The 142,119-nt window shown below is 33.8% G+C and overlaps 7 protein-coding genes across 12 annotated transcripts; 4 read left to right on the forward strand and 3 right to left on the reverse strand.

Moving 5' to 3' along the window:
* The first annotated feature begins 10,681 nt into the window (after nt 1-10,681).
* LOC145567741 (uncharacterized) lies at nt 10,682-34,000 on the forward strand. The gene is made up of 9 exons (XM_081627106.1): nt 10,682-10,837; nt 20,916-23,522; nt 23,606-23,709; nt 27,417-27,486; nt 28,106-28,921; nt 29,742-29,944; nt 31,839-31,959; nt 32,566-32,772; nt 33,420-34,000. The coding sequence occupies exons 1-9, from the start codon at nt 10,682-10,684 to the stop codon at nt 33,558-33,560; spliced, it is 4,425 nt and encodes a 1,474-aa protein (XP_081483232.1). The 3' UTR covers nt 33,561-34,000.
* Nucleotides 34,001-42,182: 8,182 nt separating this feature from the next.
* Nucleotides 42,183-57,903, reverse strand: LOC145567742 (E4 SUMO-protein ligase PIAL2-like). 3 transcript variants are annotated; one of them, XM_081627107.1, is made up of 18 exons: nt 57,777-57,903; nt 57,406-57,606; nt 56,964-57,041; nt 55,009-55,081; nt 54,805-54,870; nt 53,782-53,847; nt 53,607-53,689; nt 52,657-52,708; nt 52,411-52,482; nt 48,102-48,169; nt 47,970-48,018; nt 47,753-47,837; nt 47,549-47,650; nt 46,409-46,460; nt 45,084-45,135; nt 44,178-44,294; nt 43,166-44,044; nt 42,183-43,063 (listed from the first exon to the last, which is right to left on the reverse strand). In XM_081627107.1, the coding sequence occupies exons 2-18, from the start codon at nt 57,594-57,596 to the stop codon at nt 42,458-42,460; spliced, it is 2,691 nt and encodes an 896-aa protein (XP_081483233.1). In that variant the 5' UTR covers nt 57,597-57,606; nt 57,777-57,903; the 3' UTR covers nt 42,183-42,457. The 3 variants fall into 3 exon arrangements, with proteins under 3 accessions (XP_081483233.1, XP_081483234.1, XP_081483235.1); XM_081627108.1 differs by having other exon boundaries at nt 57,406-57,644; nt 57,777-57,898; XM_081627109.1 differs by lacking the exon at nt 56,964-57,041.
* Nucleotides 57,904-59,117: 1,214 nt separating this feature from the next.
* On the forward strand, nt 59,118-63,587 carry LOC145567743 (lysine--tRNA ligase-like). The gene is made up of 6 exons (XM_081627110.1): nt 59,118-59,291; nt 60,191-61,221; nt 61,323-62,300; nt 62,456-62,562; nt 63,004-63,075; nt 63,177-63,587. The coding sequence occupies exons 1-6, from the start codon at nt 59,139-59,141 to the stop codon at nt 63,488-63,490; spliced, it is 2,655 nt and encodes an 884-aa protein (XP_081483236.1). The 5' UTR covers nt 59,118-59,138; the 3' UTR covers nt 63,491-63,587.
* Nucleotides 63,588-64,196: 609 nt separating this feature from the next.
* On the reverse strand, nt 64,197-69,185 carry LOC145567745 (serine/threonine-protein phosphatase PP1). The gene is made up of 4 exons (XM_081627111.1): nt 68,809-69,185; nt 66,431-66,990; nt 64,723-64,935; nt 64,197-64,570 (listed from the first exon to the last, which is right to left on the reverse strand). Exons 1-4 carry the CDS (start codon nt 68,984-68,986, stop codon nt 64,556-64,558), a joined length of 966 nt encoding a protein of 321 aa, XP_081483237.1. The 5' UTR covers nt 68,987-69,185; the 3' UTR covers nt 64,197-64,555.
* Nucleotides 69,186-77,712: 8,527 nt separating this feature from the next.
* On the forward strand, nt 77,713-86,952 carry LOC145567746 (uncharacterized). 4 transcript variants are annotated; one of them, XM_081627113.1, is made up of 7 exons: nt 77,713-78,195; nt 80,594-80,923; nt 83,826-83,981; nt 84,504-84,841; nt 85,103-85,619; nt 85,719-85,784; nt 86,136-86,952. In XM_081627113.1, exons 1-7 carry the CDS (start codon nt 78,015-78,017, stop codon nt 86,639-86,641), a joined length of 2,094 nt encoding a protein of 697 aa, XP_081483239.1. In that variant the 5' UTR covers nt 77,713-78,014; the 3' UTR covers nt 86,642-86,952. The 4 variants fall into 4 exon arrangements, with proteins under 4 accessions (XP_081483239.1, XP_081483238.1, XP_081483240.1 ...); XM_081627112.1 differs by having other exon boundaries at nt 77,716-78,195; nt 83,823-83,981; XM_081627114.1 differs by having other exon boundaries at nt 77,717-78,195; nt 83,823-83,981; nt 85,752-85,784.
* Nucleotides 86,953-87,744: 792 nt separating this feature from the next.
* Nucleotides 87,745-90,155, reverse strand: LOC145567747 (protein LURP-one-related 17-like). Its single transcript, XM_081627117.1, has 2 exons — nt 89,774-90,155; nt 87,745-88,339 (listed from the first exon to the last, which is right to left on the reverse strand). Exons 1-2 carry the CDS (start codon nt 90,077-90,079, stop codon nt 87,953-87,955), a joined length of 693 nt encoding a protein of 230 aa, XP_081483243.1. The 5' UTR covers nt 90,080-90,155; the 3' UTR covers nt 87,745-87,952.
* Nucleotides 90,156-123,035: 32,880 nt separating this feature from the next.
* On the forward strand, nt 123,036-137,257 carry LOC145567748 (respiratory burst oxidase homolog protein A-like). Its single transcript, XM_081627118.1, has 14 exons — nt 123,036-124,091; nt 124,216-124,375; nt 126,256-126,304; nt 128,693-128,806; nt 132,001-132,423; nt 133,817-134,200; nt 134,389-134,484; nt 134,598-134,713; nt 134,881-135,048; nt 135,130-135,289; nt 135,459-135,629; nt 135,721-135,849; nt 136,038-136,116; nt 136,459-137,257. The coding sequence occupies exons 1-14, from the start codon at nt 123,395-123,397 to the stop codon at nt 136,566-136,568; spliced, it is 2,856 nt and encodes a 951-aa protein (XP_081483244.1). The 5' UTR covers nt 123,036-123,394; the 3' UTR covers nt 136,569-137,257.
* Nucleotides 137,258-142,119: the final 4,862 nt, after the last annotated feature.

Raw genomic sequence — 142,119 nt, forward strand, 5'->3', positions numbered from 1 at the left:
CTTATATAAAATTAAATGGATGTGTTAAAATTTGAAAGAAATCATACTTTTAATGATAAATTTCGGCTTGTTTATTTAATCAAGCCCAATTTAGACCCGTTCAAGTTCGAACTTAAACATGAAATGCAAACGAGTATGTTCGTGAACAAAGCTCGAACAAGGCAAATTTTTAACAAGCCCAGCTCGAACAAGATTTTTAAAAGCTCGTTCAAGTTCGAGATAGTTCGAATACAAATAATTCTTATCAAGCTTAGCTCGAACAGACTAAAACTCGGCTCGGCTCGGATCGTTTGCAGTCCTAAACGCAAATATATTGATAAAATTAATTAAAGGAGGTATTTTTTGGGAGCAATATATTATGCGCACTATATGAACAAAGGTATTACTATTTTGACTAATAAAAAGTTAGATTTATACTTTATATTATAATGAAAAAAATTTATCGCCAGTTAATCAAAAGTTTTAAGCAAAAGTCACGAATGATCTAAGTATTCAAGTTCAATTGCAACATAGGTAAAGGGCGTGTTCGGAAAAATAGAAATACGGAGGTAACTGTTAAATTAGTTGTGGACTTGTGGTAGTAGTGCTTAGCTAGTTAGCTGACAAGTAGTTGTTAGTTGGCACTTGTGGTTTTGGGCTTGGCCCTCTTTTGCACCCAAAAAAAAAAACTTGTTAGTTGAAATAGGATCGCAGCTGTTGATATATAAAAATTAAAATAGGCTCGCATATGTGAAGATAGATAATTAAAAATAGGATCACAACTGTTGACATATAAATTTTATTTTTCCCTAAAAGTATATAATAATTTTCTAATGCTACTTTTAATTTTTAAAGCTAATATTATTAGCTTTATTAGCTTTTGACATTAGCTACTCCAATCACTACCTTGCTGAAATTCTGTAGGGGAATCTAACGCATTGATGTAGCCAAGGGAGTTTGATGTTTGATTATTACTCCCTATGCTTCCTATCTATGCTTACATTTTGATTATAAAAATATATTATTATAAATATTAAAATCATATTATTATGTGGGATGTTATTGAATTCATTTTGAAATGAATTTTCAAGATATCAATTTATTTGAATTTTTATTCATATATATTGAAGGTATACGTGGTCAAAGACATGCGTTCGAGACTATGAAGGTCAAAGTGTATCCATAAAAACTATTTGGAATCTTTTGTACTCCCTTCGTCTCAAAATACCCCACTTATGTAGATGATAAAAAATAACGAATAATGACCAAAATAATCTTTTGTACTCCCTTCGTCTCAAAAGATTATTTCAATATATGCTACTACCTATTTGGAATCTTTTGTACCAAAATAACCGCTTATTGGGTTATTTTCAAGTCGAGTAGGGTCAGTTTTTGACTCCTCTAAGGGAGAAGACTAGGTTAATTAGTAAGTTACTCTACTTATCATCAATTAGAGTAGAACCCTATCAAACTAATATGTGGTTAGATCTATCTCCGGCATGGGTTCGTGTTCAACCCAATGAAGTTTATCGGAGACAAGAATAAAGCTAAGTTTTTCAATAAAATAAATAAATAAATAAATTTTAGAAACTCTAAGCTAATAATTAGCTAGCACATCTTAAGAATAACAATTTAAAAATAGTAATCGAAAACAAATTTTGCGTACATAACTAGGTTTAGAACAGAAACATCACGTCACTAAATCATTTACTATGATTAAGAGATTTTTGTATCATAAATGAAGTTGAGAAAATCTACAACAAAATTTAACGAAAGAGATACTTGTGATTCAAGTATCATTAGAGAGCATGATATGCAATAATCATAGTATTTAACTTGTACACCAATAAAAATCTTTTTCTATTATTTAAAGTTATATATTTCTTAAAAAGTCTTGTTTCGATTTCTTGTTTCTATAAACTCCTTACGTACCAATTCTAATTAGCCCTTGCTACCATTTTTCTAAACAACTTATCCAATTTGATAGGTTTAAATTCCCCTAAATCAACAAAACTAGAAAACGTGTTCCTTAATTAACCATTTGATAAGCTTAACTAATTAATTAAACCCCCCTTGGTCGCCAAACTTGTTAAAACATTCTTTTGGGTCAAATTATACGCATTTTTCAGTTTACTTCATCAAGAAGCTCAATTCATATTTGATCAACTAGAGACAAGATAGGCTATCCAATATAGTTTATGTTTACAAGTTATTCTCAAACTAAGATAAGATTTTAGTTGATTTTGACATGATAATATGGGACTCAGATCATAATATTATGGATAGACACCAATTATTTTGTTTAGTTTATTTCATTATTATTTGAAGTATAAATGGATTTACTAATATGAACGCAGTAATTGTACAACACAAATTTTTATATATATGTAGCTAGTCTCACTGTGGCCAACTATTAAGTGGGTTGCTTGGTCAATGTTACAGGGTTATTTAGTCAATGTTATATGGTTCCTCAGTTAGTGTTATAGGGGTGTTAGGGATTACTCGATTAGTATTATTAGGATTACTCGGTCAATTTTATAAGGGTTACTTTGTCTGGCCACATGATGTGACTAGTCGCACATAAAACACGTTGTTAACCCAAATTATCAAGCCAATATCTTTTATAATTATCACTTGTAGATAAGCCTGCTAAAATATCGCAACGCTAGCTAATTTAACTAATTAACCATTATAGGAGTAGTAATTAGTAGATGTAACACCTCAATATGATTGAGCGAAAAATAGACAATGTTTGATTTTTTTTTTTTTTTTTTTTTTTTTTTTTTTTGTGTGTGTGTAAAGTAATCGAGTTGTACGGGATAGTGATGTTGAAAAGATTTGATCTCAGATCATCTTGGATATTACATTATCACCCCCAAAACTTTAACAAACTATGATTATATTAGTAGATAATGTTACGTTGAAACTCTGATATAGAAATATTTTTGGAACACTCTGATATAGAAATATAGTTATATATAATATCTAAAATCTGATTTATTGCTCAAAATGTGATATTTGTCCCGTTATTATTTTCTTTGTGAGACGTGGTTAATACTATACACATGGCTAATTATTCCACCATCCAAATTACAACACAAAAACAAAATACAATGCATGGTCATGCAATAATACTGGCAAACTAGCTACTCTATCCGCTCCTTCTTCAAATGAAAGTAAACAAGTATATATACAACTCATTAAAAAACAAATTAAATGCTTAAAAGTCATCTTAATTAATGATTAATGAAACACGTGTCATTTGATTCAGAAACCACATACCACTATTGTCCATTTAAAAATTAATCTCTAGCATAATTATAAATTATAGTAAAGTATATATATTTGGATTTTCTAGTCCTCTTAGATTATATGTTTAATATCATAAAATACGGCACCTTGTGTTTTGTTTGGTTGATGACGGCAGATAAATTCTGGGATACGTTTGTGTGTCACACATACAATCCCTCTATACTTTGCTAAGGCAGTTGAACAGAATTAAGTAGTGTATGGTTGGCTCTACTTCTCTTTTTTATTGTATGCTACAAGCTCCCTCTTTTCTCTACCTTTCCCACGTGTTTATAAAATTTTTGAATCTTGATTCCCTTTTTACATGATTTTTTTACGTATGTTATTACTTATTACTCCATTCTTCAAGAGACTAGTACTCCGTACGTATTCATATTGGGTTACTTCTGGTCGATATAATTCAATCATGTACATGTCAATTTCTGAATTTCATCATAAGTATGTAACATTGTGAAATTATTAAATTAGTGGACTTTAATTCTACAAAGTGTAGCATGTTTCTAGACTTCTCTTTCTTCAAAAAAAATGCTAATTAATATACGCAATATAACATCAAATCGATCTAATTAAGTGACAAAAAATGTATTTCGTCATTTAAACTTATTACTAGCTAAATTAACTTACCTAAACCCTAACTTATAATCAAGATCGAATAAATCATAATAATAATTAACATGTAGTCATGTATAATATCACTACAAGAAAATTGTCTTTTCATAGTGATTATTTGTAGTAATTATTGTACATTCGCTACAATATGCATGTATATATATTTGTGAAATTGTAGAAGAAAACGGATGGAGTAGTTGTCATCTTTCATTGATCTATCATGACTACTCCACTACTCGAGTGTGTGGCATAAGGTATGCTTTGAAATCTCAGCATCATCGATCTTTTTTTTTTTTTTTTTTTTTTTGTGTATATCCTAAATTAGTATATATGATTATATTAAATCTAATTGATGGTGTATCTCCCAACACAGTCCTAACAAGTACTATAAGGCCAGGTCAAAACTTTTACATCATGCAAAAATGAGGCTGCGCAGTTACCTACCTTTGTCTACCTTCCTCCCAATACCTTTCAACTACCTTTTCCCCTTGTAAATATAAATACCACCTTCAACAAGCAAAGAAAACATTCCTGTTTTTACCAATCACAACATAAAATTTGTACAACTTCCCTCTTCAAATGGAATCAAGTGGGATAACTTCTCTATTATTACCCCAAGATCTTGTCCAACAACCATCAACCCTAATACCTAATTACAATACTAACAACGATGATGATGATCGTCATCTAATGCAAATTTTCACTTCTGGTAACGGAGATGATAATCATCAGTTTATCCAAAACCACACATATTCATCCAACCCTACATCTTCATTTACCAATAATAACATTATTAATGATAACAACAACATTAATAATGTTTCTTCTTCCTTGAACAACCTATTATACTCCCCATTAACCCCTAATTGCTCACAATTCCAAACCCCTCAAACTCCTCCTATTCTAGATAACATTGATTGGGTTAACCTTTTCTCTTCAGCTTCTAATGATCAACAACAAAAGGGTCTTGAGCCGAGCCCGGTATCAGTAGGATCATCAACCGCATCAGCTCCAGCTAACCACAACCACTTCAACGAAAATAGTAATAACGGTCAAACTACAGGAAGAGAAGATAAAGGGAAAATCACCCATAATAATGATTACAACAATAATAGTTCAAGTAGTAAAGTATCAAGATCAATAGCATGTTCTTCTAATTCTATGAAGAAAAAAGTTGTGCCTCCGAGGTTTTGCTTCCATACAAAAAGTACAGAAGATGTTCTTGATGATGGGTATAAATGGAGAAAATATGGTCAGAAATCTGTCAAAAATAGCACCCACCCTAGGTATGTCTTTTTATAAAATCTATATTGATCGTATTTTTTTTTTTTACGTTCTGAACTTAAATACGTCTCTGCTTGTTCTTCGTACTTGGAACCCTTCTTAATTAATTGACAAAAATGCCAAAGTAGGAAGAGCAATAAGAGATTATTGTGAGTCACATGATGTTTTATTTTAATTTGAGTATAATTAGTACATGATGAATGGTAGGTTTATAAGGTAACCTATTTCATTTTTTTCTAACCTAGATCAGAGGTCCGTAAATTGCATATTTGCATGCATGCATGATATGGGTTTAATTATATTAAAAAAAATCTTTTTTTTTTTTTTTTTTTTTTTTTGCTACTGGTAAAATATTAATTTGATAATTATAATTGATTATATAATAGTTGATGGAAAATAAATATGGAGTTATTAATTACAAAAAACAATGGGAACGTTTCTTCTTAATATGCAGTATTACAGTATATAATGTTACTATGTTATGGAGTATATAATGATCTTTGTTATATATGTAACATACAGTATATTGATAAAATCATATACCTAGCTACATTAATACATTAGCTATATTCTATTACTTCATTTAATTAAATAAATCATATTCTATCAATTTTCTAATAGACTATTCATATATTTAAAATGAATTTAAAAGCAAAACATTATACATGAAATATGTCTAATGAAGTACAATAATAAGTTTATTGACATATGGTAAAATTGCTAATTAAGCTACCATTTCATATAACCTTTATGTGGATATTAAAATTTAAAATTAATATTATGTAAGTATATAATATTTCTTGAGACATAAATATAAAATGATATTATGTGATATTAGTGTTTATGGCTATTGTCCCAAAGAGTTCTTGCATTTCTTGAGACATAATATAAAATGATATTATGTGATATTAGTGTTTATGGCTATTAGTGTATCAACAGTCGAAGAGAACATAGTCTAATTCAATTCGTTCCAAGAACAAGAATGATGATGATGATCAAATAAATTCATCTAGCTAGCAACTGTACTTTTATTTTTAATTAAAGTCCTAACTTTTGTTCTTAATTTATATGCTTTGCATGGTGAAGGAGCTATTATCGTTGCACATATCATACATGCAACGTAAAGAAACAGATACAACGACATTCAAGGGATAAAAGTATCGTTATTACAACATATGAAGGCATTCATAATCATCCTAGCGAGAAATTGATGGAGACTTTGAGCCCTCTTCTTAAGCAACTCCAATTCCTCTCGAGATTTTAATCTTTATTGTAGTTCTATGTAATTATTTAGTTAATTAACACCATTAATTTGGTGCTTGTGCACATTAATTAATTCATTAATTAGTAGTCTCGACTTATCATTTCCTTTGTTGATTACTTACACAAAGTGCACATAGAAAATGTACAAGAAAAACAATGAAAGTTATATACTTATAGAGTACAATTTAATTGCGGATCGGAATCATCGGATTCCTTAGCTTTCTTTATTTTTTGCAATGATACTTACAAGCATGCATCTAACTATCTTGTTGTCCCATTAAATTGGTAAATAAATGCGTCATCTAAGCCCTTAAAACTCAATGTTAGTAGACCAACTCAACCAAAAGTTTAAGCTGATGGTTAAGGTCCAAGAATATGTTTTTATACTCTCTCACTCAAAATTGTTAATTAAAGTCTTACGGGTAGGTTACGACTTACGACTGACAAATATTACGGAGTTTTATACTTAACTAGCCTTTTGGCCCGTTCGATGCACGGGTTGTTATTTGGGTTAATTATTTTCATATATAGGTATGCTTTTCAAAACTTGAAACTTTTGATATAATATACAAAGTAATAATTGTTTCATTGCTAAAACTTAAAAGTAGAGGTGAGCATGGGCCGTGCCGGGCCCCGCCCGCCCGGCACGGCACGAACCCACCAACGACACGGTAACCGAGGAGTGGGTTGTGGGCCATGCCATGAACACGATTTCAAGAATCCAGTACGAGCACGGCATGAACCCTCGGGCAGCACGACAGTTTGGCCCGCCAGGCACGACCCGGCGCGCCCATAAAATAACATAAATAATAATAAAGAACTATAATAATAATAAAAACAAGAATAATAATTGAAAAGAACAATAATAATATAATAATTAAAAAAAATAAACATCATATAACTAATATATAAAGCTAAACTTTTAGCCAGATCACGAGGCAGCGACACTTGGCGTTCCAACTTTTTGCCAAGTGTCGCGCCACGTTGGATAGATTTAAATAGACTTCATAAGATAAAAAAGTTAGTTTAGAATTCTATTTGGATAGAATTTTTTAAAAAAAAATGTTAGTTTAGAGTTTTATTTTCGATAAAATACCAATATTTCAGATGTACAAATTGAATTATAATTTTATTCAAAAAAATTATTAGATTATAATTCTCAAAAATTATCATATAAATTTATTTTTTATATCATAATATTTTTTGGAGCGAAGGAATTAGTACTAATTGGTTAAAATACTATACTTCACAATCTAATAGAATTTTATTACTATGTAGACCTGTTAATTAGGATCGGGTCATGAGTCATCTCGGATTGGGTCACTTCAGGTTACGAGTCAAGAAATGTTCAACCTTTACCCAAAGTTTTTGGTTCGGGTCAACCCAACGGGCTTTGAACATTTATTTTATTTAATTTATTTTTTGCTAATTTTTTATTTTTTTAATGTATTAAATCGAACACTTCCACCAACATTATTATTAGTCATTACATACCTACTAGATAGCAAATCGTCACAAAAGCACATCAATTCCTAACTAATTTTGTATCAATGATATATTTTAAAATTTTACATATAGATTAAAAATTTATCTTTAAATTCAATAAACAACCCGGGCATCGCACGGGGCACAAAACTAGTAAAGTAATAAAATTATTTAAATTAAATAGTATGTCTATTTTAAAAGTTGTTCAAAAAAAATAAAAATATTATGGGCGGTCTGGTGCCCAGCATAGCACGGCAAACCGGGCATGTGGGCCGTGCCGTGCCGTGGGCTGGGGTGTGATAAATGGTGGTCCGGCACGAGCCACCACTAGGCACGGCGAGGCACGACCCGTGGCGGGCCAGCACAACACGTTGCTCACCTCTACTTAAAAGAAAAAAAGAGTCAGAGTAGTACTGTGAAAGAAGACGAAGGAATTTGGTTAGCTATATCGTATATACATGAAGATTGTGGGATATGAAATGATATATTAGTTTAAGTTACATTTTAAGTCTAGGAGATGAAAAAACAATTTTTATTATAATTCATCAAAAACTTTTGTATACATCTGGTTTACACTAATATTAGTATACATCGAGCAGTATAAGGGTAACTTTAAACCAATTTAGGGTAACTTTTTGCCCTTTTTGGGTAATTTTGAACATAATATGACTTTTTTATAAATAGAAACAGAAAAGTTTTATAAGGGTTAATAAATTACTTTCAATCACTAATAATTGAATTTAAGTCATTAAAATGTGATTCTTTACCAATAAAGCATATAGTATTTTTATTTAAATTGGGTTACTTTTATACATATTGGGGTAACTTTTATTCATTTTAAAGGTAACTTTTGATCACTTTAAGAGATCTTTATAATGGATGTACAATAATTATTGTACACCCGATTTTTTTAAAAGTTTTTAATGTTTATATTATGTGTACTAATTATGGTGGAAATGAAACACTTCATTTTCTTTCTTGAATTTGCAAGTTATAGAATACATAAAGATTTAAACAAAAATATTAAAGAAGGTAACATGTGGCATATGAGGTAATGAGTAACTTGTGATGACATTTGTCATTTGAAAAATTTGTGATTTGTGTTTTTAAATACTAAGTATAGATAGATAGATAGATAGATAGATAGATGATTAATTTTTCTAGAGATCGAGTAACTTGTACAAATAAATCTTAACTACTTCCTCCGTTCTTTTATTATTGCACCACTTGTCTTTTTAGGAAGTTTCACAAATATTGCACCATTTCCTCTTTAGGAAAAAAATTATTTGTGTTCACACTACAAATATCCAATATATCCTTACTTTTTTACACTTACTTTTTAGTTTATCAATATGTCACATGGGCAATTTTGTATTTTTACCTTTCTCTCTCTTATTTTTTTCCACTACCAAAATATTTGTACCCAACCCCTATGGTGCAATAATAAAAAAAGGAGAAAGTATGTTAATTGCTCATTTGCTCTCCCTATTAATCCTTAAGCCTTAGGAAGCTTCCAGAATGTGCAAGTGCTCAAGAAAGATATATAGTTTGCTGCTTTCGTCCAAGTAAAAACTAAATCGAAGATAAAAAGTCAAAAAAAAATAAAAAATAAAAAATAAAACAGGTCGTTGTAATATCTGCGATCTATCCATTTCTATAATTCTAAGGGGTTGTGCACCAAATGTGAGAGTTTGGTGACCAGTAACTTTTTAATTCTAAGTTGGTGAAGTTAAAGACTTAAAGCCTAAAAGATTAAAGAATATACGTAGACATGTAGTGGCCTGGTATAAAATTATGAAAGTTAATGCAAACCTCAATTATATTTTTAAATTTGAAACATACAAGTTGTCGGGCATGGACGATGCCTCTGGTTATTACGTATATATATAATCATAATTATGTATAATATTTATGATTTAATTCTACTTTTATTGATTTATTTTATTTGCAATAAAAGACACAAAACTATGATATATAAAGCTCAGCGGTTTTCTTCAAAAAAAATGGGTTTAATGGTTAAGCTTCTAATGTTAATCTGACCATGACTACAAGGCTTCAATTCTTATCAAGTTATGTAGTTATTTTTCCATTTTTTGAATGTGTGATGATATGAAATGATAACCAACAAAGGAGGTCGGGAGAGTGTCATGTAACATATGGACTTGTTTCAAAACACTTTTTAATACAATATGTATATTATATAGATTTCTTTGACCTACATGTTAGTCAACACACAAGTTCGTCATTAAAATTATTTAAAAGATGGTTATTCAAAAAATAAGGATTTTAAAGGTAGTTTCTGATAATATTTCCAAAAAAAACAAAAAAAAATTATAAATTATACATATGTGAAATTATTAATACCTACTAGTCTACTACTGAGCGTATTTTACTACGAGTACATCTTTTAAGGTTAAATTTGTATTTAAAATGTTACTAACTAAAAGACTTATGAGTTATGACCAAAATTAGTACGTATATAGTGAAAAAAAAAAAAAAAAAAAAAAGTCGAACGTACTTCGTATTAATTTAGACAGAGAGAGTAAATAGTACTTCATATATCATTTCTTTTCAAATGGAGTCCAAATTTCTGCCAGCCCACCAAAAACAACTACCTCACTATCCAGCCCACTCAGTAAGACCCAGTCCACCTCAATGACTACGGACTTGACTTACCCGTCGCACACAATTTTCACACCGGAGTTGAGTTGATGAGAGAGAAACATAAAATCATTGATCAAGGAAAATAGCGATGACGTGTAGATCGATCGTCGGAATTTGGCCGAAAACTCCGCCGTCTCACTGCATCACCGCCGTCGCTGCTATCGACGAACCGCCATCTCTTTACACCGGCGCTGCCGATGGCTCCGTCGTATGGTGGCATTTCTCCGACAATACCTCTTCTCCGGTCAGCCTCTCTCTCTCTCTCTCTCACATTTTAATGTCCACCAACTGTTTGATGAATTGACCAACTAAATTCAATCAAATTTCTGTTAATTCATACATTTTTCACTTCTTTTTGCATATATTGCAACATTTTATTGAAGTTTCATAATAAATTGCAACATTTTATTGTAGTTTCATATTAATCGCAATGTTTCTGTATTTGTACATGTTTAATTAGTAATCAATATCTATACTATTGGCATTTCAATTCAATGCTTGGAATTCATGAGAATAGCACATTTGATTTGATTTGTTTGAGATTGGTGATTAGTTTTGGTGAATTGTGTTTGGTTGCAGAAGATTAAGCCTGTTGCTATGTTATGTGGTCATGTTGTGCCAATCGCTGATCTTTGCATTGCTTATCCTCTTTTATCGAAGTTTCGTATTAATTGCAACATTTAGTTCCATATTAATTGCAATGTTTCCCTATGTTAGAACTCTTGCAGCAGAAATGTGGCTTCTACCAGATAATATGAAACCAATACCTCACAAAGATAAATAATATTTTGGGGTAAACAAATAACCACTATGAAGGTAATAATAAATATAAGAAAAATTAACTTTCTTAATTCTAATAAACTTTGACGTGAATAGAAATGATTGAATTAATTTTCAACTTACAACCTATGCATTATATAATCACTTAATGCTAAACAACGAAACTATTTTATCTAAAGAAATAACGTAGCATGTTGTTTGCAAAAATACTCTCCTTTTATTTTGCCATCACACCCACATTTCTCTCCTACAACATCTCGTTTACATTCACTTTATTTATCTATTTTCAAATTAGATAAATATGTAATATGGTTAATTAATTTTAGCCATATATTCCCACAATTCTCCACCTCGTTCATAATTTGAAAAATATTCAAATTTTGGACGAACAAATTGCGTTATCCTTATCCGGTTGCACCATTTTACTATGACTACCTACGTACCCTCGACCGGGATCAAACCAATCGTAGTTCCATTTATTTCTCCATGTAATGTCTAACATGGGACAATATTTAGCAATTCCAAACAGTGTTGGAACTTGCTTCCGGAGACAATATTGGTTAACATATCTGCAGGGTTCTCATTTGTATGCACCTTCATAAGAGAAATACTACCTTCCTCTATGATATCCCGTACAAAATAATACCTGACATCTATATGTTTGTACGAGCATGATGAACCTGGTTCTAACCAAGTGAATAGCACTTTGGCTATCACAGTTTAGATTCACACTATTCTGCTTTAACCCCAAATCATCTAGAAGTCCCTGCAACCACAATGCTTCCTTAACTCCTTCTGCCATAGCCATATACTCGACTTCTGTCGTAGATAGAGCCACCGTAGCTTGTAACATTGATCGCCAACTAAGTGGAGCACCATGTATTTTAAACACATAACCAGTAGTAGAACGTCTTCTATCTAGATCACTGGCATAATCCGAGTCAACAAAGCCACTTATTTGACATGTATCTCCACCAAAGCATAAACCTGTGTCAGTGGTACTTTTCAAGTATTGTAAAATCCATTTCACTACTTCCAATGTGCTTTACCTGGGTTCGCCATGAACCTACTAACAACACTGACTGCTTGTGAAATGTCTGAACGTGTACACACCATAGTGTACATTAAACTGTCAACTGCACTAGCATAAGGTACATTATCCATGTATGCCTTATCTTCTGCTGTAGTGGGAGATTGTTTACCAGAGAGTCTAAAATGTGGAGCTAATGGAGTCACCACTGACTTAGCACCTTTCATTCCAAACCTATCAATAACCCGCTCAATATAGCCTTTTTGGCTTAAGAACAATTTTTGGCTTGATCTCTCTCTTTTAATCTCCATACCCAATATTGTATTTGCAGCGCCCAAGTCTTTAGTCTCAAACTCTTCACCGAGTTGAGTTTCTAACTTATCTATCTCCACCTTGCTTTTTGAAGCAATAAGCATGTCGTCTATATACAATAGGAGATAAATATAATCACCTCCACGAAGTTTGCGAATGTATACACAACAATCGTAATTACTTCTGGAAAAACCTTGTTTTAACATAAAAGAATCAAATCGTTTGTACCATTGTCGAGGAGATTGCTTTAATCCATAAAGTGATTTCCTCAAGCGACATACCTGATTCTCTTTACCCTCGACCTTAAATCTCTCAGGTTGATACATATAGATTTCCTCATCCAAGTCACCGTGTAAGAAGGCCGTCTTCACATCGAATTGTTCTAGCTCAAGATCTCCATGAGCTACAAGACTCAATAGAACCCGAATAGAAGTATGCTTTACCACTGGAGAAAATATCTCATTGTAATCAACACCTTCTTTCTGTGCAAATCCCTTGGCCACTAACCTAGCCTTATACCTTATTCTATCTAACTTGAAAGGATCTGCAAGGGGTCAGCCTAGGCCTTTGATCACATATGCTCGAAGAAAGCCCAAGAAGAATCTGCCAGCAATTTAGTGGGAAATTCTGTTAGAAAGTTTGTTATGGGTTCCAGGGTACTTTGGGAATTTTGGGAATAAGTTTGTTATTCTTCGCTGTAGAAGATGCTAGATGCTGTGAACTGCTTATATATAGAGTTTTCTGTAATAGGGAGATTATGCTTTTGAAATATATTGTGTAGTTTGTTGGAGAGAAACCTTCCTCTCAAAAGAAGGTCAGTGTATTGATTAATTACTCTGATTATCAATATACTATATCCGTTTGCCTACCTTGCTTCTCTGTGTGTGCATTTGTGTGTGCTCTGTTTATTCAGTACCTAGCAACTTGGTATCAGAGCAACTACGATCTCATCGGAGTTAGGATGGCTCGTCTTATCCATGCCCAGCGTTTGGATCTGCTCGAGCAGGAGATTGCCGGTGTTCCGGGCCGAGTTGCTGAAGAAATCACTTCAGCCCTGGCTTCGTTTAAGGCCGATCTTACCAGCCAGTTTGCTGCTGGCTCGAAGAGGAACCGATCGGAGGTTCGATCGGAGAATCGCGGATCTGGAATGAATGGGTCTCCTTATCAGTGGGATAACCCATTCGCCAGAGCGCCGCCACAGCTGGAGGTTGGCACTGGTGGAGTACAGGGCTGTGAGTCCAATTGGAAGGTAAGGAAGCTTGATTTGCCCATTTTCGATGGTAATAATCCGGATGGTTGGATCCTCAGGGCTGAGCGGTTTTTCCATTTTTACCGGCTCAGTGCGGAGGATCAACTGGAAGCCGCGGTGGTGGCTCTCGACGGCGATGCCCTGTTATGGTACCAATGGGAACACTGTCGCCATCCGTTGCTCACCTGGGAGTCGTTGAAGAAGCTCATCCTCCGGCGATTTCGCACCACCGCCACGGGAACGCTCCACGAGCAGTGGTTGGCCCACCAGATCGGCACGGTAGCTGACTACCGGCGTCGTTTCATTGAGTTACTTGCTCCTCTAGAGGGAGTCCCTGAAGAAATAGCTAAAGGGCAGTATATAAATGGGCTAGAGGAGAAGATCCGAGTTGAGGTTCGGATCCTAGACCCGGTAACATTGGATCAGGCCATGGAGCTATCAATGCGGGTTGAAGAAAAAATGCGGGTCGGCCCACGACCCACATCTGGAGGATCTTTACCCAATTGGAAGACCCCCTATCCAACGCAGCGTTTTACCCCTAATCCCACCCAAAACTCATACCCACACTAAAACACAATCCCTAGCCTAAACACAAACCCGATCCTAACCAACTCCTCCCACACTCAGCCAAACCGACTTAACAACAACCACCCAAACACCACTGGCGGAGTAAGGCGGTTGTCGGACAGAGAGGTGCAACAAAAGCGTGAGATGGGTCTATGCTTTAGATGTGATGAGAAGTGGAACATAAACCACCGCTGCCGACGCCGAGAACTCAGTGTGCTCCTCACTGTTGACGACGGCGACGAGGATGAAAATATTGACACTGGTGAGTTTGCCACCGTCGAATTCTCAGCTCCCTCTTCCCCAAATTCTTCCCAGATTTCTTCCCCCACCACTCCTATCTCTTCACCCTCTCTAAACCCACAACCCGGAGTGTCGTTGTGCTCAGTTATGGGGATCACTAGCCCTAAGACGATGCGGATGTTGGGAACCATCAATGGAGGTAAGGTGGTGGTCATGGTCGACCCAGGGGCGACCCATAATTTCATCTCGGTAGCTGCTGCACGCCAATTGCAAATTCCACTCTCAGATTCGAAGAGTTTTGGAGTCACTCTAGGCACGGGGGAGACTGTTCAGGGGGAGGGAATAAGCAAGGGAATATCGCTGGAGCTTCAAGAGGTCTCTATTGTTGAAGATTTCCTCATTTTGCCGTTGGGAAACTCAGACGTGATATTGGGTATACAGTGGCTGGAGAAATTAGGGATCATTGCTTCAAATTGGAAGAATCAGACATTAAGGTTCCAAGTGGGTGGTGAGATGGTGACCTTAAAAGGAGACCCACAGCTTGAACGAACTTGCATTTCTCTCAAAAACCCTGCAGCGTGAAGGTCAGGGAGTTCTCCTGGAGTTCAACAATTTTGACAAAGAATCCCAGTTGGATACTCATATACCAGCTACACTCAAGCCCCTCACAGAAGAATATCAGCATGTGTTTAATATGCCTGATGGTCTGCCTCCCTCGAGAACCATTGAGCACAGTATCACTTTGAAGAATGGAACTAATCCGGTCAGTGTACGACCATACAGGTACCCACAGTACCAGAAAGACGAAATTGAGAGGCTGGTACAGGACATGTTAAAGGCAGGAATTATTCAACCTTCTTCCAGTGCTTTTTCTAGTCCAGTTCTTCTAGTCAAAAAGAAGGACGGATCATGGCGATTCTGTGTCGACTATAGGGCACTCAATAAAGAAACAATTCCCGACAAATTTCCTATTCCCGTGATTGACGAATTACTTGATGAACTCCATGGGGCGAAGGTGTTCACGAAATTGGACCTCTAGTCAGGATATCATCAGATTCGAGTGAAAAAGGATGATGTGCCTAAAACAGCGTTCCGTACTCACGAGGGCCATTACGAATTTCTCGTAATGCCCTTCGGCCTTACAAATGCTCCAGCTACTTTTCAGTCACTGATGAACGAGGTGTTCAGGCCCTTCCTCCGGAAATTCGTTCTGGTCTTTTTTGACGATATACTCATCTACAATAACTCTATGGATGAACATTATCACCACTTGCAGCAAGTGTTACAGACCTTGGCTTCTCATTCCCTTTATGCCAATATGAAAAAATGTGACATTGGCAAAGAAAAAGTAGCCTATCTCGGCCATGTTATTTCAGCTTGGGGTGTTGAAGTTGATGCTTCGAAGATTCATGCCATGGTTAATTGGCCAGTTCCGATGAATCTCAAGGACTTACGGGGGTTCTTAGGTCTTACGGGCTATTATAGAAAGTTTATCCGAGGATATGCTGAGATTGCTAAGCCCTTGACTAATCAGCTACGCAAGGATTGTTGGGGGTGGACAGCCGAGGCCACTACGGCTTTTGAAGCCTTAAAGATGGCTATGACCTGAGCACCAATTTTGGCAATGCCAAATTTCTCACTACCCTTTGTCATTGAAACTGATGCATCAGGTTTTGGTTTAGGGGCAGTCCTGTTACAAGGAATCCACCCAATCGCTTATTTTAGTAAGGCCTTGGGAATTCGTGCACAAGCAAAACCGATTTATGAGAAAGAATTGATGGCTATTGTGTTTGCTATAGAGAAGTGGAGGCATTACCTATTGGGGAGACAATTTATTGTGCGCACAGATCAGAGGAGTTTACGGTTCTTATTGGAGCAACGGGAGGTTGGTCATGCTTACCAGAAATGGGTGAGCAAGTTGCTCGGGTATACCTTTGATATCCATTACAAGCCGGGCCCCACCAACAAGGTGGCTGATGCCTTATCAAGGTAGCAAACTCCTGGCATTGAGTGTGCATCTCTGGTCACAGCATGTGGAGTAAGCTGGGAATACATCCAAGCCTTCATCGACAAGGATGAAGGGCTACAGAAATTGAAATCTCAGATGAGTACAGGGGAGATAGCTCCTAAATGGTTTTCTTTTGACAGTGGGGTGTTGAAATACAAGGATAGGATTGTAGTTCCAAGCAATTCTGAACTTACAGCTCGGTTGCTCAAAGAGTATCATGACTCTCCAGTAGGTGGACATGCTGGTGATTTGAAGACATACCAACGTTTGGCAGCAGAATGGTACTGGCAAGGAATGAGGAAAGACGTGGCTAGCTATGTCAAACAATGCCATGTTTGTCAACAAAATAAAGTATCCACTCTCTCCCCTTTGGGTTTGCTTCAACCCTTGCCTATCCCCGATAAAGTTTGGGAGGACATCTCCATGGATTTTGTGGAGGGATTGCCTAAGTCGGGGGGATGGGACTCGATCTTGGTGGTGGTAGATCGTCTCACAAAATATGGTCACTTTATACCCTTGAAACATCCTTATACTGCTCAAGGGGTGGCTCACTGTTTCTTGAAAGAGGTGGTCAGACTCCATGGCATTCCTTCTTCCATTGTCTCAGATCGAGACAAAATATTTCTCAGCATTTTCTGGTCAGAATTGTTCAAGCTTCAGGGTACACAATTAAGAAGAAGTACAGCGTATCACCCGGAGTCAGATGGGCAGACGGAGGTCCTTAACAAAGGTGTGGAATCATATCTCCGTTGTTTTGTGAATGGGAAACCCAAGGGTTGGGCAATTTGGTTACCTTGGGCTGAGTATTGGTATAATACAGCATTCCACACGGCCACGAATTGCACTCCCTTTAAGGCCTTGTATGGAAGAGACCCTCCACACTTGGTGCGATTTGTTTCTGGCAGCACTTGTGTCTCTTCCATTGAGGATCGGTTGCTGGAACGAGATGCGATATTGGATGAATTGAAGTATCACTTGGTGAAGGCACAATGTTACATGAAGCAATATGAAGATAAGAGTAGAAGGGATGGGGAGTTTCAGGTTGGAGAATTAGTATACCTGAAGCTACAGCCTTATAGGCAGCAGTCATTGGCAAAGAGAAAGAATGAGAAGCTCTCCCCGAGGTACTATGGGCCTTACCCTATTCTGCAGAGGGTGGGTCAGGTAGCCTACAGGCTACAGTTACCAGATTCAGCCAAAATACATCCTGTCTTTCATATCTCTCAGCTGAAAAAAGCCTTTGGAACAGGACACTTGCCTACCCAGCTTCCCTCTCAGCTTAATTCTGATTTGGTTCTTGATGTTGAACCAGAAGCAGTTCTTGGGGTGAGGTCTTCTCACAGGCGGTTGAGGTCTTAATCAAATGGAAGGGGCTGCAAGATTTTGAGGCCACTTGGGAACACTTCTCTTTGATGACAGATTTCCCTCTTTCCACCTTGAGGACAAGGTGCATGTTTGGGAAGGGGGTATTGCAAGGGGTCAGCCTAGGCCTTTGATCACATATGCTCGAAGAAAGCCCAAGCAACTTAGTGGGAAATTCTGTTAGAAAGTTTGGTATGGGTTCCAAGGTACTTTGGGAATTTTGGGAATAAGTTTGTTATTCTTCGCTGTAGAAGATGCTAGATGCTGTGAACTGCTTATATATAGAGTTTTCTGTAATAGGGAGATTATGCTTTTGAAATATATTGTGTAGTTTGTTGGAGAGAAACCTTCCTCTCAAAAGAAGGTCAGTGTATTGATTAATTACTCTGATTATCAATATACTATATCCGTTTGCCTACCTTGCTTCTCTGTGTGTGCATTTGTGTGTGCTCTGTTTATTCAGTACCTAGCAGGATCCTCTTTTCTTTTATACACCCACTTACAACCAATACATTATATAATAACTTAATGCTAAACAACGAATGGCTGAAACTATTTTATCTAAAGAAATAACGTAGCATGTTGTTTGCAAAATACTCTCCTTTCATTTTGCCATCACACCCACATTTCTCTTCTACAACATCTCGTTTACATTCACTTTATTTATCTATTTTCAAAGTAGATAAATATGTAATATGGTTAATTAATTTTAGCCATATTTTCCCACAATTATAATTTCACCCTGTGCGCTTTTCCATACACACAATGCTCACAAAATTCCATTTGTGGCTTCTTCATGTTCTTCAACAAACCTTGTCCACTAAGCAATGATAGACCCTTTCCCGACATATGCCCAAGGCGCATGTGCCATATCCTCGTGCATTCTGTTTGCTATTTACTTCCACCAATTCCAACTAATCACTTGTAACAGTTGTCCCCAAAAGAGGATAAAGATTACCATGACGAATTCCCTTCATCACTACCAAGGAACCACGAATAACTTTTAAAACTCCATTCTCCAAGACTATTTTGCAACCATTTTTCTCTAATAAACCAAGAGATTTAAGGTTCTTCCGCAAATCTGGAATATGTCTCACATCCTTTAAGGTTATTATTGTTCCATCATGCATCTTGACTCGGATAGTACCTAATCCAACGGTCTTACAAGCATGATCATTTCCCATCAAAACAGTACCACCATCCAAACTCTAGTAAGTTGTAAACCACTTCCTGTTTGGGCACATATGGTGTGATGCACCTGAATCAAGCATCCATTTACCGGATATCTCATTGCATTCTTCTGAAACTGAGTAACAATAATCATCCTCGTCATGTTGTTTTTCTCTAGAGTTGTCGTTGTTGTTCTTCTTGAATATTAACCTCTTTGGGCAATTAGCTTTAAAATGACCAAGCTCGCCACATTTGAAACATGGCCTTTCCGCAAGGGATCTAGATTTTTATCTAAACTTTCCTCCCTTGCCTCGCCCTCTTTCATTAGTCCAACCTTTGTTTGTAAACAATCCCTGAGCTTGTTCGTTGTGTTCTCTTCCATTACCAGACATCATTCCGCTTGTAGCAACCTTTCGAAGGTCATCCGCTAAAAGCGATGTTCTAGTTTCATCCATGGTTAGAGTATCACCCACAAGCATCAATGTTTGCACCAGATTTTCATAGGATTTCGGTAATGAAAGCAATAACATGAGTGCTTGGTCTTCCTCATCTACCTTCACGTCCTGATATAATCCTATCAAACTTATTAATATACTCCCGGATTGAGGTGCCTTCATCCATCTTGCATGTATACAATTTGGATTTTAAGTAGATCCTATTTGTTAGAGTTTTTGTCATAAAATTAGTCTCTAACTTTGTCCACACTCCAGCGGCTGCTGCTTCTTCATTTACCAAGAATGCAACGTCCCTCTCAAGGCATAAGATTATAGCCGCTCGTGCTTCAAGATCTAACTCTTCCCAATTCTCATCCTTCATATCCTCGGGTTTTTGTTCTTTTCCCGCCAATGCATTATGCAACTTTTTGTGATACAAGCAAATTTTTCATTTGCATCCTCCAATAGGAAAAATCATTTTTACCATTGAATTTTTCGATTTCATATTTCCCAACTTTAACCGTTCCACTAGTAGATGCCATTATAATTAATTTCAAAATCAAAAAATTTTACCACCTAAAATTTTAATGTCGGCTCTGATACCAATTGTTAGAACTCTTGCAGCGGAAATGTGGCTTCTACTAGATAATATGAAACCAATACCTCACAAAGATAAATAATATTTTGGGATAAACAAATAACCACTATGAAGGTAATAATAAATATAAGAAAAAATAAACTTTCTTAATTCTAATAAACTTTGACATGAATAGAAATGATTGAATTAATTTTCAACTTACAACCTATACATTATATAATAACTTAATGCTAAACAACGAATGGCTGAAACTATTTTATCTAAAGAAATAACGTAGCATGTTGTTTGCAAAAATACTCTCCTTTCATTTTGCCATCACACCCACATTTCTCTCCTACAACATCTCGTTTACATTCACTTTATTTATCTATTTTCAAATTAGATAAATATGTAATATGGTTAATTAATTTTAGCCATATATTCCCACACCCTACTTTTACATGCTTAATTTAGTAATCAATATCTATACTATTGGCAATTCAATTCAATGCTTGGAATTCATGAAAATAACACAGTTGAATTGATTTGTTTGAGATTGGTGATTAGTTTTGGTGAATTGTGTTTGGTTGCAGAAGATTAAGCCTGTTGCTATGTTATGTGGTCATGTTGCGCCAATCGCTGATCTTTGCGTTGCTTATCCTCTTTTACCTTCGTTAGATGAAAAGTTTGATAGTGATGATTGTAGTGTAGGGTTTGACAGTCTGCCTGGCAGCGATCAGGCTGCAGTAGTAAGTGTGTGTGGTGATGGTTTATTGTGTGTTTGGAGTCGAGGGAGTGGACATTGTAGGTGCCGAAGGAAGTTGCCTGCTTGGGTTGGTAGTCCATCCATTGTTCAGACATTGCCGACGAATAGGAGATATGTATGTGTGGCTTCGTGTTTTGCTGATAATTCACGTGGTTCGGATGCTGAATATGTGGATTCGACTGAAGGGGGTGAGGTTCCTGGGGATGAGGAATCTCTGAGCAGAAAACCACTGAAATGTACTATTATTATTGTTGATACATATTCCCTCAATATTGTGCAAACAGTGTTTAATGGGCAATTGTCGATTGGGCCACTAAAGTTCATGGCCCTAGTTGAGTTTATTGATGACAAACAAAAGCATTCCGCTCTTGTAATTGATTCATTTGGTAAAAGTCAGTGTATTCCGTTGGTTAAAGACGAGAATCTGGAGGAGGGTGGGGTGAAGCTGCATCAAAGTTCTTATCTTGTGAATAACAGGCTTTATGAAGGAGAATTGGTATTATCTGTAGCCACTTGTGGGCAATTGTTAGGATTAGTGTATAAAACCAGCTGCATCTTTTTCTTAGTTTCCAGTGCTATGGTAATTGGAGTCATTTCTTTTGAAGACAACCATCGTGATGGAGCTGATTTCAGTGTATCACGTGTCACTGGAGGCATGTTTTTCACTTCTGACCATACTTGTACTTCTGAGTCCGAAAATGTACACAATGTCGTAGGTTTGAAATTTTCTGTGTGGGATGAGAGAGGATCAGCCATCATATACGAGTTATCTTATGTGGGTGACACTTTCAAGTATGAGGTTGTAAATCAGATACCTGCCACTGCTTGTCCGATGAATGTGAAATTGTCAAGTAAGTTTGTTCAATTGCAACAAAACTTTCTTCGAATTGAATCAATTTGCTTTCATATTGAGGAGCCTTCCTTGTGGAGACCTCGTGTAACTATATGGTCACTGCATCAGCAGCCTGATGACCGTGAGAGCTTTGGCAAAATCTGTAGGTTACTTGGAGAAGGGGACTTCCTTGACGATTGGGCTGATGGATCTAGTTATGTGATAAACTCTGAGGCCTCAAAGCATACTCCTGGAGTGACTCCTTTGACTACAATGGCTAGTACTCTAGACCAGGTAGTTGCAGGCACTTTGCACAAAGATGATCTAGATTGCACGAAAGAAAATATTGTTTCTTCAACAATGGTTGTCTCACTATATGCTCATACCCCTTATGCAATTGTGTACGGCTATCATAGCGGTCAAATTGAGCTAGTCCAGTTCAACTTCTTGGCGCAGGAAATAAACTCTGATGCATCTAAAAAACAATTCTTGGGACACAAAGGGCCAGTTTTATGTTTGGCTGTGCACCAGATGACAGGTGCTGAGCAGGTATGTAGCAATGTTCTATTGTCAGGAAGCATGGATTGCACACTTCGTGTATGGGATCTTGAGACTTGCAATGCAATTATGGTAATGCACCACCATGTGGCCCCTGTTCGTCAAATAATTCTGCCACCGTTGCAAAGTTATCATCCATGGAATGAATGTTTTCTCTCTGTTGGTGAGGACTGTTGTGTTGCCCTTGTGTCTCTTGAGACTTTGCGTGTTGAAAGAATGTTTCCAGGACATCCTAGCTACCCTCTGCAAGTGGTATGGGATAGTGTGAGAGGTTATTTGGCTTGCCTTTCTCAGAATCTGTCAGTAGCATCAGGTACAAAGGATGCCTTATACATATGGGATATAAAGGCTGGTTCTAGAGAGCGGGTTTTGCGTAGTGCAGCAGCTCACTCAATGTTTAATAAATTTTGCAAAGGTATTAACATATCTGGGCATGCATCCAATTATAATATCTCGAGATCCTCATTGATCCCTCCGTGGACAGAACAAGGAAGCTCTTTGCCATCTAATCTAGAAAGTGGTGTGTCTGTTTCATCCAGTGAAATAAATCTGACAAAGCGTAGCTCGTCATCACTCAATAGTAGTAGTGCCAGATCTGTTAAACTAAGTACAGGAAACCATGACAAGCTTCCAATTAGATGTTCCCGTCCAATCTCTGGAATTGCAATTTTAAGTTTTGACCTTTCAGCTTTGTTGTCTTCTGATGTTTTTGGGGATGTTGAAGGAAAAAATTCAGATGCCCCTCTAAATGAATCACATGTATCAAATAATTCCAAGCTGGGGACTATGTCAAATTATTCTTTTGAGCAGGGGAATCTTCGAGATATGATGAAGATTAGTCAATCCATTGACACAATTAGATTAAGCTTACTGCAATTCAGCCTCTCATTTTTGCATCTATGGGGTGTCGATGTCGAACTTGAGCGCTTACTTATGATGGAAATGAATATTAAAAGATATGAAAATGTTACGTTTGCTCCTGGTTTGGAAGGGGATGGAGGATCTATTACGATGACATTCCCTGCTTTCAGTTCTGCTCTTCAGGTGATTTCATGCTCCACTTACATTATGTCAATTTTTTCCATACGCGTCGCATAGTATCCTAAGCCCCCAAATTAAATTGTCAGCTTTGGAAATCATCATCAGAATTTTGTGCACTGAGGTCATTGACAATGCTGTCCGTTGCCCAGAGCATGGTTAGCTTGTCCCACTCTTGTTCAGGAGCCAGCAGGTATTGCAGTGCCTATTGCAAAATTTCATCATCTTATTGCCCGTAGTCTGCAGTTTTTTTTTTAATTTTTTTAATTTTTATCTTTTATACTCCCTTGATCCCACAATATAGTTCTTGTTTTCCTATTTTGGAGACCCAAAATGTTGTTCCTATTTCTATTTTTGGATAGTCTATAAAAACCATTATACCCTCATTTTTCTTAACTTTATTCATTGAACTTCTTAATTTACTTAAATTATCCACTTGCGTTGTACTTTTTTCCACTTTCTCTTTCTAACTTTGTCTATAATTGTACTTTTCACTTTTTTCCCCTTAAATTATCCACTTGTCTTTTACTTTTGTCTAGCTTTTTTTCACTTTTAATGTACTTTTTCCCACTTTTCCACCCATTTCTTAGATACCGTGAAAAAAATATAATAGGAACTATATTATGGAATGGAGAGAGTATATATATATATATATATATATATATATATATATATATATATATATATATATATATATATATATAGGGGAAGGCTCTCGTGAGAACCCCTCCTTTATGTGAGAACCCTTTCTTATGTGAGAACACTCTATATGTTCTAAATTTTTACTCACATAATTTAAATTTTAAATCTGATGTTCTAACTATTTACTCAAGTATTCTAAATTAAATCAAATGTTCTAAATTAGTATTCACATGTTCTAAACCATACGTTAGTAAAGTTAAATGTTATAAATTTTAAATAACTTGTTCCAAAATTTTAACTTACATGTTCTAAATTTTAAAACGTGTGTTCTAAGTTTTTAATCATAATGTTCTAGATTTTAAAGCATATGTTCTAATTTTCATTTCTATATTTTAAATTTTTATTTATATTTTGTATATTATATACTCTCTCCGTGTTTTAATAAGTGTTATAGTTTGACCAAGCACGCATGTTGAGACACGATTTTGACCCTTAATTTATCTAATTATATGTTAGTAAAATCATAAGAAATTTTATAATATGAAAGTATATATTATAACGATTCCAACAATGTATTATACAATAACATTTGTTTTTTTTTTTTTTTATATATTAGTAAATTAATCAAGTCAAAACCATTATGTGAATAGTGAAAAAAGTCAAACTGTAACACTTATAAAATACGGAGGGAGTATCAGCTATTTTAAATTTTTATTCACATGTTCTAAATCTTAAATCAAATGTTCTAATTTTACTCGTATATCCCAAATTTCATAAAGCAGATTTTCTAAATATTTACTCATATGTTTTAATTCTTAAATAAAATGTTCTAAGTTAGTACTCCATATGTTCTAAATTTCATTTGAGTGACATGTTCTAAATTTTTACTCGTATGTTCTAAATTTTTATTCGTATATTCTAAATTTTAGATCAGTTCTCATATAAGTATGAATTATCACATATAGACCTATTCTCACTGGATCCCTCTCTCTATATATATATATATATGTTGTATGTCTAAATTAATTCACATGCACTAAGGGACAGTTCACTTCAGCTTAATTTCACTTCAGTTCAATTCAGCTCTTAATTTCCTTCTCTCATAAAATATTCATTTCAGCTCAGTTCAGCTCCAATCAGTTCAATTCAGCTCAGCTCACTTCAGTAAATGTGAACAGGCCCTAAATTAGTACTCACATGTTCTAAACCATAAATTAGTTAAGTTAGATGTTGTAAATTTTAAATAACTTGTTCCAAAAATTTTAACTTATATATTCAAAATTTTAAAACATGTGTTCTAAGATTTTAAATCATATGCTCTAGAATTTAAAACAAATGTTTTAATTTTTACTCATGTGTTCTAAATTTTTACTCACATTTTCTATAGTTTATACTAGGTGTTCTAAATTTTGATTCACATGATCTAAATCTTAAATCAAATGTTCTAAATTTTACTCATATGTTCTAAATTTCGTAAAGCAGATTTTCTAAATTTTACTCGCTTGTTCTAATTCTTAAACCAGATGTTCTAAAGTATTACTCACACATATGTTCTAAATTATTACTCATATAAATTTTAATTTGAGTCACATGTTCTAAATTTTAAATCGGTTCTCATATAAGTATGGGTTCTGATATATATATCGTGGTAGATGCAACTTATCTCATAATTGCATTGAGAAACCACTTTTTGTTTTTCCATATTTTATCATCTAGTTGGTGGCTATTGATTCATTGAGCTGGATAAATTACATGCTTAGCAGAAAATTTAAGGTGCATGAATTTTAGGTGGGAAAAATGTTGACTTTTTTGTACATGCTATGTTATCTAGATCTGTATATAGTGTCCAATTCACAATGGAAAAATCTAGGACATGGGAACGGTATTTAAAAGTTGGACACAGGAGCTGGGATACAACCTATTAAAAACTTGCAGTATAAGATTCTGAATATATTGCATTAAACTAAATGTTATTCCTGGAATAAAGGTCCAAATTCCAATGAATAACGTGATTCCATGTCAAATTATTTACCAAACTTTTTTTTTATTATACAGACCTCTCTAACTTGATATTCAGTCACCCTAAATTAAGCTATTGAGAAGTGAGGAGAAGAGAGAGATTCCTTCTCTATGGTTGATGAATAGTAGATTTTCTCTAAATGAGCAAATTGCATGTGTTTTGTAGCAGCATGAAGTGTCTGATACATCTTTGTTGTTTTTGTCTGATACATCTATGTGTGAAATCAATCTGGGGTATGTTAAAGGGATAGAGAGAGGCAGAGGGAAGTACAGATGTTTGAATTTCTATGGATATCAATTATGGTACCCTAAAGGCACCTATTGGCTAGATGTGAGCTTATAGGAACACGTCAATTTAAGGTCTGCAGTTTCCCAAATTTTCTATCCCACTCAGCCAATTTTCACTGCGGAAACTCTGGGATACATTTTCTAAAATGGAAATGTTTCTACATATTTTATCTAAAAACTTTTTCTTTACCAATAAATTTGTTCTTTCTGAAAAAATAAAGTTCTTATTATTTTTCATGCAACCACCAATATTTTTTTTTTTTTAAAAAAATGAATGCATAGGAGTTAGTAGGAAAAAAAAAACGGAGGAAACAAGGGCTAGAGAGTTTTCTTGTTGGATATGTATACATCAAATTATAATAATATATTATCTGAAAATCTTAAAGACCTCAACAAAGGAAAATAACACTATTTAGCAAGTGATCACAGCCTATCGTTTATATTCCCATGCTGTTATTTCAAGTGTGCAACTAGGAAAGAAGAAGAAAAGTTGTTAGCAAACGAAGGAAACAATGGAAGATTTACTTAAGCCAGAAAACATGACTTGTTGACCAGAACACGAATACTAAACTACACTTTCCATTCTACTTTAAATAACGAACCTGTAAGCTTTATGTATGCCTGAAGTATTTCCTATTTCCTGCTCAAATTTATAAAGCAAATCAATGATTCACCCCGGATCTGTTTAGCTCTAAACAGTTATAACACACAATTACACAATTTTTTCATGTACTCCAATGCAATAAATCAAATAGAACATTATCTTTATCACTGCCACATTTTCAATAATGTTGTGGTCACTTAGCATATCCACTGGATGTTGGATTTGCATTCTTCGCCATTATTTAGTTACAAATGGTACAACGATTTTTTTTTTTTTTTTTTTTGTCTTCCTTCAGCCTTATTATTATCCCGGGATAACCAATCTAATTTCTTGAATCCATGATGCAGTGCTTTATCTGCATTCTATACACGTAACTTCGCTAAGAAAGTTCCTGGCGTGAAGCCTCCATCACTACAGGTTGGCAAGACCTTAATTAGATCTCTGGTTGAATGCATGCATTTACTTTTTATGTTTCTTGATTTTACTGTGTGTGATTTAGATGAATTTTGTATTTTTCTTCTTAACTTGTTCGACAACCTTTCAGTTTCTTAGTATTTGATGGTTGATTGACTTGATACTCTTCTTGAATAGAGCCGTATAGCTTCTTATTCTCAAAATTTTGAAGTGATATTAGCTGTTATTGATGCAGACTTTCTGTTGTACTAACCGAAGCTGGTAGCAGGAAATTTTGTAAGACTATGTAGCATGAACAGTAAAGTTTTCTAAGAATATACTTGTCTCTGTCAGCTAGAAGTAATTAAGAATATAAGCCATTACTGTAAAAAAAAAATAATAAATAATAATAATAAATTTTATATATATATATAAAAATAAAATAAAAAAAAAATTAAAAAAAAAAAAAAAAAAAAAAAAAAAAAAAAAAAAAAACAGCAAGGTTTAAACATCAACCTTTTGATTGTTACATTCCTCAATCAACATCAATTCTCATTTGAGACCCAAGTAGTTCAGCTATATGCATCTTTCTGTTTCAAAGCTTATATTGATCCTAAAATATGTGGTTTTCATTCAATTTCAGCTATTGGTCAGCTTCTGGCAAGATGAAGACGAGCATGTTCGTTTGGCTGCCAGATCTTTATTTCACTGTGCTGCTTCAAGGTCTATCCCTCCACCCTTGTGTTTCTTGAGAACAACTGAACAAACAAATACTGTAAACTCTTTAGGTCAAGTGGGAGAAAGCAAATTGTTAAATGAGAAAAAGACAGAAACCCAGACTAGCTGTCAGCATGCTGAAAGGTCTGCAGAAATTCAGGGGGCATCTTTGCAAGTTGAAGAAGTTGAGATGCAGAAATGGCTTGAATCTTATGAACTGCAGGATTGGATTTCTTGTGTTGGTGGAACAAGTCAAGATGCAATGGCATCTCATATTATTGTTGCAGCAGCTCTAGCTGTTTGGTATCCAAGTCTTGTAAAACCCAGCCTTGCCATGTTGGTCGTCCATCCACTAATAAAACTAGTCATGGCTATGAATGAGAAATATAGTTGTACAGCTGCTGAACTCCTAGCTGAGGGCATGGAGACTACATGGAAAGCATGTATAGGTGCTGAAATTCATAGTTTTATTGGGGACATTTTCTTTCAAATAGAGTTTGTAAGTGGTGCTTCTGCGAATACTTCATCTGTGGCTGCAGCTGTACCTCCTAAACTTCGGGAAACTTTAGTCAACATTCTTCTTCCAAGTTTAGCATTGGCAGATATACCTGGATTTCTGAGCGTAGTCGAAGGCCTTATTTGGTCAACAGCCTCTGATTCACCAGTTCATATAGTATCCCTTATAACTTTCATTAGGCTCATGCGTGGTTCACCCAGAAACTTAGCTCAGTATTTAAATAAGGTCTGCAATTCCATTCTTATATCTATAAAATTATTGGATTCGATATTGGAAAACAGTGTTTATGAAATTGTAGGATACAATATTGGAAAACAATGACAAGAATACTAGGCATCCTTCTTATTTGATAGTATATAGTATTTGTTTTATTTGAAGGGTATCTGGATGTCTAAACTCAATCTGTTAGGCAATTGCAAGTTTCTGGGTGTGTTTGCATCTTATTCAGACAAAGAAAGTTACAAAATAAGTTCAATGAAATGAAATCAGATAAGTTAAAAGTTCAAACATACAAGTCCAAATCATTCAGTATATTTTGAAGAGAACACACCCTGAGTACTATTATTCAGGCAATCAGGCTACAAGTGTTCATATGCATGGTTTGCGACAAAAGATTATGTTAATCTGTATCATGTTCTAATTGAAAGTGATATTCTTTGGTTTCTTTTCAAGTGGCTAACGGTATCACAACTTATAGGTTATTAAAATACTCCAAATGTATTAATGTACTTCCTTTTTTTTAGTTGCAACACTTTTTTTCCACTTCCTAGGCAATTTTTGGACAGGAGAAAGATAGAGAGAAAAAAAAGAAGGGACCCATGTGGGTAGGAGAGAGATAGAGAAATATAAATGTCAAAAATGGAAAGTGTTGCAACTAATTAATAATTTCTTTAATAGGAAAGTGTTGCAACTAAAGAGAAACAGAGGAAGTAGTAAACTTACTTCTAATGAATTTTGTTTTAGAATTTCATATCTGATAAATAGCTTATGATTTTTCTGCATTGCTTGAACATTTAATGGCTCTGACATTCAGACAGATGTGCAGGTGGTCAACTTCATCTTACAAACAATGGATCCTGCCAATACAGTTATGCGCAAGACTTGCCTCCAGAGTTCAATGGCAACTTTGAAAGAGGTTGTACGTGTTTATCCAATGGTTGCTCTGAATGATACCTCTACACGTTTAGCTGTTGGAGATGCTATTGCAGAGGTTAACAATGCAAGTATTCACATTTATGACATGCAAAGGTATGCGAATTTTATCTTAAAATTTTCACTCACTTATCTTAAGATATTGAAATAGATAGCTAAGAGTATAAAATTTCCTTGAAAGGAGGACCGGATATCTCTAAAACATTGTGGAATTAATTTCACCAGACACTGCAAATCATCCCTAGTATTATCCTTAAGTAAACTAGTTCAAAATCGAAACAATAGGCACTTCAGGAAACAAAGATGTTGGCAGTTTTATGAAGTGTAACATTTACTTTCTGGGTCCACTTCCTCTGTTTGTTACACTTGCGGCAGGGATGTTATCTAGTAAGACCAATTTATCCTTTTTTAATCCCTCATGAAGTCAAACTTTGATATACTGACATGACATTCATTCCTAGAAGTCAATCTTATCAGTATTTTCCCATCTAAGAAAACCAAATGAGTTTCCGGTTTTTTATTCTTTATGCTTTCTTCGGATTTGCAGCATGTGCTAGCAGCTTAGAAAGTAATGTGGTTTTCGGTTTGAATATTGTGACACATTTATTTCATGTGAAGCCAATGTACACCATCTGTCTGAGATTAATACAGGGTACTGTAGGCCCATAGACGGGTTATTGGTTACTTGAGTCGGGCCTTAACAATTAAGATGGGTCTGATTGGGTTGTTTTATATAGGACTAATATTAGCCAGTGCAGTGGTGTAGCCAAGTTTTTTTCATTGAGCCTAAGCTTATCGCCATTGTTATTGTTGCTTTGCTGCTCATTATGACATCAAGTACCAGATTGAAACAATCTCCACATTTTTCATGTTTCCTTAATACTTGACAATTTTCTTTTCAGCACCATATTGAGATTTTTTTTTTGGAGGGGGGGAATGTAGAACACCTTTTTGTGCAACAAGTTTAATTTAAGAAACTGCATTTATTTAATTACATGATCATAGGTCCATCAATTTCGTAAATGGCATTCTTGGGTTAAGGTAATGATGAAGTTATGTACACAACTCTTTGCTTGTGAATAGTTGTGATTGCATCAAAGTCACCAATCTGATAGGCATAAAAATGCAACTGGACCTTGATAAGCCATAGATAGCTAAAGCCAAAGCTCTAAGATCTCTGTTTTACTTAGTACAGAAGCATCACTTGGACAGGCTTTCAAGGTAGTTTTATCTAAGCTATTTTTGTTGGAATCAAATTTAGAGGCTATTTAAAGCATCCATTAGGTACTCACTTTCTGGCGTGCAATTTCCTGTCATCATTTGGAGTGTATATAACTACTTTGTCAATGTTACACTGCTACAGTTAAGCAGGATGTCATCATTTGGTGATTTGTCAACTCTTTGAACTGCATGTTGTGTATAGTATTCTCAAATTAGAGTGCTGTCCTGTATAGTCTACAAATATTTACTAAAATTGGAATAACAAAGAATCCCTTAGCACTGTTCCAGGGAGCAAGGATTTGCTCAGGTGCAACCTTACTTAGAAACAGTTCCTTCCCAGAATGGATGTTGGAGTAGGAAATTGGAGTTGAGTACTCCTTCCGTCCCATAACATAGTGTCAATGTCCAAAAATTCTCAGTAATATATTCCAAAAAATCAGTCATGTGAGTTTTTATTAGATTTGTATTAACGCTTGGTTTTATAATATCAACTTTTATAATTTGTGTTAATACGTAATCAAAAATATTTATGGTCAAATGTACATCTTAAAGACTGCAATTTGAAATAGACTCTATATTGTGGGACAAAGGGAGTATAATAGATCAAATGGGTTATTTGGTATCTAATGCATTGCTTTCTCTATTCTCCTATGAAAAATAGTGTTAAGTAGTTTCCAAAAGATTGAGAATATGTTGCTTCATCCCATCTCTGTTCATGGTGGCTTGTTTCAGATGCTGACCTTGTCCTATTCTCTGTGTTTGATTTTAGTGTCATGAAAATCAAGATTCTTGATGCAAGTGGACCCCCCGGACTCCCAACTTTATTTTCTGGAGCTCCTGAAACTGTCATTTCTGCAATATCTACATTGACCTTTTCAGCAGATGGGGAGGTAATTTTGTCTACCTTACTACTTCCATAATATAACTTTTCTTCTGTTTTGTTCTGTATTTTCTTTTTCCTAGTCAAATCCTTCTACTTCTTTGGAGGTTTATTGAGTTCGTGATATAGTTTTCCTTGATCACACCTATCGGTATTGTGTTTTGTTATTTGATCTTTTGTTGGGTTTGTAAGATGCTAGCCTTGATTACATACTATCTCATCATCAAAGAGTCTTCTATTGATTTCATTTGGACATTTTTTTTTTTTCTACTTTTTGTGTGTGCGTGGATAAGTGTCTTCCATTTTCTGCATTGATAGTGTTTTTGAAGTTACCTGTGCCAAGTACGTTTTTGTTTGTACCACATTAGTATTGTTGTCAACACAATTTCTGTTGAAATGACTTGATGGCTTCGAGTGAATCAGCACAGTGTTTTTCAGCCTCATTATGGGCCTATTCTGCTTATGTATTCTTGGGATGGTATAAACTCTCTTTCTCTTTACCTAGTGCTCCTTTAGATCAATAAGTATTCTTTTTTGCCTTGTGGACGTCGCTAACTTATTTTAGTGAACTATGTACAATCACGCTAACACTTTCGATGCATGTTTTGAATGACAGGGACTGGTTGCTTTCTCTGAGCATGGTTTAATAATAAGATGGTGGTCTTTGGGATCTGCATGGTGGGAAAAGCTAAGCCGTAACTTTACTCCCATCCAATGCACTAAACTTATATTTGTTCCGCCATGGGAAGGCTTCTCGCCTAATTCTTCTAGGGCAAGCATAATGGCAAACATTACTGGAAATGGTAGACAGGCAAATTCACAGGTAATCTTTAAATTTGGCAATATCTTCATATGTTCACTGGTCATTAGTGGCCATTAGTTTGGAGTACATAATTATCCATCAATTTGGCATCAAGTTTCTATGTTGAACAGAAAATAGGATTTTTTGTAGCCAAAACAAGAAAATGTGATAGCGGTGCTGAGGTGCTTGGCTTTTTGGTAGTTTGCAGCAAAAAAACCAAATATACTGTTCTGCAGCTTTAGAAGTTTCTTTATACTTTAAGTAAACTACAAACAATATCTGTCCCTTGATGTCTTCTTTCCATAGTCATATTCATTGTGGAAGCGAATAGTTTTGTTCTCCTGTTAATGTGCTTCACCAGTTACACTCTGCTAAGAAAGATAATTGGCTGCTGTATCTGTGCTTCATGGAAGAAATTGGTGTCTTTTATGTCTCCATATTGGCTCGAAATTTCTTACATTCAATTGTAGCTTTCAGAAGTTTAGCACTATGACTTTAGTTGCCTCCTGTTATTGTTTGGAGATGACTGAGCCCGTTTGGATGTCTTGCTAGGATGTCCGTATAATTGTTTGTCTGGCTTGGAGGTTTTTTCCTATTGTGCTTTGTATGATGATATGATTATCTAGGGGTGCAATCTCAAACATATACCTTCTCTAATATCTATGTAGGTACATGCTCGGTCAAGTGATGTGGACAGTTTAAATCTTTTGCTTCACAATCTTGATCTGTCCTACCACTTAGAATGGGTTGGGGATCGCAAGGTCCGCTTGACGAGGCATGGGCAAGAGTTGGGGACCTTTCTTTTGTAGCTTCCACAGAAAGTTATGGGCCATGGCAGGTATGCATCCTTCGACACAGGGATTGACAAAAGAAATGTAAGAATGGTTACAACTAGCAATTGTTGTGCTGTCTCATGGCTCGACATGAGTGAGAAAATATTACTTGGATCGTTGAAGAGACTGCTTAGGTTGATGATATCGTGAATAGACTAGAGGCAATACAATTCATTTTTGGTATGAATATTCGCTAATTCTTCAGCACTGTTAGCCCTTCTTTGCTTCTTGATTTTGCTTGCTTGCTTCCCCTTTGTTTCTAAATACTTTAGTTTGTTACATGGACTTTTTCGGTCTAAAGATAAATATAGAATTATTATTACCTAAGAGTTTTCTTTCGTTTTCTAATACAGTAATACATGCAACATTTAGCTTTATACATTGTTAATACTTAATATATTAATGTGACATTTAATATCTTTGATTTGTTTATGTATTAGAATAACGAGATTTAGGTTTTTACAATGTACTAGTATGGTTTTTCTAATAAAATATTTTTTGCTAATTTCTTGTTATCATGGGATGCTATAATTCTCACTGCAAAAGAATTATTTTGTTGCGTTTGCTTCAACTTTCAAGCCATGAGAATTGCAGAGATTGAATTGCTTCAATATCTTTATTATCTACTAGTTAACGATCCCCACGCGCGCGATGCGCGCGCTCCATTTGGCGAATCGGAATAAATTTGCATAGCTCATAAGGTAAATGTGTAATTAATTTGTTGTATTTTGACATAATATTTGTTGCATCAACAAATACAATGTTATTGTTATTATGGATTAGTAATGTCGTAACATGAATTTTAATTATGGGCCGTTCTTTTTTATGGGAATGGATTGGTTTTTGTTGTACCAAATTAACAAAAGATGATTTTATGGCCCATCTATTAAGATATTGATATGTAAGTTGAATTAGGCCTCGCCTAGCTTATCTTAAAATTTTATACATGTTCAAATTGATAATATACATATTTAAATTGATACATTTGTACTTCATATCTACTATTTGTTTGTAAATTTTATACATGTTTAAATTGATAAATTTATATTTGCAATTTATGAATTGTTTTAGCCGGATCTGATCATTGAGCATATAGATTTGGGTTAAATTGTGTTTTTTGTATGGTCGATGCTCCAATTTTTCTCTTTCTCTTCCTCTCTCTATCTCATCATCTTTCCTTCATATCCCATATTTCTATCTCTCCCATTTTTTCTAACTTTTTTTTCACCCGACCTTTATCCCTTCTAGCCTACCCCTTATCTCTTTTGAACTGGTATCTCTATCTTTTGTTCTACCTTATTTCTTAGCCCTCTATGTCTCTCTCTTCAAACCCTTCTCTTTCCTAGCTCCCTTTTTCTCTCTCGATGATTCTCTCTATTTTGGCCCTTGTTTCTCTACCTCCTTTTCCCTTTCTCTCCTTCACCCCTTCCTCTCCTCCTCTATCTTAAGTAACCCCTGATCGACAAACCTCGGACTAAGTAATTCTTCAAGTAACCCCTGAATAAACCCTCAAGTAACCGCTGACCGAGTAACCCCTAACCGAACTCTTTAAGTAACCCTAACCGAATTACTCAAGTAACCCCTGATCGAACTCCTTAAATAACCCCTTACCTTGTAACTCGATTAACCCCTGACCGAGTAACTCGAGTAACCCATGACCAAGTAACTTCTCGAGTAACCCTTGACTGAGTAATTCGAGTAACCCTTGATTGAGTAATCCCTCAAGTAACCCTTAATCGAATGAATCTCTCGAGTAACCCCTACATCCCACAAGAAACCCCTGACCTAGTAACTCGAGTAACCCCTAACTGCATAACTCGGATAACCCCTAACAAAATAGCTCGAGTAACTCCTGCCACACGGTGTAGCTTGCTGCCCCAAAAATTTGTTCTGTGATAATATATGTTGTGACATAATTGAGATCAAATAAGCGAGAAAAGATAAAACAATAATCGAAAATTATAGGTCGCACTTACTCCCTCTCTCTTCCTCAAGCCTTCTCCTTTGCTCTTCATTAATAAATCATATACTCTTTCTCTGTCCTTTTCTCTCAGTTCGTTGTCTATTTATCATTCTCTTTATTTCTCTTCCAACCCCCTTGCATTTCTCCTACCCCTATATTTTTTTTGCCTCTCTCTATCTCATCCTCTTTCCTTCATAACCCATATTTTTCTATCTCTCCCATTTTTTCTAAATTTTTTTTCTCCCGCGTTTATCTTTTCTTCTAGCCTACCCCTTATCTCTTCTGGTATATCTATTATTCGGCCTGCCCTATCTCTTAGCCCCTCTTTGTCTCTCTCTTTTCACCCTTCGCTTTCCTAGTTCTCTTTCTCACTCTGTCGGTGATTCTCTTTATTTTGGCCCTTGTTTCTCTACATCCTTTTTCCTTTCTCTCCTTATCCCCTTCCTCTCCTCCTCCATCTTAAGTAACCCCTGACCGACAAACCTCGGACTGACTAATTCTTCAAGTAACCCCTGAATGAACCCTCATGTAAACGCTGACCGAGTAACCCCTTACCAAACTCTTAAGAAACCCTTACCGAATTACTCAAGTAACTCCTGACCGAACTCCTTAAATAACCCCTTACCTAGTAACTCGAGTTCCCCTGACCGAGTAACTCGAGTAACCTATGACCGAGTAACTCCTTGAGTAACCCTTGACTGAGTAATTCGAGTAACCCTTGATTGAGTAATCCCTCAAGTAACCCTTAACCGAATGAACCTTTCGAATAACCCCTATCAAAACCCCATAAGTAACCCCTAACCGAGTAACTCGAGTAACCCCTAACTGCATAACTCGGATAACCCCTAACAAAATAACTCGGGTAACCCCTGCCACACGGTGTGGCTTGCTGCACCAAAAAATTGTTGTGTGATAATATATGTTGTGACATAATTGAGTTCAAATAAGCGAGAAAATATAAAAACAATAATTGAAAATTATAGGCCGCACTTACTCATTCTCTCTTCCTCGAGCCTTCTCTTTCGTTCTTTATTATTATATCATAAACTCTTTCTTTGTCCTTTTCCATTAGTCCTATTCTCTATTTATCACTCTCTTTATTTCTCTTCCAACCCCCTTGTATTTTTCCTATCCCTATATTTTTCTTTTTAGCCTCTTTTTATCTCATCCTCTTTCCTTCATAACCCATATTTCTATCTCTCCCGCCTTTATTCCTTCTTCTAGCCTACCCCTTATCTCTTTTGAACTGGTATCTCTATCTTTCGGTCTACCCTACCTCTTAGCCCCTCTTTGTCTCTTTCTTCAAACCCTTTGCTTTCCTAGTTCCCTCCCTCTCTCTCTCTGTCATCCTCTTTCCTTCATAACCCATATTTCTATCTCTCCCATTTTTTCTAACTTTTTTTCTCCCGCCTTTATTCCTTCTTCTAGCCTACCCCGTATCTCTTTTGAACTGGTATCTCTATCTTTCGGTCTGCCCTATCTCTTAGCCCCTCTTTGTCTCTTTCTTCAAACCCTTTGCTTTTCTAGTTCCCTCTCTCTCTCTCTTTCTCTCTCTCTCTCTCTCTCCCTCTCTCAATGATTCTCTCTATTTTGGCCCTTGTTTCTCTACCTCCCTTTCCCTTTTGCTCCTTCTCCCCTTCCTCTCCTCCTCTATCTTCATATTTCTCTCCTCTCATTGTGGTTGTATACACATAAAACATCACTTACTCATGAAATAATGAAGATATCAATGTTTGTTAGTGATTCCATAGCTCAAGTTTTGGTAATTGTATCATAGATTCATGGGTTAGTATAAGTGTATAGATTATCTTGTTCCATCACTGGCTCACTGCTATGCTCGATCAATTTATTATATTGTGTTCCCATGATGCATATTATTAGTAAATAAGGCATGAAAGTTGGCAAAACTAACTTTGTAAGATCATGATTCATTACTCAAGAAATAAGCATGAACTAATATTGGTATATACTATTATGTTATGATACTCAAGTTAAAACAAAGGGTTTTAAAATAATATAGGTACAAAAGTGCGTCCTTTGATCCGATGGACAGAGGGTAAATTACAAGAGTTTACTTAATGTTATAGGAATATGAGTACAAAAGAGTATAAAAATTACATAATCTCTGTTCAACTCTTTTTGGCATACATCCCCAAATTTCTTGCTAACTTTTCTTGTTGATTTGTTTTACCTACTTCCAATTGTTTTCTTGCGGTATCTTTGATTTTCTGTAGAAAGCTTCCCCGAAACATAATGTAAATGATTAAGTACAATGTGATATTTGGCATAAGATTTAATTCAATCTAATAAGAGATTTACCGGTCAAGCTTGAAGACTAAATTACAGTATGCAAACCACTTCATAATAATACCCCCCAAAAAAAATAGTTCAATTGTGATTATAAATGATTTGAGTAGATTAATAATATTGCAATCCTCTGAAATTAGCTAATGGGTGCTGAGATTACCCCCTGTAACCAATTCCTAACAAGCTCAAAAATGCCAACAAAGGTAGCTTGTAAATTATTTGCAAGATAACAATTTATTTACCCATCTATTAGTATGTTTTATAGTACAATTATTCTAAGTTCCCTAAGAAAATAGTATGACTAAACCTCTCGAGTAACCCCTAACCGAGTACACCCCATTTCCTATTTAACCCATCAAGATTGTGACGTAGTCCGTATTATACTATTATGCAATTATACATCTAAAAATGGGCATGTCATGCATGGAACTCTCCAAAGTCCAAACTGTTAAATCACTATATATATATAGTTCCAACCTATGTAGGACTCGAACCTACACATACGTGCAATAGCACATTGCTCTACCATTTGAGCTAATAGGCTTTCCATAAACTTTATTGGAATCGACATAAATTATAGCATCATAAACGCCCAAATATAGCAGAGATTTGAAAAGCAAATTACCTAATGCCAAGGTGAAGACAAAGCATCAAACCTTGAGAATGAAGTTTAATTAGGTTTTATTTATCCACTCTTATATACACCATAAAAAAATGAGTATAATTAAGCTTCAACCTCTAAAGCTGATCCAATACCAGGATAATGCTAGATTTACAATATCAACATAAAGTGATAAAACATTTAAATTTTCTTGAGTCCTACTGTGTCAAGCAACTAATAATATTGATATTAACTTTTAATTTGCTTACTCAGTTCCCATTATTCTAATCATATGTCATAACACAAAAGCCTATGATACTTCATTTCAGATGGACCACAATATATACTCCGTATTTGCTAGCAACAAGCCAACAACACACAGAGCCACAAGAAAGAATTTAAATCATATATAGAATGTAAGCATATGCATCATACAAGATTGAGTAAATAATTAAAATTATAAACCATTTAGGTTTTTTTTTAAAAAAAAACCAAAAATTATAAAAAAAAAAAAAAAAAAAACCCAAAATCAATTTTGCGTTCACCTTCTCCTTTTGCTTTCCTTGACTCAACGTCTCCACCTCTGCAATTTTAACCAAAAAAAAAAGAAATTAAATTCCTTTCTATTAATCTCAAATTAAAATCTACATATTATTGACCAAAATAGCGATATAATTGAGGAATATAACAAAATTGAAAACTTATTTTGTATGAACTCAACCAAATTAACTTGAAATCATATTTTCAATTCCAACAGAATTAGGACACAATTGAAATGAATAACATAATTGAATAGCTAGAACAGAAAATAACACATCAAAAATAGAATTAGGTCAAAATTACATAAGAAATTGAAAACAAAAATATCAAATTCAGAACGGAGAATAGAAGGGATTAGAAGGAAAGCCTTTTTTTTTTTTTTGAACGGGGATTAGAAGGAAAGCTTTAAAACTTAAATTTTCATCAGAAAAGCGTGAACTTTGGATTTTCTACAAAAACAAGTGAAGGATTCCAGGCTTATTGGTTGAAGCAGAGCAAAAATTAAGTTGGATTACCTATATAGTTTCCCCCGTACGTAGCCATTGCCTTCTAATCCCTTCTATTGAACCCTAAAATATTCAAAAGTAAAAAAAATAAAATTTTAAAAAAAAAACAAAAAAGAGAAGGCAAGGGTGGGTAATTTTCGATCAAATTGAACCCTAATATATTCAACCCACAAATATTAATAAAATCGGTTTCCATTTTTTTTCTCAAATTAGATCAAAGTAAATCTGATAATAATTCACAAAGATTAAATCCGATTTTAAAATGGAAAGTTGATGATTGAAAAACACATTACCTTGTAAGCTGCTTCTATAAAGGGGAAAGCTCAGAATTTGCTTTAATGGAGGAACGGAAAAAGCTCGGAAGCTGCTTCAATAAAGAAAAATAAGAAAGCCGCATATTCGATGATTTAATAATGAAAAGAAAATAATTTAACCACAAAAGCTATTTCTATATGGAGGGTGAAAACCTAAAAGCCGCTTCAGAAATAGATTCAATCAACAAGAACAAGCAGCATCCACATAAATTCACATAAATCGACGAAATTTAAACCAAAAACTAACTTCGTTAATTAAGGGAAAATCAAATAACTCACCTTGAGGAGAGAGAAGAACCAAATTGCAAACAGATTTCTCAGCTTGAACCGCTACAACATCACCGCGATAACCTCGGCTATATGAGAATTGTTCCCAATGGTCAATGGCTTTGTGATAAAAAGATCGTTTAATCTAATATTAATTGCGATTTCAGAAAAAAGAAATAAACAAAATTGAGGAAATGGATATTAAAGAGAGCTCACTGACGCTATAATCGCCGGGATTAAACCGGTGATCCGATCGTGAATGGCAGGCGAAGTTTGCAGATCTGGAAATAGCAGATCTGACGCTCCATCAATAAATCTGAAGAAAACAAGAAAAAAAATTGTATGAACGAGAAAACAACTACAAAAATCAACATTAATTATTTTAAAATTAAGATTTTAGTTGAAATTACAACAAACAATAAAAATAAAATTGAAGAAGCATTTACCTCCCCTAATTCAGCATCCCGCAGATCAACCTCGGTGAGTTCTCACTAAGCCGGAAAACTACGGTCGACGGCGGAAGAACCGAGGTCAAAGCCGCTTCCATTAGAAGAGTCTCGTAGCTACAATTCACTATTCAAAAACGAAAATCAAAAATGAAAATTGAAAGAAACAACGAATTTCATGAATTTACAAATCTTACCTCGGAAGCTGGTGAATGGAGGATTGAAAGATCAGATTATCAGAAGGTGCTTCAATGGAGATCGTGAAATGCGGTTGAATGGAAAAGTGAGAGATAAATGAGAGAGAAAGAGATTGAGATATGATCGCATGAATTAGGAGAGAGAATTGAGGTGAAGGTGAAGGAATAGAGAGGAACAGAGATCAAAAGTGAAATGAGTGGTAAGGAGTAAAGCCAACATAAAAGTAACAATAAAAAGGGAAGATAAAGATGCATAGATAATTTGGCAGGGAGAGATTTGGGAAAGAAAATGGGCACAAAGGTCAAACCACCTATAACAACAAGCAAATCAATTGCAATACAAGGGCAAAATCGTAATTGTACTTTTTGAGGGGCAAAATTGTCATCACACTATTACTAAGGAGTTTACTACTTGCAAACTTCTCACTTTTAATAGTTATAGATTATGGATTCTTGACAACTCTTACTTTCAAAGCTAGCCTAAATTCTCATTATAAAGCTAACCCACGTTTTCATGATGACAAGTCTTATGTTTTTGGAGTGTTTCCGCAAGAGTTACCTGGTTTGGGAAAATCTCTTTTTTTTTTTTTTTTTACTTATCTTTCAATGTATTGAAAATGCTTATTGAGACGAGACGGTTGAAAAAAAAAAAAAAGGGTGTTCAAAATCTACTGTGTTGTGAGCACAAATTGGCAGCCATTTATCTTGCAAACTTTGATTAAAAATTCTATCTTTGCTATTAATGTTCTGTGGATATGATTACGCGGATGATTTACCAAAATATGGTTACTTTAAAACTTATTTACACTTTTGCGTCGGAATGAAACTTAATTACGGAACTACTGTTCACGCAGGCTTGGATAAGTTTATTTTTGTTTTTTATTTTTAGAGTAAAACCGCTACTTTTATGTAATAAAACCGCTACTTGAGGTAGCGGTTTTACCCTTTATAATGCTACTCCGTATCTATACTTGGAGTGTACTAAAGGCAATCCGCTACCTTAAGTAGCGGTTTTAGACTATAACCGCTCCCAAATGTATTACTGAGCCTACATGGATTGTATTTTCGTAAATAAGTTTTTTAAAAGCTATATTTTTGTAAATCATCCTAATTACGCACATTTCTTCCCATTTCCTAGCATGATAACGTTACAAGGATCAGAGTTTCGAGACTCCACAGGACGCCCTGGTTGAGCTAATGAGCTGACTTCACTGGCTTAGATTCCAAGCCAGGCTAGAACAATGCTTTTTCTTTCTGATGCCTAACGAGTTACCCTCTAATGGCAGCCCTCCTTTTGCTCTTTGCAATTCGAGGAAACTTGAGTATCTCATTCACAAAGCCTTATTTGACTCAAGTTTCCAACTTTCCATCATAGAGCTGTTTTTTTAATTATTGATGTGAAATATTTTCCTATGTACTTAAGGTGATTTTAACAAGTATTCATATAGAGAACCATAAAAACAAAAACTAATTTGCTTTAATTACTGTACATATAACTAAAATATACATCGCTATAACTTAGGATTCACTAGGACACCGAGTATTCCTAAAGGAAATCTATCTTCTGAGTCAGCCTACATTGTCAAGCGTGGTAGCCAGTAAGAAATACACCAAAAACTAAGACACGGCAACATATTTCTCCATGCCCTCACCAGGGATCAACTAACCGTAGAATATAAATTATCTTCATATACAGCCTCCACAAAATGAATACTGCAGACGTTATGTCAGATTAATTGAGCCCTCGAGATGTTTCTGCCTGCGCACCAACAGTTCCAGAGATAGTTGCAGCACTGGTTGCTGATCGATCTTGCAGTTCTGAGGCTATCCTTCTATTGGCCATCTGGACTTGAAGGCTAGGTGGCAATGAAGATGCTGCTAACACAGATGGTCTAGGAATAGGAGTTTGAGCTGGTTGTGCGGCCTGAGTCGCTTGACCCATGTATTGGCTCAAAGCATGAGAATAAGCTTCCCCCGTGAGAGCACCTCGCATTCGGCCACTGGGTCTCCAATTTTGCTCTGACTGAAAATCGATCAAGTTTTCAGGCCTAGTGACAGCCTGAGGTGTTACTACCGAATGCTGGGGCAAGGAGGATGGTATCTTGACTGCCTGTGTATGGAGAGGCGTGCTTTGCAGCTGTCTCCCAAGCGAAGCCTGTGGAGACAGCTGAACACGTTGGACAGTGCTCGGTGAGTTGGTAAGCCCGGCTCTGGGGGGGCCTCCATGCTGAAGATCATTGCGAGGAAGTGATGTCCGCGCTAGATGAGGTGGCTGGCTCAATGTGTGATGCCTATTATGCATTAGATGTGGTGGCTGGCTCAACATATGATGCATACCCTGTTGAGAAGAATGATGATTAAACGAAGCAAGTTGTGTAACAAACTAGCGGAAAGCTTAAATTGACAGAATCAAAGACAAATTAGTACACAGATATCTTACTGAGGAAGCTGAATGGTTTGGTAGTGAACTGTTTGACAGATGAAGAGGCCTGGCATTTGATTGAAGATGATTCCGCTGCCTTTCAACAGTATTACCAAAAGGGCTAGAACCGTGTGCATTTGACCCAACAGAACCCTGGAAAGGAACAGAGGACCCGCTTGCCGCAGGGAATCTCACAGTAGGTCTTGCATGGTGCAATGGATTAAAAGGGATCTGGGGTACTGGAAGAGCCTGGATAGCAGATGGATCCCTCCTAACATTTCTGGGTATTGAAAGAAAATTATTCAGAAGTTCCTGCGAATATACGTCTTGCAACTGCAAATTATTATGCATTGAATTAGCTGGACAATTAGTCCCTTGAAGGTTATCAGTCTGTCGATTTAGCGCAGGAGTAACAGCATCTGTCAGCACAGGAGTCATCCCATAATTACCAGTTGAGGTACCCGAAACGCCACCAAAATGTACTTGAGGCCTGATGTTAAAACCAATAGAGCTAGAATTTAACCCTGCCCCAAGAGATGGACTATGCATAGCTTGTGCAGAAGAATATTGATTCAATTCTGTGGTACATCTAGATACTGGTGGTAGGGTTATATTTGAAGGAGCACATGGGCCCTGAATATTATGCAGGATTACAGGTTTTACATCTATTGGCTCACATCGATCAGCAATCTCCATATCATCATCTTCGCCAGTTAGATCATACATATTGCTACCTTCCAGAATATCAGAAGATGAATCCAGCTCATGCCCCTCCTGCTGGTTAGCTGATGTATTATCGGGTGATACCTCTTTACGTTTATGGTTGGAAACAGCTGTCCATGAACCATCTACAGATAGAATTACCTCAGAAATATTCTCCCCTACCTCTTGTAGGACCTAAAAAATAATTGAAGCAATAGTATTAAGAGTATGTAACACCAAAAAAATTAAAAAAAATAAACATAAAAAAAAGAGTACGACATATGTGACAAATATGTTGCACAAACTTCCTTAGGCAGATTCAACTTGCCTTGACCATCTTCTGATCAACACGAAGATCAGTGAAGCACACAGTTTGATTACAGCTTGGACACCGCCAGGATGGTCGTTTTGACATGATCTCAACATAGTTGCTGAAGTCAAAACACTGCATTTAAAAAATAAATAAATAAAAAAAGATATATATTAAGAAAAAAACTAAAAAAAAAACCAATTAATAGGGAATGAGAGAGCAGGTGATATCAAGTATGAAAACTCATCCTAACCGAAAAACCCTATCCGTAGATAAATGGCACCTCCCCTACCAACATATAAGATTTCCAAACCAATAAGCCCTCCACCTTTCTTTTTCTCAGCCAACATACAATCATTTTCTCATCCTTAACACAACTAGCAATCTTTTACCATAAACAAAACAAACAACAGAACACAAGTTCCAACCACCAAAACAAAAAGTGTCACTTTTTCTTCCAAGAAGGATTTGTGAAGCTAATTATCTTTAAGCTATAGAAATTGTGTGAAAAACAGGCCAACAAACACACAATGTATACAAGGGTCTGCACAACTCTTTCAGCAGCACCAGATAATCCATAATCTTACAATCTACTTCCTCCGTTTCTTTACAGATGCATCACTTTCTAAATAAGGAAGCTTCAATTTAGATGCATCACTTTCCTTTTTGACTAATTAATTCTCTCAATATCTCTCCTATCACATGGGCCCCCATTTATTTTTTTTCTCCCTCTCTCTCTCTCTACTCCAAAAATTGCATAGGAATCCGTAAAACCAAAATGATGCAACTAATTAACGGAGGGAGTATTAATACTCCCACAAAACAGAAACAAATAGAGGTACAAAATGAGCTTTTACAACATCCAATGAAACATATACATAATGCAGAAGACCATAGTTGGAACATAACTAAAGGAGCAATTACCTGGTAGTGCTTACAAGAATTTCCTTTCACTGGCATTTTGATGCGTGTTTTACTGCCAACAAATTAAATAAAAAAATTAAAATAGATTAGGTGTTCCTTGATTAGTCAGAAAGACAGCAGTATTAGTAATGTCAAATTTTGTTTCAGGGAGCAATAGCGTCTCAGGCACTGAGCATTCCGATTAACAGCAGTCAGCAGTGACATGGACTATGATGACAGCACAAATAAAAGGCAAAGAGGCAGGAAGGAACCAAAAAAAACTGAGATGGTAGATACAAATGACTACAATAATGTGGAGGGAAGGGCAATTCAGGGATACAACAGAGATAGGAGGCTAGTAGGGGTGTCCGTTTGGTTTTCGGTTTGGATTTATGCCAAATTCAATCCGATCTGAATTTAAATTTGGTTTTCAATTTTTCAATCCGATCTGATCCGAATTACTCTCCCATCCAATTCGATTATTTGGATCCGATCCGAAAATCCGAATTAAAGTACAATAATTTTTAGCGTCTAGTACGGTAATAAAAATAAAAATGCAATTAAAAAATAACATTTATTCAAGCCTTAATATAAATACAAGTCTTGTAAATAGTCATGATTGAATTAAATTGTTCAACATCAAGGCAATATAAATTAATGCTAAGCTAATACAAGTATACAACTACAAGGACCACAAGGAAGAACCATGCACCACCAAATATCATCACCAAACTACAAGAACCATGCACCACCAAATATCAGCATTCATCAGCAACTTTCAGCAGGCAGCAGCTTAATTAAGATAGCATGGAAGCATATTCATAAATGCTTAATTTTACAATTCGGTTTTCGGTTTAGTTTGGATCCAATTAGGGTCAATCCGATCCAATCCGAATTTTCAAAAAATCTCAATCCAATCCGATATAAAGTTTGGATCTAATCCAAATTGATAAATCGGTTTGGATTGGCTTGGATTTCGGTTTTAATCCGAATTATGAACACCCATAGAGGCTAGAGAAGTTGGCTAGCTTTCCGACTTTCAAGGTTGAGGCCAAGGGTCAAATCTCACCCATCCCTCCTAAGATGAGCCTTATCCTTACCATTACAAAAACAAAGCAAACAATAATCACGAATACAGCAATACTGTATCAGCATTACTACTAGATAGGCGTTAATTTGCGTTAACCGACCCGATACAGTGCAAGATTTTAGTTACATCACATTTATCTGTGTCCATTGCACCTATGAGTGAAAACTCCAAAAATCACTAGTAAATTCAGGAGTAAAATTGACTAAGAAACAAAGGCACAGAGTGAAAGACACTGTAAACATTAGACAAAACTTACCTTATAGGGCAGTTAAGACTAACTCGGGATGGCCCTTCAATAATCTCAGAATCTGACCATAAATAAAAGAGAGAGCAATCAAAGATCTAGTATGTCATTCTATTAAACAGTCAATGAAAATGCTCAACCATGATTGAGCAGCTGCACTGGTGAGCAATTACAGACAAAGTAGTCATTAATCTGGAATTTTATTCACCAAATATTTACCTTCAATTTATTTTAGATTGGGGAAAAAGTTCAGGGAGTAATCATGCCTTTTACAGTAATTTAGCAAATAGATGATTTTGCCTTTACTTCAAACGTTAATGTCAATGAAGTTGATGAGCTACTGACAGTCAATTGCGATGGTAAGGCAATGATGATGATGAAGACAATAGAAGACAGAAAATCAGGTGGATGATAGGGTCAGAAGGGTGTAGTGGGAGAGAAAGTCAGGGGAGGTAAGAACGAGGCAGGTGGAAGAGCCAGAAAACCACAAGTTGGAGAACGAGAGAAAATTAAAGGGAAGAAGAGAGAAATTGTAAAGGCTTATTATAATGAATAGGATAAAACTAGTCTGATGGTTGTAATAACACTACACTAAGGAAACACTAGCTTCTCCCGCAGCCAGCTACCACACACATACACACACACACACACACACACAAAAAGTTATACCTAATACTTCCTATTATAAAAAATATAAAAAAAATAAAAAAAAAAAATATAAACCATGCAGTTCCAATAAATAATTTAGAAAGTTAAAAAAGAGCCTATATATGTATGTATATATTTCCTCTGTTCCACAAATATTGCAACTAGGATGAAATTACGCATCCCAAAGCAAATTTTATATGTTAAAGTGATATTGTGAAAGTATTTTACGAGACGAATCCAACAAGACCTCACATGACTAGATTTTACTTTACGTATAAATCATAATATGTGGGCAAACAAGCGTGGTGAATAGTGCAAAAGTCTAGTTGTTGCAATATTACTAGAACGGAGGAAGTATAAAAGAAGAAAAATAAAAGAGACTGAAGCAGAAGTTTATATACTTTTTGTTAGAACAAATTGCTTGCATGCACCAAACCCCAGACAAGTCTGAAACTATAAACCCATATACTCCCAATCACTGTCACCAACAATCTCACAGCATACCTGAGCTTAATGCAGCAGATGCGGGCTGATCATAATCTGGAGGAACTGGAAGAGCAGAAAATGGTATGACACTCATAAGAGCAATGGAGAGAACGCAATGACCTTCACATCAAGTAGAGGATATCTCAGAAGCCACTTTTAAGGGGAAAAAAAAAAAAAAAAAAAAACAGAACGTAGTGCACTCTCATGTCAAATGGAAAATACCATTGAATTGTCCCACCACTTGAAGGAGATTTATTCCATATTTTAGAGAGCTATTGACTATAGTTGGAAGCTGAGGCCCATGGTCCTGATAAACAAGAACCCACTTTAGAGATGGACAAAGAGGGGGTGTGGGGTGGGTAGGGGAAAGAGGGGTGTGGGGTGGGGGGGGCGGCCGACATCAGCAATTAAATTCTAATACTCGTGATTAATTACAAACCATCGATGAACTGCTTCTATGATCCACAGCATTGCCATTGAGCAAGATACTGCACAAATCCATAAAGAAAAAAGGTAAGCAGGGAAAATCTGGAAATTTAAAAGAAGAGGATTAGAGGAGCAGACTACATACTTCACCTGTCGAGGGGTAACAATACAAGATGATGTATCTATGTTGTCTTTCATAGCCACGAACAAATACTGTGATATTAAAGAGCAAAATGATGGATTAAAAATGTTACCTTTAGGATAGGCAGAAACTAAAAAAGCAAGAAAACACTGGGTCAATAATGAAGTAATCAACAAGATACTGAGTCAAACAATGGAATTTAAGCAAAAACAGCACTTGTCTCTATTGCTAAGATTAAGTTATATCAGAAAATCGCCAACAAAATGTCAAGAGTTAATTATATACAACAACAGCGAGCAAATGAGTGTCTAGTGTCAGCCATCTGCATAGCCTATACTCTAATTATGCTCTGCGTGTAAAACACTCTCCAAATCAACAGCGTTAAATCAACTATTAAACTCCTTTCTTTAGTCACAAACATTGCCAATCCAAATCTTGGGGTAACACTTGACATGTTACAGCAGACAAAATCAAATGGCTTGTCAGCATTCTGCACTTCATATTCATTCTAAAGTGTCATCCTGTCATTAGGATTTCAAACAGAAGTACAAGAGATCAACCTCTGTCCTTGAAAAGGTAAGATTGTTCAATTATCTAAATACATTCTCCCACAGTCCAATCCACCTCAAGACATGACCTCTAAAGAATCAAAATCTTCATTCTGCCGAAGCAAACAGTACTGTTAAATGTGACTTGTAGGCATGTACAGCAGTTCTTGAATATCATAGGCCATAAATTCCAATTTCCAAATATGCTAAATTTCATGATTCTTTCATTGCCCCATTGGCCATTTGAAAACGCACAACAAATGTGATAGCAATTAAAAATGTCATTCTTTAGAAGCAAACGATGATTTGAATATTGAACGAGACACCTACAAGATCTCAAAGCTACGATATCATAACCACCCTCACCTAAAATATCTTAAACTTGGCATTTATTTCATACATACTTAAGTTTCGTATCTCTATAAAAATGAAAGAATGACGCGAAGGATGTTTCCACTCCAAGTTCACTGGAATATATTCATATTCCACCAAAATTCCAAAACCATCAGTCCACCAATATATTATACAGAAAGGGTAAAAAAAACAAAAAACAAAATAAAACATTAGGGCAAATCCATTTAAAACTTCGAAGATGTTTGACAGTTACATTTTTTTTCTATATCTGAAAAACTGCTGCGGTTGAAACAGATGGCAACTCATCTCAGTATCTCAGGCCAAGAGTCCCTCTGGATTAATTAGATAACAGTTTAAAGAATAAAACTTTAGGAACTATGTTGCAGGGCTTTGCTACTGAATCAACCTCTCTTTCACCAATTTTCTGTGCATTAAGTGGTCAGATGATAACAAGTGCAGGGACTATAAGACGTTTGAATACAAAGGGAATTGAAGGATACAATCAATCAAAGGAAAATATGGCACCCAGGAGTGATAACTGCTTCAAGCTGACTGACAAGGACAATAGCAGGAGTGCAGGACTCAGGAGCTTATAATCAAATAAAAATATGGTACTCTTAGCTTATAGTGCAAATTGCAAATGAACTACAACGGCTAAAAAGTGGAAACTGATACAGGTAAATACGTCAACAAGCAACAAACAAAACAATGTTGTAGTTGTAGACCAGATTAAGGTTAAATCTTCATCTTGGACATATTGTTACTGGAAAGATAGAGAGAGCACTATTGACAGAATAAAATTCAGAGGACCAGAAGCAATTCAGTACATTCGCGAAAGGGTTGCAGCCTAAGGGTATTCTTCTTAAAAGGAATTTTTAGATAAAAACCTCTGATGTGTGGATCACACAGAATTCAAGATTCATCAGAATTTTTTCCCACAATATTTATCAGCATGACGCATCAAGAATAGGCTTGGTTCCACAGCTATATGGTTCATACTTCCTACCAAGTAAATGGTCATGAACTAAAAACTCCTGTATATTCCCTCTGTCTAGGTTGCACTGATACGGATACGGGGACAAAAACGGATACGGATACGGGTACGGGATATGACAAAATCAAAATTTCAAAAAACGGGTACGGCTCGGATACGGCAAAAAAATATATATATAATCCATAAAAAAAATTTGTTTTAAAAAAAAATTAATCCATACAGCACAACTTTAAAATTAGATTTTTCTTTTTTAGTAAACTTTTAAAATTATTAGACTTTAATTGAAAAGTACTCCATAAAAAGCTATCTAACCAAAAAATAAATAAAATGCTATACTGTACACTACCCTCAGCACATAACTAAAAACTAGGCACTAAATATAAAATAAAAAGAAAAGATAAACAATTGTACACAGTCAACAATCTCAACATAGAGTAAAACTAGGAGTACTAATAAAAAGAAAAGATAAAAAGGGCGGGGTCCACCACTCAACCATTATGTTTTACTGTAAAAATCGAGTTAGCCGTCAATGACCTTCCTTCTACTCACTTCTTTCTTCATTTTCCTCCATTAATGGACTTTGAAGCTTTAATTAAATCTAAAAAACTTTAGAAAATAGAAAATTATTTCGCCTATAAAAACACGAACTAGATCGCGAACCACCACAAACAAAACGCGCCGTCGTTCCGCGTTCCGTGTATCAATGCTCTGGTCGCTGCCTTGAATCAAATCCAACCATTGGAGGAACAAAATCAGAGTTTGAAAGTTTTAGGGCTTTTAAGAATTGGGGAAAATCGACAATCAGGTAGGTATTATACTGATTTGGGGTTTTTTTTAAAAAAAAAAATATGGGTGGGTTTCATAGGAAACGTCTGAATTTGGGTTTTTTCGTACCCGATACGTTTCTGATCAAGATGCTAAACGTCCCCAAATTGCCTTGGCGTACCACTTTTGAAGGGGACGGTTTGGGGACGTATCCTAGGCGTACCCGTACCGTACCCGTCCCCGATACATTTCGGGTACGGGAAACGGCACTCCATTGGCGTACCCGTGCATCATTGCCCTCTGTCCTCTTTTTTTTCATTTTTTGTGCTCCATAGAGGTAAGATTACTTTTTAAATTTTTGGTTGGAAGAAATTGATGAGATTGAAAAGTAGTGGGACTAAGTGTAATGGTTGAGAGAGTAAGGTGTGGTCCCCTATAACTAAAAGTAGCATGGGACAAAAGGAGTCATTTGAAGTGTTTAAAAATATATTGTTTGTCGATAATAAATGCTCATTTAACCCCCCCCCCCCCCCACACACACACACATGCCAAAAAAAAAAGGTCAATAAACGCAAAATGATAAGCTAAAAAGTTGTTGGCTAAGCGAAGCAGCAAAGAAGAATGCAAGGAGACTTTACCAATGTTCCTAACATGAATACAATAGTAAATCCCATAATCTCCATCCAATCTCCAACCTGCCGTTACAAGCTAATCCACTCCAAAATTAGGTTCCAAACTTATTCTTCAAGATCCTCCATATTATTAAGTATATATACACATTAATTCCAGACACCTAGAACTAACATACTACTCCGTATTTAAACTTCACTTCAGAGTGACAATCCTCCTTCCAATTTTGGGATGTTTCAAACTTGATTGTCCTAACAATTCAATTTCTCTCAATGCATTTAGTGCGATACTTCATTAAATGTTTTTATTTTTTTTTGTTCTACACTTCTCTGTTCTACACTTCTCTTAAAATACAGCAAAAACACATAAAAGGCCCAACAGGAAAAAATGAAGTATCAAAATTCAATCATGGCTATAAATAATGTGGATGTCAGTTTATTGATAAACAAGTGTGAAGGTATTATTTCAACCACTTATATCGTAATGCTCTTCATCACTACGAAATAACGATTAAAAACATAACATGATTCCATGATTACCTCATATTGGACAAAAAGTTAAGTGTATTATTGGTATAGCAGCCTATCAGCATCAATCCATGTCTTTAGAGAGTTATCCCTCCCCTTAACACCCCTAATTCCAGTATCACACACACAATATTACTATATATATTTCACACTAAGCAGAATAGAAAAAAGAAAAAAAAGGATTATTGCTCTGATACGGTACCCTTGCCATTTCTAAATACATGTCGTTTTCAAATTATTAAAAAAAAAAAATAGTAACAATTATTATTTTAAAGTGTTTATTTGACATAATTTCATAAAATAGATTTTAAATTTTGTAACAAATATACATATTGACTTCTAGGAGATGTTGATGGTCCCTTGAAAAACGAAAACGAGAAGGATTAAGAAACAGAGAGTGAACAAGATAAGTTTCTTCCGTCCAAAAGAAAACTACTTCAATTGAAGCTGGTCAATAAAAAATATAAAAATAAAATAAAAATAAAAAAACTTACTATTTTCTCTTCTTTAGCGATTATTATGTCCTTGGAGATGTGAAAATCAACCAAGTGAGTCCCATATCCTGGCTGCACCAAAGCCCAGAAACAGTAAGTGTGCAAATTTCAAAATGTAGCCAAAAATAGATTCAAGCTATCCCACTCAATAAAGGTATGGCTAAAAAAACTTGACTCAATTGGATACTAGTATGCTTTTAACCAAAACAAAGGAAATAATGCATTACATAGGGATTAGAAGTCTACCTCAACTTCAAGAGACGCAATAACGTGGCCTAATTTAAATCGTGGATAATACCTATAAATGTAGGGTAGAAAAAAGTTACTTAAACAAGAAAGGACAAAATTTTGACTAAATACAAATTATTTCCCTTTCTAAGAATAATATAGATGAACAAGTAATCAAAATTTCACATTCAAAATCTACAGTTTTGGTTAGAACTTTTCCATTGTCATAATAGAAGTGAAAACCATAAGCTTCTCAAGTCATCACCAATCTGCAGTCTTTTGACTTGCAAGGAGATTGTTTGAAAAAGATTTGAGCCATGGGATTACCCAATACATTAGTATTTACTATATTCTGGGGTTCCCAATAGAGGAAGCAAAATGCCAAAAAAAATCATAATCAAGTTGGGATGCATTCTTGCAACCTCTGCCTCCTTATGACCTCACACCATAATACCATATAACATATAGGGTTGACTAATAGACTGTTAACATGAATCTGGAACCTCTAACAATTCTAGCACAGTTATATTTTACGGTTTCTATTTTCTGGAGAGCATCTTATTGCAATCTCTTACTTCCTTTCATTAGCCTGTTAACCATTATTCACACGTGTAAGTACTAAGCAACAAGGTAAGGAGCTTCATGATCATGATTAAAGAAAAAATAGTTTGGTATTGATATTAATCTCTTCATCTACATAATCTTCTTGTATTACATTTTGGAATGTCTGCAAAAATCTTCCTCATACTTTGAATGGAAACCTCACCCATCCAAGCCAAGTGTATAAATTGGAAATTCATGTGACACCTCTCGCTCACTAAATCTCTTTTAATCTGTTTTGCTTTATTAATTCCCTTACTATCGGCCAAAATATCTACGACACTACTAAACCCCTAGACGAGTGCCCATACCTAAAAGAAATATTTGAAAGGAGGGAATACATGACAAACAAGACATGAGGTTAGTACCTGGACATTATGGTAGAAACAGTTGGCAGAAAATTACACACTTCAGTGTCAACGTCTTTTTTTGTCACGAAGAAGCTTGACACCTACAAGGGAAATATCAAAAGATAAGCTTTAACAAAAAGATCAGATTGAACAGGAAAACAAGAAAGTTCAAAAGTAAGCAATGAGATACCACCTCATCTGCAAGATTCAGAAGTTCTTTCGTATCCTGGGCACTGAACCATCCGAGTTTGCAAGCATTCTGTGCACAAAATAACCATAATTCAAAAAATGCTAAACACAAACACGCACATGTATTTAAGCTCAAAAGCTGCAAGAACCACATGGGTACATGTAACACTCACTAAGCATTCAAAATAAAGTAGAATTCAATGAAGAGATGAGCAATCATTAGCTTAATAAGGAACTTAAATTTTGCAGATAATTTGAGGGAGTCATTTTCCTTAGAACCCAAGTCCTCTAATCAAAATTACAAGAGTTTATTCATATTTACTATCCCATGAAAAGCAAAAAAAATGAGTACAATTATACAATAAATAAATAAATGGAAAGGGAGAAAAGGAAAGAGAATCTTAGAAACACAACAAATCTAACATAAGGGTGCCTTAACATCATCACTCATCAAAAAAGGGTGCTCAATCAATTCTTAGGACTTGTTCTGGTGTTTCTGGTGTTGTCTATTGTGTTAATTTAACAAAAGGTTTGGTTTGGTCTTTCTGGTGTGGTCTAATGTGTTAATTCAACTAAACTTTCACTACATATTTACACTAACCTATAAGAAAAAACATTAGCAACTTGGATCTTGTTAGATTTGTTTCACCACAAACTTTTCCAATATGTAATTTCATAGGGTTAAGCAATAAGTAAACAAGAATCAAAAGTTCGGGTGTAGTGTGATTTGAATATTTATGGTCTAATCTAAGTCTGATTTTGACAAGAACAAATAACAATTATCTGAAAAAAGTTAAGACTGTTGGAGAGGACAAGTCCTTGGGGGAGTGTTAAATGCCACGATTCCCCACCTCTAATTCTACATACATAATAAAAACTTGAAAAATAAGAATCAAAATATCCCATAGAAATGGAATTGAAATAATAAAATTAAGAAATGCACCCACTACAAAGATTGTAAAAAATAATAATTGCTTTCTCACCAAGCAAATGCCAACACTAAGCAAAACTATAATAAGTGACATACCTTAACAGAGATCATAAGCACCATAATAGATGCTTGCAGAAAGATTTCATCTTTTCGGCTACACACCTATGAGAAAATGATATAAAGCTCAGAATGCTGTTGAATTATCGAAGTATGAAAGCAAAGCTCAAGACAATGAGCTCAAAGCCAATGTTTCAAGAGAAAACAAAGGAGAAAGACAGAATAATTAATTGAAGGGAACACCTTTTTCAAAACTGGAGGCAACTTTGAAGCATGGGCTGGCACCTCGTTGTTTGCAAGCCCATAGTCTATTCCCCTGCATTTCATTTTAAGCAAAGCATATAAATCAAATCATGCTGTGAAACAATAAAATTAATCTAAATGATGATCCAGGTCGATTGAACTACAGTTATGTAGTTCCAAAAAAAAAATAAGAGATGTGGTTTATAATTTATCAATATATCAGTCCTACTATTTTCATGTACTGCCAATGTCTGCTAATAAAAGGGTAAAATCAACTACATGAGTTTAAAAACATCAATGTATCAGCAAATACCAGAGGATATGATTCAAAAATGTCCAATGGCATACAATAGATCCCCAGATCTACTGATTTATTATATATTTTTATTTGGTAAGAGATTATATTGCTTGAGATAGCAACCTAGGACACTTTATTCCCCATAACACCTTTAATTCTATTCGTCACCGAACCTTGTACATCCTGCCATCCTGGATAAGTGGATAGCCGAAGAAATGGTAAGCAATTTTATGTTATAGATAGCTACAGTACATCTCTCACACACCAAATCTTAAATACTACAGCTGCCACTGCTGCTATCTCAAGCCTCTTCCTAAACTTTGACTTATTAGTTCTTCTGTCAATCCATCTTAGAAATTGGAAACATGCACATATAAGTAGTTTTGGCACCTCTCAATCCAGTTTTTGATGCTCTGCATGCACTTTACTGAGCTCAAAGTCAAAAAATAAGTGATTTTAGGATTCATAAATCACATCTCTTATCACAGCTAGCACAATTTTCTGTTCTACATATTTTCAAGTTGAATAACCTGTGCCTTAATTGCAATCTACCAATCAATGCAAACCATGAACCTGCTCCATACTCCCTTCTTTTTAGTGACACACTTTCCAAAATTGGCCTATTTTTAAGACACACTTCCTCATTTGGAAACATTCTAATATACTTCATCATATCCCTCTCCTTTGGCCCCTACTACTACATTGCAAACTATTTTTCTCTCTTCAATTCTCATAGTCCCCACTCTTACATTTCAAATTATTTCTCTCCACTCAAATCCTGCATTTATGAATAAACTATTAAAACCACTATCACTTTCTCAATTCTCATAATACTAATTCTCCAACAAATCTCACTACCATAATACGAGTACTTTAAACACCCTATAATTTTCTTAAACTTCAAGCAAAACCCAGTCACTTGAATATAAAAAGGGAGCACATTGTTACTCCACAGTTGAATCTGCTTAAGCCTAAAGAGCCTAGCATAGGTCCTAGACTCTTAGCTATACTATATGATGGAGTTGTCATCCATATGTCATTCAGCATTGCAAAATTTAAGATTGGATATTTGGATTTCACATTACATACACATTTCCAAGCCCAACTAGCACTACTCGTAGCTTCGTTAGTATTCCTTAATATAAAGTCATAGACATGTGCACCCATCAATGCTACACAATCATTTTGAATTCACTAATTAAGTTCTCGGTAGGCCACTACCTACCTCTTCCAAGTCCTCAACATCTAAGTGACCTAAGACAGACTAACTCTGCATGTAAATAATTCAGACAAATATGCTCTATGATTAAAAAGTTAAAATTCCAAAGTAGCTACCAACATTTGCAACTCATAAAATTGTAATGCAGAAATGGAATAAACAACCGTCGACACATAATCAACAGAGATATAATGTAGTGCATGATTAATTCACGCACATCAGTCCAATAGCTGTAACTTAAAGCCAGAAAGTTCAATATAAAAATTAAAAGCCCTGGTAAGGGAAAAAAGGCATCACAAGCGCTATCTCTGATTCTTACAATACCATCAGTTACCTTCTCTGATTGTCTTACAATTTCCAGATTATGTCAAGAAGTAGTAATTATAGAGGGATAAATATAAGAAAGTGTTTAAATCATGAGCAACCAAGTTTGCTTGCCTTAAAGCATGCGGGCTATTGCCTCCTTGAAAATCCTGGTTATGTCGAAGAGCTTCATCGACCAAATTGTCCAGCCTTCTAAATAATTGAACATCAAGCACATAACAAACATGGTTACTTACGCCTTTAGCCCTCGCCATTCACCTAAAAAACCATACAAACAACAGAATCTCTCTTTTTCCGCGCTACTACACGCCTACACTCCCAACCAATTTAACCTAAATCACCAAAACTCCCAAAAAAAAAAATCACAATCAAACAACAACTCTGTAAGCTTCAGAAATCAACACTAATTACTAAGTTACCAACACCATCAACCTAACCTAATTTAGCATCAAAATCAATCTTCTTCGATCAACGCCACTCCAAAAATGGCAACAATTAGTAATATCAACAAAAAAAAGCGAAACTTTTAGGGTTTACAAAGAGAGAGAGAAAAAACCTGGAAAGAGCAAGACAAAGATGATGAAATTTTTCAGGGTATTCGGAAGTTTGTGCGCACATGTTAAGCTGCTCCGCAACAGCAATCACACGGCACGCATTCACCTCCAGTGCTAATTGCAACGGAGTCTTCCCCGAACCGCCGTCGTTTACCGGTGCCGGCACTTGATAAACCACGCTTCCCACGCTCATTCCACCCACACTACACCAAAATTCCAGCAAATTAGGTCAAATTCCAACCTTAATCAAACAACAAAATTGCAAAAGTAGGTCAGATTTCTACAATAATCAAACCAAATTAAACGAATCGTAGCAAAATTAGGGCAGATTTCACAAAATTATCAACAAATTGAACCATAATGTGATACTCACCGGGAGTTTCAAACCTTCGCCGTAAATCGTTTGCCGGAAATTGTTCGCCGGAGATTCGCCGGAGTGTTGTTCTATTTATCGATCTCACTGCTTGTTTTCAGAGAGTTTGGGAGTGAAGAAGTTCGAGAAAGTGGAGGAGAAGTTGAGTAAAAGATTTTAAATACAAATGTTGTTATTGTCTGTGGTCGCGTGCACCGTAGAGATAAATTGTGGACCGTATATTTCTACTTGTGATTGAATGATCTGCGGTTAGAAATGTACCCAAGGAAGAGTTGGTGTTTTATTCGCTCCCTTTTTTTTTGCAAAATTTTGAATGTTTAGTGTTGCTCGCGCCGAACGATTTGCACATCCAAATCCAAATATCTAGTGCATTCTGACTTTCTGAGTGATGAGTCTATAACGCCAGTAAGTATTTTGAGAGGCAAAATCTGTAAAAGATACAAATCGGAAACGAAAAAATTAGGTTAGCGTAAGAAATTTTTAAAATATTATATTTAATTAGTGTGGTCGATATGACATGACATGTTTACTTAAATAGATTAGGTTATTGTTGAGATTTTCAAAACGAAATTAACATGACTACAAAAACCGATAATTTATGAGCTAATATGTTTTCATATAACAGGATTACATTATACTAACTAGACACGGGAAAATTGGGTTAGTATTAAGGGTTTTCGACGCATTTAATTAAACGAGTCAATATGACATAACACGTTTACTAAATGAGTCAAGCTAGTGTTGAGGTTGCCCAACGCATATAATTTTGAACATGAACACGATTACACGACACGACACGATTGCTAGCTCTAATAGAATTTAGTACTAAGATAATAATTGATGAGGCTCAAACTTGTGAATTCAATGTCACATAATGAGTTACCGTATAAAAAATGTATCGATTTGTGTCCAACTAGTTTTTGTCGTGAATTCGAGGCACTTACTTTATTTTTTTACCAATTTCGAGCTAGCGTTCAAGTTTTATTACACAAAACGAGGCATTCACTTTTTTTTTTTTTGAAATATGAGTTCAATTTGGATCCTTAAACGTCAAAATAACCCCCAAAACCTTTAATAGAATATTTTCCAACGCACAAATCGATAAAAAATAAATAAATAAATAAAAAGTGGCCCCTCTAATGGAATTTTTTACGACAAGGTTATCGTATAGAAACAAAATCTAAATTAGAGTTACAATGTGGAAAATGACATATGTTGAGACACAAGGTTAAAAAGCGAAATTAACATAATTACTATATGAAAAAACCCTAATTTTTTTGACAAATTATAAATTCAAGTCATTTTTTTTTTTATTACGTAGTATTATTTTTCTAAAAAAAAATAATCATACGGAGTACTAGTATGAAAAACCACTACCACGCTGTGACGCACGCTTCTTCTCCACTCGTCCTCCAAAACCGGCGTCCGACACATCGGCCGACCGCCGGCGCCGCAACCTCACTGCCACCGCTCTCCATGCCTCTTTCGTCCTCACATTCTCCCCTAAGTTCAAAGGTACTTTGCCCTTTTTTTTCTTTATTTCCTATTTTATGTTTTTTCAAATTAATTAACTTGTGGCCTAATTTTGTCAAAATTCGCATAAAAAACTGAATGACAAGATCAATTTTACATTAATTAGCATAATAAATTGAATGAGAAGATCAAATTTACTATGGATATCATTGCTATTATGTTCTATCATTGAAAATTAATTATTTTTGGAATAAAGTTAACATTTTTTTTGAGGCATGATTGTTTGATAATATTTGATTAATTGAACTTGAAATAACTGTTTTTCGGACTTTGTTTAATCACCCTATGTAATTGGCATTTTTTTTTTTTTTTTGGGTCTAGAATTAATTCATAAGACAACGCTTTAATCATGAGACGAGAAAAGTAGCAACAAATTCTTGAAAGTAGTAACATATTAGAAAATGTAGTTGAAAGTGGGAATTGAATGTGTGATATTTTCTTGTGTATAACTATGATTTTCGTTCAATAAGTTTTCGCTTTATATATGTACAAGCTAAGAGACGCATTTGTGCGTGTGAATATAAGTTACTCGTATCTATTAAGTTTGATTCTCCGTGTTTTTTTTTTTTCAAATGATTTTTTTTTCTTTTCAGATGGTAGTTTTTTTTTTTTGGCAGTAGTTTTTTTTTTTTTTTTTTTTTTTTTTTTTTTTTTAAGGATTTTAGTATTTTTATACAAAAAAGAAAAACAAAAATGAGAGGGGTATTTTGGAAAAGTGAAATTTATCACCCAAAACCCCCTTTTACTTTATATATAGGATATATACATAGTAGAAGTAAAATTTTATGGTTGGTTAATATTAGATGATATGGTGCTGTATTTCGCTGTTGTTGATTCAGTGAAGTTGCATTTGTTTTCTTTCCCAATTGATTATGCTGCAGCAATACTACGAGAGCAGGGTGAAATTCCTGGATGCACAGAAAGCTGCTGGAATCAATCCGTACCCTCATAAGTTCAATGTAACGATGACTATAGCTGAGTTTATAGGGACATATGGTGGGTTGGACAATGGGGAATGTCTTGAGGATGTGCTGGTTTCTTTGGCGGGAAGGATCATGAGCAAGCGCCCATCTTCATCAAAGCTTCTCTTCTACGATTTGTATGGTGGTGGTGCCAAAGTCCAGGTTGTCGCTGATACTAGGAGTTCTGAGTTGGAAGAAGCTGAATTTTCCAAGTTCCATTCTTCTGTGAAATGTTTTGATATTGTTGGTGTAATTGGATTCCCTGGGAAAACCAAGAGAGGGATGCTAAGTATTTTTCCGAAGTCTTTTGTTGTTTTATCACATTGCCTCCGTGTAATGCCTACACGAGACCAACCTTCAGAGAATGTTAATTTGAACAAGAGTCAAATTTGGGTCCTGGGAAATACAAGGAATCCTGACTTGTACCTCCTGAATGATGAAGAAACTCGATATAGCATGCGGTTCTTGGACTTAATGTGGAATGATGAAACAAGAGAAGTATTTAAGACCCGTTCAAAGGTTATCACATATATGAGGAAGTTTCTTGACAATCTAAATTTTTTAGAGGTTGAAACACCCATACTGAATATGAGTCATGGGGGTGAAGCTTCTGCAAGATCATTTGTGACCCATCATAATGAGCTGAATATGAAGCTATGCATGCGTACTGCTCCTGACCTTTATTTAAAGCAGCTAGTCGTTGGTGGACTAGACCGTGTCTATGAAATCGGAAAGCAATTTAGCAACGAGGCTGTTGACCAGAGACATAACCCTGAGTTCACCACTTGCAAGTTCTATATGGCATATTCAGATTACAATGATCTGATGTGTCTGACTGAAAAGATGTTGAGTGAGATGGTGAAGGTATTAACTGGCAGTTTCATTATCAAATGTCATTCAAATGACCCAGATAAGGAGTTCATTGAGATTGATTTTACCCCTCCATTCAGGTTTGTTACATTGTGTCCGTTTATTTTTGTGCTGGCTGCATCATTTTATTCGTACTCTTGGATATTGAGCACTATGACAACCTTTGCTTGTTGAATTTCAGGGGGATTAATGTGATAGATGAATTAGAGAAATTTACTCAACTATCCATACCACAAGATTTAGCTAGTGAAGAAGCTAACAAATTTTTGATGGATGTATGCTTGAAATATGATGTGAAATGTCAGCCTCCACTAACATCAGCTCGCTTGCTAGATAAACTGGTTGTACATTTTTTGGAGGAAACTTGTTTAAATCCAACCTTCATTATGGATTATCCAGAAATGATTCATCCTTTGGCCAAGTGCCACAGATCAAAGCCTGGCTTGACCGAGTATTTCAAGTTGTTTGTGAACAAAAATGTGCTTTGCAATGGTTGCACTGAAGCAAATGATCCAATGGTACAGCACCGACGATTTACTGATCAACTGAAGTATCCACAATCAGATGGTGGAGCAGTGGTTTTGGATGAGACTTGTACAGCGCTTGAGTTTGGGCTGCCTCCTTCTGCTAGTTGGGAATTGGGTATTGATTATCTAGCAATGTTGGTGACTGATTCCCGAAGCATTCAGGAAGTCTTGCTCTTTCCTGCCATGAAGCCTCTGTTCGAGCCATCTGCTGATGAAAGTTATTGTTCATCATCATCATCATCATCTATGTCTTCCTCTTTCCGTATCGTTGTCATAGGAGACATCCATGAAGAATGGACACTAGAACATGACTCCAAAGCACTCCAATTTTTACAGCCTGATCTGGTGCTGTTCACAGGTGACTTCGGCAATGAGAATGTTGAGCTTGTAAAGAGTATTGCGAAGCTTAATATCCCTAAAGGAGCAATACTTGGAAATCATGATTCCTGGTCTACTAGTAAGTTCTCCAAGAAGGAGAAAGATGGAGTTCAACTTCAGCTGGAATACCTTGGTGAAGCACATGTTGGATATGACTGCTTGGATTTCCCTCCGGTAAAGCTTAGTGTTGTAGGTGGGAGACCATTTTCTTGTGGAGGCGATCAGTTATTCAGGAAAAAGCTTATAACGGCCAGGTACAAAAGTATAATGGCAGGCTTTAGTTGTATCATAAGTTATTGTTGCATAATCTGTGTGAAATGGAATGTTAACGAGTTACATTTTTCTTTGCTAGTTTTGTCCTTTGCATGATAGCTATTGTAGTAGTAATTGATGGTATATGTACTTTCAGATATAGAGTACATAACATGGAAGAAAGTGCTGAACAAATTTATAAGGCTGCGTTACAGACTCCAAAGGAAAATTCCATTATACTTCTCTCACATAATGGGCCAAGAGGTACGGAGCTTAAAAACTTGGCCATGAATATTTAGCTACTCTTTTTGTCATAAAATAATAATTCTCTTTAAGTTTATAACCAAATTAGTCATTGATAATATCTGTAAATTTGCATATGCTCATCACTGATAACACTCATTTGTATACTGTGTTGAAATTTGAGCTTCAAAATCGATTAAATTTTGTTCAAAATCAGAATTTTCATTTAAACAAATTGCCATGGTATATACCATTGGAACTTTATATCAAATTAACTTTACATTGCATGAAATCACCCAAAATATGTATTGCGTTGAGCAAGTATGGTACATTGTGGATTTACAAATTTCTTTGACCCAATTTTTATGATACAAAAGTAAACTACTCAGTACAATGTGTTATTTCGAGATACAAAAAATGTAGGGAGTGCTTTGTTAAAACTTGCATTTTTGTTTGATGCAGGTCTTGGTTCTGGCAAAGATGACATATGTGGCATTGACTGGAAGCCTGAAGCTGGAGATCATGGGGATCCAGGTAATATGCGTTCTTATCTATTACTGCCTTTATATCTGTGTCCAGATTAATTTTTATTTATGTTAAGTTCTTGAGTTTAAATTACCTGTGCTATAACACAGATCTAGCACAAGCAATTTTGCAATTGAAAGAGACCACCAGCTATAACATTCCTTTGGTAGTGTTTGGGCACATGCATAAAGAATTATCTTGCGGAGGTTCTCGAAAGATGATAGCAATGGATGGGGAAACCATGTACCTGAATGCTGCTATTGTTCCTAGAGTGAAGTATCCAAGCTCTGGAGGTTCAATTCGGGCATTCACTGTGGTAGATTTTTCAGGTGGCAAAGTAGTTAGGGTAGCAGAAACTTGGGTGTCAATCTTGGATGATGAATCCTCACTTGAAGAGGAACACCTGCTATTTGGTAGTAGCTAGTTTTTGATTTGTGAAATGTATAGAAACATTGTTATAAATGGAATATGGAAAATGGAAGTATTTAGCTATATCAATTGTGCATAAAGCTTACATCAAACTACGATACTATGATTCTGGATGGCCGTGTATTATCAGCTCTAATCCGTGGTGTGACCCAAGTGTTGCCTTGATTTTAATCGCTTGACATTTACTTAAAAGGAAGGGAAATAAAGGTTGCCTTATTGTTCATTGCTCAAGCAATGGTGTTTTTTTGTTATTTTTACAAGAAGATGGAAGTAATAGCTGCATCCAATTCAACTAGACAATGGAATTCCACATATAAGAGTAAAAACTTGACTGAGACAAATAAAGCAAAAATCAAACCAGCAAATAAAGCATAGAAATTTGCTTATTTTGTTTGGTTAACAAGACTAGAGAAGGCAATAACACTGTTGTAATAAAACAAGATGAGACTTATGTAAGACTGAAACTGATTGCCCATAGATCCCTCACAGCTCTGTCGCGAATTTAACTGCATTATATCCACAACTCCATCATAGTTATGGCTTGATATGCATCTCAAGCAAACTTTCATACCCTGCCACTTTACGGGCAGGCACGCACACACATTCTATTTGCCAAAAAAACAATTGGAGCACATCCTGTCCAAGTCTCAATAAACCTTAGCATTAACGATCTCTGTTCCTACTCATCCAAAGACCACGTGAAAGGAAATTCAAATTCAGGTTAATCACTGTTTTCAAAATAAAATAAGGAGTACTAAATTTGCAGCAAGTGAAATCACCACTGGTGTCAACTGTCAAGTATCTGAACATCAATTTTGGCTTGCCCATTTCTGCTATCTTCCAGAATTAAAACTCTTGAGCCATAAGAGGAGATTAAATAGGGGGAGGGGGGATCTAACATTAGTTACTAGCTATTACAACAAAATACGGTCAAATATTGCTCGACTAAACACATGATCCTGAAAAAGTCGCCTCTCTTACAGTTGACAATTGCATCGCTTGTGTAATTTGGCAGATTTTGAGTTGACAGGGAAGCTTCTAGCTGAATATAATGAACCTGTTAACCTTTCCCTCCCTGCAGCCAGGAGACTTGTATTAGTAAAGTTAACTCACCAATCTGGTGACAATCCAATGATATTGACCAAACATGTTACAGCTGATCAATAGTAGAGCTCACTGATAAGAATTGACAAGTACAACATAATCTGCTAATGAAGCATGTTTTACCTTTCGCGGTGGAGTCCCAGGTCTCAACATATGGTTATTAAAGTCCATTTTTCCTTTCTTTTCACAAGCTTTGAGGATCTGAAACGAACAAGTCAGGGAATCATCCACACTCATCATGGCTCCGGCATTATCAAACTCCCCACAGTAATTTGGTGCAGAGAATATGGTCACAAGCTGGCGATTGGCGAAAAATTCATAACCATCTTCCACAACCTGATAATTTGTGAACCAGCAAGGAGAGAGAGGTGGCATTAGTATCCTACTTCGATTTGGATGCTTTGCATGGAAATTTACTTAACAAGTGATAGCTTGAACCCCCACCCCCTCCCCCGCCTAAATTCAGTAACCTACTAAGTAAGAGTCCCACATTTTCTCATACTACAAGGGATGAATCAAATTTGTTCATATTCGAGAAGAGAGCTCCTCAAGAAGGCGATAAAGAGACAAACCAAAACCAGGAAATTTTGATAAACTGAAAAATCCAAGCCAGGATAATTGATTACACTTTAAAATAGTGGAGCCAGAGGACGCATTTTGTCACAACTAACACAATTACACAAGAAAATAGAACAATTAGCTAAAATGTTCTGGAAGCAGACGAGAAAAGACCTAAAAAAGCCTTGGTAAAAAGATATGTCAGGGACAACACAAGGGAAAAAGGTCAGAAAGCCAAAATAGCACGTCTTCTCCTAATATAATGCCTATATTCCTTTTTAGGTGTCCCAAAATGACGTTCCTGTTTTTCATATTTCCATATTTTACCTTTCCCATATAAAGTACTCTACATTTTCCCAATTTTTCATTAATTAATTTTTTACCTTTCCCATATAAAATATCCATACATTTAAGAACATTACACACTCCCTCTACTATCTTATCTTTAATTCCTATGAAAAATAAGAAACGGGCATCATATTATGAGGGAGTAGTATATGTTACCATGAAGCAAACTCTCCCAAGAAGTTGTCTGAGAACTCCCCAAGGATAGTTAATATCACATATAGTAAGGTGATCATGAACAAGTCCAAATATAATCAAAACACAATATAACTACATAAGTGCTTACAAGTGCTATCTAGTGTACTTGTATATAGTAAAGCAGCCATCTAAATAAAACGGAATGATAATTACAGTTCTCCTCAATGGCCCAACCCTTACAACGCGTTATTTGGGTTAGTTCAGTACCGAACATAATATAAAGGCCCCACATATAGGCTTATCTCAGAATTACATCCATATTAGATGGGACAGCAGAATTGCTAAAATTAAGTCTAAAGCCATATCGCCATATTATAACATCATGCCTTCATAAGTTCAGGTGATCCACCAAGATAAGAAAAAGAAATTGCTACTACTTAATCATTAAATCTTATAAATTCCCTAAGGTTTCTATCTTCTTCTCCTAAACGCTAGACAAAGGCAAACCGCTACAGAGACCCCTTTAACTGCAGGAAGAAAAGAGGATGAAACAATGCACTCACACAGACACAATGCATACACCATTTCATTGAAGGTGAAATATGTAAACAATCAGTAAGCTTCCTCTTATACTCCTTATTTATACATAAACAGCCAAGTAAAAACATGAAAAGCAATATCAAGGATGCAACTATTACAATAATTACAGAATAACTCAATATTACATCCCACTTCTACAGGCAATTTATAAATCAAGCAAAAGCAATAGATCATAATGCCGAGCAATTACCTGATGCGCTCTGCATACTAGATCGATGTCATGCTTCTGAAGAAATTCTGAGACTGTGTCCGCTCCAAAAGTGTATGAGACCCCCCTATCATTCTCTCCCCAGCCATCAAGTTCTTTCTCAGGGTCAGCCCACAACAAATCACAAAGAAGGCCCTGATCTGGGACATCTGCTGGTCGAGCTAAATTTCTGATCTGATCTAGATTTTTTAAATCAGGTGATAATCCTCCATGCATGCAAAGGATTTTTTCATCCACAAGTGCAGCAACAGGCAGACAATTAAAACAGTCTGTGAACGCTTTCCAAAGGCGAACATTATACCTTCTCTTGCACTCATCATAAAACCCATATATGCGATTTATTGAAGCACATTCGTGATTTCCCCTAAGAAGAAAGAAGTTCTCTTTATATTTTATTTTGTATGCGAGAAGAAGGCAAATTGTCTCTATGCTCTGCTTACCACGGTCTACATAATCTCCCAAAAATAAATAATTTGCCTCAGGTGGTAAGCCCCCATATTCAAACAAACGAAGCAGATCAGAAAACTGACCATGAATATCTCCTGAGACAGCAAGTAGTCTTGTTAGCATTTCCATACAACCAAGATTTGCAGCAGTTAAGTTGTCTGATTATAATAGCACAGATATTCCACCAATATTTGTGGACATATACACGGTAATAAAACATGCAGCATAATGAGCTCAAATTACACAGTGCCAAAACCAGCAAAATAAGCATGCTCATATTATAAATGCACAATAAAGATAATCTTATACATTTGTTCAATAATGTGCATAGCATTCCAGCCCACATCATGAGAAGTCTAACTTTTGCACTCAAGTGTAAATACCATATTGCATATATACAAAATGTTGAACTAACTACATGCCTCCCAGTCTCCCACTACATGATGATCTATGTGTTACGCACCTACGCTGATAGCTACTGACAGTAACATATTACGCCAAACCGAATTATCAACCTTGTAACTTAAAGGTAATATACATTTCAAGAAAGGGAAAAATAGAAAATAAAGACCTTGAACAATTATGAAATTAAAAGCATCTGCAAAATGAGGTCTAACATTTCCCACATATTGAATCCCCCACTTAAGCATACAGGTGTGATAGCAAGTCATTTTCCAAAGTGAATCATGTAGTGATGTACTAATACACTCAATATCCACATATTTGACGCAAATAATGTAAGCATGACCACTATCTTTACAGCTTTACTCTAGAACTGCCCATCATAGAGATTGGTTTCAGTCACCATATTACCACATGACACTAAACCCCATAGTTGCATAACAACTAGTTGTTTTCAGTTCCTAGTTCCTACCCACATACGCCCATATCCTTCCTAACCATGCACCTTACAGTCATGTTTTTAATAGGTGGTAGGCAGTGATTGATGATAGTAACAAAAATAATTTAATAGGTACTTTTGTAAGAAATAAGTCTACAAAACTACATATAAATTCATTAGCCTTACGGTCTTCATTATAACTTGCCAAATAGGCAATATACTATCCTGAAAAGGGAATCATTGAATTCCAATAAAAAATGAAATTGGTGGAATAAAGAGCGTAAACATCAAACTCAAGTAAGCACCATTTCTCACCCAACAACCAATAAACATGCTCCATGTATAGCATACATGACAACTTGGCAAGAAGTGTGAACCATGCAACTTAAAGCCCAATAACTATCCAAAGGGAGAATTCCACACAAAGAAACGTAAATTGCTATTTAATGTGTTCAATACAATTAAGAAGTCGCCGCTATATTCCATAACATCCATCATCTCAATTTTAGTTATTGATCAGTATATCACCAATAAAACGAAAATCAAACAAGCGAGACATGCCTATACTGGCTACCATGCGCCATGGTTTGGTGGGCAATCACTGAAAAGTCAATTGTACAACAACACACAACCTAACCCCCTATTGTAGCACAAAAAATTGTTCCTCAGCATAAGAGACATATACAACCGAACTTCTACCAAATTGGTAGCTCAAAAACCATCAATTTAATGCATCATACTCATAATCTAAGAAACAATCCCTCACTCACCAATAATAGAACAACCCATATCAAAATCAAATTGAATAATTAAAAAAAAAAAAAAAAAAGGTTCAGTACAAAAGGGTTTCTTTATAAGTATAATTACGAAAAAATAATTTATCGATCAAGTATTAAAGATAAAGAAAATCCCTATTTATATAATCATGTTTCATATGAATTAAAATCCCAAAACTCAAACTAGTTCAAAGATATCCAATTTACACCCAAAATAAATTCAAATTCCAATTAACAATTTGAAAGATAATCAAAAAAAAAAAAAATGAATTATTTCTTCTAGTTAGAAAGTATACCGCAAATCTTGATTGGAGCTTCAAGTTCAAGAAGATTAGGTTGACTGAGAAAAATCTCTTTAGAAGCAACACAAAGCTGCCGAATCTCAGACTCAGGAAGATGAACCTGTTTCACAGTTCTTCCATTCTTAGCATCAAGTAACCGCCGTATGATTTCATCAAGTACCCCAACATCCATTTTCAACCGTCAAAGTTTCAATCTTTAAGATCAAGAATCAACCCTTACAGTAAACCCGCGTAACAGAGGATTCTGGGTGTTAGCTCTTACAAAAACGGGGTCGTTTTAATGGTGAGAGGCCGCCATTTACAACCCAGAAGTACCTTTGCTCTGTTTCTATGTGACCGTTGATGGGGTTTTTGGAGGTGAGAAGAAGAATGAAGAAAACCCAAAATATGTGATGACCTAAATTAGGTTTTTATTGAAAACCCTATCGGTAAAATAATGTTTTTGTTATTTTATATCAAGTCAAACCTTTGTCATGTGGCCGTATAAGAGGGATATTAAAATATAAAATATCATTTCAAGATATTTTTCTTACCTTATGGATTATGAAAGTTTTTATCCTTTAACTAAGAAAAAAACGATGGTAATTACATTTTTATTACATCTATACTTGGTATTTAAAAACTCAAATCAAGATGCACACATATCTCCATCCTATATTATCTTTTTCAATTGAATGTGCCAAGTGTTCACTATTTCAATCCATTGTGCCACTGTTCACAATTTTAATCTATATATGCCAAGTGTGTACTATTATCTTATTAATTCTAAGAGAAAGTAATTATTTAATTAAAAATTTATAATTTATAATTAACAGTTTATAACTCTAGGTACGTAGTAATTGTATATTAATTATTACATATTTATATGTATATTACTATATCTTTTAACAGTAAATCCACCATCCATGGCCTCTTCACCTTCATCAGCAAACCTACAATAATCGATCCCACGCACTCTTTATCTTCATCTCCCCTCTTTAATTCCCACAAATTAATTTCTTTAATCATCTTTTCGGTTACAAAATCTGCCCATAATAATGATGATAATGAGTTTTTGGTATTTATTCATAATTCACTAACCTCACTCAATGCAATATTACCTATAATTAACATAGCTCCACCTCCATCACATTTGCATGCAGATTTGGTGAGTGACTATTATCTTTTTCTTTCTTTATCATATTTTTTTTACATTTTAAGTTTTAATTTAATTTTTAGTGAAATTGGAATAAAATATAAATATAGATGAGTTATTGTTACTTGAAATCCCCAGTTAACAAATTGGGAAATTGTTGTATGCTTTTGTAGTAAGGTTGAAGCAAATTGAAGGTGGTTCTCAGAGGTAAAGTTCTTTGGTTTATTAATCTGTTATTTGGTTTAAGCTTCAATTAAAGGTTTGAAAATCTTTTAACAAAATAAATAATTTAGGTTTGAAATTCTTGGTTTTGGTTTAGTTGAATGATTTCTTTCTTTTTTTTCTCCCCATTTTAATTACTAAACTATAAGCTTATTACCGGGTTGTATTAGTGATAAGTTTAAAATCACTTTCAATTACCTTTACAAATTAGAAATCAAGGGTTCAAATATATTGGTAATCAAACCCTTCATCTTCGTTGCCTTTAGGATAAATATTTTAGTGGTTGCAAATAACTTAAATCATACAAAGTATTGTTTTTTACTTATAAACAAAGGCTTATTACATGCTACAATAATTATTGGCATCTACATAGACAATAACTAATTTTGACTTATAAACACGTTCCAAAGTAACAAGTCCCATTACTTAAAATATTCTAACGAAATTCGTTAGGGGGATCAAGAAAAAGAGTTAAAATATAAAACATACATATACAAAGAGAACAATATCATCGGCTGGAAAAATATCCTTAAAATTAAGACATCTTCCTGTAAAAATAAATATATGAAAATTAAGGAGCAATTTCCGGAGATAATGCTAAAATGAAAACAAGATAAAAGGAAGCAACATCAAACAATGTCGCACTTCTCTCTTTTAAGTTTTTCATTACCTGCAAATAATCATTGTGGATAATGAATTTCCTCCCGGTGTAAAGAAGCACCATTTGTAGCCTATGAACAATTGCTTTTCCCCTCAACGATGCATACCCCATCAAATCAATCTGTTGTCATGACGTTCTTAAAATATGACCTTTAGAACTAAGCACAATATTCTTACCAACTCCATCTAACTAAACGTTGTGTTAGCATTTGCTAGGCCAAAAATTTAACATAGTTAGTAGGAATCGATGCACATGGTGAGTTTAGAGTTTGGCTTACGAAATAATAAGTAGACAAGCGAGGGAATAAGAGGTTCATGGAGTAAGGGGTGTCTTGTTCTGCTTTCACAATCTAAGATCCGGGTTCTTGTTTTTATTGTTGCACAACTTAATTTGTTTAAGACTTTATTTAAAAACTTAATGTTGAATACGGGTTTGGCACTCTGGCCTCTTAGCCTTATAAAGTAATAATTAACTATTTCTTCTTCAACTAATGTGGGATACTTACATGTGGTGATACTTGGAGGTTAATTCTTTAACACTTCTCCTCTCATGTAAGGTCACTTTTTTAACTTTATCTCATGTGATTTTTCGGGCCACAGTACTTCTTCACTGCCCTTCACATAAACCTATTCTTGACCCGGTGAACTTTAGTCATTTAAGGTCTCATATTGTGGATTTGTGGGTCTGGCTTTAATACCATGTCAAATACGGGTTTGGGCCGTACCCGCAAACCAAGAGAGAGAGATAGTCCACTTCAAAAATCTAAAGGAGGTTCCATCTCAAAACCATATGGCAATAAGGGGGAGTAGCCCCTTAGCTAGGGGAGTTAACGAGCCGTGTTAAACTGAAGGAAATATTGGAGAAAACGGCTTACCTTTCCATTGATAATAATCACATATATATACACATTACAATAGGAAACCTAATTAGCCTAAAACTCCTAACAAGATAAAATTGACATAAATACAATATTAACATAAATATAACCAAACCGACTCTAATACTCCCCCTCAAGTTGGAGCATGCAAATCGCGAATGCCCAATTTGCGTAACAGAAAACCAAACTGCTGACGTCCAAGAGCCTTAGTTAGAATATCTGCCAACTGATGACCAGTCGAAACATATGAGATAGAAATATTACCGTTTAAGAACTCATCACGAACAAAATGACAGTCTACCTCAATATGCTTCGTACGTTCATGAAACACCGGATTCTTAGCAATATGCAGGGCTGACTAACTATCACAAAACAATTGCATAGGCTTAGAATGATTAACACCAAGAACAAACAACAACTGCTTCAGCCACTTCAACTCATGAGTAGTGAATGCCATAGACCGGTATTCGGCTTCAGTCGATGATGTGGATACGGTAGGCTGTTTCTTAGTCTTCCAAGAAACAGGGGAACGACCTAAGAAAACGAAGTAACCTGACAAGGAACTCCTTGTCAACGGGCACGCCGCCCAATCACTGTCACAAAACGCCGTCAATTGTAAATCCTTCATAGGACGCAACAAAATACCTTAACCCGGACTACCCTTAAGATAGCGCAAGACACGAACGGCCGCATCCCAGTAAGAAACCTGCAGAACACTCAAAAACTGTGCCAAAACATGCACTGAATAACTTAACTTCGATCGAGTGACCGATAAATACACCAAACGACCAACCAAACGTCGATACTGTTCCGGTTGAGCAAACGGCTCACCGGAAGCATGTGCAAGACGATGATTTTGCTCCATCGGAGTGTCAATAGGTTTACAACCCAACATCCTTACCTCAGTCAAAATATCTAGAGCATACTTTCGTTGAGAAAGAAAGATGCCCTCCGGACTCCGAGCAACCTCAATACCTAAGAAATATTTAAGCAGACCCAAATCCTTCATATAGAAGCATTTGCACAAATAAGCTTTAAACCAAACAATGGCATCGTGAGAGGAGCCTGCAATAATCAAGTCATCGACATATACAAGAACATGCAAAGTAACACTGCCTTGAACATAGCTAAATAGAGAGTAATCAGCATATGAATTTTTAAACCCAAAGCCTCACAGAGCACTAGACGGCTTTGAAAACCACTGTCTCGGGGCTTGTTTCAAGCCATATAGAGATTTCCGCAACCTGCAAACTTTGCCAGGTGTCGGAGTACCGTACCCTAGAGGAAACTCCATATATACCTCTTATCCAAATCACCGTGAAAAAATGCGTTATGAACATCCCCCTAGCGCGCAGCAACACCACACCAAACGCAGCACTCAAGCACGAGCACCACCAAAACACAGCACGCAACAATAAATTGCGCACCAAACCAGAGAACAAATTAGGGTCTGAAGTCCCTAATTTCGAGCAAGAAAAAACAGAAAAATAATTTGTGTATGTGTAAAAAAAATCGAAGCCTCAATAGCACAATCAAACAATAAATTGCGGAATTAAACCAAGAACAAACCAAGATCGATTAAAATCTCTAAAGAAATTAGAGAGGCTGTGATACCATGTTAAACTGAAGGAAATATTGGAGAAAACGGTTTACCTTTCTATTGATAATAATCACATATATATACACATTACAATAGGAAACCTAATTAGCCTAAAACTCCTAACAAGATAAACTTGACATAAATACAATATTAACATAAATATAACCAAACCGACTCTAATAAGCCGAGCCGAGACCAAGCTTGGGTAGCTTAGGCTTGGCTCATTACACTATTGCTCGAGTTCGAGTCGAGCCTCGAGATTTTTCTAGCTTAAATTATCAAGTTTAAGTTATTGTAAAACTCGACTTAACTTCGAAAATAATAACAATATAATGTTTATTTTTAAGATATAATATAGGAAAAATTGACTTTTGCTACCACTAAAATACACCACTTTGATTTTTGCTACCCATCTAAAATTTTATTTTATTTTACAACCACCTAAAACCTAAAAATTTAGATTTTGCTACCACTTAACAATTTCGTTACTATTTCCGTTTGTAGGGCCTACTTATTTCACCTTGCTGCTTTTACCTTAACCTCCACCCCACATATTCATTATGCTTCACCACACCTTCACCCACACAAATCCACCAATGACTCCCTGTGTACAACCACTCCAGTACCCCGCAAACAAACAACATCATCTAGTTGCAGCTCCCCTACCAACGCCACCTTGTAGCACCACCTATTCAAACCAAGCAGCAGCCCAGCCACCACAATCAGTGGAGCTGCCCAATTACAACCCCGCAGCTATGCTCCTCCCGGCTCCTACACATCCTCGACAACAACACTACCCACATCGACCACCATCACCATCCCACCAAGTTTTATCCCTCAATCTTATTGCCATCGGCAGCCGTTAAACAGCAACAACATAACTCCTACTTGGCACTTGCTGCCCCATTTTTTGCTAATCCTCCACCACACCACTCATAACCACCTCACCAGTATCAACCCACAAACCAACCAAGACAATCACGACAGCCCTATTTTTCCACCGCGCTGCTCCGCCGTCCATACAACCCCAACGCAACAAGCAGCAGCCGCAACACAATCACCTCGCCACAACCCCCACTCCAACCACTACCTTTTATTTTTTTCCTTGCAATTCAACTATAATTGGTTACTCAATTTTAATCGACCTATTTCGATTTAATTCAACTTAAGTTGGGATTTGAAAAAATAATCTTCAAATTAATTGGGATTTGAAGAGGACGACGCTTCTTGTAATCGACCAATTTCAATTCGAGGCTGGATTTCTTCAATTAATGTAATGGCCGAGAATCTGAGATTACTTGGTGCTTGGTGATAATGTTGCCGATTGATGGTAATGATCAGTGTTCATTGATGATTGTGTAGTGGGGGTTGCTAGAGAGTGGGTGGTGCATGTTGCCGGACAGTGGTTAGGGGTTTAGGATGGGCTGTTGTGAGGAGGTTCGTGGAGAGAGAGGAAGAAGAGAATGGAATGAGGTAAGTAAGTGGGGCCCATAAACGGAAATAGTAACAGAATTGTTAAGTAGTAGCAAAATCAATATTTTAGGTTTTTGGTGGTAGTAAAATAAAATAAAATTTTAGATGAGTAGCAAAAATCAAAATGGTGCATTTTAGTGGTAGTAAAAGTCAAATTTTCCTATAATATATTATAACTAAGTTTATTTATTTTTCTTAGACTTATTAAAAATACTTCAAGCTTGTTCGAAAGCTTTCGAGCTGAACATGGCCATGCCTCGGTTTGTAAAAAATTCGAGCCGAGCTCGAGTAGTTCACGAGCCGGCTAAGCTCATTAACACCCCTATCCATAGCCTAATAAAGTAATTAACTCTCTCTCTTCTTCAACCAATGTGAGATACTTACATGTGGGATACTTGAGAGGGTTATTCTTCAACACTTAAGGACTGTTCCGATTTACTGAAAACAACTGAACTGATTGGGGCTGAACTGAACTGAACTGAATAGAGTTAAATGAATTGTTAATAAGAGAAGGAAATTAAGAACTGAACTGAAATTAAGTTGAATAAAACAGACCATTAACCTATCACTTAGATCGTGTATTGGCAAAGTAAGAATTTAATTCTAATAAAAATTAATATGTATTTGTTGCTTTTGAAATTTTTTGTACATGTTATAAGACTCTCAAATTAATGAATTAATTATATTTTTCAAAAAATATTAAGACTTTTCTTGTTGTCTTTTATTGAGATTTATTCATAGTGGTGGTTGTGTAGGAGGCGGCTAGCTGAAAAGGGGTGATTGAGGAATATTATGATGATTGGGCCACTGATGATATTGTCATAATTGGGTTGGGGTTAGCTTTGGGGGCAACTGAGGTTGCACTCTATGGTTGGGAGTTGAGAATATGGCCGAGAATGATGGTGATATATTGACTTGAAAAGGACTAGAGTTGGAGAGGTGTGTCGGTAGTTGAAGTATTTAGAAATGGGTGAAACTTTCTCCCTCAATTTTTCTTAACTAGCATACTGATCATGATTCATCTTCTATACTAATCATGTATGTAGACCCTTTTAATTACGCTATGTCACCTATTCAACCTCTTATTGTGTCGCATCATCTACCATGCTCTTTAATTAAGTCTCATTACTTATTCAACCTCTTTATAAAAAGGATGATTGTTTAATTATCTAAGCTATTTTTCAACAATGTAATTAACATGAAAATGAATGTCATATATAATTACAAATTGCAAGGTCTAATCAAAATAAAAAGTAAAATAAAACACCACAAATATTCGTACATGCAACTTTTAATTCCAAAACTAAGTGTCTTGCCACCAAGCTATATCATACTTTCTATAATATTTTTAGATATGTAGTGAATGACTATATGAATATTGAATTAAACTATATATAAAAATATATTCTAATAATCAATCATAAGTAATGACTCGAGGTATTGCCTTAGCCAAACACTAGTGATACATTAAAAGAACATCATAAGAAAGGAATTACACTGTAGAAAAAAAAAATGAAAATTAAATATGGCTTTTCATTTAGTAATGTGAAATGCTTGAGAGTAGTTAGCTAATTTATTTATTCGATGATTACCATCTATCTCACAACTACCAAAACTTTAATCAATTGGCCTACTAATAATTAACAAAATTATTAAATATGTACTCAAATTATGTACTCACCTTTTTTTTTTCTAAGGAAAAATTATGTACTCACTTAAACTTCAACAATACTATCAGAATAAAAAAATTAGTATAAGTATATATTATCACAATTGCAAGTTACAACCCACATCTCCATCACCCTATTAAAGTAACCAAGTCAAGCTTGGTTTATTGGAAAGGACAAAGGAGAGTATCTTCTAATCATGAGGTTAGAGGTTCAATCCCCACTAGTGACAATTTGAGAGAGTTGGATTCCCTTATCTTCCCCCTCTCCCCCACCACCCACTCTTTCAAATTGTCTAGCATGTTAACTCGGGTTGGGAGGATTTATAAGACATTCCGGTCCGGTAGGGCCCTTCTCCTTATATTAAAAAAAAAAAAAATAGTAAACAAGTAAAGTATGAGTAGTCACAATTTTTTTTTTTTTGAATAATACGAGAGTTATTAGAACATCTTCAATGGTGAGACTCAAATGAGTATTTTTAAGAGAGAGAGAGAGTATTTTTGGCAATATATACTAATAAGTTGGTATCTAAACTTAACAACTCCAAAAGAAAGTTGCTAAGTTTAGATACTTAACTTTGAGTCTCATTTGGCAAAAAATACGGGCCCTTGTCAATATTCTAATATATTTTATAATTTATTTAAGCTTTACCTTTTAATTTTTATTTTTTAATCTTACAATATTTAATATTAAAAAAGAAATGGATTTGGTAGGCTATAAATTAAAAGTGACATTTGTATACTTTAGAGAGTCTCACCATTGAAAAATAAGACTTCACGTGAGTTGCTAAATTGAGAAGTGAGTATGGTATCACCATTAGAAGTTTAAAACAATTTATTTTGTATTTCAATACTCAAATTTGAGTTTCACCATTGAAACTAGTCTTAGTAATCACATACGGCGATAAACTGATACGGAGTAACAACTAGCCAAAAAACAACACTACGATAACCCTACCAAAAAGCCTAATATACACTCTCTCTTTCACAAGGGCATTTAAGTAATTCCACACCCCAATCTATCCATTCAATTGACTAGCTCAGCCAAACACGAGTCTCATCCCAATTGGCCAATCCACAAACCCTACTAATCAACTTTAATACCATCAAAATCCCCAAAAAACCCCTACACACTGAATTAAATCCCCGTCACGTCCCCAATAACCTGCCACGTAATCAAGGGCAAAATCGTCATTTCAGCCTAAAACTCACCGGGAAATTCCCCTCCGATAATCCAAAGTCACCCTCATTTCTCCCTTTTCCCGAAAACTATAAATACTTATCTTTCTACCCCCCTCCTTTTCTTGCCCTAGACGCCTCCATTTCGCCTCTCCTCCGCCGCAACCCCTTTCTCTCTCCTCCGATTTCTCTCTCTAAATCGTTCTCCGACCTTCCATTTTCTCTCTCCTAGGGTTTTTGTTCTTCGTCGATTCCTCGATTTCGCCGATCCGAGGTGTTTCAGCTTTGTAATTAGGGTTTTTTTTTTTGAGTTTGGAATTGAATTTATTGGTGGTGGTTTGGTTTGAGTGGAAGAGAGAGTGAGTGAGTGATGATGACGTGGCGGTGATGGAAGCTGTTGAACTGGCGATTCCGGTGGATGTTTCGAAGCCGAAATTGATGGGTTCAGACGTTTTTGTTGGAGCTAGGGTTTGTTCTACTGACGGAGAAGCTCGTGAATCCGACACCGTTTCGCCTTTTCGTGGTCCAAAAATTGATGAATGCAGTACCTCTTTACATAATCATAGAGGTGAATTTTTTGATTTTGATGTTGTTTTTTATTTGTGTTTTGATTGATTTGTTGCGTGTTTCAGCTCAGTATTGATTGATTGTATATTGGGTTGATTGGAGATTTTTAATTAGAGGCTACTTTACTAATTTGGTACTTTTTTTTGGATTGAAATTAATTATCTTATCTTGTTTCGTCGTTGTTCTGAATCAAAAATATAGAAATGCCCAGTAATTATTATTGACTTGAGGTATCTCACCTGGTAATCTAGAGCCTATTTTAAGACTAATCCGGATTTGAGCTGGGTCAGCCTCGAGAGCTAACCTTTACAAAGTCTGCTTCTTTATATTCTCCTAAAAGACTATTGGCAACCAGAGAAGAAAATTCTGTTGTTAATATTTATAAATTTCATTATTGTCGAAATCGCTTGATATTGTCTGAGTATTCGATTACTTTTGGATTGGTATATCGGGTGTGATTGTGTGCTAAGATGCTTTTTTGTCTTAATGTGAGTATTTGACTATGTTTCAGATCCACTGAACATGTATTATTGTGAGTGGTGTTGCTTTTTTTGTCTTCCCATGGTTTGATTGTCACAATTGTAGAATCATATCAAGCAATAGGCGTTTTTTGTCAGTTTAAGTGTCTGATTTTCTTCAATATCGCTTGCTGTGTTGCAACTCTATGTAGCTCTTGAAATTGTTAATGGCTAGTAAATGATGTCATGCTCAAACTATGGTATATGAAGCTGTCTTATTGGAGGATATGTATCAGTTTTTGGATACTAGAGAAATCATATTTGTAGCTATCGTGTAAAATTCTACGTGTCTGATGTTGACCATGCAGTATATGCTGTTAGTTCCTTTTCATTTTCTTGGCGCCCCTCTCCTATTGTTCTGACTTCCTCAAATAAAAAGCTACATTGGTGTTAAAGCTTTTGGACTCTGATGGTCTGTTGTGCTGTGTGAGTTACTTCTATCTGCTATGATTTCAAGTGCCCTTTGTCTGTTAATGGATTTGTTCTGTGTTTAAGCAATGAAGTTCTCAATTATTTATCTTTATGCAGCTTATAATGTAACTTAATATAAAGATTTTGGTCATGTGTAAGCTTTTACTGGTTTTGGTTTGTAGTAGGGCCTACATGGACAACACTCTTTAAGGACAATGAGGCTTTCTTAAATCATACGTAGTATAACTCTTGCTAAATTCTGGTTCGTGATAAGTTAAAAAAAAAAATATAGGAAAAATTGCCAAGAATAATCCGAACTTTACCCAATTCGCCCAAAATAATCCCAACTTTCGATTATTTTTTAATAATCCCAACTTTATACCCTTTTAATTTTAAACAGTCCCAAGTGACTTGGAACCGGCTAAACAGGTCAAAAATGAGGAAAAAAAAAAAAAAAAAAACAGAAAATTAATCAAATATTAAACCAAAAAAAAAAAAAAAAAATCAAAAATTTAAAAAATAATCAAATGAAAAAAAGCCACCACCACTACCTTAGTGACACCACCTAAGCCACCACCATCTCCACCCCACCCATATCCTGACCCGAAACCACCACTCCCACCCCAACCCAACCCAAGACCCGAAACCACCACCTCCACCCAACCACACCTTCATCCTATCCTAAACCCCATCTTCGAAAATCAAATAATCCCCAATTACCTGTTCTTCATCTTCATCTTCAAAATTTGTGGTTGCAAATTGGAAATTTGGGTTTGGAAAGTAGGAAAGGCATGGCATGCAGAAGAGTAGAAGGCATTGGAGGAGAGTGAATTGAGTGGTGACTGGTGAGGGTGTGGTTGCGGTTCATGTGGGGTTAGGGTTTCGGGTTTGGGTGGGTGAGGGTGGTTTCGGGTCAGGGAGGGAAGTGGGGCAAGAAACCGTGCGGGGGAACGGGAGGGGGCCGGAAATGGGACGGGGTATGGGAAGGGATGGCGGCGGCAGTAGCCCCGCGGAGGTGGCAGTGGCTGCCGGCTGGTTTTGGGTTTTAATTTTTTTTTAATTATTTTGAAAGGTGTTTTTGATTTAATTTTTTTGACCTATTAAATGCCAACACTTGTCAATTAACTTGCTATAATAAGTTAGATAACCGGTTGGGACCATTTAAAGCAAATGCATATTAAAGTTTGGATTATTAAAAAATAATCGAAAGTTGGAATTATTTTGGGCTAATGAGGCAAAGTTCGGATTATTTTAGGCAATTTTTCCAAAAATATATGCAATAAATGTAACCAACTTATTTTGGTGTTAATGTCATACAGTATCAAGATAAATTGCTTCTGTCTTCAAGTTGAATATGGAATATTGTTATTACATATAGAGTAGTAAATATCTGTAGAATATTGATAATAATTATAGTTTTAATTTTCTGCTTATGCTTCAGATCCTCTAATGCTTTCCAAAATTGACCAGGTACTTCCACTGCTTCTGGGCCACCTCCCTGGTTGAAGAAATCAGATGCGGCATTATGCAGGAACAATTTTCTTCCATCTAGATCAACGACAGAAGATGTATCCTTGGGGTTGGTTGATGGGATTTCAAGTGGTTCTACCATATTGATGTCAGAATATGAAGGAAAACAGATTCAACGGAAGGTGGGAAAGGTTCCAAGAAACGGAAGTGGCTTGTTTAAGAAGCCCCGAATGTTGCAATCAGACAGTTTTTTGTCTCATGCAGAGGCCGACGAAGTGAAGACAGAGTCAGATAAGCTTGGCTCGCACCTAGTGAAATGCTCCAATGCAGGTAATGTGCTGGGTGTGAACAACCATATTGTTCCTGGCATTGCTATCTGACAAGGAAGATAATGTTTTGCTTCTGATAGCATCTATATCTTTATGATAGAAAGACTTTTTTATATATGCTTGTTTGAGTGTAATTAATTTTATTTATTATTTCATTTTTGACCCTCTACGTTTGCAAGTAATCCACAATGGAAGGCATACTGTTGTGCAGATTAATGACTTGCATTGTGCATATATGTGCTTAATCCATTGTTTTTAAAACAACTGTCTAAGGCCTGTGTACATAACAGAAGGAAGCACTAAAGTTGAAATGAGTGATCTTTTATAGGTAGTTTAAGGGGTCCCCCTCCCCTCCTTCTTCTCTACCCCAAACAATAGTAAGAAATGTTTGATGTTCATGCCTTTTAATTTCAATGGTAACTTGTGTGAAAATATGGCTGTTAATGTTATCAGTGAACTCTTGTGGAGTTAAATTTATGTAATGCCTTGAATTTCTAACCGCATAAATGAGTTAGACATGATATGGATGCTCGGAGCATGATGTTGATTGAGAGTGCAACAGTGCATCCACTTTTCAGTGAACACGACTAAAATATACTGCATTTTTCCACTTAAGGAACTTCTGGAATCAATTTTCTTTTATGAATTATCTTCACTTAGTTATTTGTCCATTCCAAATTTGATCTGATGTCTACTTTAGAACGCAGGGTCTTTCATCTCCTAGTTTTCTACGGTAAAAAATTGGAAGACTTTCCCCCATCAATTCCATTACTAATTTTATATACCTTTTGCTGAGGGTTGATAATTATTTGTCAATCCTGAGTAAATACTTGTATGCGCTGCCTCAAGCAGTCAAGCCTGTCTTGGGTCTTTTCTTTCTCGAGGTTTTCTGTAGTTTTGAGAACTTTTTCTTTTAATCATTATTCTTCTTTCCAGTCCTGAACTTCGATTGGCTTCTGATAATATAGTTTACTGGTTTTGCAAGAAATTGTCTATTTATAGCTCGTTTAATCTATTTGATTATCATTTGGTATGTCATAGACTCATAGTCATGAAACCATGTATGTCACATCCTAATGTTGCTTCCCAATCAAGCTTAATGATCTTTGGTGCTTTTGAGAGACTGTATTTAATATTTGGAATTTAGATTTAAACTATGTTTGGATAGAAAGATTTGGTGGGGAAGGGAACGGATACATTTGCTATTATTTAGATAAGACTCGGGAGAAGGGAAGGGAAGGGAAGCGAAAGGAATTAGAGGGATCCGTATTTCGTCCCCTTTTAATAAATCAAATACTCCTATTGTTGAAAGAATTGGAATGAAAATAAAAACTCACTCTTTCCATCCCCTCATATCCCTTTCTCTTACCTCCTTTGTCCTCCTCTTTCTTTCCCTTCACAACTGCTAACCAGATACTTGGATATTGAGCTGTTGGATTTCTAGAGCATCATTTTGACAATTTCAGTCCAGCTTTATATTAACTTTTTCATGATTGTGTAGCCTTTTTGCTTTGACATATCTCATACAATATTCCTTGTCTCTAAGCAAATGTATATGAATACTGAGCTTGAATTTCATTTGAGGTTGCTCACCCTTTAGCGGGTTTCATGTGTCTTTGACAATTTGTGTAGATAACAAAATAGGAGGGAAAGGAAAGGAAGGTAGAAGAGGAGAAGAGGGGTGGGGGGGGGGGGGGGGGAGGAGTAAAAGAGGGAAGAGCTCCATTTTTTCACCAGATTTCTTCAAATTGGATGTTTATTTAAGAAGGAAAGGTGGATCTCTCCCTCCCTCCCTTTCCTTCCCTAACCCTCTATCCAAATGAGGGAAGTTGTTCCCTTCCCTCCGTTTCTCTCCGTTTCCATAATTTTAAACAAAGTTACATTTAATTTTGGCCATTTTGTTGATATACTTTTATAGCATAATCTCTTTGTATATGATTTGTATGATTTCTTGTCAAACATTTGTAGTGTGACATAGTTACTCAACATCTCTATTGGTACATAATCCGATTGGGTTTTTATTTTGAATCAGTTGGTTTCAACATTAAGATAAATTTTTTAAAGAGCATGTGCCCTTCTTAGCAGCAAACTAAGAATATCGAGCTTTTGCTTAGTTATTTTTTTGAGATTGACGGAGTGGGGCGAAAATATTAGTAACTGTTTTCTGCTGTATTTGAGGATCCTATATTGCTTCTTCATCCATTGCTCAAACTCTATCAATAGTCTCATTTATTCTTGTCAAGTGAGGGTGCCTAATTCTGGCTGTATTATATAGGATCTCAAAAAAAAAACTTGTTTTTGTTCAAGTCAAGCTTGGTGTTTGTGTTAGATGAGGCTTCAATATACTCTCTATTTAGTTTCTCTTTGAGCTGGTTCCATTTTTTTTTTTTTTTTTTTTTTTTTTTTGATGTTTAGATATGTTGTACCATCATTGATCTTGTTGATTAAGTTAGTAGTAAGTGAGTAAAATATAGATGATTCGTATGCAGCTAGGTTGGAGATTAGACAATTGCAAGCAATAGAAAAGATTTGCAATTTTCAAACATAATGTCTTCAACAGGTTCTTGAGGTTAGGTTAAGACAGTCATCTGTGTTGTATTCCTTTTTTTTTTTTTTTCCTTTTTTTTTTCTAGAGCTTGGTGTGTTGTTTTGGACTAGCAGCAAGATAGCAATTATCAATTATCATTGCTGTGAAGTCAACTGATAAACAGTCAACAACCGATGGTTCTTTCCTTGACTATGTCTGATGTGGAAAATAGTTAGCATGAATCTGATGTCTGTATTGTTTTAATTTATTTATGGCATATGAGGATTGAGATTCAAGTTTTTTTGTAAGCTTATTCCTTGTCTCAATGATGTTCTTGTAGTTTGACTGATATCGGTTCATATTTATTTTACAGTAGACAAATCTCAGACAGTTAAACAAAAGAACAATATAAATGGCAGAAGGGGTGATAGAAGAAGTTCTAAAGTTCCACTGAAGGCAAAATTTGATCCATTTTCGCTGAAAGTTGGCTTGACAAACTTCAGTCCCACAAGTGGAGGAAGCAATGTTTTTGGTATGAAACTGGTATCTCTATTGTGAGATTGCTAAAAAATTTCTGAGGTTTGGATCTTCCATCACCTCCAGCTAAAAAGATTTTTCTGAGGGTGGCATGTATTTGTGTGCTTTCTTAATACTTTGTAATTCTCTTCTATAACCCTCTAAAGCCTTGTCTTAGCATGACATTTCCTAACTTCTTGAAGAAAATCTATTTATATATGACTTGTTTGTAGTGTATTGTTTCTTAGCTTTGATTGTATCCTGTTTGAACGAATTACCCTGCAATAAGTAAAACTTTGTCTGGCACCTTTTTTTTACCAAACGAGTCGTTATTATTAGTAGGACATTCTAGTTGCTGGTTGTTCAAAATGGATGACATCAATCTGGAAATACTCAGTTATTACGGTTAATTTTTTGGTCAAGTTCTGGCTGTCTTTAAAGTAAAGCTTTTATACTTGCAGAAGCCTTTTTGTTTATTGCTTGCTATGTATGTGTATTAGCATATTAACTTGGATGCTCCTTTGACATTTGTTTGCAGGAATTTATGGTCTCAAGCCAGATGTACATGATGTCTCAAAACTTTTGGATGACATTTCTTTGGATAAACTCCTTGATGGAACCTATAAATGTGCTAATCTTGACAAAGATAAAGGGAAGAAAGTAGCTAATCTGGCAGAGAATATACTGGATTCTGTTAAAAAGGCTTGTTCTGTCATTCGGCTTCCAGGGATGCAACAGGCCAAACAAGCAGAAGAGATGGATATCGAGACGAACAAGAAAATCCCTTTGTCATCATCTCCTTCTAACACAAGTTCGTTAAATGGTTCTGATGGTGATGAGTGTAGTCTTACTGCAGGTTTACCCAAGTGTGAAAAGGTAAGTAGCTACTGAAAGCTATTTTAGTTTTCTTGTTTGTGTTAATAAAAATGTCTAAACATGATTTTTACAAGAACTATATTTTAAGGTTAAAAGAGCAATTAGTTATCCATGGGGGAGAATATCATTTTTTCTTAGTCCCTTATCCCCAGCTGAAATAGATGATGCTTAAACATCATGGTAACAATATGGCTTATTTGTACTTGGCAGTGGTCACCTTTTTCATCCTTATGCATTAATTACCATGCTCTTTTTCTTCAGGATCTGGAATCGTCTATCAAGGCTGAATCTCCTGCTGACAAAAAGGATTCTCCATCGTATCAACCTAGAGATATTTTGGAAAGGTTGGCACTTCCTCCACCAAAGGATTTGGACTCTTTGTTGCAGGATGCAGTGAAGCCAGTGGTATCCTCAAAGCTTAATGATTCACGTAATGGCAAGACATTATCTCATCGTGTTAGCTTGCCGCCTTTTCCCTGGTCCCATAATTTTAACGGGCACCATAAATCTAATAATGATGCTGTAAGATTATCGAATAAAAGCTCATGCCAAGGTAGATGGGTAAGGATAAGGAGCACTGCCAGTTTTATTGGAGGGGGCAATGAAGCTTTTGTGGACTTGGACTCGCTCACTTATGATAGTAGTCTTGTTCCAGCAGGACAATTAATGTACAAACTTCCTGACATCGAAAGAAGTTCATCCGCACCTGTCAATCCACTGTGCTGTCAGCAGAATTCTTCATCGGCTGCATGTCCAACAGCATGTCTGCCACCCTCTGGTAAGAATCTAGCTCTCGTAATGTTTTTTGGAAGTGGAATTGACCTTCTGGATTCATCGCTTCTTTTCTCTTTTTTAATTAAATTTACACTGTGTTTAGTGTTTGGGGTTGATGTGTGTTACGTGTTTGCAGAATCTGGAAGCAATACGCACTCCAAGATTAGTGGTATGTGGCTATTGATTAAAAAGCATGATTATTTTCATCACTCTTAAGATCTATGCTTCACCTCTTCACCTGTATAAATCCTTGTCAGGCCTACAGCATATAGGCTTGTGGTGTGAGCCATGTGCCATGCTTTAAATATTTAGACCCTTTTCAAATTTGATATCAATTTTACAAGCTCTTAGTTATGAGCAAGTATTGTTCTGCCTGTTCAATACCTTTTTTTAATGGAAACCTGCTCAATACCTTCAAACAATGTAGATGATTGGTTACCCAACTTTGGTTTTCCATCATAAAAATTACTTCCTTGTGCAGTTGCTTCTCTTCTCATCATTGTTTGGTTCTTGTTGGCAGCACTGCATTCTCCCAGAGTATTGGCTGCTGCTCGGACGCTTTGTGACATTGCAAGTGATAGCTCAAATAGGATTTCAAACGGAATGTTGAAATGGCCAAAACAACCATCCCAAAAATCCATGAAAGCTCGCAAGTCAAGATCGAGTGAAAAACCCGAGGAGTTTATGACACCCAAGTCAGAGACATTAGTCAATCATGTAGTCAAGAGCATAGAGTATGGATCTTCTTCAAAAAAGCCCAAAATCTCTGTGGTTGAACGGCGAGAAGAATTTAGTCACATTCATGCAGTTATAGGACTGAGTTCTGTTTCTGCTCCAAGATCAAACAGAACATCCCCAAGCAGATTGTCTAGGGATTCTGTTACAGAAGCTAGAAACAACTTTGTGAAACCACAATTTATGGCTCCCCCTCCTCCTCCTCTTCCAAGGGTTTTGGATAGGAGTAATCACAACCCACAGAAGTTGAGAAAAGTTTCGCCAATGGATTGGAACAGGACAAGAAGCTAGCTTGACTAGACCTAGCAGCTTTCATCGGGAAGTTGCGCGTTGTAATACCAAGATCTGTTGTGAAGTTATGACTGCATATGAAATTTAGCTGAACATGTTAGTTTGTATATATTGTTGTTTATGTGTAGCTCAGGATTGATGGTGGGGGTCCTCCTTGAAGTGAGGCCCAAAATTCCAGTGTTGTAACATTATAAGCTTAACAGATTTTAGAGGTTCCATTTTCTTGGGGGGTATTCTTTGCCTTGTACAGAGCCATTCCATGAGGCAATTGTAATTTCAGTTCCCTCTTTCCTGTCTGTTGCCATTTTTAATCTCTCATTAGTTACCTATGTGCAGAATTGCAAGCATTATAACTAATCAGGTGCTGTATGAATAACTGAATTGTTGATGTCTGATCTTTCTGTAAATAGGCTTTTTCGGCCACACTGTATAATATTTGAAATTCCCAACCCGTTTACTCCACTAAATGGTTAAGCCTTGTATGAGACAGTCTCACTGTGTGACCAAATTGATGTATAAGCTCAAAGTGTTACTGTAAGCAAAAAAATCTGTCATTTTAAGGAAGCAGGAAACAATGCATTTGCCTCCCAAAATGTCTTGCTTCCAGCAAACTGACTTGAGTGTGGTTATCTACTTGTATATAAATTGATGCACACGTTTTCAATTTAATTTACATGTTTACACAAGGTAACCTGGTAAAGTGATCACATTGAACCAGATCCGTATAAATTTACTATCCAGACACACATCGAAACTTGCCTGCAAGAGTTGGTAGTTAAAAATCGGGAGACCTTTTTGCAATCAACATGTTTCGAGGAGGATGACCAGGTTTCGGGGGGAAGGGCTGAAGGGGAGCTCCATACAGACTACAGAGGCACTAGAAGTCTTAGTCTTTGAGATCAATCGATAAACCGGATTCTAGTAGTCACTTGTGACTTGTTGAGTTAAACTGGCTCATATGCCCTCTATATACATAACTAGTATTAAAGATGCCAGAGTCTAACAATTAGCATCCCACAACACGCACCTTTTAATCAATTAATGTAATTCACAGAATCACAGGCCAAGAAATTGGAAGAATCAAGGAAATCATAAATTTCATATGCAAGTAAAAAAGCATTTTCCATATATCTTTACTTAGCTGAAGAAGCTTCAGCTATCGCGGTCAGTTAACAGGTTAGCGACTGATTACATTGATTAGTTTAACAATCCCACTTTGTTAAGACAACAGGGGAATCAGCCCTCGTCTTGGCAGGAAAAACCAGAGGGGCACTCAAGAACAACAATTAAAAGAGAAACATTCGTTTTTTCTTAACTAAACATCTGATCCAGCAACAACACCAAGGTCATCGCGAACCCAGGATTGAATCCTGGATATACAACCAACTGAAAAACCTCAAGACCAAAGGAAGCACGTCCATTAGCGGCCTCCTTCCTCTTGATCTCCGCCACAACTTTTTTCGAGGATTTGTCAATGATCTTACACGATCTTTGCGCGTAAGAGCCCTCGATTACATATGTAGGATTTTTAGTTGTTGCCCCTAGGAAAACATGTGCAAGTACATTGGAATTTGCTAGTAGTAAGCTAACATTCTTCTTCACGTAACAAATAGGCTGGTTTTTCTGGAATGTTTTGGAATTGTGATGATCACTAGCATCACCCTTGTATACTAGCCAATCGTCCACTAGTCGTATCGTCTGTTCATCAAAGAATAATTTTGATTAGAATGCGTATTAGTATAAATTATGCAGGAAAAAAATAATTCTAAGAGTTAATCAAAACAATTTAAAACTTGTTCAATCTCTTAGATACGTAGAATATGTTCTTTCTTATTTACTTCTAGAGAGAGCCAATTATAGACGAATTATGCATCCTATGGACCAAAATCGATTACTCAAAGGTCTTATTCTTTCCACCTATATCAAATGCGTTACGTAGTACAATAAACGAATAAAGGGTAATAATTTTATGTACAAGTTTTCATACTGTCCCAATAATAAAGAAAAAACTATATTTACTTTACATTGTAATTGTTGTAATGGGATAGCCGTTAAAAAAATGTAAATAATATAGACAAGATTTGATTTCACATCTTGATTTACATTGAATTGAACTAAACCAATTAACATTTTGTAATAAACGAGATTTGATTTCAGGTAAAGTACGAGATAAGGACTAAGGTTAGCATGTAAAATTCAACCGCGACATACTCAAGTTCTAACATGTGCTCCGTGGAACAAGTTGCTTGAGTTGCTTCTTTGGAATGATAATGTTACAAAGTCGGCAACAAAGTCATAATAGCCATTTAGAAGTAACTTGTAACTTTGTAAGCATGAGGTTGAACAGTGATAAATGCATAATTGCATAGTGGCCCCTCAAAATAATGCTTATTTTGGTGTTTGGCTTGGTTGTAGGCGTTAATAAGGGTAAATCAAAAATTAGTTTTCGACCGAACACCATTTTTTTTACCCGTTTTGTAACAAGCGAAATCCGCCACATTTTCATATTCTGGTTTTACAATACTTACAATAGTTTAAGTGAGACATTTACTGATACATAAATTTAATTGTAAATATATTAAATATCCCGAAACAATAGGTTTATTATAGAATAAATCCTATAGAATATCTACGTTACATACAATAATGCAAACTATACATGACTAGGAAAGATGGTAATGTAAATCCATAAAACACTTTCAAAGTCCAAATATAACCTACCCTACAAGGCTACAACTACTATAAGAATTCGTGTTTTTACCGACAGTTAACAACCTCACCACTATATTCATTCTCTTTCATACACTACATCCACACAAAAAGAAAATCACCTTATAATAATAAAATAACCTTATACTTCTTTCGTTTCTTTTTAGTTGACACGTTTCTTTAGTCACGTTTGCCAATGCATAAATCTAAACGTTAATATCTTTAGTTACCGATAAACAAAAGTTATAAAAAGTTGATATTTAGAAAATATATACAATGAAGAGTCTAACAAGATCCCACATGACTATATTTTATATTACGTATAAATCACAAAATACGGTCAAAGAAGAGCATGTGAATAGTGCTAAAGTCAAAACATGTAAAAAAAAAAAAAAAAAAAAAACAAAGGTAGTAATAAATTACCTTATGACGACGCGTAGTGAAAATAGATGTTCCAGAAGCATCCATAAGGACAATTTCACCAGGTCTCCCACGGTAATTATCAACACGGTAAATCAAGTTACCAGTACAATCAATAACGGTAAAACCACTACAACTCATCAAAAGTGACTTCCTCCAAACAGTTAAAAACGTACATGTAGTTGATGATGCACCACCATCCTTATATTCATCGTTATCAGCCTTGTAAATGTACTCCTTGCAATCTTCTAAACACCGTTTTTCATCGGTAACTCTTGTACAAGATTTAGCCTTGAGAAATAGAACCATGATATTTTGTTTTTAATTTTTTTTGGGGTTTTGAAAATAATTAAAATGGATTTAGTTGGATAATTGGTGAAGTTTGAAATGGGAAGAAGGAAGGAGAAAGGAGATATTTATAGAAGAAGAAGGGAAGGAGTGAGTGAGAAATGAAGCACAAAGCTAGTTGTAATAGTTGGGTGGGTGCCGACTATTCAACCTTGATGCCACGTGTTTACAGATGGATATTTAATAGGCGCGTTGGTACTTGTTATGACTTTTTTTTTTTTTTTTTTTTTTTTTTCCTTTTTTGATAATGACTAGTTTTGATGTAACACTTTGAAAATTCTATCTTACTCCTAGAGTACCGTGCACAAGGTACTCCGGGTTAATAAGATACATGTTATTTTAATGTTAACTTCTTATTATTTCAATTTATATATATGTTATTTCACCTTTTTTTTCGGTCATCTTCCTCGCACACTCTCTTCCTTCCTCTTAGCTACTTCAACTCAAAATCACACATTTTCTCTCTCTTCTCTTCTTCCAGTTTTCTAGTTTTTCCAGAAATTAACCTCCTACACTCACTCTCTCTCTCTCTCTCCCTCTCTCAGCTACTCTAAGCTAACTCAAAATCAAATACACTTTCTCTCTCCTCTTTTCTTCTTCCAATTTTCTGGGTTTTCTATATATCAATCGATTTGAAGTCATTTAACAGTTCAAATGTGTTCATGTCAAGAAATTTAATACCTCCCGAATACCTGAAGTGTTTGATTCTCTTTACAATTCCTTAAAACTAACTCAACGCTGCTAATGTTATTTTGATGTGAACTTTTTATTATTTTAATTTTTATATATGTTATTTTTAAATAAGTTCCTGTTATTTTATGTTAAATAGCATGAGTTGAGATTGAAGTAAATAATAGTAAGTAAATACGAAGTAACATATTGTTTTAACAAAATAACACAAGATTTAAGCTAAATAACATAAAGTGTAGGCAAAATAACACAATCATATTGTATATGGAGTACCATGATCCATAGTACTCCAGGAGTATATAATACTAATTGGTAACAGTTTTGAGATATATAAGCTCCAACAGTTTTTTTTTTTTCAACCCTCCTGATTACTTCATATATTTATTTCAGTTCTCTTCAGCTTAATTTTAGTTCAGTTCAATTTAATTTCTAATTTCCTTTTCTCATAAAATATTCATTTTAGCTTTATTCAGCTCAGTTCAGTTCAGTTTAATTTAATAAATCAGAATAGGCCCTTGGTTACATTTTTTTTTTTTTGACAAGCAAGTTATGAATGTTTTAATATGAAGTAAGCAATTACGATATTAACGTATTTTACAAACATTGTTGAATTCTATTGTATCTCAGTTGTGAGTGTCCCATGTTGGAGAAAAAGAGAAGATGGTTCCACTTTATAAGGTAGAGAAATTACTTTTATTATTGCCATGGTTTTAGTATGGAATCTCCTTGACCTAATTTGTAGACTAAACTTTCCTGCTCTTATTTAGGTTGTCCAGAATTTTATATGGATTACAAGTGTGATTTGAATTTTTTGGATTGGTAACATTCTTGTTGTAAATGTATTTCAAGTAATTAAGATCGAATTTTTGTCAACTTGAAACCATATCTAAAACTTTCATGCATGCTTATTCAATTCAATATTTCAATTATTGAGTTCGATCAGTCCCATCTTTGCTTAAACACGGTACTTACAAAATACACAATTTACATATGTTAATTTGATTAGGGTATCCCTTACAACTTGCATATGATGACATGAAAAGGGCCTATAATAATTTTGTACTCCAATAAAAGATACAGTCGTATTTACAAGTTGCATGTCTGTGATTTCGACCAACTACATAAACCTGTAGTTCAGGTCAATTATATGCACTTTCGACAAACGTAATTTAATGATTCCATTTGGTTACTCACATTATTTTTTTTGTTCGAATTTTCGGGTTGAAGTTTAATTTTCTGGTTTTTTTCTTTTTAATTTTTTTTATTTTTAACACGTCACTATTTTATTGCTATAAATAGAGAATACCTTTTTTTTTTCAATGAAAAAAAAAAAAAAATCCACATGATTAATCCTTTTTTGAGCGGATGAAAAAGTAGCGCGTATGTCATTTATTGTTGGATTAGCTGTTGTAAATGTACTTTGTACTTCAGAGTCCAGTGCAATTGTGCAAGTGGTGCAACTATGCCCAAAAAAAAAAAAAAATTAAAATAATCACCAAAAAAATATATAAATAAATAAAAAGATGTGCAATTAAGCTAGCTTAGGAAAACAAGTTTGGGACTGCGTACGTACCTTCAGGATGTTAACATATTTGGAATTATCAAAATATTTGTATTTTCTTAGAAATAGGAATTCATTATGATACATTGATACTCTTTTAGTCTTCAGCATTTTTTTTAATTTTTATTTTTTATTTTTTATTTTTATTTTTTTTTTTATTTTTTTTTGTAAAATTGATTTATTGGTGTCATATGTTTCACAAGAATTTTCACATATTTTCCGCTTTATCTTTTGGTATTGAGTATCAATAATTCCATCCATCCCACAATATGTAGAAATAAACGTCTTATTCACAAAAGGTCTAAAACCTTGTTCTTTTAACTTTTAAAAAAAAATGTTACATGATTTCTGTTCAATAACAATTAAATGTAAATTTTTTTTATTAGGAAAAATCAATAATCATATCATATCATATAACTAATATATAAAGCTAAACTTTTAGCCAGATCTATTTATCAAAAATTAAATTTTTATTAATAATATATAATTGATTTTTATTAATAATAGCACAAAACTAGTATATATAAACCAACATTATATATATATATATATTTAAAAATTTTATTAAATATTAATATATATATATATATATATATATATATATATTAAAATTTAAATTTTTATTAAATGTAAAACTAGTTATTTTAAAAAAGCACAACATGTTTTCAGGAGCTTTATTTTCCGTTTATACAATTAAATTTTCGCATTATTAAGTAATATATTAGTTATATGATAAATTATTCACCCACTCACAATATTATGTTACTCTCCTAAAACTCCGCGCATCACCAAGTAATGCAAATAAAAAAAACGGAGGGAGTACTTCACAATTACGGGTTATTTTGACAGGTATGATTATAAATTAGCAAATTTCGATAAATTTATTAAGATTTATTATTATGATAAAAAAAATATTTAGGATTTGGCTTAAGTAAGATAAAATGTGGGATTGAAAAAAAAAACAAAACAAAAACAAAACAAAAAAAAAAAACAAAATGTGAATGTACTAGGAGAATTAAATGTTTTATATATTTAAGAAATAAGTAAATAATAAATAAAAAAAACACGCAACTTACTAAGGCTCTAGGAGTCAATATAATCAAAACTTTATGAGCGATGGTAATACATTTTTTATTTTACAAATATGATTATCAGTAATCCATGAGTAGCAAATCCAAGAGTATATAGTATATAAATCTATAATATATATTGCGCTTCTACAAAAATCAACGGTATACAACGTCAAAATATCCAAAATCAAAAGGGATATATATATATATATATATATATATATATATATATATATATATATATATATATATATATATATATATATATATATATATATATATATATATATATAGATAAAATGTTTAACTTATTAATAAACAAGCCGGGTATTGTCCGGGGCACAAAACTAGTTTTTAATATGATAGTGAATTACTCCACAATATCTTAATTTAATTAAACATAATTAATTTTATTCACTGGATATTACTCATATCAGGTAAAGAGATCGAGCAAGCTAAGACTTAAATCTTCCTGCATGGAAATAAAGCAATCATAGAAAAGGAGGAAGATAGCAAGAATAAAATAGCAAGTTGGTCCTCTATGATATTCGAAAAAACAAGATATTATGCGTGTTCTATAAAATTATGTTTTTAAATAGCTAAATTCTAAAACAAGAGACTTGTATTATCACTCTTCCACTTATATGTTAGTGGTGATCGAGTGTAAGATATATCTTCTCACTTTTTTGGTCATTATTAGTGTTTTTTATTGAATTAGGAATGCCTTCATTATATAAATTTAAAAAATAAAATGTGTTCACAAATCAAATTGTTAAGTATGCTGTTATAGTTTATTTTGTGTTGGCAAGACCCCAATCAGTGCATGCTAATTATGTATAGACATTAGATTTGGTGCGCCCAATAATGTATTTGTATCGGTCTTGTAAGTCTTTCACATAATGTTTGACAAACACAAAGAGGGAATTTTTCATTAACCAAAGTTTCTTAATAGGATTTTATTTTATTTATTTATTTATTATTTTTTTTTTTTCAATGAAAGTTTCTTATTAGAATTGATAACTCTTTTTTCGACATATAGAGAAAACATGAATAAATGCCAATGTTTGAAGACAAGAATTTCCCTATTTATATCTCTTACTCGCCTTAATGATCAAGCAAACAGTCTATATATTTAATATTTGTACTCCCTCAATCTATTTCAAAATAAACGCTCCAATTTGACCACTATATTTATCAATGTGAAATTTTAACCAAGAATATCTTTAAATTTTAATAAGTATAGATTATCAATCGTTAATATTCTAAAACTATAAGCATAAACAAAGGTAAAGATTTAAAGTGATGCATGTAATGATTTGATGTGAATAGTGTAAGAGTTAAATTGAGCCATCTATACTAATATATTAAAAAGCGTTTCTAAAAATGTTTGTGTGCCACGTAGACTCTTCATTGCGCCACGTTATATACTCAATTTCTCAATATGCCATGTCACCAACTCAATTCCTCAATAAGTCAAGTCACCTATGCAATCAATAATAACACTATATGATGCTCAACTAAATTTTAAAAAAATATATGTGGATGAAGAGAATCAAACACTCAACCTCTAGAAGAAAAATCATTGTTTAACCATCTAAGTAATTATCACTTATGTTATAATCTTGCACACAAATTTATGTTATACTATATAAGTATTGAAAACACATATAAGCTATTCAATGTCTTTTAAAAAATTAACAGTTGCATAACTAAAAGCAGTATTAATCAGGGGCAACGTCTGGGCTATACATTAGTTTAACTTTAAATGGAGGAGTAATAATAATACATATGACGTTTTTAATTTTCAAATGAATGGTTCAATGAATTATACAAGGTTTTACAAATTAATTGTCGAATAAGAATACACCACATATCCAAACACCAAAGGAGACAATAGTGAGTAGTGAAACACATGGTTTCTGAATCAAGAGATATGCACAAAATTTCTAAAATGAATAAGAACAAATTTTAATAATGTACTAATAATTATATTTTCATAATATTTGTAATATTTCTCACTCGAAAGTTGTAGTATTTGTATAATTTTTGGCGGCGTTAGGCGCGTGAATTAGGATTGGACACTCAATGGGCTCTACCTCACCCACCTATTCAGACCATATCTTTAGTAAGACAATAGTCAATATTTAGCTCATTAAATACTCGCAGAAAAAATTGAAGAATTTAGCACGTCATTTTATAAACAAGGCCACGCACGCAGGAAACAATGCCACGTATATCCATGTGCATTGAAATAAATAACGACGTGGAAATTATAAAAGAAAACAAAATGACTTATGACATTATGACAAATATGTTACCTTCAAGTCTTAATTAAAAAGTCATCAAATTGAATAGTATAACTGTAAGTCTGTAATTAAAACAAGTATTTAAAATTTCTGAAACGACAAAGGGAATGATCTTGATTATATATACCTCAACTTTTATGCGGAATAATTATAACTTTTCATGGCTGAAGTTTACAAGTCAAATCAGAAACTGAAAAAAGTGAGATGGAAGGATAAGAAGTACTCAAAGACCATATAGTTGAAAAGATCTAATCGTATGGCCTTGCTTAGCTTGATAGCTAAACAAAATTAAAAAAAAAAAACTCAAACCTAGTTTAAACGTAATTAGCTATTATATTGGACTTGATTTGTTTAACCATTCAGCAATATTAGTTCCTATGTGTGTATATCTGTTGGCAGTAAAATGAGTTGATAGTATGCATAAAACAATCACATTACGTTAAAGTTATCAAATTCACTATTTTTCCGTAGTTATAGGAAAGCATATGTGATGAGAAGTGCGTTATAACTTAAACCGCCTAGTTTTTGCCTTTGCTATTACATGGTTTACTTGAGAGCTTTTGTATTAAAAATGATATTTTATTATTATTATTAAGTGAAATTGAAAGGTGTTGGATATAGAAGTATAGAACACTCAAGAACAGAGAATGAATGAAATTTGGAGACAAAGAAAACAGACGAAATTTGTGGAAGTGCATATGCCTTAAATTCATTGGCGTCGAAAAAACGCAAAAATGACCACGAATTGAATTGCAATGCATGTTGTATTTGTATTTTTTACATTCCCAACTTTGTATGTAACGAAAGGCCTGCAGTCTTTAATTTGGTTACTTTATATTAGATTTTGGGTCAGATTAGTTAAGATTTGTCCCTCCATGATATTGTTTGTCTCTAATTTTGACTAGAAAGGTCACTTTTAGGATATGTTCTCTTCAGTTCAGTTCAGTTACAATCAGTTCAGTTTAGTTTACTTCAATTCAGTTCACCTCTTAATTTCCTTCTCTCATAAACAATTCATTTCACCTCTATTCAATTCAGTTCATTTCATGCAATTCAGTTCAACTCGGCTCAGTAAATCTGAACATACCCTTAGTGTACCTAATTGATACTACATATTAGTGGAATAGATTGCATTGTAAGTTCATATGTATCCGGGCATATTTAGAGTTAAGTGTATTTATGACTTTTTATATCATGCTTGTCAATGTATAATTTCATCATTGCTTGATATTTTTTGTTATCAAATGATAATTATTATACTTGTATATATCAAAACCCCTTACCTTAAAAAGTTAAAAGGCACGCTTATGTGGGGCAGGTTTGTTTACCTTATTTTAATAATTTATTTCAGGTGATGTAATAGGTTCATATGGATTTAAATAAAATAAGTTTTGACAAGGGTTACTCAAGTACAAATTACAAATAAAGTAAGTTTTAATAGGGTATAATAAGTTTAGATTTCACGTAAATTCAAATGAATGAAAATCAGTGAATTGAGAAAATGAGTGAAAGAACACGCCTTTAGCATTATTGTGTTAGTGATTGTTTTTTTCAATATGATAATTTTTGTATAAGAGGATATTTGATCTTCAAAAACTTTGTTCTTTCATTTTCAATTATACGTTGATGATGAGATGAAAACTAGTCTTATTGATTTAATATTTTAATTTAACTAAGATATCACCTCATATTTGATTATTTGCTTATTATCCAACAAAAGAAGAGGAGGAGAATAAATAGCCAATTCTCGGACTCTCTACATCTCAATCCATATACGGAACAAACACAAGAAGTGTTTTAACCATGCTTTGACATTGATGCTCCAACTAATTCGGCACTCAAAACATTTCCTAAATTACGTCCTTTTCGATCATTACTACTACGTACGTACCGCCATTATGATGAGCTTATCATCTTTTTGTTATCCTCTTTGTTGTGAATTGTGAGAATAATTCACAAATCACATTATAATGCAATGCCCATAATTTAACAATTAATAACAACTTATAGCATATCATAAAAAGCCACAAATCAAGATAAATTTAATTATAATAAAGGTTTTACGAATAAATTTAAAGCAATTAATAGATATTTTTGTGGTTTCCAAAAAAAAAAAAGAGATTTTTGTTGATGTATCTTGAAGAGTTTTTTGTGGTTGGAGTACAAACACACCAAAAAAGTCATGCTTTTCTTATATTGGTTGTATTATGTTTGTAATTTGTCCGATAATCTTGCGGCAAAAAAGATCACCGCATTTTGATAATATACTATTTTTGTGTTCAAAGAATTATGAATTTCAGTGTCTCTTTTACAATTTTGATCCATTATCACCACATTTTAGCTTTTTAGAACATTCATTGTTGCTGGTCGGTTGTTCTAATGGTGTATTACACTGTTGATTTGACAAATAACTTTACTCATTAGATTGTTGAAAAAGTGTTTGCCGAAATATTTTTTTAATGGAGTATATGACTATATGCTTTGCATAGCCCCATTTTACTTTAATTACTGTTACAATAATTGAATCAAACAGGATGAAATAACGAGTTGTATGAACGCAATAAACTCTAAGGTACTGATAAAGAGATAAGGGAAATGTCAATATGAATTATGAATATGATACGAGTTGCTACTACAGATTACTTCTTGTTTTTTTCATCTTGTATATAAGGTTTTCATAAAGAAGTCAAACTTTAAATGAAAGCAATATTTTTAATTTAACTGACATAGTCAAACTTAGTACAACCGATTTCCGCAATTTTTACCCTACTCCTGGAGTACCGTGAGCATGATACTTCATAGTCAAACGACGTCGTTCTATTATTCCTTCCTTCTTCTATGTTTTCCCCTTTTTCTTCCGCTATACTTTGTTTCCTGTATTTTCTTTCAATTTTCGTGAATTTCTTCTCCTCTATTTTCCTCTTTTTCTTCCTGCTATTCTTTTTTTCCTCTATTTTCTTTCAAATTCTGTGAACTCAATCAATTTTTTTCTTCCAATTGCAATTTCTGAAAATTAAAAATAGCACTAATTTAAAATAGAATAACAGAAGATATGGTTTATTTGAATATCACATGTTTAAAACAAAATAACAATAGACTTTAAATAGAATAACATCAATTTGTGTACGAAGTAACATAATGTTTAACCTAAAATAACACATAACTGAATAACTTAAACTTCTATTGAAAATAACATAAGATATTAAACAAAATAACAACTTAACTCAAAGGTTAAGTAGAATAATAAAGGATACATTAAAATAACAAAACAACACAAAGTTATTTCATTAAAATAACACATGATAAAAATAAAACAACATTAGGCTTAAAACAAAATATCATCATTTATGAAACAAATTAAAAAATGGTATTTTAGAAAAACGTTAAATAATTCCGCCAAAACAATCTACTTTCAAAGACTAAAGCAACACATGATGATCAACCCAAAATATCATTAGATTTTAAGTAGAATAACATTAGATATTAAGCAAAATAACATCATTTTAAAGAATAATATTAACAAATTAAAACACACTTTAGAAATATAGATCTGACTTCACAATCAAAATAACATAATATGCAATGCTGAATAACATAAGCCTAGAAACAAAATTGATCAAAATAACAAGAACTTATCAATAATTTTTGTTTTTAAAATTCTTTCACCTAGTTTTTCATATCATTTAATTGGTTTACCATACTTGCTTGTTTTAATTGCAAATTTCATGTTATAAATGTACAATTGCGAAATAATTTATAAATAAAATTAAACAAATATGAAGTTAAATTTGGCCTTTAATGGACAAGAAATTTGCAGGACTAGTTCAAATGGAGAGAGAAAGTGAAAGTAGTGGAGTAGAAATGAAATGATTTGATATTTTTTCATCCACCTTTCTTTTATACAAGTATATGGAGTTAGTTTCATGTTATTTGCTTTTCCTAAGTATTGTACTCCAGAAGTACCTAATACTAATTGCTCTGTTTCATATTATTTGCAACGATTAGACATTTTCCATCTCTATTTTATCTTAAATCGTTGCAAATAATATGAAACGGATGTAGTATATATGTAATATATTGATTTAAATATAAATATACTACCTATAAAATAAAATATTAGTATATGAATAACAAATAATAAAAGTCCTTGTAAAAAAAGTCATAACAAAAAAGTGAAAATGTGCAAATTATTCTGAAATGAGGTTAGTGATATTTTTTTAGACACCAATTCACGCAAATTGTTTGTGTATCATTGTCTGAAAAAATTATACTCCTGATAAAAACTATCTTTGTACGTAGTATCATACATTGCATGCATGGTGTAAGATAGTACTCATAGCAAAGTTAATGTTAAGAGTTTCTTGTACAAACTTCTAATGAAAAAAGTTGCACGTACATATATATAAACGTCATCTATGACAAGAACTTAGAATTAAACATTGAAAAAAAGTAAGGTTTACCTACAAATTAAAGGTAATTTATTGAGGCCAACTTCAGAAAGTACACAATTCCATTTAATTATATCTACTTATCTAGCCTTAATTAAACCTTTCTAGATGATTAGTGAAACACATAGCAAAACTTACATGGGTCGCACACAATTTAAGCTGTTATGACTAATGAAACCGTATATATTCTTCATTTAGTAAACCAAAAGTAAGTATCTATAATCCACTTTTACCAAAAAGAGAGGTGTCAATTAATCCACGGCTCAAACCTACTTAAAAGTGGATATCATGCATTTATTCTTTATGAGTAGTCAACAAGGACAACAAGGAAACTTTGGAAAACTTGATTTTGATACTACAAAAGTTACCTAGTATCTATTTACTAACTCTTTCGTCTCACTTTATTCAATTACATTGAGCGATTTCCCTCAATAATGTTGAAACAAAAACAAATTTCCATTATACACCTATTTAAAAATAAATTCCCAAAATACCGTCCATGTAGGATTGGTATTTGGTTTGGCTTAAAACCGCTAATGTTATTAACGGTTTTATGTTAAAACCGCTAATGTTATTAACGGTTTTATGTTATTAGCGGTTTTTTTTTTTTTTTAAAAAGAAAGAAAAGAGACCCGTTATTAATGAAATCAGGTCTCTTTGAACTTAACAGCAATAATGTGGGCGCTCTCTTTCCTGCTGTTGGCTAAGGCATGGTTTCAGAAAAGCGACCTCCTTTTTTGTTGACAGGTCTCTTTGCCTCCTTACTTTTTTTCTTAAATAGCAAGGAAGAAAGAGACCTATTAATTGAAAAAGGCGGTCTCTGTTCTGAAACCGCTAATAACAATAGCGGTTTTAAAGCTATAACCGCTATTGCCATTAGCGGTTTTAGGCTGAACCAAATCAAAAAAAATTACACCCAACACCGATCCTACGTGGACGGTATCTCCGGAATTAGTTTCCAAATCGATGCACAAAGGGAATTTATTTTTATTTTAGCAATATTGTGGAAAATTGCTCAATTACATTGATATAAATAGAGTTTTAGGTAATATATTGGGATATACTTTGTAAATTGACTAGTAGGGGTAAGATAAATAATCTATCAATTTTGATTCGAGTTAGCAAGTAAGTTAGATACACTTATAAATGAAGAGAATGGTAACAGGATTCTCATTTATAAAATGGTTCTAGTAGAGATTGAATTTAATGGTCTTTTCTTTATCGGTATACCTAATAATACTCGTACTTCATCATATTAACAACTTTATAAATCTCGTAAACAGTAATATTAGATTTGTACCTGTATTATTTTAAAAAACCTTGTATTATTCACTATAAACAAAGGGAATTTAAAATTACTAGTCAAGAATCTCAAGATCTTGCCACATTTAGTGAAAGTGACTATCCAACATCAGAAAAGGTTTTCCTTAAAAATCAAAATTGAGATTAACAATGTGAACTTTTGTTTCAAGTTGTTGGCTTGTTGCATGATCAGGATTTATGCCAATAATTGTTGCAATGACACGCGTATAAAATAAGGATTGTTAGAGTAAATTAAGCGTAGATATTTAGTGAGTGGGGCCAAGTTGGTATTATTACTATGCAAACGTAATCATAAAAGTTATCCTTTCTTTCAAGTTTTGGGGAAATCCAAGCACTCGGCTTCTGAGTTCTGATGATATCTTTCATTCTTTCGTAAGATTGTCAAAACACGTGCACTTTCTGCTGATAATGACTGTAAAGGATTTCGATTTTATTTTGCACCGTTGGCGTATCCGAGATAATCTTGTTTAATAGGCGATAATGAATAATGACCATAATGAAAAAATACCTCCTCTCTTGAAATATAAAGGTATTGTTTGTTTGACAAATAAAAATATGAGAAGTTAAGATTTTAAAGAATTGAAATTGTTTGGAGTTGTTTGGTTGATAAGTTCCTGAAAAGTAGAAATTCTCATAAATTCTCACTTTCCATAAAATGGAGAAAGTAAATTACCTAGGGGGACTTAGGTAAGTGGAATTTCCCATAGGAATTTCCACTTTTCTTGGTTAACCAAACACTTTTTAGAATTTTCTACAAAGTTTAATTTCATGGGAAATCAAATTTTCAAGGAAAATTCCTACATTCAACCAAACAAGCCCAAAGTTTTTTTTTTTTAAAAAAAAAAACACATATAAATGTCTTATACGAAGTATTAAAAAAAGAAAAGAGAGTTGAACATTTTATAAGAGTATAAGTGTTGAGACAGACAAACGCTAAGATGAAATAGGGCGGCTAATATCCCATTGATAAGTTGTGAAGAGTTTAACCATAGATAATCTCGCTAAGGAGGCTACCCACCTTATTGTCATATGAATTTAAAATGGAAGTTTAATTTTTTGGTCTTATAAAAATATAAAGTGAACTATTTTTCTTGACAGACAAGTGCGACGCAAAACTGTTTTATATTCTCTGTTTTATTAATAGAACATATATGCTATCAAGTATTGTAATATATGGAGTATTGTTGGATTAATTAAGAAATATATTTTTATATTATCAATTTTTTATATAGATTTTACTAATTTGCAATAAAGTTACTATTGGTTAAAATTGTGTCTGACAAATACAATGATTAAACTATTGCATTTAAAAAATAGTACATGTTTTAAACTTCATTTTGCAAATTAAAAAAATTGTTAAATTAAAATCTAATGTTTTTCCCTATATTATTTTTAATTAAGATTACCAAACACCGTTTCTTTTATGTTATTCTTATTTAAAATGTTTACACATTAATTGTTTCAAAAAAAAAAAAAAAAAATTTACACATTGATGATATATTCCATTGATATTTTTAGGTTGCTAGTGTGAGTTTTTTTAACAAAGAACCACTAGTTTATAACCTAAGAGAGCTACCTATCCTATTGCTATATAGTTTTGGGATAAAACATCACTTAGACTTATGTGTGGGCTTTTCTCTCCTCCTTGTCTCTCCCCCAATTCCTAACAAGTGGTATTTGAGCCTATGTTTCGACTGGCTCTTTCACACCCGTTTCTTAGACGTCGTTGTGTAGGGTTTGTGAGGCTAAGACCTGCCTATTGGCGATATCCAAAAACCATATCCGCTTGATTGGTTTAAGGGGGAGATTGTTAGGTTGCTAGTATGAGTTGTTGTCTTACATGCATGAAAAAATTAAACAAAGAGCCACTAGTTTATAATCTAAGAGAGCCTACCCATCCTATTGCATATGGTTTTTGGATGGAACCTCACTTAGTGTGGGTTTTTCTCTCCTCCTTATCTTTCCCCCGATTCCTGACAGATATATGTATTATAATCTATACCATTTTTTTTAAAAAGCCATCCTAAGAATGTTGATGTGCCATGTAGTTTTTTTTTTATTGCCCCACATCATCTTCCCAATATCTCATGATGCCACATCATCACTCAAACAATGCCACGTCACTCAAGCAACCTCCAACATTACTCTATATAAAAACATAAGGATAAGGATTGGAGGTTTGAACCCTCAATTTCTTATAACAAAGATGATTATTTAACCATATAAGCCAATGATCAACTATGTTATTAATGTGTAAAAAAATTTATATAAGTGCAAACCACAAGATTCAATTTATTTATTTTTTTTTTAAAAAAAAAAAAAACTCAATTTTGGTTTAACAGTGACAATTGTAGTTTTAAAAAGCCTTTACGAAAATTATCGATTGCACATCTATAACAATAGTAAGGGTCTATTCACTTCAGCTTAATTTCAGTTCAGTTCAGCTCCAATCAGTTCAGTTCAGTTCCTAATTTCCTTCTTTTATAAAATATTTATTTCAGCTCTATTCAGATCAGTTCAGTTCAGTTCAGCTCAGTTAAGTAAATGTGAACATGTCCTAACTCAGGGCAACGCTCAGACTACTCACTAGTTTATAATAATACCCTCACGACAATGGATACATAAGAAACAACTAACAGGCTCACAATTTCTCATTTTTCGTCATTGAGGGACTGGAAGGGTATTGCTTCGTTATTTGCTCTTCTCTGGGCGATTTGGATTTCTCGTAATCACCTGAGGTTCAGGAAAGCTATTTGGTCGCCTGGGACTATTATTGGTTTGGCGTTAGAGTGGTTTCTTTGTGCTATGCAGGCTCAAAATTGGAAGAGGTCTTCGAAATCTTCTTGTTTGGTTCGTTTGGAGGATAAGCAGGATGTCCGGTGGCATTGTTTGCGAGGGTTACCTAATATCTCTCCAACAGTTTGTTTGATCATAGATGGAGCCTGGGATTGTTCTACTAATAGGGCTAGAGCAGGCTGGATAGTCTGTGAACTTCATTCTTCTGAGGTACTAGGAGGTGGATGTCGAGCTTTTATGGCAAGTTCAGCATTACAGTCTGAGCTTCAAGCTTGTGTTTAGGGTTTGGAGTTTGTTATCCGTAGAGGCTTCTTGAAAATCCGGGTTATACAAATTGTGCTGTCCTCCTTGCTCTTTTTCCTCCTTCTGGGTCAATGGAAATTTCAGCTTGGTGGCTCATTCAGGAGTTGCGGGCTTCAGTTCAATCCCTTTTGGTTTTCCAGGTTCAAAAGGTTCCTCGTTTGTGGGTTACTCCGGCCCACTGGTTAGCTGGTTATGCCCGGCGTCATCAATTGTTGTATTTTTTGTTTTAGCTTTTCGTTGACAGATGTTGTTTTTGTTTGTTTTCCATTTATTTGATAGCTCTTTTGTCAAAAAAAAAAAAATCAACCAAAAAGAAGGGAAAAGAACCGACGAAAATGCTTGCATAAGATTTCACTTAATTCATTCAATAATGTGTGGTTTTGATTCATAATATTATCATTTTAAAGTAATTTTGCATTACGTTTTTAAAATTGTTTGCTGAATATATGCATTGAAACCAATACAAGAAGTAATATTAGCAACATAAACAACATAAAATAATGATAGGACTTTTACACGAAAATTCAAGTTAATACCACTTATATGTCAAATGAGTTGTTGATTGAATTATGTACTCCCTCCATATTATAAGATCTTCTTATAAAACATGTTAATTTTCTAACCTAGAATATTTTTCTAAAAGAAAATTGATCAAAGTGAGAAAATAATACTATTAAATAGTAGGAATGAGATAAGTATAAGTTAGTTTGTTGATAAAAGAAAAACCATAGGAATATCAAATGTAAACATCACTTTGTGTATGTGAAACCGTCTTATTAAAGAGTATTCTATCATCGAATTGATTCACGCACTAAATAGGAATATAGGATAAGGCAGGGCCGTCCTAAACATTTTGGGGGCCCTGTGCTAATTATAGTATAATAAAACATACTTTGTCCATAATGTTAAATACACCTTTTAACATACACTTTAAAATAAGGTTGAAGAATAAATTACTAACGAAAATCCATTAAAAGGTGGGTGAAAAATAAGTGAGTAGTGAAACCTTTAAGGAAATGAAACAAATGCTACGAACTAAGACAACAAAAAAGGGAAAAAAGGGTCGACACCTACGAAATGAGAAGATGCAAAAATGCAAAATATGGAGGGGGGAAAACGCTTTACTAGGATTCGAACCCCTAACCAAGTGGAAGTTATAAGAATAGACTTACCATCTTTACTATGTATTCTTATTGTAATCCTAAGCACTACTATTATATATAAGACTTTTAACTGATTGGGGGCCCTTAGAATAATTGAGCCCTGTGCTGTGGGTCTGTTTGCACAGCCCACTAACCGGCCCTGGGATAAGGCAAAATAGGTTGGGATGAACGATCAGGGGCATGCATATTACATACCGCTATTATTGCCATTATACCCTACATATACGATAGATTACTTGCTTCCAATTTGACTCTAGGTTTCTCTTGCTCTATACGTGAAGCATAGTGATAGTTTGCTTCAAGGACTTCCCCTTGTTTTGAATGATAATAGTACTTATCAACGTTACTCATATGGCGCACTACTATAAATTTAAATTGATCGAGTTAGTCGGCTCATAACAATGATTCTGGATCACTCAATTGTTTGTGATTTCGTATTTATTTATAATTATTGAGTTTTCTAATACAATTTTAAATAATCGTGATTAATGGAGAATGATAGAAGTAATGCAACTATCAAATTAGTTTACCAGGCCAAGTCGAGTTTACAAATTATGAATAATATATTATTTTTTGTTTGGACTCAGTAATCAATTTTCATGATATTATATGTACGTTATATTTACCGTAACAATTAAGCAAATACAATACAAAATTATACAAACCGTCAATTTTTCCTACAAATTTCATCTAGAAATTTCGTAACAGAATAAAATTTCAAATCCGAAGGTTCGATAGCGAAAATCCAACCAACATTATTCTTGTTGGAGAAAAAAAAAAAAAAAAAAAAAAAAAAGAAAGAACATGTATATGACTTTTGTAATAATTCAATTCCTAAAACATAGTAGTAATATCTAGAATTAGAAATTATGTCCACAATAGGTGCGGCAGATTAGAGGCGTATCTTGTGATAAAAGGACTAAATTTGTGAGTGATTTTTACAAATGATGTGACGATAGCCTAAAATGTTGACTAATTGATTGGTTGATAATTTATTAATATTGCATGTCCCAAAAATCCAATTGACACCGACTGATTTCAAGTGTGATGTATTGGCCGGTTTATTTTTTTTCTCCAAAACAGAAACTTGAATCAATAATTACGAAATCCTTGTTTAAACTAATCTAAGTATAATACTACAACTTACATCAGTCTTTCTTTATACAAATCAATGAATAGACTAACGATATTATGTAATTCCACTGTGATTTAAGTTTTTTTTGTTTGGTTATTGCATAATTTTGGTTACGTCCGCGATATTTAACGGATCAAAATTTATTTTATAAATTTTAATGGGGTCAAGGGGTAATTTTGTAGTGGAAAACTCAATTTTATAACAAAAAAAACTTTATTTTATAGGAATATTTTTTTTTATATATTCAAATGGGGTCATTGTACATGCATCCGTCACTGGCCACTGCATATGTTTGAACATTAATATCTTTATAGAAGTATCGAAACAATGTTATCAAGTTCTCGTGAGAATATGTATATTTTCTCTCTTCAAATGGTTTATTTCAAACAAATTCTATTTGAAGATATTGAGGGAGTATAATAAATCACAAAATGTGCTTATACTAGTTTACACACCATGGTGGAAATGTGGAATAGTCCATAGATATTGAGTATTCCATAAAACTACTTGCTTGGTTGAATTGTAAAGGTTTATATATACTTTGCATATATACACTGTCTTAATTACTCGTAATTGGCCTGGGGTTCAAACTATGATGCCTGCCTTGATGCTTTATTAGCGTATATATGGTGTACCAAGGCCTGTAATATAGTTGATGTACGTTGTATTTTGAGTGTACATGTTAATAAAATATCGAATTAATTTTAAATGAATACCATAATGTGAAGTGCTCATATAAAAATTACTTAATATGATATGAATGCATTTAAAAGTTAAACTTACATACTTTGTTTTGAAAAATAAAACTTTTTATATAAATTACATATCAGAGTATATTTTATTTTAAATAACGTGTCCAAGTGTAAATCTCACGTTTGTACTAGCTTGGAAGTACAAACAATCAACCTTTCTAAATTAGTCCTTATTGGCAATTGGCGATCAGCGATTGAACAAGGCAATTGGATTTTTTTTCTTGTAAATAATGAATGCCCACTTGATCTCTTATAATCAAGGATTTAATGTTATGCCAAATTTTACTTATGACTTTTGATTAGGGATCAATTTTGAAAAACTAACCTTTTAAAATTGGGATTATTATTCTAATTAATTTTGGCCAAGATGTGGAACAATGAAAGAAGATGAAGAAAATCCAATTATTCCATTATATTTTTTCATTTACTTAGCAATCAATCACTATACATGAATTTCAAGGTGATGTGTAGATCAGTACATGAAAATAAAACGACGGAGTTTAAAACTCGTATCAAGTTACTCCTGTATTAATAAGTTTGTCTTTCAAGCTAACAAAACATAACTATTGCTTCTCGGCCCTCTCTAGGCCTCTACACTTCCCTCATCAACCCACACCCACCCTTAGCACAGCCAACAATGAGTAGATATTTCTTTTTATAACTTAAATACAAGCTAAGTTGATTATATGGTTACTTGAAAGTTGAGACTAATTTAGGAAAGAAACGTTACCAACTAGAAAACATTTGACTAACTTGTTTTAGATATTGGCCAACTAATTTGATAAAACTAATCTTGGGAGTTAGTATATTTCTTCTATTTTAGTTGTCATATTTTGACTTTTGACATTAATTCTAACTTTTTCTTTGACTATCTTTTGTGATTTATATACTTATGATAAAACATAATCACGTGCGATCTATTTTAAAATTAGTTTAATATACCTATTTTTTTTAGTTTTTATTTAGTGATAATTAGTGATAGTATTAATTGGATTTAATTACTCATTCGAATTACTTCCCTTTAATTTATTGTCTCATAAAAGAGAATTTTTTTTTTTGTTGTTGAAAGAATCAACATTAATTTTATGGGTATCTAGATCATACTTAGTAATAAAATGCGTCATTTAGGGTATGTTCTTTTCAGCTTATTTTCAGTTCAGTTCAGCTCCAACCAGTTCAGTTCAGTTCAATTCTTAATTTTCTTCTCTCATAAAATATTCAATTCAGTAAATCAGATCAGGTCTTTAAATTTTGAATCGCTAAAATTAAAAAAAAAATTAAAAAAAAAAGAAGCAACTTTTGGTAGGTCCAAATGTCCAGAAGCATCAAAGTTTCACATCCAAACATTGAAATCCAGGAAGGCCCATTAAAAAAGCAAATACTTTAAAGCCCAACATTAGTAAACGCATACTTTGGAGCTACAATTAGAAAGTTTAAGGAATATAATTTAGTGATAAGTTAGTGATACAAAGCAATGGAAAAACAAGGATGACCCTCAATCGTTAACTCAAAGCCTCAAACACCTTTGTTTATGTCAACGCAAGTACACTAAACTTTATTTTTATTCCATTAGAAGCTTTCTCATTGACTTCTAGCTTAAGTTGTAGATTGGGTTACAGAATGTTTTTAAAGCTACTAGCAAGAATTAGAATATTGAAAAGTTTGAAGTGATTGTAAACAAGAGAGAGAAATGTGCGAATAGCAAAGAAGTGCAAAGTGTAAATATTATGCACATTCCCACGCAGCTGTTTCCCGCCTTAGAGAATTAGCTGTTTCTCTGTGTTTGGCGTGTTATACTCCGTGTTAACTTTACAACTTTAGGAGTACGACCAGTACGTATCTGATAAAAAAAAAAAAAAAAACTAAATCTAAAAGTGGGAATCAGCCCAAATTATAAGAGCCCATCATAATTAGGAAGAATGAGGCCCAATTGTGATACACAGCACAAAGTCCATTATAGTGGCCTTATTTGGTTGACAAAAAAAATGGGGGTTATTTGAATTTCATGGGAATACAACTTTGTTTATATGTTTCGTTAACACTGAAAAACAATGGAGAAAATGAGAGTGAGGGATAGTTCAAGTAGTTAGAGCTTTCTTCTCATTTTTAGGAAATTTCGGATCAATTCTCACCTTGTGGCTCTCTAAACACCAAAAAAAAAAAAAAAAAAAAAAAAAAGTTGGAGAAAATAGAATTTCCTAGAAAACTTGATTTTCCGCCAAATATGGAAATTAGTTTAATTCATCTCCCTTTGCACTGATCAATAGAAATTGAAGGGAATCAGAAATTCCTTTGTCCCAACCTAACAAATCATGGTCAATTCATAAGAAAGACAAAAAAGAAATCACTTTTTTGTGAATCAAACAAGCGCTAAGTCAAGATGACATATCTAGGATTAGATAGGGTAGCCACAATAAATTTTATTATACACACTTTGATCATGATTTGAACGAAAAAGAGGGGATCTAATTAATTTCGTAGTAAATATATGATTATTTGGTTAAGAATTCTTAATATTATAATTACAATTTGACAATTCTGTTAAAATCATCAAGGATCGAATTGAGCTAGAATATAAACTGCCTTTTAAAAGAGAGATATGACTTGCATATCCTTAATGGTAGCTGTAGCCACCCATTGACTAGATCACTAAGCTTTAACTTGAACTTAATAAGGAGCTATCCAAAAGACCAAAACTTGTGTTCAATTAACCTCATTTTCAGCACTCATCAAAATTAAAAGTAAACAAATAAAAGAACCATCATAATGTTATCTTATTAATACATCACATAATTAGTTGGTGAATGCATGTACTACACACATCGTCATATTAGCACTACTACAAAAATGGCCTAAGAGACCAGGCAAAATATGCGTAAGAAACCGGAAAAGGCCCGGTGCCTAGGTAGTAGGTCTCTTAGCCTAAGACATCGGAATTTTTTACTGGTTTCTTAGATTAAGCAAAGAGACCAGTGTTGCCTTACAACTGGTCTCTTAGATCCATCTAAGAGATGGAATTTAACCAAGCAAAGGCACCAAATTTATTCAGAACAACGGTTTCTTTGATACAGCTAAGAGATTGGTTTACAGAGATCACCGGTCTCTTTGCACAATTTTTATTTTAAAAAATAAATAAATAATTGCATAAACAAAGCTGCTATATATATGCCTAGATTGCGGGCATTACCTTCAATTTAATCTTAACACCCATTTTTATACTGCCATACATACATATGCTTAGTATGTACTCCATATAAATTTACAAAAGAATCTGAATAATTACAAAGATAATTTCTAAACCTATAAAATCAAAGCAAAAATCTATACATTAAACTTACTAATCATCTAATACCCCGTAACTTCCCAGATTCAAGATTTAGGCACTTCCTTCAACAACTGGAGATTTAATTTACTTCACTGCCAAAAAAAAAAAAAACAAAAAAACAAAAAAAATAAAAACAAAAAATACAACTGAATTTCAACATGCTGTATAAATCAAATAGATACTACACCTAATACATTGCAATACTTCGTATTCAAAGAAAATACGAAACGAAAATACAAAGGAATTTAAGGAGATAAAAGGTCTCGAACATGACGGCGCGAACTATAGGACGGCGAGAGCGAGAAGATGAACTTCTTCTTAATTTTGTTGAATCGGATACCACAACTTCTTGCTTAATTTCATTCAAATCAACACCCACCTACTTCAAAAATAAAATGAAATCAAATGTAAGATTAATTGTACTTAATAAACAAACAACGACAAAACAGGTAAAATAAAAATGTTTAAAAGATTAAGAGCACTCTAATTTACCTTTGGATGCATTTAGATCCCTTATTCTACTGTACAATCCCCAGAAATGAATCCCTTAATTTTACATTCATCATCTTCTTCATCATTATTGTTCTTCTCCCTTATCAATAATTAGATCTGGGGCCAATCCTACAAACATTCAAACTATACCCATTAAAATTTAAATTCACATTTAGAGATTGAGTATAGAGAGGATTAGAATATGAGATTAACTGATTAAGAGTAAGTGGAGAGGGGAAGGTGGAATTGTGGAACGGTTGAGTTTGTGAGGATAAGGGAAAAGATTTTCAATTAATTTTTACAATGATGGTGGCGGATCATTCAAGGGCTATAAAAAAAGGGTGGCGGTTTAGTTTAGGTTTTTAATTTTTAAGTGTAAAATACTATATTAAATTTAAGAAACCGTATGTTAGTCATACATGGTTTTTTTTTTTATCTAAGAAACCAAATATCTCTCATATATGGTTTCTTTGTCTAAGAAACCGGATTAGTGATTTTTGTGGTGCCTTTGAACCAGTTTCTTAGGTCATTTTTGTAGTAGTGTAGTTACACATTATAGAACATTAGTGTATAACAAATGTGTTACTGGTGGACATGTGTAATATACTCTATAAAAAATGAGTATCTCTCTCTCTCTCTCTCTCTCTCTCTCTATATATATATATATATATATATATATACACACACTTCGATCTATTCGGGGGTGGCCTGGGGATTTAGCAAGCGTGCAATTGTTTAGTCCATTATATATGTAGTTATGTGGTCGTACTCGTACTAACAACGTGTTTGGGGAAAAAAGTTGTCTGCCATGGTGATTTATATGGCAAATTACAAGCCAATGCCATTTGTCTCCAACTAAACCAACGATATCGTTTTCAGCGTGTATCATTTTATTTTCCCATTATATTCGTTATATGCAATGGATTTCATCTTTTACAATATGATTGATATCTAAGTGCACCTTATGCTCACCTTGTCAATTATGTTTTAGCCGATTGTATATTTGTATTTAATTATATGGGTTAAATTTTAAAGGCCTCAACCCTGAATTTGTAATAACAATATTGTGAGATATTGTTAAATTTGTTTCAATGCCTGCCCTTATAATTTCAAATTTTATAACTTTTGGGATTTTAGAATTGTGAATATTATTTATAATATAAGACATGTATTTGAGAGTATAAAAAGTCAAATGAGACAATCTTTAGCGACCAAAAACAATATTTAATTTGATATTATGATGCAAAGACAATGTGAGGTGTGTTTGACATATTGTGTGGGAATGGATGTGATTGCATTAAAAATATTTGTAAGTGTGTAATTTTGTGTGAATGAGTGATTAATTGTACTCTTACTAATTTTAAAGATCAGATCTCTAGTAAAGAATAAGACCAGAATAAAATTTGACTACTACTAAATACGAAATCCAATTGATGTTTAAGTGCAATGGATTATTTTATATGGTTTTTTTTTTTTGAAGGAATTCGGATGAGATCAAGATTAAAATATTACTCGTATTAAAAGAAAACGTTTTGAGTGAGACATTAATAATCTAATATCTGACATTGTTAATCTAATGTTTAACATTAATACTCCGTAATATAATATCTAACATGAAAAATTGGACCAGTCTGACTCATTCAAATTTTTTCGTTGTTAAAAATTGAAATAAATTGATGTGGAAAAAAAAAATTATTTGCCTTCAACTCAATAAAAGTCTGAAAACTTTGAAAACATAAAATAAAAAATAAATAAAAAGGAAGGGGGGGGGGGGGGGGTAATGGCATTATTGACTCTGAGAAGTGAGAAGTACAAATTGAAATAAGGTGCAATAGGTGTTTTATTTTAAAAAAAATTATTTTTATAATTTATTTTGGCGTCAATCACTACACCAAAAACTAGATTAGAGATCGTAAAATATAGAACGGTTATCAAAGGTAGGCGTTCTCTCGAAGAATATAGAACGCCTTTATATTAAAGGCGTCCTGTATGTTAATACACATGGAACGGTTAGCATAGTTAACCGTTCTCTATTTCTAAAAAGGAAAAATATGCCTTTTCAATAGAGAACGCTCCTCACGCAACCGTTCCATTTTCCTCCATATTTTATCATTACCCGTATTTAAAAAAAAAGTACGAGTATAAACCCTAACAACACTCCTCTATTTCGAGTTTTTCAAACTCAACCGCCGCCCATGTTTTCTCTCTCATCCTCTTGTTAAAAAATTTCCTCTCTCTCTTCCTTCCACAGATCTAATTATAGTTGGCTCAAACTTCTTCCCGCATACCAAATTCTCAAATCAAATTCAATTAAAATAAACATCCAATATTTTCAGAGTTCATTTTGGATTCAGATATGGAGAAGTTGATGAACACCCACCAATAAAAAACCCCGACGTAATAGCGCATAAGGGTGCAAATATTTCATTATAGCAGCGACAATGGAGGACCAATTCGTCACCGTTCAAGCATGTACTGAAGCATGAATCAGAAAATGATAAATTAAAACAAAAGTCCAATGAAGCAATGCCTGTAATCGAAACAGGTGTAATCAAAACAGGTGGTGATAATAATCCATTGTTGAGGTAATATACACATATAAGCAATAATAAAATTTTGAATAAATTTTAGATCTGAAATTTAAGTATTGTTTTTATTCACATAAATTCTATCTAATCGTAGTTTGAATGTTTGAAGATTAAAGTCTCTCGTTATTCATTTTAGAATTGGCTTTAATTCTGCAAGTACTGGCTAATTACATTAAGTAGATGAAGGCAAAGTTTATAAGGTTTAAACCTTTTATATTGCATGTTCTAGATTATTGAATTTATTTGAATCGTTGAATTTTTAGATCTAATTATACAATTATTGGTGCAGGAACACTTAATTTATAAGGATTTGAAGTGGAAAGTGCTCTTTCATACGAAGGAGATAATCAATTTCAATTAAAGTAAAGTTGGAATCATTAGCTATGGACAATGGACTTATGGAGTGGGAATGAATATATCTATTAATTAGCTTTTGTAATGTCGATATTTTGGTTTATGATTATCAAATCAAATCTGTGAATTGTATTATACTTTGTGTGAGTATATGATGAAGTTGGTTTTAATTCATTTGAATCATTTTATAGATTCCATACGTATAACATTGTAATACGGTGTATAACGATATAATATTTGTGTAGAAAATACCACAGAAATACAGCGAGAAATTGACGTTTTTTTTTTTATTTAGAAAATACACATTAGAGAACGGTTATCTAACATGACCGTTCTCTTTTTCATTGAAATATAGTACGGTTAAGCAGCCTACCCGTTTTGTTTTCCTTTATTATTTTTCTAATTTAAGAAGGGGAAAGAGAACGGTTGTGACTATGAACCGTTCTCTATCATACATTATATAAAACGCCTATTTGAATCGTTCTATATACTTTATACATCGCTTAGCAGAAGAACGGTTCTAAGGCGTTCTATAAGGCCGATACTAACGGTTCTATAAGCCCTTTTTTGTAGTAGTGAATCAATGTGATTAATTAGTCAAAGTCATTGTTATATGAAACACGTTCAAACCGGTAAACAACTGATCTATGACGTCAATTCATCTGCATGCCATAGTCAAATACGTAGAAATCCTTGCCAACAAAAACTACGTAGAAATTTCATTATTTCCTGCCAATAGCCAATAGAAGCTTACATTATTAATACCAATGTTAGGCTTTTATAGAAGATGCATAAATAATGTAAGTACGTAGTATCACATTAATTATCACACATTAACCTAATGTGGGCATATACGTTGTTTCCTATTTGATTGACAAAATAAATGATGAGAATAAAGTTAACCTTGTTAGAAAGTTCGTTTTACTTTTCAAAATTGGGACAACTTTTATATCAAATACAAAGTAAAATAAGTGAATCGTCTTTTGTTTAATTAAATAATAATTTGCTAAGTGATTGTAGAAAATGAAAATACACAAGAAAACCATTATTCATTTATTCGATCTATTAAACACTAATTTCACTAGCTTGCTTTTTTGATAAAAAAAAAAAAAAAAAAAAATCACTTAGGGCCTGTTCTGATTTATTGAGTTGAGCTGAGTTGAACTGAACTGATTAGAATTGAGCTGAACTGAACTGAACTGATTGGAGTTTAAATGAACCGAACTGAAATTCAGCTGAAAAGAACAAGTACTTAGACCCTGTTCTCTTCACCTTAAAAAATAATATTAAGTAAAAATAATTTCAGTTCAGTAAAAATAAGTTCAGTTTACTAAAATTAATTTCAATTCAGTGAAAAATATTTTCAGTTCAGTAAAAATAATTTCAGTTTAGTAAAATTCAGTTTTCTTAAAGAAGAATTATAATAGAAAATCAGTAAAAATAATTTCAGTTCAATAAAATTAATTTAAGTTCAGTAAAAATAATTTAAGTTCAACAAATATAATTTTGTTTCAGTGAAAATAATTTCAGTTCAGCAAAAAATAAGGTGAAGTGAATGGGGTCTTAGAAAGAGAACAAAACAATATTCGAGATATTAAGGGTGTGAATCTTTATATGCCTAATGTGAGACTTTGGTAGATTATATTCATGAAATCACATCATAAACTCATATCCCCGTCTCACATATTAATCTCCACAATGGTATTATCTCAATCTCCCTAAACAAACGGGCCATAAATTAAAGAATGTACGATGCAAAGTATTAAATATATGCTTGATACTGTACTCTAGCCCACTCTCTAATTAGCCACATTTGCATTACCTACATTGGCAATTATATTTCTTATATATGAGGTTGACATATCTTTTACTATCATATTTTCTAATTGACGTTAAGTTCATGCATCAACGACAAATCAAAGGATCGGAGTAACAAATTCTAACTCCTAGAATAAATAATTGCAAAGTCACTAGGTCACCAAAATTTGGCATTAATTTCTACTCAGCAACTATTAACATCGGTTTATTTTTAATTTTATTTCAATTTTTTTTAATAATTCCTCCAATATTGCTTTTAAATGATTGTTTGATAATTATACATACCAAGTCCAAACCTACTACGTTACTAGTAATCCATCTACATGCACTGCTACACACTGAATTTTTGTTAGAAGCAAAAATGAATTTGATACCATCCATATTTATACGAGTATGTGGTCGTATTTAAAACGTAGATTTCACGAAATCCTTAATTAGTCTACTTTTGAGACTAGTGTCACGAAATCCTTAATTAGTCTACTTTTGAGACTAGTGTCACGAAATCCTTAATTAGTCTACTTTTGAGACTAGTGTTTGATTATTGGCTTACTGCTTATTGTATCACTTTAACTAACTTTGGATACATACTTTAGGTATCTATGTAGGGAATATATGACAATTTAAATGGGGTTTGCAAGCAATTCTAAAGAACAAGGCAAAGTGTGTTTTCAATTTTTTATTACCTTTTATTTGGTAGCCAAATTACAATAATTTTCTTAAAAAGGTAAACGAATTATCATATAAATATTAGGGCTACCAAAAATATAATCACAAAAAAAAAAAAAAAAGAAAAAAGTCCTCAACGCTTAAGGCTTAAATACTTTGTGTTTAATGATTTTGAGTCATAAAAGGCAAATTTTAGAGAAAAAAAAGAGATACTTCCTCCGTTTCAATAATATTGCAACAAGGATGAAATTACGAATCGCGAAACACATTTTATATGTTTAATATTTATAATTAAGAGTAAAACATATAAAAATTTTATATTGTGAAAGTATTTTATGAGATGTATCTAACAAGATCTTATATGACTATAAGTTAATGTATAAATCATATTATATGATCACATAAGAGTGATCAAATATGAGTGATAAATAGCGTAAAAGTCCAATTATTACAATATTATTAAAGCGGAGGATATATGAAAGTGTGGCCGTGTGGGTAATTAAGTACCATAATATTGAGATGTACTTTTGGAAATGCGAAAGTTGGTGGGCTGTATCTTGCAAAAGCATTGTGTGGGCCCAATGGACTTTTATGTAAAATAAATCTTCTAGAAGCCCACCTACCCAACGATAGATCTACCTCGGCCTTCCTCATCAATCCATATCATCCTGCATCTTTTCAGGATTCAACGTAATAATGTTCTTACCATTAATTTTTTTTTTTTTTAAAAAAATATATTGTATATACTTGTACAACATTTATGAAAATTGAATGTCATATGATGGAAAGATTACTATTTGTTCTTGTTTATTATAACAAATAAACAAGGTTAATTAGTGGAATACTCTCATTATTTTGGGGCTAGCCAATAAAGGTAATAGGATAAAAATCACGTTTCAAGTTTCAACACATTATACACGCAACATGCCATCTTAAGATGCTTGGTCTAGCCCTTTTACAAATTTCATGGGATATTTTTTTTTATAAAAAACATAAATTAATATGGAGTGATTAGCAAATTTAATGTTATCTTTCAAATCTAATTCGTTTACATTATACAAAGTATATTTAATTTAACTGTATACATGTATATAGATATAGATATATACTTATACTCCGTAGTAGCTAGGCTTGTTCCTAATTCCTAGGGGTGGGATTGAACAATTGTTACTGAGTTCTTTTCCGCATAGTGTTTCCATTATTGCGGACCTTGATGTAACTTGACTTTCGATTAATATTAATCCCCATGTTTCTATCAAAGAAAAAAAAAGTAAATCTTCAAGCAATTATTTTTAATGAAATCTACTATCTTTTTAGGATAGATTAGCTATGTGTTTAATTAGCATATTGGCCGAGTGAAATTTCTATAGAAGAACTATTTATGGAATTCAACTATTTAGTTCATTAAAATTTTGAAGTGAGGTTCTGTGTAAAAAAAAAAAAAAAAAAAGTTGTTGAAATTATTCAAGTGCTATACAATATAAGTTTAAAATTTGGTCCAATTTCTAATGAATTGATTGATAATTTTAACTTTTATAGCAAGTGTCAATTGTTGGCTTGTCAAATCATTTTCACATGCTATAAGATTTCGGAACTTGAAATATTGTTTAATCATAACATTCCATGTTTTAATGTTTACATTTACAAAAGTCAATGATTATTGATAATTAATGATTGCCTACATGTCACTGCAAGTTCTTCCGAAATAAGGCTTCAATTTGGCTCCGTGTATAATTAATACGGAGGATGTAATATAATGTTGTCAAAAATAATTTTGTCATTTTAGTGCTGCAACTTTAGTACGTAGCCGAAAGTTTGATTATGAGTGGTGTAAATTTCACTTAGTTATTCAGTGCTTATTAGTTTCGCATTAATCATCATTCAATAATACGTGTTGAACATTCTTCATCTTCAATACTGTGCATGTTTATGCATGTCATGCAAATAAAGGTTAGACTCGTTAGAGAATTGCCTCTTTAATCTTGAAGTCGTAGTGCGTTTAATTAAGTCTCATCATACTCTTATTTTCCAACACATTTAACTTAAACTAGCAGTCCGTCATAATTAGGATCTAGTGTGTAGCATGCCGTATAAAAAATAAATAATTGATATAATTGTCATGACTTACAATTGAAAAGCAAATTAGTTTTTACAAATCAAAATCGACAAATCAAATGGGAGCAACATACAATTAAAATGAATATTTCAACTTCAACAACATCAACGTACAAAGCCCAGTAGACTTTAACAACAATTTGCAACGTTCTTTAAAAAAACTAGTGTGCTATCGTAAGATTTCTCTAAATTAAATAGAAAAATAGGCAAATAGAAGCAACATAATGAATTATTATTCAACTTCAAAGCAAATTAAACATCGACAACATTTTGCAATCCTATAAAAATATTGGGAAACAAGAGAAATGATTACAAGTACAAAATTAGTCAACCCTTTGTATGCTTTTTCCTCCCAAAGAAGTCAACCCCATTGCAAAATAAGGGTCGAAGATAAATTCTAATTTTGATTGAGTTGCCTATGTTCTACTGGTTACAATAAAATAGATTATGCAATTGCAATATTTTTTATTTATGATGGCAAGTAATGTCTAAGCTCGATCTAATTGCAAATTGTTTGAGTATTACATATATAACATTAATGTGAACTTGTTGTGCTAAGCAGACTACAACTGTAACTCAAAAAAATCAAGTTTGACATGTATTAATAAACAAGCAATTATGTGTCACTTTTAGCAAACTATATATGTATATTACCTTATTAAGAACACCACTTAATAATTAAGAATTAAGAAATACTTATATAATCATCAAAGTAATGATGAGCTGAGGAGTACACTATAAAACATGATGTTTCTTTTGACAGGGTAAATACTTATTTAGGTCAAATGAATGCATTAGACTATGCTCACAACTTCACAAGTCATATAAACAGGGGCGAAGCCAGGATTTTCAAGTCCTGGGGGCCGGACTGTTAATAGATAATTGAAAAAATTAAAATGTACTAATATTTTATTGTTACTAAAAAAAAAGAGTTAAATTTTACTCTATTATTTTTCATAATAGCAAAATCATCAATAAAGATTCAACACTAAAATTTACCGCAATCTCTTATTAACTTTTCTATATAATAAAAAATCTAGTGTTTTTGATTTCATGATATCAATATAAAAACAATAATTATCAAATTAACTAGCATATAACCCTAAAAGTTTGATATTTCATATTAAATGTAAGCAATTAGCCTAAAGTTCCACTTAAATGACAAAAAATTAGCCAAATTTATTAAATAATATAAATATATCAATCTTTATTTTAAAAAAAACCCATGCCCAAGTTGAATAAACAAAGCCTTAATTAATAAAAATAATAATAAAAAAAAAAATTGTTGGATAGGATTCGATCCCAACTCCCTCATGAAAAAACACCACTCCTTAACCAACATAACAAGCCTTATTTACTAAAATTTGTGTCTCTTTAATAGTATATGTAAATATTTTAAGGGGGTCATACTATTGAAAACATAGAATGCAAATCTAGCCAGGGAGGCCGGGTCTCCACCAAAACCCCCCTCCCTCCGCCCCTGCATATAAATGTGGGTCTAATTAAACTGATTTTGACTTATTATAACTCTTAAAACTTTTTATTTTTTTGACGAATTCTTAAAACTTATTTTACTAGAACTTAATTAGACTTATGTATTTTGTCTTATATATTCGTCTATATATTCGAGCTTAGTTTACTTAATACCGTATGTAGTTTATACTTCATATTGAACTTGTAACTTAATTAGTCTACACTTATAAATAATTTTGTTTGAAATAAGTCAAATTCACATGACTATAATACATCCTAAAGTCACCCTTTTACTGTAGATGTCTACGATATTACCTGTTTAATTTATGGGTATATCTAAGACTTGATATCAATTTGGCTTTATCATCTTAATTTACAACAAGTCTTGTGTGCAGCTAATCATACCATATGGCTGCTTAAAGTAACCCCTAAAACACTAACTAAGTAACCCCCTGTAACACTGACCGAATAACCCCAATAACACTGACAAAGTAACCTCTGTAACACTAAAAAAGTAACCCTTGAATACTGACTGAGTAACCCCTATAACCCTAACGAAGTAACCCCCGTTATAATTAGCCACACCATGTGGCCAACCACATATAAGAATTTGTGCTTAATTTATAATTTTTTTTTAAAAGTCAACAAACCCTTTATCGCAAATTATATCATCTAGCATAGTCAAAAAATTATAAGGGAACTACAAAAATCCGTGGTCAAGTCTTATATTTTTCATATAATCATTTATCGTTTAACTCTTTTTAAATAAAGAGAGTACACTACATTTTTATTTTTGTAATGTAAAACTGGTTAGGGAAACACATTTTAAGAAAGGGAGTAAATGTATGAGGGATAAGCTACCAAAACTACACACTTCGTACTTTACTATTGTTGATTTGTTGGTGATTGGGTAACAATTGCAAATACTTCGTATAAAATATTATTAAGGATAAAATGGATAATATATTAATATATTTGTGAAAGGATATCAAAAACTGAACACACCAAAAATGGAACTTTCACAATTGTGAAAATAGGCAATAATACAATTTTAAAGGAGAATATCTGATTTTTTTTTTTTTTCTTTCCATAATGAGCCACAATCTAACTATATAAGGCAATACAAATTACAACCTATCGATTGTATCCACAAGCCACTATTTTATTCTTCATCAAAAGAAATTGAACACCATCCTAAGTACAAAATCATTGATATAATAGATGGGAGAGAAGCCTAAAATCCCACAAATCAGAGCCAACAACGAGGTTCAATTCTAAAATCAATTAGCAATAAGAGGAGTAGTTCGCTTGGCCGCTTGGGTTATAAATAGAAAACCCATTGCTTTCTTGTTCAATGTGGGACTGAAACTATTTACTTTTGCACCTAACAAACGGGTAGCTAGTTACTTAGATGTATGTTTGAGCTTCTGTTTATTGGCCTGACCAGGTGAAGAAGGGTACGTGCGTTGAATAAGTAGCGGTTAGGGTTTTTTCGGCTTTCACGACTCCGATTTCGTTTAAGTAGAGAGTATTATATAAACTCCTCAGGGTTAATCCTAGCCACATCAAGTGTTAAAAAGATTCTTTTGTGTATTTTTCATTTGTGAGTTTTGAGGAAGATAACATTAGAATTGTGAGAGACAATCAATCTGGTTTTTGTGATTAGTTCAGAAAAATTATTTAATGGGGTCAAAATACATTTGATAAATTTTAATAGGGTCAAGTGGATAAATTTAATAGGAAAAAACTCAATTTTATAAGGGGAGTTCACCTGATTTTTGCTTATTTGATCTGACCTGGTCTAGTATGGTCTGATCTTACTGTTTGATTTGACCAATCTTTGACCTTAAGTGTACGATAATCTGTAAGGTAAAATTATATCAAGTGGGATCGTGTTAGATTCGTAATAAAATTTAATTTTCATAATTTTTTTTCATTACAAAATTAAAGATATTTAGCGATAAAAAATTAAACATAAAACGATGATCTGATTTGAACTTATTTTTTTGATCTGATCTGACTTGAATTTTTTTTTTTTTTTTTTGAAATAAGTAAAAATAAGGTGAATTAAACAAGGCATAAGCTATATAATTATGCACATATTTTTTGCCATAAAACAAGGCACATATTTGCCATAAAACGCATCTACTACTACTCGAAGCTGTTCTGAATCTACAATTTGTTTTCCTCAATATCAATAAAAATATTACTTTTTCCTTCACATAAACGTAGCCAACATGCTATTCATAAGCTATATAATTATGTACATATATTTTTTTTCAACCATCTCCTCGCCACATGAATATGAGTAGCTATCTTACAAAGCCACAAGTCATAATACTCATGATTCCACTTCTTTCCACAAAACGCATCGTCAAAAGATAGTTGACCGACTCGACTCAACTCGACTTGACTCTACATTACATCCCCTTACCTCCATCTCAAATTCTCAACTAGCAAATGTCCTGAACTCACACGGTCCCTCTCCTCCACCCTCCCTTATATAAAAAGACCCACCTTTCTTAAACTCCACTTCATTTCCTCATTTTCCTTTTCCAAATAATTCCTTATTGTCGTTTCCACCACCTTTCTCCCTCCCTTTTTTTTCTTTTTTTTTTTTTTTGTTCTTCTGTCCCATTTTTCTCTGTTCAACCATCTTCTCTCTTTCATCCAGTCCACCCATCCCTCCACTCACACTCTAGAGAGAGAAAACCTCCCTTATTCTAGAGAGAGAAACAGTGCTTCCACCACTTTCTCTCTCCTCAATCTCCATCTCCAGAATTAAGCACGCGTTTTCGATGATTTTTTCAATGGTGAAGGATTTTTCTGGTCGTCGTAGTAGTTATTAATTTTATTTTCCATTTTTTTTATATAATTAAATAGTAAAAAAATAAAATAATGAGAGGATATGCAAGGCACGAACTCCGCCGGTGGGCCTCCGACAACATCCGGACGCCGTCGGTGGCGATGAGTACCGGATCTTCGCCGAGAAGTGACGTCACTACGTCGGGATATTCCACTCCACGTTCAAACGCCGATGAATTCGTCGAGGTTACTCTCGATATCGAAGATGACGAGACTATCATTCTCCGAAGTGTGGAGCCGGCGGCGACACCTCCGGCGCCGGCGTCGGTAAATGTTGCGTCAACATCATCAGCTGTTCCGAATTCCGCGTCGTCTTCCGTCGGAGGAATTGAGATTCCGGCGTCGAGGTCGAGAACTCCGACGATTCGGCGAACGACGTCGTCGAGCAGCCGAATACGGCAGTTTTCGCAGGAGTTGAAGGCGGAGATTAGCAAAGCGAAGCAGTCGTTTTCAGCGCAGTTGACGAAGCGATTCTCTGGAAAGTTCTTGAACTACTCGGCTTCGATGAAAGGGTCGTCTGAGTCGGCAGTTGACCCGGCGATTGCGGCGAGGAATCGAAGGAAAGTGCAGGCTCAACTCAATCGAACTCGGTCTGGTGCGCATAGAGCTCTCAAGGGGCTTAGATTTATTAGCAATAAAGGAAGTGTAAGTTGGTGTAAAGTTGAAGACAATTTCACCAGATTAGCCAAAGATGATTTTCTTTATCGAACTGACTTCGCTGAATGCATTGGTAAAAAAATTAAAATTAATTGTTCATTTATTTAATTTATTAAATTTTAAGAGCATCAATTAATGAAGTTTTGTTGTAATTATTGATTATAAGATTTTGTTAATTGAATTGAATTGTGGATTAGGGATGAAAAATTCGGAGGAATTCGCGTTAGAGATGTTCGACGCTTTGAGCAGGAGGAGGAGGTTGAAGGTGGAGAAGATTAGCAAGGAAGAATTGTATGAGTATTGGTCTCAGATTACAGATCAGAGCTTTGATTCTCGTCTTCAGATCTTCTTTGACATGTAAGTAATTTATTTAATTACTCGTGTTTAATTTTAAATTTCTGCTTTTAAACTTTTTCTTCGAGTTTTATTTATTTTGGCGTTTGAGAGTGACGATAGTCACGTAGATAGAATTTGATCGTAACTCGTAAGATAAGGTAAGTCGTAAGTAGTAACTGTTTCATATCATCCCCGTTGACACCTACACAACGTTTTTTTGAATTGATTGATTTGTTGCCATTAATTAATGATACTAAAATAATGTATGTAGTATTGGTTAATGTTTTTTTATGAAGCTAATGATTGCCGCACTAATCACAATCCCAACGTTATATGATGATGCATATGGTTGGCTATTATTGGGGTCATTAGTAGTCTAATATACGAAGTAGTACCATTAATACAATATGCATTATAAAAGGATATTTTGGTCATTTTGTTACATGTTAGGTAACAACTCCAACTATAGAGGATGAGAGGTTACTTTTGCTGTTTGATGGATCAAGTGACCAAATTTACACAAGGAGATACTCCTTGGAAGTAAAGAACATGTGAAAGGGTGGAATCAAGGGCATTTTGGTCCTTTTTTGAACAAATTTATATAAGAGTATAAGATGGTGAAAGTATTTATACACTTATACATTTATATACTCCCTTTCTTCTTAAGTTTTTTCACACTTTCTATACATTTATATACTCCCTTTCTTCTTAAGTTTTTTCACACTTTCTTATTGAACTGTTTTATAAATATTGTCTCATTTTTATTTTAGGGGGTAAAAAATCATGTTCTCTTTAGCTTATTTTCAGTTTAGTTCAGCTCAGCTCCAAGAGGTTCAGTTCAGTTTTTAATTTTCTTCTCTCATAAAATATTTAGTTCACTTCCAATAAGTTCAGTAGGCTCAATTCAGCCAATCAGAACAAACCATTAGTAAAAAAAACTATCAAATTTATTTAGAGGGGTTATGCTTTTCCAAAAATAACCTTTTGTTTCCTTAATAACTACTCGTACCATATTAATTCTTCTCATCAATACAAGTATGCTAGTTACCACCTTAGGAATTATAATTTATCTAGGATTTTTTTAAGCATATGAGAAATGGTTGATCTTTGAAGGAATTGAAGTGTTATCATTTTGTCCGATGTTTGACAAATATCTAAGAGATTAGGTAAAGAAAGGGAAAAAAACATGCAAATTTTTTGGTAGCTTGTAGCCTTGAAGTGTATCATAAATCTAGAAGATAGATTAGGTAAACATATCGTAATTTAAAAGGACCCTACATTCCTCACTTCTTTGATATGTTTATTACACAGAAATATTATTAAACGTCTTTCTCAATTAGAATTGAAAGTGTTCCCTCAAAAAAAAAAAAAAAAAAAAAAAGAGGAATGAATTGAAAGTGTATTGAAAGGGAAAAAAAAAGGGTCAAAAATTAACCATGAAAATAATGCTCAACCATTTATATTAGGGAAAATAATTAGTGTATGCCACCCATGAAATTAAGAGATAATGCTTCCTTGATGCACTTATTTTTTAATCCATGCACCCTTGAAAACAGGGTATGATTCGTGTAGACAGTGACATTTCTTGCATATTCTTTAATTTATCAAACTTAGCCGGTAAGACTAGTACATACTCTTGCTGTCTTGCATACGTGGAGAGAGTAAGACTAGTTGAGTAATACTCTATAGAATATTTTCTATAGTCAAATTTTAAAGTGTGTTCTATTCACTTGCTTAACGAAGTATTATGTAAAGCATTGAAATTTGCTTGATTTTTGTATAGATTTGAAAATATCCTTGACTGCTTGAGAGAAGGCCAATTTTTATTCCTCTAAAGTCTAAACTATTAATTAATCTTTATTTTAATTGTTTCTCTTATGGAGTAATTTCTAATTTGACAGGGTGGATAAAAATGAAGATGGCCAACTGACAGAAGAAGAAGTAAAAGAGGTAAATCCTGTTTATATTCATAAGTTTTTTTTTTTTAAAAGATATATTCATAAGTTTGTTTATACGGAGTATTACATATTTAAAGATGGTTGAAGTTACTAAATTGACCACATAATTAATAAACAAGAAGATCTTCAAAAAATCAGAATTACGGAGTATTATTATTATTCTGGAGTACTACAATGTAATATAAAATTACTTGTAAAAAGATGAAATATTTAATTCTCAAAAGTTTTAAAAGGAGTATAATTAATGAATAATTGTTGACAAAAATTCCGCAAATTTGTACAGCATAACAGATTTTCAAAGATACTTTTGAATTTTTGATCACTACTAATCTTTCATATTTCAAAGATACTTTTGATCACTACTAATCTTACATATATCATTCATTAATAATAAGTTAATGAATTAATTTGTGCTTAATAAAATATGAATGCCTCACATGAAGATGGTAGGAGGCATAACTAGGCATGAAAGTAATAGGATAACTCTCTGTCTTGTTCGGCGACCTAATATTTATTAACCGCTGACTCCTTCGATCGCGCTTGTCAACTTTACATTTGTGCATCGCAGAATTTAAGTGAGAGAAAATCAGAAAAAAGAGGGGTCAGCTTAAAAATGGTCGGCTAACTATGTGTTTTTATTATGGTTAAATTAATTAAAGGTTAGGCCCATTTTTGTGGCTGGGATTAATTCAGTCTACAATTTCAAACTAATGATCTAACAACTCCAATTACTATTGGTATATTTGGGTTGATGATGATTTTATGATAATGTTATTAATGTATGTATATATATACACACACATTTTTATATATTATATGGTTTGATTTTGAGGATTTCATCATGTCTTACATACGCTTCCCATGTTATCAAGCATCCTATTTACCATCATTTGGAAATTTCGTGCTGATTTCTTTTGTTGAATAATCTAGGTTAGTAGTACTAGACAGTGTTATTAGTAGTACGTGGATGTGCTTGCTAAGTTCAGGCAAACATGGTCACGGATTTCTTTCGTAATTGCTACGAAATTAATTATTCTATCAGATTATTTATGAGATAGTACACAAATAGAATAATTTCATGCATGTGATTTTGTTTTTGGATAAATCATGCATGTGAACTTATATATATACATGGATATATACAGTAGATTTGATGTGACGATTAATTGTGTTGCTAATTAAGTTAGGCAAACATGTTTTTATTAGAAAATACACCTACTAATTTTGGCTTAGACAGTTTGACTAGAATTATTTGGGCAAATCATGCATTAATAACGCAAAAAATAAAACATTATTCTCTCCGTGTTTTAATAAGTGTTAAAATTTGACTTTTTTCACTATTTACATAATGGTTTTGACTTGATTAATTCACTAATATATAAAAAACAAATGATATTGTATAATACATTGTTGGATTCGTTATAATATATACTTTCATAATGTGAATTTTCCTATAATTTTATTAACATATTATTAAATAAATTAATGATCAAAGTCGTGTCTCGACATACGTATTTAGTCCAATTATAACACTTATTAAAACACAGAGGGATTATCTACTTTGCATTAAGCAAAATTTGTATATATAAAACATTATTTTAACTGTAAAAATAATTATAATGTGTTTTTTCCCTTATATGAAGTATATTGAAGAGAGTCACGTGGCACGTAGGCTTCATAGAATACAGTACTTTTTAAGTTATATGACTAGTCGAGTAGTAAAGATCTTTTGCATGTAATGTCTAAATTGGCCAAATATTTCTAACTTCTGATCTTTTGATGCAAAATCTATTGCTTAAATTTACTACGTATTTATTTGTTGCAAGTAGATTTTTTCCAATCTCTTATTTTTAGCCTTTTTTGGATTTAGTTCAAATGTGAAATGTCCAATCACCTTTATTTTTCAATATGTCGTGGAGTTTAATCCTTATTGGAAGCGTCAGAGTTGGTAAAGTAGTTGAGAGGCATTAATTTAAAAAAAGAAAAAAAAAAAAAAAAAAACTGTACAAGAATATTCTACTTGTTTTTTTGTTGATTCTGAAGCACGTCATTTGTAAAATTTTTCCCTGGTTTGCTTTATCTTAAAATTCTTTATACAATTTGTCATATAGTCAGGTAGGTTAATGACTATGATTTATGTCCAACTGCATTGAAAAATATAAGAGAGACGTAGATAAATTGGACAATTGGTTAGTAATTAGAATATTGATTTCTTAATCTGACTAATTTACAGTAATCACTGATAATCTAGAGAATACTGTAATTATTGGGTAATAAACAGGAAAAAAAATTAGTTTAAAATTTTATACTTTTAAAAGTTAATTTTCTAGAAGTATTTAATATGAACATAGAAATTAAAATTGGTTTTACTTTGGTGTAGATCATAACATTGAGTGCATCAGCAAATAAGTTGTCAAGATTACAAGACCAAGCTGAGGAATATGCAGCTTTAATCATGGAAGAACTGGATCCAGAAGGTCTTGGATATATTGAGGTACGGAGTACATATACTATCCACTTCAACTTATTACGCGAGTAATTCTGTGTGTTCATTTCTTCTTGGGAAATTCTCTATCGGTCATAGAAAACTTGCCTAGTTCTACCATGCATTAGCAAATACTCTTATTCTGCACTAAGACCCTGTTCTCATCAGATTATTTTCAGTTTAGTTCGGTTCAATTCAGTTCAGCTCTAATAAGTTCAGTTCAGCTCCTAATTTCCTTCTCTCATAAAATATTCATTTCAGTTTAATTCAGTTCTAATAAGTTAAGTTAAGTTCAATTCAGTTCAGTTCATTTCAGTTAATGAGAATATACCCTAATTAGAGGGCAAATAGGCTTGGGTTTTCCTTCTGAAAATGGTAGCAAGACACAACATGTCATGAGACTCATGACAGTGGCCAGTATGCTGTGCCCAACCTATTCCCATGCACGATGACACAAGGCACAACTTTTGTGTCATCTTTACCAAAATGTTTAAAACGCAGTAGTTTCACATGTGCTATTATGTCAGATTAATTACTCTATTTTCATGGTTGCCAAATTGTACCTTTGATATTGTGAAAATAAAAACAAGCAAAAATAAAAATCTATGAAAATCAATGATAATTTATCTTATTTATAAATAGCAGAAAGTGTGATTAAAATTGGTGAATTTCGATTAAAAAAGTCAAATGTCACAACTGTCAAACTGTCAACTAGGAAGAGATTGAAGAACTGAAAAGATACGGAGTAATGATTTAGTTTGATTACCAGTAAATTTTTTATAACTAAAGTGAGATTTACTAGAGATTGAGAGAAAGTAGCAATGTTATGATTTGGACTTTTTGAAAGTCATGGTTGACATAAAAGGGTGCATGAAAGACATTGCGCACTTGCAGGAAGCTAGTTGGCGTGTTGGTGAACGCTTCACGGGCTAAACACAAAACCCAATTCATACGATTAAGCTTTAATTACTGTCCCAGATTTTGTGTAAATGTCTCTTTAAAGCAGTCCGTGATTATTAGGGATCTATGTTCTCATTTTTTTTTTTCCTTTCTCCCTTTTCCCACGTGGTTGTTGGGTTAATTTTTCTAAAGTTGCAATTAAAAAAAAATTAAATAAAAGTGATTGACAGGGTTGCCATTTTTTTTTTCTCTACTTCTTTTCCTGTTAATAGCTTTAAAACTGTATGTCAAATTGTCCATTTTTAGACGAAATTTCTAAATCGTAGACTGATCCTTTTTTAAGTTGGTGTTACTCTAACTACTATTTATTTATTTTTTTTATTCTTTATTTCTTATTTTTTGGTAATGACGTATATAACACATGTAAGAATTTCTATACTTTGGATCTTCTATATAAAAGGGAAACAGCATCACCATACCCCATCAGTTAAAACTCCTGACTTTTTATGCAGAAAACAAATTTGATTAGTTTCCTTGTATGATTGAAAACAATTTTGCTTGTCCGTAACTAGAAACTTAAATACTAGTAATTCAATTTCAGTCATTAGTTACCATTATGACATTTGAATGCCACCAAACCTTCATCTATATTGGTAATCTATATAAAGGATAAAGATGATTATATCATCATCATTAGTAGTTATTGTTTAGAATATGTAAATCCCTTGATTTACTCCTTAACTTTGATAGTCAAAATATATCCCTTATAATTAGCTAACATACCTAGTCATAGTTTGGTATGTTCAATGCTTTAATCTTATACTATATATACTCTTGTATATTCATCAGTAGAATTAAGCTTTCCAACATTCTATTTCTCATAACTCTATCATGGTATCATGAGCTTTTGATCCATCTTTTCTTGCTTCCGCTACTATCATGGCTACACTATCAAAACCCTTTGCGGACGCCGACAAATGATAGTGACCATACTCGTGCTCCCTTCCCTCTCGGAAAGCTTCAAACCCAAATCAAACTTTCTCTCAACCCCTTTGGCTCCCCCGTATTTCAGATACCAAGAGATGCCAATCATCAATTTTTTTTTTCCAAACCCCTTACACGGAGAAACAATCCCTTTTTCGATATTCCGTAGTTTACCTACCATGTGTTACCAAATATGAAATTCTCTCTCCAAAACCATTATGGAGAAACAGGACATTCCGTTCTAAATCACTATCACCACCATTACCTTTTTTTTTGCTATCTCGCCTTCTATGGTGGTGAAGGAACCTCAATATATTTTTTTTTCTCCCATTTGTTGCAAGCACACGCTAGCAAATTTCTTTAATTTTTTTTTTTTTACAATCAATGGTTCATGTGTTAAAAACCGTGAAAAACACTTTTCTTCTATACATATACTATCTTTTCATCTTACAATAAAAAAAAAAAAAAATCCCTCTGCTTCACGCAACTCCTCCATCCAAAAAAAAAAAAAAAAAACACACTTCTTTTATACCCTTCTTTCTTCTTCTTCTTCTTCAAAAAAAAAAAAAAAAAAAAAAAAAAACCTTTTAATGCTCCACTGTCTCCAAACCCTCTCGGAGAATCACAATGCAATGCAACCTTTCTCACCACCACTTCAAGTCTTCAATTCCTACATTGAACAAGATTTGAGATCTTATATCCAAGATCGGTCTCTCGTTTCGGACGTCCGTCTTGTGGTAGCGTATAAAGGATAAAGATGATTATATCAACATCATTAATAGTTATTGTTTAGATTATGTAAATCCCTTGATTTACTCCTTAACTTTGATAGTCAAAGTATATCCCTTATAATTAACTAAAGTACCTAGTCATAGTTTGGTATGTTCAATGCTTTAATCTTGTACTATATATACTCTTGTATATTCATCAGTATAATTAAGCTTTCCAACATTCTATTTCTCATAACTCTATCAATCTAGCCGTCTATCCCATAGGTACCTACCTGCGGTATTATTCTTATATCATCATATTCATATCCATATCATAGTATACATGTTAATTTTGGCTTTTTTTTTTGTTTTTTTTTTTTAATGAAAAGTCTTGTATTATTCCAGGAGGACTTTATTTATAATAAACTAGAGATGCAAACACAAATGTAGTACATATCTGATGTGTTCTGCCATGTGTAGATCCAAACACTTAAAGTTGATACCCATAATTGAGTTATTGCATCATGAGATATGGACTCCTAACTTGAATAATTCTGGTACATGTTTCCTTTATTAACTGATTTATTATTTGCTTTAATAAAAATGCAGTTATGGCAGCTGGAGACACTTTTGTTGCAAAAAGACACATACTTGAGCTACAGTCAGGCACTCAGCTATACAAGCCAAGCCCTGAGCCAAAATTTACAAGGACTTAGATATAAGACTCCAATGCAAAAGATGAAAACAAATATGTTCTATTTCTTACAAGATAATTGGAAGAGGATTTGGGTTTTAAGTCTCTGGATTTTGATAATGATCGGCTTGTTTGTTTGGAAGTTCCTTCAGTACAGAAACAAAGCTGCGTTTCAAGTTATGGGTTATTGCCTTACCACCGCGAAAGGTGCAGCCGAAACCTTAAAGCTTAACATGGCTTTGATACTGTTTCCAGTGTGTAGAAACACCATAACTTGGCTTAGGTCTACTAGGCTGGCTTACACTGTGCCTTTTGACGACAATATTAACTTCCATAAGGTATACCTACTACACTTGTCTTTTTTAATGCTTGTTTTGTAAGTTATTATATTGGGGGGGGGGGGGGGGGGGGGGGGACCCAAGTTTGCTTTCTAATGTGAAATTTAGCACCATTGGTTTGACCTTTTCCTCAGTTGAACTAGTTTGTGTGTATGCTTAAATGGTTGGTGATCACTAAAGATGCATAATAAAATCAAGCTTTTGTTGAATAATTAATCTCACCCTTAGTGATTTGGTGGGAACCTCATAAGGTGTAAACCCATTGTCACTTACGAAGTAATGTTTTTCATGCTTGTAATGTGAATCCATAAAGTTACTACGAATCAAAAATTTCTATTTTGAGTTCAAAACGACAATTTTATTTTATTTTATTTTTTTTACGTAACTTTAACAATTTTGATTTTTATTGAACATAAAGAAGCATTTTAAAAAAATTTATGCCAACCCCAATGTGAAAAATATTTAGGATCAATAGGGGTATCATATGCTATTAAATATTAATTACTAAAAGCCAATTTGATTCAGTACGTTTAATGCATTTGATCACCTTGACATGGTACAATAACCTTGACATGATTCAGTTGAAAAAAAAAATGGACTGTCTTGAGATGGGGAGAAACCAAATCACCCCTTTTCTTAATGAATGCTTCTGGCATTTAGGTGGTTGAGGAAACTCTGAACAAGCATAAGGGGATTAGGACTTAAGAGAAATTATTAATCATTTTAATGCAGAATTTATGAAAATTTGACATTGCTGCTTCCAGCTTGACCTTAACAGACAATAGTTGATTCATTTCAGTATTTGCTTTACAATATGGTTAGGTAACAAACAAACATCAATGACAACAACATGACTTATTCTGTACTTTAATCACTTGTGGTCGACCTTTACTGTTCTTATCATGTTGTGTTGTTGTACCTTAATATCGTATGTATTTTTCTTTAGTCTTCTCATCATGAAATTTTTTGCATCATCTTCATTTGCATGCTTTGAATTGAAGTATGAGCAAACGAAATTTAGCAATGGCAAGCAAAAGTAAACAACAGATTGATTTTAAATGCATGAACCTAAATCTTACCATATCTTTGACAACTTGACAGTCATCTTAATGTTGTATAATTATTTTTTCTCGCCTCTGTTTTTTTTTTATATCTATAATTATGTAAATTGGTTTATACTCCCTGCTTAGGCAGTGACTTTCTCTTTATCAGAACTCTCTGTAGCTGTTAAAATGAAGCTGCATGAAATGATCCTAGGTAGGAGATTAAAGAATGAAGGATATAATTAGTTCACTTACATGGCAAATTGGCAAGTCTTGCAAATTCATATTCAAAATGGTCTTTATTACACTATCTAATTGTCTTGTTAAATTATACCTTTTCAACTATGCAGACAATTGCTGCGGCTATTGTGCTCGGTGTCATCCTTCATGTTGGAAATCACCTTGCATGTGATTTTGTGAGACTGGAGAGGTCATCACCACAAGACTATATTCTCTACTTGAGTGACTTTGGTAAAACAAAACCCTCATACGGAGATTTAGTAAAAGGTGTTGAGGGTATAACAGGGCTCATAATGGTCGTCTTGATGGCAATAGCTTTTACTCTGGCTACTCGATACTTTAGACGTGGTGATATTAAGCTGCCCAAGCCTTTTGATAGGCTCACAGGATATAATGCCTTCTGGTATTCACACCACTGTCTGGTCATCGTTTATATCTGTTTGCTCATCCATGGGATAGAGCTTTACCTTGTCCATAAATGGTACAAAAAGACGGTAATCCTTCTGTGACTAATTATTCATATATAGTTATTTCGTTTTTATTAGTGTTTAGTTTAATGAAGATTATTGTTGATGACTACATGGAATAATCACTTTTGGTTCATGTAGCCAACCCCACTTATGGGATTAAGACTTTAATTGATTGATTATTCTAATGAAGAGTTTGGTATCCATTGTTCCAGACTTGGATGTATCTTGCTGTTCCAGTTTTGATGTATGCCGGTGAAAGGACTTTGAGATACTTTCGATCTGGATTATACTCGGTCGGCCTTTTGAAGGTTAGCTTAAGTACTATTTCAAGCTTCTATTAAGAAAATTTCCTGCGGAATTACACCTATGACCCAGCTTCTTTTGTGCTAACTTTTCTTCCTGTTCATTATTTTCTAATTAGTTGGCAATTTATCCTGGAAATGTTCTCACACTGCAAATGACAAAGCCTCAGCAGTTTCGATACAAGAGTGGGCAGTACATGTTTGTGCAGTGCCCTGCTGTCTCTCCCTTTGAATGGTAATTTGATAATAACTTAGCTTCAACTTCATTTGTTATCTAGTCAATGCTTCTCTTGTTTCAGATTACAGAATGTTTGGCTATCTTTCATGCAAATTATGTGCGAGTCCAGGCACCCATTTTCAATTACATCTGCTCCTGTTTAGCTAATTATGACCATCTTCTAGGCACCCATTTTCAATTACTTCTGCTCCTGGAGACGATTATCTCAGTATCCATGTTCGGAAGCTTGGGGACTGGACAGAGGAACTACAGGCTATTTTTAAACCGGCTTGTGACAATCTTCCAGCTGGGAGAAGTGGGCTTCTTAGAGTTGATGAAACTACTAAGAAAAGGTCTTTTTTCTATTTGCTAGTTTTTGGGTTATAGTGACTGTAGAATATTATATGTAGTCTGAAACTTTATTCTTCCGCCAGTTTGCCAAAGTTGCTGATAGACGGGCCATACGGTGCTCCAGCACAAGATTACAGTAAATATGATGTTCTTCTCCTTGTTGGTCTTGGTATTGGAGCAACACCATTCATTAGTATTCTGAAAGATCTGCTTAACAACATAATCAAAAAGGAGGAGGAAGAAGTGAGTACTTATTCACCTCTGAGTAAAAAGGCATTATATAATGATTTATCTATTTGTTGATTGAGTTTATGATTGTATTGCTGGGTAGATCGTGGACATCACTTAAGTTTGTGATGCTGATAGCCTCATGGAGATTTGAACGTGCATTTTCTGTGTTTTCAATGATCAGGAAAAAGCTGCTGATCTTTACCCTGTACCAGATCTCACTGATAAGGGCTTCCCAAAGCAAAAAAAGCCCTTCAGGACCACAAATGCCTACTTCTATTGGGTAACTAGGGAGCAAGGCTCATTTGATTGGTTCAAAGGAGTCATGAATGAAGTTGCGGAGCTTGATCAGAGGGTAAAGTCAAAAGCCATAGTTTCATTCCAGCCTTATATAATTGTTTTTCTAAGGCGATTAATGAATGAGCTTTTTGCTGTTTTGGACACAGGGTGTTATTGAGATGCACAACTATTTGACCAGTGTATACGAGGAAGGAGATGCACGCTCTGCGCTAATCACTATGGTCGCAGCACTCAACCATGCCAAAAATGGGGTGGATATTGTTTCTGGCACCAAGGTATATGCAGAATGATTTATCTTCCCATTTTTATGTATGTCATTGATACTAAACAGATAAATGGGATGATGGGATCACATCGTGGTTAATCTTTCTATCTTATGTATCTCTGTTGTCCATGTAGCATTGCACACATATTCACATATGTTCTATAGTGATATCCCTTATAATATCCATTTTTCTGGCAGGTCCGTACCCATTTTGCAAGACCAAATTGGAAAAAGGTTCTATCTAAGATTGGTTCCAAGCATGCAAACGCTAGAATAGGTGAGTAATCAGGATTTGTTTGTTTGTTTGTTTGTGAAATTAAGTTTGCATTTGCAAGTTCCTGAGCCAGTGTTTTATATTCTTTGGCACTAATGTTAGAATGCAACCTCCTCATACGGTGTGGGGAGGAAAATGAACTTTTGAGCTTAGATGAACATACATAAGCACCACCTTTCATCAAAAAGGAACCTAATTTGGAAACATTTAGTATGTGGGATTGATTCTGAAGATGTTAAATAGTTGAGGAAGGTGTTTACTTGAGATGAAACTCACAATCTCTTCGGTTTTCAATTGAAATAATTTCTAATTTGTCTTGTATGATTTCTTGAAACTTGGGAGCAGGTGTTTTCTACTGTGGTGCACCAGTATTGGGCAAGGAACTGAAGGTACTCTGCAATGATTATAATCAAAGAGGTACAACTAAATATGAATTTCACATGGAACACTTCTAAGAAGTCTCCAAAGGAATTATATTTCGCTTCTTCAGCAACCGGAAAGGGCAATTTTATAAGCCTCAGTCCTCTCTTGATTCAGAACATACATATACTTTTTATTTATTCTTTCTAAGATATACATAGTAGATACGAAGGAAGAACAAGAAAGCGCAAGGAGGCAAAAATAACCTGCAAACATAGAGAATAATGTACAGAGTCTTGGATATAGGAATGAAAATATAGGGGAAGGTGTATTATTTTTCCTTTGTCTTTCTAGTTTTCTTTTTCGAAGATTTTTATCTGTAGTATGTCAAGCACAACCAGCAAACATAGGGCTACATTGCATCGACGGGTTGACATGCCTCAGGATAGATTAGTAGATTCATGGGCATGTAAATAATTCATATGGGCAAATTACTGGAATTTTGAAGCTGCTCTGAGAAAATTATGAGACAGCTACAAATTTTGCCCAACTTCGGTGATTGGTAATTTAGCTACGCCACAACTTGTAGAAAAGAGTTCGATTATACAGTTTTGAAGACAGGCCAGTTGAATGGATTTTATGCTTCTTTTGTTCTACTATTTTGTCGCATCTTCTTTCTTCCATGAATAATTATGACTTATAAGCGCCCAGATTGCCTCCTAGAACTAATATATATAGTTAACTGTGTAGTCTGTGTGAATGGTATAAGCAAATGTATTTAATTATTACTCTTGATTTTTAAGAGTTTTCTCTGTGTTCTTCTGCTATGAGCTGAATTATGATTTATGATGGCCCAAAATATTGTACTGGTATAAAGATTGGAATTTTCACAACAGGCCCCTAGAGTTATATCATACATTCAGCGAAGAGAAAGTTTCTTGCTGGTTAGCCTGGTTTTGGATATGGTGATTAACGTCCCTCCGGACTCCGGTTTGTTAGTTGTGCCATCTGAAGAATTTGGGGACTCAATGTTTCATAAACAGGCCACCTTTAATAGACTTGCAATTTTTATCCAAGTCACGAATGCACTTCGTATATAAAGTCGAATGGATGCAAAACACATTTTGTTTAAACAATCTTCAAAGATTGCAGCATGTTTTGATATGTGATGTACTGATGCCTTTATAATGATAACATACTGCCTATACCATACAATTGTAATTTCCAGGCTAAGGGTAGATTACTTTAACAATTTTACCATACCATACAACCTGTTTATCTCACCTTATGAGGTAACTCGTATAATAAAAATTGCCAAATTACTTCGATAAAACCACAAGGTAATCGATCGTATTTGCATCTTGATAGGTTTGACAATTTATCCCATATTTACCTTTGTTTTGTTAGATATTGTTTTACTGTTTATTTGTTCTCCTAATGATAAAATGCTACGTTTGGAAACTAAAAAGACAAGAATGCCCTTTTAGTAAAACAAAATACAACTTGGGCTTGTAAATTTTAAGGAAAATTAAGAAATTAGGAAAGTATTTATGGAAACTTGTATTTTAACTAGTTTAGGACTTTAGGATTTTCCTTTTCTTATTTCCTCTTTATTATAACTAGCTTAAGTCCCGTGCAACGCACGGTTGTTACTAACTTCATATTGTAACAAATTGCAATGCTAATTTAATAATACTTTACGTAAATAAAGGTATACAATTTTTTTTTTAAATAAAGTTTAAGGTCTATAAATTTTTTTTATTAAAAAAAATGAAAATTTTGATTAATATTTGTGCTATTATATATTAATACGAATATATATAGTATATGCATATATAAGGTTCTCAAATGAATTTTCTCTTTTAAATTGAAATAAAGTTCAAAAATAGTAAAGTGAAACAAAAAAAAATAAAAAAAGATAATATTATATGAATCTTCGATAGTGGTATTATTTAAATAATGGAAAGAATAATGTTGTCAATCAGGAAAGAATATGTCATGGGTTATAAATAGTTTTCTTGAAGTTTTTGGAGAAAGGAAAAATGGAGGGAAAATTTTTAACCAGTAAATGACATGTGTCATTTCTGATTTTGCTTTTAGTATAAAGTTATTGATTGATACTTTACGTAAATAAAGGTATACAATTTATTTTTTTTTTAAAATAAAGTTTAAGGTCTGTAAATAATTTTTATTAAAAAAAATGAAAATTTTGATTAATATTTGTGCTATTATATATATTAATACGAATATATATAGTATATGCATATATAAGGTTCTAAAATAAATTTTCTCTTTTAAATTGAAATAAAGTTCAAAAATAGTAAAGTGAAAAAAAAAATGATAATATTATATGAATCTTCGATAGTGGTATTATTTTGATAATGGAAAGAATATTGTTGTCAATCAGGAAACAATATATTATGGGTTATAAATAGTTTTCTTGAAGTTTTTGGAGAAAGGAAAAAAAAAAAAAAAAAAGGAAAAATGGAGGGAAAATTTTTAACCAGTAAATGACATGTGTCATTTTTGGTTTTGCTTTTAGTATTAAGTTATTGATTGATTGATTAAATACAAATACTTTTATTAGTTGTATATCATAAAAACCCTCCCAAAACCCTTTTTTCACACAAAAGAATTAGAGGAAAAACAATGGCGCAAAACCTAGGAACAACACAAAAAACATTTACACCCACCGAAAACACAACTTACACAAAATACAATCAAGATTCAACAACAATTTTCATGCCCATTTATAATAATACACCCAAGAAAAATCAGAAAAACAGCAAATTTTTGGTATATTTTTGTGTTATTCTAGTTGCACTATGTTTTTCCTTAGTTGTTTTTGCGTCCGTTATAAAACCCAAACATCTTAACCTAACAATAAACAAAGTAGTCATAAAATCCCTTCAATACAACAATTCTCAGCCTTCTTTTAATATAACCACACATATGTTCATCGTACTTAAAAACCGCAATTTCGGGCACTTCGAATTTGATCATATGAACAAGAACATTACAAGAATGATGAGTTTGAATTATGGTAATGGGAATGGAACTATGGTTGGTTCTTCTGATATGAAGTTTGGGTCTACCCGAGGCGCGTCGAGGGGAGAAGAAGAGGTTGGAGTTGACATGATGATAAGTTCTTCAAAGAGTAGGTTAACAGTGGATGAAAATAATAGGGTTAAGAGTGATTTGAAATCAGGGTTTTTGGAGTTTAAGGGTTATGCTAAGTTTAAGGGTAAAGTTCATTTATTGAAGAAGCTTAGAATTAATACTGTTGCGTTGATGAATTGTGATATTGTTGTTGATTTGAGAAAAAAAGGTAGTCCAATTATTAGTGTGTTATTAGATTGTTGTTTTGTGTTTCATATTTGTATACACCTCTTTAATTACTTTTTCGGGTTTTTTATTTTTTTATTCTTGTAACAGAAGATAGATTTGTATTCAGAGGTAATGTATTAATTTATTTTTTTTCTAATTGATTGATCAGAAAATAGTGATTGTATTTTTCTTTTTATAACTTTAATTTATCATAAACTCTTGGAGAAAATTTTAATTTTGCAATTGAGATTTTTCAAGATATGTATTTCTCGAATGTAGAATATACATACTCGTATTATTTAATTAGGTTTTTTCATATGAAGTATATTTATTGGGAAGGTTAATCTCTATTATCTTTTTTATATTTCATCTAAATTATTGACACTATTGAAGTATTGATTCAATTAGCAATTTATTGTTCATATGTTTGAAATTGATCAATTTCGAATATTAATATAGGATAAAAGTTGTCGTTTCACTTTCTTGCTCCTATATAATTAGGAGGAGATCGAGGGGAGGGGGTATTAGGAATTGCTTTTCTCTAAAATTTAGGTGCTCTTTTTCAGCTATATTAATAGGCTTTTGTATGACATTTGTAGGAAAATTAAAAGAAAATTAAGTCTAAGCCAGAATCAGATTAATGTCTTTGTGTACAAACAATGATAATTACCCTAGTAAAAGAGTATACTCAATCTATTCATACTTTAGCTTCCTCATACATATCTAGAATTATAGCTAGCCTTATCGAATTCTCCTATCTAGTGACCTGAATTCCATAAGGTGCAAAAAACAACCAAAATCAAGCATTACTAGCAACGCGGCCCGGTCAATCGCCATGCACACGTCGAACTTATGGGTCAAATTTACCATGCTGTTGTGAAATGTTTTGCCCATGGTTAAAAGTGTCAAAAACTCACCTGATCCAATCCAATCCAATCCAATCCGACCTAATCTAAAAGTAACCCAATTTAGATTTTGACTTGTAAGAATATAACAATTTACCATAACTCTAAATTTAAAATAGATTAGACCCTACTTGATGCAATCGAACCCGACCCAATATCATTGTTAAGTACTTTAGTATTTCTCTCAAATTTACTACTCTACGGCTGTACTCGTGGTAGGTTACACATATCAATATATGGTTATTCAATTATTCCTCTCAAATCTGTGATACATCGAGGGCTTTACACGGCTGCACCTACAAATAGGTAATGTTACCAGGAATAACACTAACCATCCTTTATTATATGACGCAAAAACATATAGTAGTACGGAATATGTCATTCATATGACATAAGCCAACTGCAAATGCTTTATTATTATTATTTTTTTTTTCTTAGGAACATTCAATGAATATAGATGCCTAAAATCAAAATTTCACAATTGTATAGCTTCAAGAATTACAAAAATGCAAAAGACAAATTGAATTGTCCACACCAAATCTTCGTCTCATTGGATTATCTTGCCCATTTTAGCTTGTTGAGTTGCTTTTTGTTTTCTTATTTTTTAATCATACACATGAGTACTTTTTGGAAAGTTTACTAGGCTTCTTGGAATGTATACTAAAATATGCATTATTATATACTAAATAAACATTTCATGTTCCATTTGTTACTTAAAGATATTTCAATTAAGGCTGTTTAATAAAGATATATTTATTCATGTTTTACTTTAGTCTAGAGAGAAGGCCATAAAAACAACAGACGAAATTTGATTGTAGGTCTTGAATACCACTCCAAAACTAATTAAGGTAGTTAGTTGGCACAACAAGGCGTTTATATTTCTACTTTATTCTCTTTAGGGATGTTGATGAGCCGAGCCTGCTCATTAACTATTCAATCAGGCTCAGCAGGGCTAGGCTCGAGTCTGGATTCAGCTCGAGACTAAACGAGACGATACACGAGCCATGCTAAGCTCAGCGTGAAAAGCCCACGAGTGACTTGAATTATTTTCTTGAAATAAATATTATATATTTTTTTTTATACATTTATTTAAATATAGTTAATAAGCACAATAATAACAGCCCACTATTATACTTGGGTAATATAATTTGTGTAGAATATGAGAGACATTCCTTCTAGATGGACCTCCCCCGATGCCAAAAACTACTTGTCAGTTTCTTATGCACATACATTGTTGGTCCATCTTTGTTTCTTTTCAATTCTTTAAAAAAAACTACACCAACAATCATAATAACTCACTAATAGAAATAGATTAACAAGAAAAAGACGAGAAGAGAATACAATAGATTCTAGAGATCGCCTACCGAATCTTATGGTCGGCGGGGAAGGAGAGGACCCCTGTCCTTTTCCAAAG

This window comes from Chenopodium album, chromosome 11 (assembly GCF_948465745.1).
Source record: "Chenopodium album chromosome 11, dcCheAlbu1.1, whole genome shotgun sequence".
NCBI classification, from domain to species: domain Eukaryota; kingdom Viridiplantae; phylum Streptophyta; class Magnoliopsida; order Caryophyllales; family Amaranthaceae; genus Chenopodium; species Chenopodium album.

Excerpts from the sequence above, each read along its gene's own strand:
- LOC145567742 (XM_081627107.1), bottom strand. The coding sequence starts at position 57,596 with ATGAGCGTGGGAAGCGTGGTTTATCAAGTGCCGGCACCGGTAAACGAC. Across the intron at positions 48,170-52,410 it reads TCGCTAAAGAAGAGAAAATA|TATTTGTTCGTGGCTATGAA; the intron begins GTAAGTTTTTTT and ends TTAATATCACAG. Across the intron at positions 48,019-48,101 it reads GTTACCCCTCGACAGGTGAA|TATCTTGCTCAATGGCAATG; the intron begins GTATGTAGTCTG and ends GGATTTGTGCAG.
- LOC145567746 (XM_081627112.1), top strand. The coding sequence starts at position 78,015 with ATGGAAGCTGTTGAACTGGCGATTCCGGTGGATGTTTCGAAGCCGAAA. Across the intron at positions 78,196-80,593 it reads CTCTTTACATAATCATAGAG|GTACTTCCACTGCTTCTGGG; the intron begins GTGAATTTTTTG and ends AAAATTGACCAG. Across the intron at positions 83,982-84,503 it reads TGGAGGAAGCAATGTTTTTG|GAATTTATGGTCTCAAGCCA; the intron begins GTATGAAACTGG and ends ATTTGTTTGCAG.
- LOC145567747 (XM_081627117.1), bottom strand. The coding sequence starts at position 90,079 with ATGGTTCTATTTCTCAAGGCTAAATCTTGTACAAGAGTTACCGATGAA. Across the intron at positions 88,340-89,773 it reads TCACTACGCGTCGTCATAAG|ACGATACGACTAGTGGACGA; the intron begins GTAATTTATTAC and ends TTTGATGAACAG.
- LOC145567741 (XM_081627106.1), top strand. The coding sequence starts at position 10,682 with ATGACGTGTAGATCGATCGTCGGAATTTGGCCGAAAACTCCGCCGTCT. Across the intron at positions 23,523-23,605 it reads CTTTCAGTTCTGCTCTTCAG|CTTTGGAAATCATCATCAGA; the intron begins GTGATTTCATGC and ends TTAAATTGTCAG. Across the intron at positions 23,710-27,416 it reads TCTTGTTCAGGAGCCAGCAG|TGCTTTATCTGCATTCTATA; the intron begins GTATTGCAGTGC and ends TCCATGATGCAG.
- LOC145567748 (XM_081627118.1), top strand. The coding sequence starts at position 123,395 with ATGAGAGGATATGCAAGGCACGAACTCCGCCGGTGGGCCTCCGACAAC. Across the intron at positions 134,714-134,880 it reads GCTGTCTCTCCCTTTGAATG|GCACCCATTTTCAATTACTT; the intron begins GTAATTTGATAA and ends ACCATCTTCTAG. Across the intron at positions 136,117-136,458 it reads GCATGCAAACGCTAGAATAG|GTGTTTTCTACTGTGGTGCA; the intron begins GTGAGTAATCAG and ends ACTTGGGAGCAG.
- LOC145567743 (XM_081627110.1), top strand. The coding sequence starts at position 59,139 with ATGAAAAACCACTACCACGCTGTGACGCACGCTTCTTCTCCACTCGTC. Across the intron at positions 61,222-61,322 it reads GATTTTACCCCTCCATTCAG|GGGGATTAATGTGATAGATG; the intron begins GTTTGTTACATT and ends GTTGAATTTCAG. Across the intron at positions 62,563-63,003 it reads CTCACATAATGGGCCAAGAG|GTCTTGGTTCTGGCAAAGAT; the intron begins GTACGGAGCTTA and ends TGTTTGATGCAG.
- LOC145567745 (XM_081627111.1), bottom strand. The coding sequence starts at position 68,986 with ATGGATGTTGGGGTACTTGATGAAATCATACGGCGGTTACTTGATGCT. Across the intron at positions 66,991-68,808 it reads AGCTCCAATCAAGATTTGCG|GAGATATTCATGGTCAGTTT; the intron begins GTATACTTTCTA and ends TTGCTGTCTCAG. Across the intron at positions 64,936-66,430 it reads TAGTATGCAGAGCGCATCAG|GTTGTGGAAGATGGTTATGA; the intron begins GTAATTGCTCGG and ends ACAAATTATCAG.